This window comes from Lemur catta, chromosome 17 (assembly GCF_020740605.2).
Source record: "Lemur catta isolate mLemCat1 chromosome 17, mLemCat1.pri, whole genome shotgun sequence".
NCBI lineage: Eukaryota > Metazoa > Chordata > Mammalia > Primates > Lemuridae > Lemur > Lemur catta.
Genome location: NC_059144.1, coordinates 24,967,818 through 25,069,990, shown reverse-complemented (window position 1 = coordinate 25,069,990; position 102,173 = coordinate 24,967,818). Strand labels below are relative to the sequence as shown.

Sequence of the window (102,173 nt, the reverse complement as noted above, 5' to 3'; positions counted from 1 at the left end):
AATAATGGAAAATAAAGCTAGTAGTGTTTCAACTTACCTAGTTGGTAACTAATTTCTCTCTTGCTTTCTTGTTTGGGATGTGTCTTTGTGTATTCGAAAGCAAAGCTCAGGGTCTTGTGATGGCAATTTGCCTTTGTCATAACAATCCAAGAGGAGGAGTATACTTCCCTGCCCATTAATGTCGAACTTGGCCGTGGGACTTGCTTTAGCCAATGGGATGTTAGCAGATGGGATGCAAGCAGAGTCTTGAAATGTGCTTGTGGGCTCGAATTTGCCCTCCAGCCTTTTGCCCTGAAAAGTACATGGTCCCAGGAAGACAAGTGACAAGGTGGAGCAGACTTGGACCCAGCCTGCAAGCTTGAGCCCAGCCTAGATCAACTGAACCCCAGCTGACCCGTGGACATGTAAGAAAGAAACAGATGCTTGTTTTCACAAGCCTTTGCATTCTGGGGTTGTTTTGTTACATATAAGTATATAGTCATAGCTCACTGAGACACAGTCTCGGGAGTGGGAGCCTCTTGCTGCATGAACAAGGTCGAGGGGTCAATTCTGCCTTTCTGCTCTTTCAATTTACACTGTCCTCTGAGTCCCATTAGCCAACACTCTGGGTTATGCCTCTGGTCACAGGAAAGACAGGTGAAAACACACAGATAGAGACAGCAACAAAAATGTGATCCACGAAAGAAAAAAGTGATAAATTGAACTTCATTAAAATTAAAAACTCTGCTCTACAAAAGACACTGTTAAGCAAATAAAAAGATGAGCCCCAAGCTTGGAGAAAATATTTGCAAAATGTATATATGATGAAGGACTGGTATCCAAAATATACAAAGAATGCTTTAACCTCAACAATAAGGAAACAACTCAATTTTAAAATGGGCAAAAGATCTAAACATACTCCCATCAAAGGAGATATAGGGATAGCAAACAAGCATAAGAAAAGATGCTCCATATATTATTTCACTGGGGAAATGCAAATAAAACAACAATGAGATGCCACTACACATCTACTGAAATGGCTAAGATCCAAAACACTGATGACACCAAATGCTGACAAGGATGTGGAGCAATGGGAACTCTCGTTCATTGCTGGTAGGAATGCAAAACGGTACAGTCACCTTGGAAGATATTCAGCAGTTTCTTTTCAAACTAAACATACTCTTCCGCATGATCTAGCAATTGTGCTCCTTGGTATTTACACACAGGAGTTGAAAACTTATGTCTACACAAAAACCATCACACGCATGTTTATAGAAGCTTTATTCATAACTGACAAAACTTGGAAGCAATCAAGATGTCTTTCATCGGGAGGCTGAAGCAGGAGGATCAGTTGAGCCCAGGAATTGGAGGTTGCTGTGATCTATAACGATGCCACTGCTCTCCAGCCCAGGCAATAGAACAAGATCCTGTCTCAAAAAAAAAAAAAAAAAGCTTTCTTAAAAGACAAGTGATGTAAGTTTTCTGCCCCTTATTTATTTATTTATTTTTAATCTCTTTCTCTATCTTGCTGCCTAGAATGTGCATGTGAAGGCTGGAGCTATAGCTGCCATATTGGACCTTGAAGAAGATGAATGAACTCCAAGGATGGCAAAGCTGGATGGAGCCTGGATCCCTGAGGACATCTTAGGGCACTCCCACCGCATCAGCCTGGACAGTCCTTCTCCATACTTATGTCAAAGGGTACAGCATGCACTGTCAGTGCCTCACTTATATTCTTCAGAGTGGGCTGAACTTTCAGCTGCCATTGTGTGTATTAGTGTGCCTGAGGTCTTTTTATCTAAAACTGCAAAAAGCCTCAGCTGCCAGTGTCCCCAGAAGGCTGAAAGTGCCAACGAATTAATACCCTCCAGGAGCAGTCCACAACTAATGACTTTTGGGAGTTGGTGTAAAAATGCCCTACCTCCCTCACTCCCTGGGCAGGATAACTCCGAGCAGTGTGTTTTGCGTCATTTTCTAGAGTTTCCCCACAGGATTAAGCTTCAGTTACCCACAGTGGGAACTTGCTTGACAACATATCCTTTCCAAGTGTATAATAGTTTCCAACATGAATGTGGGTTGACAGTTCTGTTTATATTCACGAATAAGATAAAAGCGAAATAAAAAAGGCATATATCAGAACTTGACTTAGTCAAGGACACGAGCAGCTTCTTTGCTGAATAGGGTAAGAGTTTCTAATAAAGTCACATTTTTGTGCTAGTCACCATGTGACAGCTATAGCCATGACACACTGTTAAGTTTAATCTGCAATATTGACATTTTGCTCTATCGCTCTAAATGTAGACCAGAGTTTGGCAAACTATGGCAAACTATATTTTATTGGAACACAGCCATGCCCATGCCCATTGTCTACATGTCATTTGTAGCTGCATTTGTACTACAATGGCAGAATCAAGTTGTTGTAACACTACCAAAAATATTTACTACCTGGCTCTCTACAGAAGAATTTTGCTAACAAAACAAAAATTCAAGCCCTGATTGGTAGCACTTGCTGATTTTTGTGGTGTAAACATCCCCACTGTGGCCAATTTCAAGCTACCAACCAGAGCTGCATCGTGATTCATGGGCCTTAGGCACTTTTGCTTTTGTGGAACTCTTCCTCCATAAAATAATATTATATCTTATATTTATAAATAAAAATAAGATATTTATTTATAAATGTAGGTTTATAAATAAATCTCGATTATGGTTTAGAGCTATATTGATATAAAGATGAATATATTAATATCATATATGAAAATATTTCTTCCAACCTAAAAGTTCATTTTTCTTCTGATTTAAAAAAAAATTAATTTCTTTGAAACATTTTCATAGCTCCTGAAAGTATGGTGAGCCGTGTGCACTGTGTCTCCTATGTTAATGGATAAGGTGGCCCTGCTACCAACCCAATGCTTCTGAACACAGAGCTGGGAAGAGGCGTTCAGTGGCTCACCATTTGCCAGTGTTTCTACGGTGCAGATAAAATCTATGTGCATAACCTCAAGAGCACATATAATAGTAAAATATAGTAAAATAATTAAGAAGTGATGAGTTTTGAGTATTACCTGCATTTTAATACAATTTATTTCATTTTAAATTTATATTAATATAACTTGACTTTCAATAATACTCGTGTTCAACACTTGGCTCACACAATTCCTGAAAAATTACCCTATTGACTCTTGCAAGTGGTATAAGCTAGCTCCCACACACCACTGCCTTCTGGTGTCCCTTAATCTCCCAAACAACTTTCACTTGAATCCTTGTTTCGGAGTCTGCTTCAGGGCAAACCCAAACCAAGACACAGGAAAATAAACTTCCGGGTTAAGCCACTGTTATTCTGGGAGGTCACAGCTGGACCTATTCCCAACTGATTGAGTGAGGCTTGCAATTAATTCATAACACATTCAACAAACATTTTTTGAGCATACGCTTAACAGAGACATAGTTGGGAACAACACAGACCCAGCCCAGGCCTTCATGGAGATAAAAATAATGAAATTTTATGCATATATTGGAGTGGTCAGGGAACACCTCTTGGAGGAGGTGACAGTGGAGCTAAAACACACACAGGAGGAGACAGCCACACAAAACGTTGACAGAGAGTATTTCGGATAAAGGAACTGCAAGCACAAAGACCCTGAGGCGGCGATGAACTTGGCAAGTTCCAGGGAGGTCTGTGTGGCTGGAGCATGGTGAGGGAAGGGGAGAATGGTAGGAGACCAGGTCAGATCACGCAGGGCCTTGCATGATCCGGGATTTTATGGTGAGGACCCAGGATATCAAGCTAATTGCATTGAAAACACTCCAAAGTTTTATACAGGGGAGTAACATGGTTTAATTCTGGTTTTTGAAAGACAGCGTTGGCTGCTAACCAGAGAATAGAGATTAGAGGTGATGAGAGTGGAAGTGGGAAAAGCAGGTAGAAGGCTCCCGTGGAGGGCTGGGGCAGAGAGAGGAGGTGGCCCGTGCAAAAAGGGTACAATGGATTGTTGTAAATGGCCCCCGATGAATCATGCCTCCTTGAATTCATGCCCTTGTGTAGTCCCCACTCTATTGACTTTGAACTGAGTTTGTGACTTGTTTTGCCTGAAACAATGTGACAGAACTGATGAGAATTCTGAGACTTAGGCCTTCAGAAGCCTTGTAGCTTTCATTGTCACCCTCATGGACCCCTGAGACCACAATGTGAAGAAGCCTGGGCTACACTCCTTTTTTTTTTTTTTTGTATACTTGACAAATAAAAATTGTATATATTTAAGGTGTACAATGTGACGTTCTGATATATATATACACACACACACATTGTGAAATGATTGCCACGATCAAGCTAATTAACATATCCAGCTCCTCGCATCTTTTATGTGTGTGGTGAGAACAAGTAAGATCAACTCTCTTGGCAAATTTCTAGTGTAAAATACAGTATTGTTAACTACAGTCACCATGTTGTACAACTTATTAGATCTCCACCACTTGCTCATCCCACATAACTGAACCTTTGTCCCCTTTGATCAATATCACCCCATTTCACCCTCCACCTAACCTCTGGAAACCACCAATCCACTCTCTGCTTCTACGATTTTGACTTTTTTTAGATTCCACCTAAGTGAGATCATGCAGTATTTGTCTTTTTGTGTCTGGCTTATTTCATTTAGCATAATGTTCTCCAAGTTCATCCATATTGTTGCTAAATGGCAGGATTTTCTTCTTCTTAGGGCTGAATAATATTCCACTGTGTATATATGCCACATTTTCTTTATCACTCACCCATTGATGGACACTTAGGTTGTTTCCATATCTTAACTATTGTGAATAATGCTGCAATGAACATGGGGGTGCAGATATTTATTTCATTTCCTTTGGATGCATATCCAAAAAAGTGGGATTGCTATATCATATGGTAGTTCTATTTTTAATGTTTTAAGGAACTTCCATACTGTTTTCCATAATAGCTGTACCAATTTACATTCCTACCAACAGTGTACAAGAGTTCCCTTTGCTCCACATCCTTGTCAACACTTGTTATCTTTTTTTTTTCCAAGCCAAACTGTATCCAGCTTTATTAAAGATACTTCTCATAAACAATCATGGTATTTCAGGCAGGACATGGGCAGACAATCATTAACAGTATACAACAACTTTCAAACTTCAATGGTCTACCAAAATCAGAAAGCCACTAAAAAATCCAATGAAGTCTTCATTTGATGCTCTGAACAGCAAAAGTTTAGAATGAGGGTTGACATTTCACATTTAGCATGTTGTTTAACAACTTTTCACAAGCCAACCCTGACTTTCAGGAAATGAAATGAAAATGGCAGAATTTATCTGAAGATCCACAATCTACAAATGGAACTGCTGCTCTCAGTTTCTTTTGTTGAGAAATAAAGTTTATATTTTTATTCTTATCTTTACTGACTCCTTACCATAAGCCCATGGTGACAGTAAAATAATCCTCTCCCCATTTTACAGATGAGAATGAGGCTAAGCAAGGTTAAATAAAAGACAGGGTCTACCCTCATAGAGATTACAGTCTATTAGAAAGGATATAGGATACTCTAGTAAATAATTAAATATATAATTACAAATTATTCTCGCAGTCAGGCTGCTATTGGAGCCCAGCGCCTACCTCTCTCCCCCAAATCACGGTATCAGGTAACCCTGGCAACGGGTCTTTCTGCCAACAGTAAAGATGGCACCCAGAGAGTAAGTGCGTTTCCACACACTCCCATTACCCACAATGCAGCGCTGTATGGGAAGCGCAGTCTCTGCCAGGAGCTAATATGGCTCCCATAGTTACGCCGTTTTTTCTCTTCACCTAATCAGCGACCTGACTGCCCAGACCAGGCTGTCAAGCAAAAGCTAAATCTCTTTTGCCCCTCTGTTGACTGCTACTACAGGAGCAATGAAAGCCGGCCGACCACTTTGCGGTGTTAAACTCCGTAACCAGGGAAGCAGCACTTCCGCTGACGTCATCACGCCGACACGTGGATCCAAGATGGCGGTGGCGATGGTGAGTGAAGGAGACTCCGGGAGCCGGAGCTGAAGCGGGGCCCTCCGGGGTATCCTGGGACCTTCCAGCACCTCATGCCTGGCCTTGAGCCACCTCCAGGAGCTCTGGCTCAGGCCTGAGGGTCATCTCTGACTGGGCTCGCCTCCCCCAAATTTCCCCTCCCCGGCCTTGGCCCCACACTCTGGCTTGTCAAGGCCCGGAGTTTTGCGGGAAGCGCCGTTTCGGAGGGAGACCTCGGCTACTGCCTCCGCCGTTTCCCATTCCTACTTTGGTCCCCGCCCCCTGTGACCCTCATTTTCCATTTTCGCTTCCCAGCCCTGACCCCTCCAAAGAACCCCCCAATTATTCCCACCCTCGCTCCTCCCCCTCACGTCCAGATCCTGCTGTCCCCGCCTCCCTACCATCCTGACCAGTTCGCGGATGTGACCTCTCTGACCAGACTCCCAGCCCAAGCCCTGTTTTCGCTTCCACCCACAACTGTCCCCATCGCTTACCGCTCTTCACTGCCGCTACTCCAGAGCATGTCTTCACCTACCCCACCCCCATCTTCCATCCCTAGTCTCTACCCTACCCTTCCTGTCTTCTCTCAACTCCCTGCCTGTCGCCTAGGGACCTTTAATCTCATTGGTTCTCAAACTTTGCCTAAGAATCTCAGGTGTATGTGAGGAGGCAAGTTAAAAATGCAGTTTCCTGAGCTCCACTCCCAAAGATTCTAATCATGTAGGGTTAGGTGATGTCCAGGAACTTGTACTTTTATAAGCACTCCAGTGATTATGATGAAGGTGGTCTGTGACCTAGATTTTGAAAAACACTTTAGCCCCACCTGGCTGCCTCCCCTTCCCATGCTCCTGCAGGGCCACACACACAGCTCCTTGGGGATGAAGGCTTATTGTAATGAAGCTTGCTTGTTAGGATGAAGCCTCTGTGTGGATGAGGGTGGAGTTAAGAACTGTGTTTGGAAGGTGTTTCAGAACTTGCAGGCTCTTGGTACAGAACCCTAGAAGTAAATCTTTGAAGGACTGGCCTTTCTTCCAGAAGTTAAGCTTAAATTCTGCTTGTCAAGACACCAGAACTAAAATTGGAGTTACTTAGTCCAAAATTATTTCCTGGATCTTCCTATATACTGCTTCCTCAGCAGATAAGTTCATCCTGGGAGTAAATGACAAAAAAGGCACAGAGAAAAGAAAATGACATTTGCTTTAGCAAATGAAGATTCTTGTTTAAGTTCTACAGAGTTGGTTTTCTCCAAATGGGTGGATTATCGAGTGGATTATTGACTGGTAACAGGTTTCCTTTGTTCTGTTAGCTGACTGATAACTTATCTTTTTTGTTTAATGAGGGGTTCCTTATTTAGAACTTCAGAAGTCAGGTAAAAGACTTCACAGCCTTACCTAATTTCTATGGTCTCAGACTTCAGTCTGAACCACCAGTGGGGCAAATCCCAAAGTGGTATGTTGAAACCCCGTTTGTTTTCGTACCACATTCAGAACAAGAATGGTGTAAGAACTTTACAGGAAGTCACACCCTCTCTTGCCATAGGCAAAAAGTTCAATAAAGTGGTATTTATAGCACTGCAGTGGGAAAATACTGCTTTGTTCAGAGATTTTTAAGAGGTTGTAAGCTAGCAGTATGTAGTACACAGCTATTTAATCAAATATTTGAGTGCCTTCTCTTCCAGGAACTAGGGATGTAGTTGTGAATTAGAGGGTCAAGGTTCCCTACCCTTGTGGAGCTTTTCTAGTCTGAAGAGACAGGCAGTGAACAAGTAAATACATGAACAAGATAATGTCACTAGTAAGTGCTATGAAGACAGCAAAGTGAAGTGATAGTTATTGGGGGTGAGTGAATGACACAACTGCTTTGGATTGAGGGGTCAGAGAAGTCTTCTCAGAGAAAGTAACATGAGTTGAAACTTAATTGACAAGAAGGAACCAGCCAGGCAACAAGTGTTCCAGGCAAAGGAAATGGCAAGTCTAAAGGGTTAAGGTGGGAGAGAGCTTGGTATGTTTGAGGAATACACAAAAGGCAGGAGGGGTTGAAGCATGGTGAGGGGTGGGGGCAGGAGAGAATGATACAAAATGAAAGTGGAGGGAGGCAAGAGCAACTGTATTTCTGGAAGCATTCCTGTAATTGGATTGGATTGTCATCTACAGTTTGCAGTCTGTGGATTGCACTTTGAAATCTGTTAAGGCTGCTTCCCCTTCCCACCCCCTCAAGAACAGTACCTTAGGGGAGCCAGCTTGTTCTCAGTCTGCAGAGAGGCCGTGGAAAGGAGTTTGGATTGTATTCTAAGCACAGTGATTTAGTGTTTGTTGTGCCTCCTGGGAATATTGTACTATGTTTCCATGCTGAAAACAGTAACTGATTTCAAGAAACTGAGTATGTAATGTATACAGTGATCCACATAGGCCAGTTTAAAGGGTGCATATGACTAGGTGCAGTGGCTCACACCTGTAATCCTAGCACTCTGGGAGACTGAGGTGGGAGGATCACTTGAGCCTATGAGTTTGAGGTTGCAGCGAGCTATGAGGATGCCACTGCACTCCAGCCCAGGCCACAGAGTGAGACCTTGTCTCAAAAAAAAAAAAAAGTGGGGGCACGGGGAGTGCATATGAGAAACTTCCTATTTGGTGCAATAGTGAAAAGGCGTGGAAGCCGTTTATTTACAGGGGTATGTGAGTAAGGGGCAAAATGAAGTCACAGATAGACTTGAGTTTGGGCTGTGTCAGCACTTTATTACAGGGAAGTCAGAACAGTCCCCACAACCTTGTACACACCCTCATTTCCCAACCACTGGGAGTGGGGATGTGTAGGTCTACTTGGAGTGTATAGGTTTCTGAGGCAAGTCATACAACCAAAAGGAACTGAGCTGGTGGATTCAGTGGCCGTGGGAACAGGCGGGGTTTTTGGTTGAGTCTTTTGTTTTGAAAGTTAGGGTTGTGGCTACAAGCTTCAAGTGGTATTTATGGGTTTTTCCCTCTTTCTCTTTCCTTGGTGAATGGCTCTTCTTCCCCAAGGGTTGGGCTGGCATTCCCCAGGACTGTGTTAGCGTAGTGGATGTTTCCTGAATCTGCAGGGCAAGACTTCATAGAAGATGGCTGGGCTAAACTGAAGTTCTCCTTGATTTTCCTGCTTGCCTCCTTCCCTGGATTTAGACTGCTGAATAAAGTTAGAGGATAAGGAGTTGATCTAGCTGAGTCTGAATTAAGGGGCAGGCGCATATCTCCCTCTGTGGAAAACTGTTCTTGGGAATATTATTTTGTTGGAACTTGGGACATGTCCATTGAGTACATTTGTAAGCATCTCAGGAATCTAGCAACTTGATTTTGGAGAATCAAACTCGGTACTTCTTCACATACATCATTGTTCACACTGTTTTGGTTTTTTAATAAGGCTTGTTTATAGATATAATTCATATGCCAGAAACTTCACCGTTTTAAAGTTTACAGTTTAGTGTGATTTAGTATATTCACAAGGTCGTACAACCATCTCATTGTCTAATTCCAGAACATTTTCATCACCCCAAAAAGAAACATTAATAATCACTCCCCACTCTTTCCTTCCCCCAGCCCCTGGCAACCATTAATTTACTTTCTCTATGGATTTGCCTATTCTGGACATTACATATAAAGAGAATTATATGTGGTCTTTTGAGACTGGCTTCTTAGCATAATGTTTTCACAGTTCATCCATGTTGTAGTATGTGTCAGTGCTTCATTCCTTTTTATGGCTAAATATTCCATTGTATGGATCTAACACAATTTGTGTATCCATTCATCAGTTAGTGGACATTTTGAATTATTTCCACTTTTTGGCTGTTATGTATAATGCTGCTGTGAACATTCATATGCAAGTTTTTGTGTGTGAACATATGTTTTCCATTTTCTTGGGTATATACCTAGGATGTAATTGTTGGGTCATTTCACACTGTTTTGAGGTTACTTGGGTTTGATCCAGTCCAGAAACAGAAATGGACTGAATGACACTGAGGTTCCTTTGAGCTGATGGAGGCAGTGCCAGCCACTCCCCTCAGCCCCAGTCAAAAGCATAGAACTGTTTTTAGTGGTGGAGTCTGGTGCTAACCTTAGGGCAGCTAAATGGTAAAGTCCTGGAACAGGAGGCCAGAGGCCTGGACTCTGCCACCAGTCTCGTGTGTGGGAAGTTGCTGTTTCCTCTGGACCTCATATATGAGTGGGCATCAGCTGATTGCAGAAGGAGCACTGGAGCAGGAGTCAGCAGCCTGAGCATGGTCTCAACACCTCTCTTGATTCACCGCGTGGCCTGGGGCAAATTACTTTGTCTTTGTTGGTCTGTTTTCCACGTGTCATATATGAAATTAAGGTTTGGACTTGATGATGTCTAAATTTCAAATTGAAAATTCTGTGGTTTGGAATACTTGAACTTAAGGTGACTTTTGTTATTTGCCTATAAGATCCAATTTTTTTTCCCCATGAGTGTATCCCTGTGATCTTTCAAAGCTGCTGTCTTGTCTTGGTTGTGTTGTCCGATCTCTCGAGCTGCCTCACCTGGTACATATTCTACAGGAGCCACTGTGTCCTTGGAGCTGAGGTGCTGACACCAGGCCTTGGTTAAAGGTGTTTCTCTGAGGAGTCTCGTTAAAGGAGTGCCCTTAATCTCTTTAGGAAGTACAGGAGGAGGTAGAGCACCATTAAGTTGCCTGTTGGTTTCTGTTTTACAACTTGGACAAACGTTCCCCTTTGATCTTGGCATTAAAGAAGCAGGTCACAGAATGTTGGAGAAAGTTGAGTTTTGATCTCTGGGCACTGGCAGGAAGGTGGGAAGGACCCAGAATGAGCAGGGCCATCTGGCCACAGATGAATAATAGGAGCCACCTACCACCTCCATACCTGCTTTGATCCCTGAACCATTTGCTGACACTAGTGTTTCCCAAATGGGGCATCGATGGGGACACCCAGGACTTCTCAATTCCGTCTCCTTCCTCTTCATTGCTTCCTTCTCTGCCTTCCTAACATGGCTTCTCACCTATGCCTGATTGCATTAAACTGACAGACCTCCCAGAGCTTGAAATCCTGGTCTTAGACTTAGCCTAAGAATCTAGGCTAGAACCCCACCTCTGATGTTACGATTACTTTTGTGACTTTGGACTGGTTTTGTGATTTGGGGCAAACTATTTGCCCTTTAAGCCTCAATTACCTTATTTAAAATTTTTTTATTATAGTAAAATGTACCTAAAATTTACCATTTTAACCATACAGTTCAGTGGCTTTAAGTACATTCACATTATTACACAACTGAATGCAACCATTCATCTCCAGAACTTTTTCGTCATCTCATACTGAATCAGTTTCCTTATTTGTGAAACAGGATGCTACTCTCCTCAAAGGATTGTTGTGATGATTAAATGAAATGTGAGACTGAGGCACAAAGAGGGTGCTCTGTAACTTTACTCCAAGATTTGAAATCTCCCTGAGGTGAACTATCTAAGCCTGTTGCTTGGGCTAGCTGAGAGTTCTTTTACAAATACCCAATGAGGAGAGGGAAGAGCAGTGCATTTCTGCACTTTCTGGCCTTGAGGTGTGAGTCTGGTTGCCTGTTGCTTTGTGAGGGCAGTTATTAGTTTCACCTGGATTTCCACAGCCTGCTGCAGCTTTTCCCCTACTCCCAAATAACAGTTTTTGAGCCTTTTTATGTGTCTCTGCTCTACAGCTACTGTGTTTTATGGGCTCTGAAAGAAAGGCTACATTTTCAGAGTTTCTTGTGGCTAATTTGGCTTTGCTTTTTGCTTTTTTGTTTTGTTTGTTGGGTTTTTCTTTCTCTCTCTGAGTTCTCTAGCTCCATGGAGTTGCTTGGTAAGTGGTCTTCGGCTGTCATTAGCCTTCATTCATGTGTGATTGAATTCTTAGGGAGGTTTAACTGATTGGGTAATTGATTTCAGTTAGCTGTTAGTAAACTGTACCCCCAAAGCCTTTTTCTTTTTCTTTCTTTCTTCTTCTTTTTTTTTTTTTGTTTCATGGGGAGCAGTTACATAGTCTTAAAATGGTGACTGTATCTTTGAGAAAGAAAAAGAAGAATCTAGCTTGCTGTTAAGGAAGGTGCTGCTGCTTTTGCAGGAGGAAAAGAATAAAACAGAGAAACCAAAAAGGCTATTCTGATTGACCAGACTGGATTGCTAGGTGACACTATTTATGGGAAAGGAGATTGCAAGACATAGGGTTCCAGAAAAGAAAAAGTTAACTTCTGGTTACAGAGAAATGTGAGTGAATGAAATAATTTTCAGTTTTTAAAGGAAACTTCCTATTTTCTTTGGAAGAAGTGTTCACACCTTGCAAACAGAGTAGGATAAATCTGGGATGGTTAGGGGTATTTTTTAGTCCTAGCAGCCCTCCTTCATTGGGTAGCTCTTTGGAAGAGATTTTTCTGAATGCCTAACCCCCAAGAATAAAACAGGGACAGAAAGACCTTGATTCTTGTTCTCTTGAGCTTTATAACTTTCCAGGTCACCCATGTCTTTGCCGGTGATGGAGTGTTAGATTACACCACAAAGGGCTTCTAGATTGCCATCACCTTGTTCCTTGATAGGCTGCATTTGCCATCTCGTGACTTGGAAACCAAGTAGTAAAAGCAAAATGATGTTGAAAGGGCTGATTCACATCCCTTAGGACTCCCACTCCTTTCATGGCTCAGAACATGCAAAAGATGTTACTAAACACTTAACTGACTTTTTAGACTGACCTTCACATGGGAGTTACTGAGTTGATCGATTAAAAATTAAAGGAAGACATAAAGGAGTTTCCCAAGAAGCAGGTACTTTGCTACTCCTTACCTTCCTCACAGAAATGAACTGTGGGTCATACCTCCTTTATCAGGCTGTCAGCGCTGTAGAGGGTAATGAAGTCATAGAATCACAAAAAGTTGGAATATTCAGTACAGGGGTCTTATCAAGGGCCCATGAACTTCTAGGTCCTTGATTCTCCTGGAATGATATGTCACATTCTGTGTATCGGAATGGTTTTTTCTGGTAACAGGGTCTGTAGCTTTTGTAACATTCTCAGGGCTTTCTGACACCATCCCTGAAGTTAAGAATTGCTGATCTGTCTGGTTACCCACAAACCTGGTGCTAGAATCCCTTCTGTGTCTGTATCTTTCTTACCTTATGTCTCCCACTTTCTGTACCTCTTCGATGGAAGTCATCCTAGTGTTTTTAGAGGCACCCATTTACTTAAAATATAAGTGTATTTATTTAGAATAAGGGTGATCCATGTACATGGAAAAAAGTTAGTATAAAAAAGCTATAAAATATTAAAACATGTTGTATACCATAAGTATATATAATTTTTATATGTCAATTTTTAAAAAGCTATAAAATGAAAAAGTCACTGGCCTACCCTTAATCCATTTAGCAGAGGTCTTTGATATTTTTATTACTTTTCCAGAATATTTTTATGCATATAAAAGTGTCTGATTTTCAAAAACTTTATATTATATAAATTTCCAACATACACAAAAGTAGAAGAAATAGTATTAATATGACTAACTCCCATTACCCATCACTGAGCTTCAACAATTATCATTATGTTGCCAAACTTGTTTCATCTATACTTCCCCTTAACTAGTTTGTTTCCCCTAGGTTTATTGAGGTACAATTTAATACCATAAAATCACCCATTGTAAGTGTATAGTTCATTGGATTTTAGTAAATGTATAGACTTGTGTAGCCATCACCATAATGATACAGTGTTTTAGAATATTTCATTGCCCCAGCAAGTTTCCTTACAGTCAAGAGATTGACGGTTGCAATCAGTTCCTGCTCCCACAACTAGCCAACCACTGACTGATCTGCTGTCTCTATAGATTTGTCTTTTCTGGGCATTTCATGTAAGCAGAATCATAAAACATATAGACTTTTTGCATTGGCTTCTTTTACTTAGCATAATGTTTTTGAGGTTCGGCCCTGTTGTAATGTATTGGTAGTTCATTCATTTTCATTGCTGAATGCTATTTCATTGTATAGATGTACTACATTTTTTTAATTCACTAATTGATGGGTGTTTGGAATGTTTATAATTTTGGACTATTGTGATTCAAGTTGCTATGAACATTCACATACAACTCTTTGTATAGACATGTCTTTTTCTCTTGGGTAAATGCCTAGAATTGGAAATACTATCCAGTATGGTATAAGTTTATGTTTAACTTTTTAAGATACTGCCAAACTTTCTAAAGTGGCTGTACCATTTTACATTGCCACCAGTTTCTCCACATCCTGGTCTACACTTGTCATGCCATTCTAGGGGGTATGTGGTGGTACCTCATAGTGGCTTTTGTTTGCATTTCCCTGTTAACAATGTAAACATTTTCTTATGTGCTTATTAGCCATTCTTATATCTTCTTTGGTGAAATGGTCTAAACAAATCTTTCATCCATTTTTTAATTGGATTGTCAGTCATTTTCTTATTAAGTTGTAAGTGCTCTTTATATATTCTAGATATAAGTCTCTTATCAGATACATGATTTGCAAAGAATTTTCCTCTAGTTTGCAGCCTGTCTTTTCATTTTCTTAATGGCATCTTTGGAAGTGTTAAAGGTTTTAATTTTTATGAAATCTAACTTATTCACATTTTTGTGGACTGAACATTTGGTGTTGTATCTAAGACATCTTTGCCTTTGGAAGTGTTAAAGTTTTTAATTTTTATGAAATCTAACTTATTCACATTTTTGTGGACTGAACATTTGGTGTTGTATCTAAGACATCTTTGCCTAACCCAGGATAACAAAGAGTTTCTGTTATTTTTTTTTTCCTATGTGTTTTTTAGGTTTACCTTTTTTATTTAGGTCTATGATCCATTTTGACTTAATTTGTGTATATGGTCTGAGGTTCCGTATGTATGTGGCTGCCAAATTGTCCGATCACCATTTGTTAAAAAGGCTGTCCTTTCCCTATTGAATTGCCTTGACACCTTTGTTGAAAATCAATTTGCTGTAAATATAAAGATTTATCTCTAGACTTTTAATTCTGTTCCATTAATCTATGTGCCTATCCTTACCATACGATCTTTATAGTAAGGTTAGAAATTGTATAAATTCTCCAGTTTTGTTTTTAAAATTTAGATATTCTGGGTCCTTTGTATTTCCATATAAATTTTAGAGTCAATTTGTCAGTTTCTACAAAAAAGCCTGCTAGAATTTTGATAGGGATTGCATTGACTCTGTAGATCAGTTTGGGGAGAATTGACATCCTAACTATATTGAATCTTCCAATCCATTAACATGGAATGTCTCCCCAATTACTTAGATTTTCTTTCATTTTTCTTAGCAATGTTTCATAACCTTCAATATATAAATGCTTTTTAAAAATTTTGTTCCTATATAAGCCAGGCATGGTGGCTCATGCCTGTAATCCTAGTACTCTGGGAGGCTGAGGCAGGAGGATCACTTGAGCTCAGGAGTTCGAGACCAGCTTGAGCAATAGCGAGACCCGGTCTCTACTAAAAATAGAAAAATTAGCCAGGCGTCTTGTCATGCACCTGTAGTCCCATCTACTCGGGAGGCTGAGGCAGGAGAATTGCTTGAGCCCAGGAACTCGAGACCAGCCTAGACAACATAGCAAGACTCCATCTCTACAAAAAATTTAAAAATTAGCTGGAGCATGGTAGCACATACCTGTACTCTTAGCACCTTGGGGGGCTGAGACAGGAGGATCACTTGAGCCCAGGAGTTCAAGGCTGCGATGACCTATGATTATGCCATTGCATTCCAGCCTGGAAACAGAGGAGACCCTGTCTCTAAAAAATTTTTTTAAAAAGTAGTTGATGAACTGTTTTCTGTACTGGTTAGAACATGGGCTTTGGGCTCAGATTGCCTGGTATAAACCCTGAGTCAGCCAGGTTGAACCCTGCTTAGTTGCCTGAGTCTCACTTTCTTCATCTATGAAATGGGAATAATAAAAGTCCCTATCTCATAGGATTTTTGTAAAGATTGCGTTACCACATGAAAAGGACCTAGAAATTTGCTGAACACATAATCAGCATTCAATAAATGTTAGCTACTTTATCAACATGATGTTACAGTCTCATCTTACATGCAGCTCTCCTGCTTGAAAAGAGCCTACCTGTTCCTCCACATTCTGGCTGCATGGGTTTGGACAAGTTATGTTACCTCTGGGTCTCAGAGTACCTGGCAGGCATCTGCAAAAATAGTGACAAAAATCTCCCTGTAGTTGTAGTTGTGAGAATGGCACGAATCAGTGTAAAGTGCTTGACACAACACAGGGACTCAGAAAGTGGTAAATGGAAGGAAGGGACCATGTCTGCCACAGTGCCTTGTACTTAGCAGGTGCTCAGTGACTCTGGCTTCTTGCTGCTTTTTAGTGTGCTTTTCCTGCTAGCGTATTATCCTCATTGTTGTGTCTTTTGTTTTTGTTTTTTATGTGTGTGCTTGTTCCATTGGTTTGGCAGGCCGGGATACTCACCACTATACTAACGAGGACGGTGGTCCATAGGTTTTAAACTTTGGAACAAACGTGTATTGAAGTCTTTCAGGATTTGCTTTTCATTCCTCTGTAAGCTGAGCTTCTCAGGGAGCCCTCATGTTCCCCAGGGTGGTGTCTTTCAGCGAAATCTAGAGGATTCTGTTTCAGTAGAAGGTAGAACTGAAGTAACTTCTTAGATTTAATTGGCTTGATAACCAGAGGAGATTGTAATCCTCTGCCCTGGCTTCAGATAACCTATCAGATAAGGCAAAAGGTCTGGTGTCTGGCTTCCTAGGAGGAGAAATTCAGACCACATGTTGTTATAAGCAATCATACCTTACATATAAGGGTAGTGGATTACTGGTTAATAAGTGTTGTCAGAGGTATGTTCTCTTTTGAGCTCCACTTCTACCATATGAGTCTGTCTTAATAAATGAGGACACAGAGCTCAGCAAAGTTGTGTTCCCAAAGCTGCACAGCTGAGGGGTAGGATCCAACTCCCTGCATTTATTTTGGGCCCTCAAGCTTATGCTTTCCCCAGTATATGACAGCTACCCCCCTATTGATTGTCAGAATGTAGTTTTAAACCTAGTCAAAGAGAAATATAGACCCACTACCCTCCTTCTAAGGGGTTTGTATAATCTGGGATAAACACTTCTACCTAAGCAGTGGTTCTTTTCTCTGACTGCGCTTCAGGATGTCTAGAGCAGTGATCCTTTAACTTTAACTTGGGGAACTTGCTGAGATGCAGGTTCGGATTCACTGTTCTAGGGCAGGGCCTGAGATTCTGCATCTCTAATAAGCTTCCAGGTAGTGGTAATGCTGCTCCCTACAGCACTTACTTTGACCAGAAAGGATCTAGAGATCTTTTAAAAATACTGACACAAGGGCCCCATCTCTCAAAGATTCTGACTTATAATTGGTTAGGATAACCAATAATCTAGGATGAGGCCTGGACATTGGTATTTTTTAAAGCTCCCCAGTGGATTGAGAACCACTATCCTAGACATATAAATATGGTTTAGGCGTTAGGTATTCTCAGGGATTCTCAACCTAAGTCCTTGGACACATAGAAAGGTGGAAGGTGTCAAGAACTTAAATGTGAGGAATTTTTGTTTTTTATCAGATTCTCAAGGGGATACAGCAAAGACTAATATTGAACCTTTGTATGAGTAGATGGTTTCATATTTTTATAGATCAGAAGTTGGTTAGTGGCCGGGTGCGGTGGCTCACGCCTGTAATCCTAGCACTCTGGGAGGCCGAGGCAGGTGGATCGCTCGAAGTCAGGAGTTCGAGACCAGCCTGAGCAAGAGTGAGACCCCGTCTCTACTAAAAATAGAAAGAAATTATCTGGCCAACTAAAAATATATAGAGAAAAAATTAGCCGGGCATGGTGGCACATGCCTGTAGTCCCAGCTACTCGGGAGGCTGAGGCAATAGGATCACTTAAGCCTAGGAGTTTGAGGTTACTGTGAGCTAGGCTGACGCCACATCACTCACTCTAGCCTGGGCAACAGAGTGAGACTCTGTCTCAAAAAAAAAAAAAAAAAAGAAGTTGGTTGGTGCTTATTATTAATTTGCTTGAGAAGGACTTGAGTTCCCCTGTCAACAAAGCCAGACAAGCGATTAGTGCAGGTTAACTCACCATGAGGAGTGCTATAGTTGGAGCTTAAGTGAGCACACATTTAAATATTTGCCACACAACTTAAGCAGCAGTCTTTGAACATGTGTAGATGTGAAAGTTCATTTGGGTATTAGGTGATGGTTCCATTCTCTTCCTCTAGTGTCCCCATAGAGATACTTAATCAAATGCCTTGAGGCAGGGCGTGGTGGCTCACGCCTGTAATCCTAGCACTCTGGGAGGCCGAGGTACTCTGGGAGGCCATGGTACTCACTCTAGCCTGGGCAACAGAGTGAGACTCTGTCTCAAAAAAAAAAAAAAAAAAAATGCCTTGAAAAGTAAGGAAGAAACAGTCTAATTCTCTCTATGAGACTCCGAGGGCATTCTTAAAGGAAGAAACATTTCAAGGGTAGGTAAGATTTGAATAAGGCGAGGTCATATGTCAGAAACAACCTGAGTGAGTCTGTTCACCAATTGCAGGGACAATCCTTGTGTCTCCCTGAAGGCTTACAAAGATCAGATGGGAGGTGTTGCTGGAAAGGCCAGCAGGGGGAGGCGCCTCCATACTAAGCTAGGATTACTGTAACCTAGTTGTTCAGACTTTTTTTTAAGAAAGGGAATCTTACCACACAGTGTTCTATCCTCTGCTTTTTCTACTTAAATCTGAAGCTTGAACATTCCCATTCAAGAAATATGTCATCATTTTTAGTGACTACTTAAATGGATAAATGGACATATCATAATTTAACCCATTCCACTAATATGGGCTGTTTTATTATCCTAAGTCATGAACAATTTCACGATTTTAAATAATGCTATAATGATCACCTATTTATATACACATTTTGGCATATTGCCATGGTTTTCTTAACATGTCTAGAATTAGAATTATAGGATCAGAGTACTGGGGGGCTTTCGAAAAGCAATACAAGGTGCCAAATTGACCCCCAGAAGTGTTTCTGTTTATAATCTATCCAGCTAGATAAGAATACCACACCAGTGACATTTTAATATCTAAAATGAAGAGTGTCATCTGACAGTCATTAGTTGTAAGCTGAACTTCTGAATCGCTTTTGGTTGCCAACTTGAGTTATATTCAAAGATTCTGGCATATTGTGAAGATATCTTTTGCCATTTTTCATCTCTTGATCCTTCCTCTAAGATAAATTGGTTCGTAGTTTGTTGATAGTATCTTTGTGTGAGGATTATCTGTTTTCTGCATTGTTCTTAAAAAATTCAGGGTTTTCTTTTTCTTAAAACAACTTTTGGATGGCAGTTTATGCTAATAATATAGGACTTGCCTTCATTATGTTTTGATTAACTAGAATTCAGGTGCAAAGGGGAATTAGAGGGAAAAAGAGGGCAGAGTTAATTTTTCCCAGGTGAATCACTCACATTCTAACGACTGACAAATGAGGGAGCAAAGGGTTCCAATGAGGGAGGGCCAGAATCTTCAGATAACTGGTCAAGTGGAGGAAATCTGATGGAGAGGAAATCAGATGCTGTGCCCAGCCTACAGTGGGTAGCCTTCCCATCACTATTCAGAGAGAAAGAATAAAAATGTAAGCTGGGCGTAGTGGCTCACACCTGTAATCCTAGCACTCTGGGAGGCCAAGCCTGGAGGATCGCTTGAGCTCAGGAGTTTGAGACCAGCCTGAGCAATAGCGAGACCCCGTCTCTACTAAAAATAGAAAAATTAGCCAGGCATGGTGGCACATGCCTGTAGTCCCAGTTACTTGGGAGGCTGAGGCAGGAGGATCACTTGAGCCCAGGAGTTTGAGGTTGCAGTGAGCTATGATGATGCCACTGCACTCTAGCTGGGGTGATAGAGCAAAACTCTGTCTCAAAAAAAAAGCATTTTTATATTCAGGCAAACCCATAGTGTGAAACCCTTCCCTTTGTACCTGTATAGAACGTCTCTAGAGAGATTTTCAAGGAACTGGTGATAGCAGTTGTACATGGGGACCTGGAGTTGGAGGAAGATTTGTTTTTCATGGCATACCCATTTGTACTCTTTGAATTATTTACTATATATGTTTTACTTTTTAAAAAAAATTTTTAAGCTAGTTATTTTTTAAAAGCCTTACCCATGATTATGTAAGATGTTAACATTAAAGGACCTGGGTGAAGAGTATACAGGAACTCTCTATAGTGTCTTTATAACTCTTCTCTAAATCTAAATTTATTTTAAAATAGAAAGTTTTATTCAAAAAGGAGAAAGGGGGAAAAAGTACTGTCTTCCTATATGGAATCCTACGCCATGAGGCAATTTTCTACCTTCTTGTTGTTTCTTTTAAAGATTTTCCTGCCCTCACTTGTAACTCTGCTGACCTCCTGATTACAAAATATAATACAGCTGTCTTGGCCATGGCACTGTTTTTTATCAGGGTCAGACTGTTATTTTATAATGAAAATCAGCTGGCAGATACTTAAACGTTCACAACAAATCAGGGGAAAAACTCTGTGAATATATTGCTTTCAAGACTTTGCCCAAGCTATAAAATTGAGTTTCAGAAGGAATCATCTGAGTATGTGTGTGTGTTGGGGGTGGGAGAACTTGATGGACAGAGGGGCTGTAGTCAGTGTCTGAAATCCAGCAACAGTGAAAGGGTGGAGAGAGAAAGCAGATGCAGAAACACACTTGAGTTGGTGATTCAAGTATGTGGATGACAGAAGTTCTCTGTTCAGGCCAGGCAGAGGCAGGAGAATAAGGCTGCTCTTCTGGTTACTTCAAGGTGTGAAGCATTGTTGTTAATGGAGGGAAAGAGATGCTTTGATGGGGCAGGTTTCTTGAGGTCAGAATTTGATCTATCTTGCCGTTGATTCCCATGTGACTGTCCTGCATGCAGATATTTACTGGGTGCCCACTCTGTGCTGTGAGGGGAGTTAGTGACGCTCCCAGCAAAAATCGGGTCCCTTTGGCAGGGGTTGTCACAAGAGATAAGGAAATAATAGAAAGTAGAAAATAATAGAATAAAGAGATAAAAGAATATATAGAGATGAAAGTACAGTTTTATAAAGTATAGATTTTATAAAAGTTGGGGGATCGAGAGATCTCTAGTATTTCCGTGAGCTTCGAGGTCTCGCGTGAAGTTTTATATCAGTATTTATTGGTATAGTGATCACTTGTCAGGGGTAACAGATTTATATAATAGGTAGTTTGTTTTAGGTTAAAACTCTCCCAAAAAGCTTCTAGAGATCCCTTAATTAACTTTATCTACATGAGCAAATGGTTATAATATCTTTTTAAGACAAACTTTTAAGTTTTAAAATAAAGTTACCACTTAGTAGAAACGTTAAACAGAAATATAGTGGCTGTATATTTCTTTATCTAGTTTTTGTGGATTGAGACAGGTAGTCAGGAGTGAATGGGGAACTGTCCCTTAGGCTAATTGTTTTTAGCCGCAGATGTCTGTCTGGCAGGCATCAGGTCTCAGCTTGTGACTCCATGTCAAAAGCTTTGTCATACAGAAGCAGGCGAAAACCGACATTGAAAAGTAGCTGCCACTGATCTGTGAGATGCCTTTCTGAGGCGAGGCAGCTTTTGATATATGTGAACTAACACGTTCATATATTCCTTCAGGGAAAAGCCCTGCAAAACTCCTGAAATCATTTCTGTCTCTATATAGCAATATTAATCTATGGAGCAACAGTGCTAGGCATGGTACTGGGGATACAGTCCCTGCTCCCACAGAGATTACATTCAAGTGGAAGGGACATCAATACACAAGTAAACAAATACATATCAGACATATCAAGTAGATAAGTCCATGAAGAGAAATAAAGTAGGGTAAGGGGCTGGAGACATGAGTAATTGGAGCCCTGAGGATGCTCTTCAAATAGGATGTCAATGAAGGCTTCCTGGAGGAAGTGACGTTAGAGACCCAAATGAAGTAAGGACAGAGATGAGCCATGCAGGTGTCTGTGGGAAGGGCATTCTGGCAGAGGGAACCGTGAAGATGAAGGCCCTGAGGGGTGGAGAAGGGCTTCTTGTCAGGAGACAGCAAAGAGGCCTGTGTGGCTGGAGCTGAGTGAGGAGGAGAGTGGGAGGTGATGAGAGGCCAGAAGAGTTTTGGAGAAGCTCATGGGAAAATATATAACATAAAAGCTTCCTGACAAAGTGAGCCTGTTGCTGTAAGGAGAAATGGGAATTAATGGAATGTTGTGGACCTTTATTTCCCACTAGCTATCCTGGAGAGTAGTACACCATAAAATGGTTAAAAGATTGATCTAGAAATGGGGAGACGTGGCTCCTGTTTGACAGACTTCCCTTTTGCCCAGATAGTAATTACTTGGCCTATTTTGTGGCTCATTCCTGAAGTGCAGAATTGTCTTGTGGTGCTCTTGGGGGCATTTGGGAGGCAACCTTTACGAGGTCCTGAGGCTCCAGGAGCAGAGGGTGACACTGGGTAAGGTAAAGCAGACATGCAGGTGTTGTGACTTGATCTGTCCCAGGGGATGTTCACTTCTTTCCCCCATTTCAGCTGTGGGCTCTCTTCTTCCAAGCAGGATTGGCTACCATGGTCCTTGCTGCTTTTCTCTCTCTCATGTGAATCAAACGCCTTCTATGTCCCTGGGGTCGCGCCAATCAACTTCCACCAGAACGACCCTGTAGAAATCAAGGTAAGTGTGTTCCTGAGCTGTTGGAGCCTCTGCGCTAGGCAGCCTAGCTATGGGACCATGGGGAGCTGTGCATGTCCATCCAGTTGTCCTGGGAGAAAGGGTTCACCGCATGCTGCAGAGGCTGGAGGTAGAGTATCCTAGAGTGTCTTCCAGAGTCCTGCGATTCTGAGAGCTCTACCCCTGCCTCTTCATCTCTCTCTCCCTGTACCTCTTCATATCCTCTGTCCATTTCTGGTTCTTTCTCTGTCTCTGTGTGTGCTTGTATACATGGTGCATGTCTCTCTCTCTCTCACTCTCACTTTTGCTCTTGAACATTCTTTTCTCTCTGTGTGTGTATGTGTCCATGTTCCACCTGCCTCCTCCTCTTTGGCGTCTCTGCCTCCCTCTTTGATCTACTCTATCCTTCTCTCTGTTACCAGATTTCTCTACATACCTCATAGCATCTGCTCATATTGTTCATATATTGTAAACATCTCTCTTCCTTGGCAGTCAGACTTGTAACTTGCAAGAACAGTAATTAGAATAACATATATATCGAAGTTTATTTACATGCCAGGCATTATGCATGGCTTAGGTCAGGATGCCTTCCAAGAACCCTCTGAAGTGAATTCTATGTTTTATGGATTTCCTGTACATTTTACAGATTAGGAAACTGAGGCCTAGGAAAATAAATCAACATGCTAAGGTCACATGGTGAGGAAGACATAGGGTTAGTCCAGAGCCCCATCTGTTAACCACTGCAGTAGCCTCCTCCCACTGCCTCTGCCAAAAGCCCCCCCAGAGCAAAGCTGTGGCAGAGGGACTACGGGGGTTGCTCTGGCTTCCAGTCCTGCCTAGCTGAGGAAGTGAGAAGAGAGAGAGTGGGAGGGAACATAAAGGTGGGATTCAGCTCTCTGTAATATGGATTCTTTTCTGATTGTCCAGAGAGAAAATGCTAAGAAACACGAAATTATTATAACAGACAACTTTTTGGCCATTTTTTTCCTCAAGCAATTCATGTAACACTTAATAGAGGTCCTTAATCTCCTAAATCTAACGTCCAGAAAGCTCTGAAACTCAAAGTTTTTCTAAGCTTGGTGGAGGCAAGAGCTGGCCTGAACCAAACATGAAGCTGTTTATTGACTTATCCCACTCAGTATGAATATTTTTACATTTCTCTGTACAAATAGTCATTGAATATGAGGTACTGCTCCAGACCCAGCTGGGGGTGTTAGGAAACCTATGGTATGTGTACCACATTACCCTTCTAAAATCTGGAAAATTCCTAATTCCAAAGCAAGAGTTTTAAATAAGGGTTGTAGACCTGGATTCTAAAAATTATTTATACTTTTAAATGGAGTATGAGGAATGCTCAATAGTTCCTAAATAGTAAGACTAATTTTAGTTATATTTAGATTAAAATTTTATGTTTTGTAACATTTTGATGGGTTCTATATTATCTGTGGTTTGGGGTTTCCTGTGATTACTACCATTTCTAGTGTTATATCCTGTGTGCTTGTGTCATTGCCTAAACATTCTCCGTCATCATCTTCCTAAACCTTACTTTTAATGCTGCACAATATTTAATTAAATAAATATATCATGGTTTATTGATCAATTTCCCATTTTAGGGGCTTTTAGTTTTTTGATTTTCTGTCTTCTCTCATTCAGCAAACATCTAATGAGCACCTACTCTGCACCTGGCTCTAAGGCACTGGGGTTACAGAGGTGACTGAGGCATACATGGTCCTTGCCCTCATGGAGCTTAAGTCGTAGATTCTAGTGGGGGAAAGTGATTTTTTAAAAATGGGTAAACAAAATGATTATATCTTATCAGACATTCAGTGAAGGAAACAGAACCTTGAAGTAGAAAATGATGGGAGTTCCGTTAGACATGCTGTTTAGGGCAGGACTCAGAGGCTGGGATTTCAGCTGAGACCTAAATGTGAGAAGAAGCCACATGTGCACAGAGTAGGGCAGAAAGGAGCAGCAGATTCAAAGCCTGGGTCAGAGCTTGACTGGCTCAAGGAACTGAAGAAGACCACTATGGTTATGAATCAGAAGTGAACTTCTTTGTTCTTAAAGGCTTTTTTTCCCCTCATTGAAGTTATTTCCTTAGGAAAGATGCTCAGAAGTGAAAATATCAGGTCAAAGGATCACAATATGTGCAAAATTCTGTATATTGAATTTGGTTGTGAGTTTAAACTAAATGTGTAATGCAATCTAAAACTAATGAAATGTGAAATAATTCAGAATTGTGGGCAGTACAGTATATAGTATACTATGGTTATATCTGCTACAATGAGTTTACAAATAGTACACTATTACCAAGTATACTAAAGATGTGTGGGGATACCAGGGAGGATTATTGAGAGAGGATGGTTGGTTTCTGCTGGATGGTAGAACAACAACCTCTCTTCTCCCACCAGGCCGTGAAGCTCACCAGCTCTCGAACCCAGCTACCTTATGAATACTACTCACTGCCCTTCTGCCAGCCCGGCAAAATCACCTACAAAGCAGAGAATTTGGGTAAGTGCTGCTTTTACACTGCTGTCAACCTGTCCCCAAGGGGAACCCAGCATGGTTTTATAATAATAATAACAGTTAGCCTTGCTGTGTGCTGGGCACTATTATACATAGTTTACATACCTATTAGTTTATTTAAGCCTCATAATGACCCTGAAGGGATAGTTGCTGTGTTTATTCCCATTTTGCAGGTTCAGTGACTTGCCTCTGGTTATACTGTTAATGGCTAAGCTGGGCTTTGAATCCAAGCAGTCAGGCTTTAGAGTTGGAGCACTTGGCTTCTACTCACACCAGCTTTGTCTGGATTTCTAGATTTCTCCTCTCTGCTGGCTTTTGTCATCTGCTCTGCTTTTGATGGAAAGAGCGAGTGATTACCTCTGCCCTAAAAGCAAGAAGAGAAGTCACCATAGTTCTTGCTAAGCTGTGCAAGACTTGCCTCAAATAATATGAGACACCCAGCACAGTGTCTGGCACAAGTATTCCATAAATAGTAGCCATTTTATTCTAATTTAAATAATTCTCCATGTGGTAGAATTTCGGGCTTAAAGGAAAAGGCATTTGGAGGCATCTCTTCAGGACACAGTTATTAGTGCTTCTGCTATGCCTGCCTCCATGTTAAGTCCTAGAGATAAAAGCATGGAAAGATGCTCTTCCTGAACTCAAGGAACTTAAGAGACTTTCTTCTTTTCTTATACCTTAGGAAGGAGAAAGGAGAGAGCAGGTCCCTGAAAGGGCTGCCTTCTGTCAGGGCTACCCATGGCACAGATGTTTCCAGAACCCCTAGCTGATAAATGTATCTCTGCCAGGTATTAGGGGTCCTGGACCAGCTGGAGGCAGGTCTTGGAACCAGTTTAACAAAAAGTGGGCTGCACCACCTCCCCCAAACGCCAACTTTGCCTACATCTTGCTTTGTGGTATCAAACAGAGATGGGCCTCAGAGCCTGGGCTGGCTTCCACTGACGGTGCAGTGGTGCAACTCGTGACCCTGCCACTAACCTCCTCCTGCCTACCTCCTCCTGTCTGCCATTTCCCTTCTTTCCTCTCCACACTGTGCTGTAGCCACCTTGCCTTTGCTTGGGAAGCTGGACCCACTTAGTCCTCTAGGGTCCTGATACCAGGTCCCTCACAGCTACTACTCCCTTCCCCTGGGAGCTAGTGTGGATTCTTTGGCAGTCCAAGGCTCTGCAGTTAAGCATACTTCAGTGTGATATACTGGATGATCTTAACCTCTCTGAACCTCTGCTGAATCTTGCATGAAGCTGGGGAATGTTCCTGCCTCATAGAAATGGAGACTTCTGTGTATAAACGTCATCCTGTCATCTTGCATCTTGATCTGTCTTTGTGTAATATTTCCCTTCATCGCCTAAGGGCTCTTTGACTTGAGGGATTATGTCTTATATCCCTTTCTCAGCTTCTAGTCCAGGACCTAACACATAGTAGGCATTTGGGAAATATTAATGTCCTACCTAAGTGGAGCAAAAACATCCTTGACTGAATGTCTGTTGGATTGCAAGCCAATCATTGTAATGGAAAGATGTGAAAATGTAAAACTCTACATTATCATCATCATCATCACCATCACCACCACCACCACCACCACCACCACCACCACTACCATTAATGCTTGTAGGGCTCTTCCTATGAGCTGGACACTGTTCTAAGCATTTCTGTGCTTTAACTCATTTAATTCTCACAACAACCCTAAGGTAGATTCTCTTACTATCTCCTTATTACAGATAAGGGAAGTGAGGCACAAGGAGGTGAAGTCACTTGCCCCAGGTCACTCATCTAGTAAATGGCAAAGCCCTAGGAACCGCCAACATTAGGTGTGAATTTACCCATCCCCTTCTCCCCATTCTGACCTGCCCGACACCCAATGAATGTTACTCCCATATGTGCACATAAGTTTTGATCGAATAATATCAATTTAATGGTGAGTACATGAGGGGCCGACTGCCTCCCCATCCTCATCCATGCTTGAAGCATCTCTTGCCGGGGCTTCTGTTATGCACAGCTGAGTGCCGCCCTCTACAGCAGCACAGCTTGTTGCCCTGCCACTTACCTTCTGTGTGCCGACAACTCACAACTTCTACCTCTGCCCTGACCTCTCCTCTGAGCCCTAAATCTTGATATCTAAGTGCCCACTTGACGTGTCAAAACTGAAAATGCCTTCAATCTAAGTTTGCTGTTCTTTGTTTTCCCACCTAGAACCTGGTTGTAGAAATCTCACGGTATTCCTAACATGCACCATCCTCACTCATCCCTTGTATCCAGTCAGCACCACATCCCCTAGATTTCACCTCCTCAGTAGCTACTGAGTCTGTGTCCTCTTCTCCACCCTCACTGCCCTCTGTTCCAGCCACCAGCATCACTCATTTGCATGACTGATTGCCATCACCTCCAGCCAGTTCTTTGCTTCCTCTCTTTTCTTCACAAAACAGCCAGAGCCACCTTTCTGTCACTAGAATCAGATAAGTCTTCCCCCACCCCAGTCAGAAACCTTCATTGGCTTTCGTTGCTGTCTAGGTAAAGATCAAACTATGTGTGGCTCATGGGCCCCCTGAGGACCAGCTCTGGCCCACCTCTCCAGCTCACCCAGTCATTCTCCCCAGCTGTCTGCATTGCAGCCACACAGGCCTCTCAAGTTTACTGCTCCCCCAACCCCTACCCACACGGGGCCTTTGCACATACTGTTCCTTCTGTCTAGAATGTTCTTCCCCTATCTCTTGGTCTCGTTAACTTTTTCTCTTCCTGTAGAGCTCACTTCAAGTACCATTTCCTCAGGGAAGCTTTCTTAGACCTACTCCCCCATGTCTACAGCAATTTATACCATAAATTCTCATTTTGTTGATTATTTAATCAAAGTCTGTCTTTTCACTAGACTGTAGGCTCTATGAGAGTGTCTATTGAAGTTTGTATCTTCAGGGCCTGGCGTGTAGTGGGTCTCCAGTATATGTTGGTGAGGGAATGAATGAGTGACTAGATGACCAGGCAGAGAGTGCCGTAGGAAGTGGATTCATACTGATGGGCAAGTGTTAGACCAAGTGCATGTGGAGGCGTCAGTCCTGGCTCTGGTTGGTCTCCTTCGGCTCGCCCCAGTGTCACATCATCACAGTAGAATCCATTGTTGAAGGGCTCAGAATGAAAGCACCATTGGGTTTAGTTGACAGTCTCTGACTACTCAGTTCCTGTTAGCATGAGGTCTGGCAACAGGTTACTCTGAAGCAACAGACACACAAGGGGCATGCCAGTTTGTTAAGTAAAAAGATGTTTTGCATAAAAACCTCAGGTGCTGGATTCACCCTGCTTCCTTCCCTGCCCAAACCAGGATCTAAAGACACAGGGATAAATAGGAAACAATCTATCCTTAAAGAGCTCATAGGTCGGAGAGCTAGAAACATAAATATGTCAGAATATCATACAAAGGAACATCATTGACATATGAAAAGGTGCTAATGATAAAATTAGTGTTGGTTGCTTGTCTGCTCTGTGCCCAGTAGTTTACTTAGATTAACTCCTTTATTTCTCACTGTAACCCTGTGAGGTGGGTACTATTATTATCCCATTTTACGGATGAGGACATTGAGGCTCAGTGAGGTTGAGTGACTTCCCGAGACTGCTAAGCTAGTATGTGGCAGAGGCAGGGTGCAGTAGCAGGTGATCTGGAATTGGAGCCTTCTCTCCTCACTGCCTGATGCTGCCTCAGCACAGAGGGAAATCAGAGGAGGAAGTGACGAGCTTGTCCTGAAGGAGTCAGGAAGGACTTGCCAGAGATAGTGAAATGGAAGCTGAGTTTGCAGCCAGGAGCATGGGGCAGAGAATGGCAATCCAGGCAAAGGAAGTGACTGAGGCCCAGCCGCATGGAAGGGTATGATATGTCTGATGAGCACTGAGGGGTCCAATGGTACTAGAGCACAAAGGAAGAAGGGCAGGCCACAGATGGGGGTTAGCTGGGCCAGCTAGACGTGAACAGATGGGAAGGGCATTGACTGCCAGGCTTGGGTACTGCTGAGGTCCTTGGAAGTCCAGTTTTGCCCTGCAGTCCTGCATCTCTGTGACTCTTCTGACCTCAGCAACCTCAGGGCTGAAGCTCTGAGCTCGGATCTGTCTCTCTTACGGCAGGAGAGGTGCTGAGAGGGGATCGGATTGTCAACACCCCTTTCCAGGTTCTCATGAACAGTGAGAAGAAGTGTGAAGTTCTGTGCAGCCAGTCCAACAAGCCCGTGACCCTGACAGTGGAGGAGAGCCGGCTCGTGGCCGAGCGGATCACAGAAGACTACTATGTCCACCTGTAAGTTGTCCTCTGCTCCCTACTGGCCTCAGATTCACATAGGGGAGGGCACTGATGGGAGAGGCAGTGCAGAGGGACTGAGCAGGGCCTTGGGTTTCCAGCATTGCTGACAACCTGCCTGTGGCCACCCGGCTGGAGCTCTACTCCAACCGAGACAGCGATGACAAGAAGAAGGAAAAAGATGTGCAGTTTGAACATGGCTACCGGCTCGGCTTCACGGATGTCAACAAGGTATAGTGTCTTTGGCGTGCTCACAGGGCTGGGGAGCCACACCTCACGAGTCAGGAGCACTGAGGGCCACAGAGAAGGGGGAAATATTCAGCTATAGGCTCGTAACAGAAAATATGGGGATCACCAAGGCAGGTTTCTCCCCGTGCCCCTGAGCATGATGGTCTGTCGGGAGGTCTGAATGCTCTGGACAAGGCCCTGGTAGACGCTGCAAGGAGATGAAGGCACAGTCTCTAAAAAGTCAGATTCCTTTTATAAGATTAAAACAAAAAAAATCTGGCACTTCATCAGTATGTAGGAGAGAGGGCTAAGTTGTGATCAAGAGCATGCGGTCTCCCAGGGTTTGAATCCTTCCTCTACCAGTTGCTGGTTATCTGAGCGACCTTGAGCCTGTGATTCCTTATCTGTAAAATGTATATAATAAGGATGGCCACCTTCTGGGGTTATGCAGAGAAAATCAGATTGTGTGAGCACTTCACAGCACAGCCACTGAGAACAAGCTAATAATGATGATTATAACTGTGATTCTCTTTACTTATCTTTCTGATTTTCTGAACTGAGCACATATTACTTAGGGAATAAAAGACAAAAACATTTCTTTTGAAGCACAGCGCATCCTGCAAGGGCTTCTGTCCTAATTGGGAAGAGAACTGACAGTGTAAGACCCTGGATCTTAATTACCAATTGCCTTCCACTGACTGTTAATGCCAGTAGAGTTCAGAGGGAGCTCATTGTGCATTCAGGTTGTCACGGAGGAGGTGGGCCTTGAAAATAGGTAGGCTTTTGCAGAATAGATTTGGGGTGGCATTCTAGTTGGAGTGAATATGGTAAACAGAGATGTAAGGTAGGGAGAATCTGGGAGGCTGGTGAGCTCATGTGACTTAGAAGATGAGAACAGCCAGGCTTATTAGGGTCAGATGATAGAAGGCCTTGAATGCCAGGCTAAGAGAATTGGGCTTTTATCTGTTAAGCTCCAGGGAGCCCTTGAGGGTTTCTGAGCAGGGCAATGATAAGAGGAGAACAGTGGGCCGGGCGCGGTGGCTCACGCCTGTAATCCTAGCTCTGGGAGGCCGAGGCGGGTGGATCGCTCGAGGTCAGGAGTTCGAGACCAGCCTGAGCAAGAGTGAGACCCCGTCTCTACTAAAAATAGAAAGAAATTATCTGGCCAACTAAAAATATATATACAAAAAAAATTAGCCGGGCGTGGTGGCTCATGCCTGTAGTCCCAGCTACTCGGGAGGCTGAGGCAGTAGGATCGCTTAAGCCCAGGAGTCTGAGGTTGCTGTGAGCTAGGCTGATGCCACGGCACTCACTCTAGCCCGGGCAACAAAGTGAGACTCTGTCTCAAAAAAAAAAAAAAAAAAGAGGAGAACAGTGTTGTTGGAAGGTTGGTACAGCCAGGCATGCTGAGTGAGGAGAGGGACCTGACACCTGGGTAGTCTCCCTGAGTGACTCTCTGATTGTCTCTTGCTATTATTGTTTCATTCTCTGTTGCTCCGTTTTAGATCTACCTGCACAATCACCTCTCATTTATCCTTTACTACCACCGGGAGGACATGGAAGAGGACCAGGAGCACACATACCGTGTCGTCCGCTTCGAGGTGATTCCCCAGAGCATCAGGCTGGAGGGTGAGTGGGGAGGTGTGACCAGAGGGGCAGGGCTGGATGGGCCTGGGCTTCCATACCCAGGGTCTTCTCACGCCCCACGCTCCCGAGCTGGCTAACAGGCTCAGGTGTGGTGTATGGGTCCAGCTGAGGTAGAGTCATGGTATCCTGTCAGAGAAGGTGGGGTTGAGGGGAAAGCTGGCAATCTGATGTCTGCTGTGGCACAGACTGGGTACCTTATTAGTTTACCCTTTCCCAGCAACCACAGGAAGTGTAGATATGTAGTGATAATAGCTGAGAAACCAGAGGCTCAGAGACGTTAGTGATGTGGCCAAGACCAAACAGCAAGTTGGGGGCTTGGTGGAGCCTCTTCCCAAGAACTAGGCGGCTCATTCTGGATTGAAGAACAAAGGGCAAGGACCCAGACAGAGCTGCTGGGCAGCAGGTTTCTTTGTTTCTGTCCCTCCGTGGGAGTGATTGACATAGACCAGAATTTGCCCAGGATCAGCCGTTGTTCTGCCATTTGAGAGCCCAGCTTAGTCCTGCTGGGCCTCACAGGACCTTGTCCAGTGCCACCTCACCTGCCAGCCCTCACTCACCACAGTATGCTCTCCAGTTAAGCAGTAGGCCCAGCCTTTTGTCCACGGTGGTGGTTTTCTGGCTTTTTTTTTTTTTTTTAAGCTGCAGAACCTACTTTTCAAACAAAATTGGACACAGAAGTCTGAAACATAGATCCAATACTTTAACAGCACTGTACTGCATCCCCTGCTATGCGTGTCCTGAGCACAGTTCTACATTAGTGCACATGACAGTTTTGAGATCATCTACTCCCCCACCAGCTCTTTGAGAGCTTAAAGACTCTGTCTCCTTTGCTCACCATTTTATCTCCAGCACTCAGCACAGTACCTGGCACATAGTTGGTGCTTATTAGAGTTGATTGAATGAACGGACATATGACAGGATGAAAAAATGAGGAAATGAATGGAGAAAGCATCTGAGTGATTGAATTACTAAAGTGCTGGGACTTTGGAGATGAACTAAGTGAGTAAACATGACGGAAATGAATCAGTATTGTTTTGTGTGTTAAATGGGACTGACTGAATGAGTAAGTCAGTGTTTGAGTTTAGTGAAGGGAGACTGACTAAAGGAGGGACTCAGACTCAGGGCTCTCATGACAGGCTGCTGTACAGTCCCTAGGCCTTTGGAAGGTCAGGGCCCTGGGGAATATAATTTTTGTTATTGGTGGGGTTTTTTTTTTGTTTTTGTTTTGTTTTGTTTTTTAGAGATATGGTCTCGCCGCATCACCCAGGCTGGAGTGCAGTGGCATCATCATAGCTCACTGTTGCCTCAAACTCCTGGGCTTAAGCGATCCTCCTGCCTCAGCCTCCCAAGTAGCTGGGACTACAGGCACACCACCATGCCCAGCTAATTTTCTTATTTTTTGTAGAAACAGGCTCTCACTGTGTTGCCCAGGCTGGTCTTAAACTCCTGGCCTCAAGTGAAACTCCCATCTTGGCCTCCCAAAGTGCTGGGATTATAGGCATGAGCCACTGAGACCAACCTAATTTTTAGAGTCCATTTTTGCCCACTGCTCCCAGCCTCCACTTGGACCCTAGAGGCCAGGGTCCCAGCAGCAGGCAGCCTCAACCCTGGAACAACCCTTAGATAGTGGCACTGGCCGACAGGAACAGACTGAGTCTCTCTCTCTCACAGATCTCAAAGCAGATGAGAAGAGTTCATGCACCCTGCCCGAGGGTACCAACTCCTCACCCCAAGAAATTGACCCCACCAAGGAGAATCAGCTGTACTTCACCTACTCTGTACACTGGGAGGTGAGTGGGGCTGGAGCTCATGGGCAAGGGAGGAGGGTTCAGGTCTGGGCCAGGATGCTCCAGCAGAGGCCTGACTCTGCATGCTTCCTCCCAACTGCCAGGAAAGTGACATCAAATGGGCCTCTCGCTGGGACACTTACTTGACCATGAGTGACGTGCAGATCCACTGGTTTTCTATCATTAACTCCGTTGTGGTGGTCTTCTTCCTGTCAGGTGAGAGACCTGTGGGTTGAAGGGTGCAGAGGACAGGTTTGGGGTTGAGTGACTGAGGCATCTACCTGCACGTGCATGCATTCACTGATCCAGTGAGACTTTGATGTTGCTCATTCTGGGCCAGGCACTATGCCAGATGCTGGGGATATGGTGTTGAACAAGCCCACCCCAGTCTCTGCCTTCACAGAGTTTGTATTCTAGTGGTGGAGAGAAACAAAAAAAGCAAGTAAATAGTGGAGTTCCATATAGGGATAAGTGCTATGAAGCAGATAAACAGGGTGACCAAATACATAACAGTTGAGGAAAGGGTGAATGCTGCTTTAGGGAAGGCCTCTCTGAACGAGGAGGAAGAACCATTATTCAGAGACCCAGGTAAAGACTGTTCCAATGAGGGTCACACCCCTGCAGTGAGATAAGCTTGGCAAGAAGCTGGATGGCAAGAGGGTGGTGGGCAGAGGTGGAGTGACACTGATTGTTTCAATATCACGTGAGAAGTGAAGATAATGCTAGCTACTATTTATTGAACACTTACTAAGGGGCCAGCTGCTGTCCTAAGCACTGTACAAACACCTCAATCCTTGAAGCCTCATGAGCTAAGCCTAAAAACATTAAGTGAGCTCAAGGTCATGCGGCCCATTCTCCTAACCACTACATTGCTGCCTAGAGAGGGAAATAGGGAAATAAAATGGGGGTGGGGGATTTCTCAATTTTAGGGGGGGTACTGAGAGTTGAAGATGTCCCCAGTGAGTCTTGAAGCATGAATATGAGTCAGTTAGGGCAAAGTGGGGCATTCAGACAAAGGGCAAAGGCATGGAAGTAAGAGAGCCACGAGGCTGTGAACTAGTATGTGGCGAAAAGCAGCAAATAACCAGAGGTGGAGTGAGAAGTGAGCCTGGGAGAGATGAGGCTGGAGAAGTTGGCAGGATCAAGCCATGGAAGAGCTGGGATGCTCTTTAGAACAAAAAGCGGTATCCTTTGGCTACCCCCAACCATCCCAGTGGCACTTCCTTTCCCCAGCCCAGGCAGTGTCCCTGTGTGCGCCCTTCCCTTGGTGGAGTGCACAGCTAGAGTGGAGCTCCGCCTAGAAGAGGACCTGAGGTCCTGGATAGCCAGTTCCTACTGGAACAAGCCATCCATGCCAGCAAAACACCAAGCCCAGGAGGGCATGGGGCACAGAGGACTGCTGGCAGTGCCAACAACTCTTCCTCCCTACCCACATCTATTTTAGGCATCCTGAGCATGATTATCATTCGGACCCTCCGGAAGGACATCGCCAACTACAACAAGGAGGATGACATTGTACGAGGTCTTGGCTGGGGAGGGATGGACTTGGAGAGGGAGAGCAGTCTAGCAGTAGGGCTCTGGGCCTACCAGACTGGGAGGGGTGTGTGTGTCTGTTATCACTCATAGAGGAAACCTCATGAAGGTGAAAAGGAGAAAAAATTTTTAATCACCCAAAATGATGAGGATGAGCTTTCTAATTTCTAAGCATAAAAGCAATGGAAGAAATCACAGAAAGAAAAGTTGATTGATTGACACTAATATTTTAAAAACTATTCTGCCTGTCAGATACATAGACAAAACAGGAAAAGGAAGTGGCAAAACAATATTTGCAACATACTTGAAACAAGTAATATAGCTGAAAGAATTTGTATAAAATCTCTTTAGGGAAAAAACCCAAAAACCTAAAATCTCTAATGTAATGACGAACAGAAAGTTTATAGACAAGGAACGACACATGGCACGTAAGCATGTGAAAAACTGTTTTTACCTCAGGAATAACCCCTGAAAATGCAGGTTCAAATAATCATCAGACCATTTTGGACCATCAAATCAGCACAGGTTTTTTTTTAATAGTACTAATTGTTGACAAGGTTAACATGAGATAAGCACCTTCCCATACCACCCAGGGAAGTGTAGATTGGTAGTTTGCTAAAAAGTGATTGGTGGTACATATCAAGAACTGTAAAACAGGCAACTTGCTTTGACACAGAAATTATTTTAGAATTTTCCTAAGGAAATACTGAAAAACACAAAGACTTGGTCTAGAAATACTTACTGCAGCTTTGAAATATAATTTCAAAGTGTAATTATTGACATGAGGAAATGCTCATAATCAAATATCAAATGAAAATAACAAAAGTACTCATGATCCCAATCTCACTGTTTAAAACATACATATAAACATATACATACATAAAAGACTAAAGGAAATAATACAGGAATATCCTTAAGTGGGAGTATAAATCATTTTTTAACACCTTCCTGTTTAAATTTTTTCCATAATTATTGCTTTTGTTTCATTTGAATTTCATGCCATATATTAAATTTTTTTACTTATTTTTTATTATACAAATAAGAATGCTTAATTTCTTTTATAATCAGAAAAAAAACCAAATTGCTTCTAAATCTCACCATCCAACAACTATTACAATTAACATTTTATTGTGTTGATGTGTTACATTATTTTCCTGCACACTCGGTTTGTGGAATTTGGGGAGATTTTCCTTTATGCAGCTACCGGTGTCGTGTTTGTGGCCTCCCATCCCTTGCACTCCTGTGTCAGAGCAGAGCCGGCTGATAGCTGAGGGACCCTGGGTCCTCGGGGGTGGTTCTTGGAGAAGCTGCCTCCAGCCTCACTCTCTGGCCCTTTGCTGCAGGAAGATACCATGGAGGAGTCTGGGTGGAAGCTGGTGCACGGTGATGTCTTCAGGCCTCCCCAGTACCCCATGATCCTCAGCTCCCTGCTGGGCTCAGGCATTCAGCTCTTCTGTATGATCCTCATTGTCATTTGTGAGTGGGCTCAGCGGGGCTGGGTATGGTAGGCATGGCCGCCTCTTCCATGTGCCTCAAGGAGAGGAGGGTGGGCTTCCCTCCCTGGAGAAGGGGGCCAAGCTCTCGGTACCAGGTGGACATGTGAGTATGTCCGGGCCAGACAGCTGTCCACCCCAGCAATAGCCCTCGCCCAGGACCATTTACCAGCTGGGCTCCTTCCCAGCACCATTTACAGAGCCCACCATGTCCACTCCATCAGGGAAGCCACACATCACTGCTGTGAGATGGGCCTTTTGTAGTCAGAGGGTAAGTGACTTAGCCGAAGTCAGTACCAGGATCAGGACTGGAATCAGGTCTTTTTTTTTTTTTTTTATCTGAGAAAAACCCACTAATATATAGTAGTTTTGGATAGCTCTGGAGTCAGTCTGCCTAGATTTGTATCTCAGTCTCATGCATCCAAGCTTTGTGACCTTGGACAGGCCACTTAACCTCTGTGGGCCTCAGTTTCCTTGTCTGAGAAAGCGGGGAAACTGATCACCACCTTGCAGAGTTGATAAGGTAGAATCAGTGAGGCGACATTTGTGGTACGCTCAGCCCAGGGCCTGGCTTATTGACAGTGCTCTGTGGACTGGAAGCCTCAGAGAAGATTTGGCCAGGCACAGCCCAGCAGCTGCTGCAGCCCTCTGAGCCCCAGCTAAGACCAGTCTTCTCCTGTAGAGGGGAAGGGACTATGCTGTTGAGGAGGCTAAGGGAGAAGACAGCCTCATTTAGCCCCCTCTGCCCAGTGTCTTGATCAGCCTGTCCAAGATGGGGCTGGGGACCTGGCAATCAGCCCCCCTGACTTTCTCTGCCCTGCCCTCCCTGCCTCCACAGTTGTGGCCATGCTTGGGATGCTGTCGCCTTCTAGCCGGGGAGCTCTCATGACCACAGCCTGCTTCCTCTTCATGTTCATGGGGTAGGTGTGTCTGAGGGCTCCTGGGGGCTGGCACAAGTCTCCTTCACTCCAGCTAACAGGTCCCCTTGGTGTCAATCCCTGCCATTTCTCCACAGAGTGTTTGGTGGATTTTCTGCCGGCCGTCTGTACCGCACTCTAAAAGGCCATCGCTGGAAGAAGGGAGCCTTCTGTGTAAGTGTTCTAAACATTCTCCTGCTGTTTGGGGGGAGCTAACAAGCTTCTTCCTGGGTGGCTCAGGAAGAGTGTAGGCAGGTGCTGGTAGGGATTTTTGGGCCAAAGTCTGAGCAGCAGCATGATGTGGCAGGAGGAGCACAGGCCAGGGGTCAGGAATATAGAGCTCTTACCCCCAGGCTTGGAGCAAGACCTCTTAGGGCCTTAACTCCTCATCTGTAAAATGCAGGATTTGAATTTAGGTGATTTTTAACCTACGTTGTCCAATGGGTGGAGCAAGAGAAGAAGTTAGGGGTTCAGAATAGCAGGATTTAGAACAGCAGGGCTGCTGGGAGACACCCTGTCCAACAGAGTAAAGAGGGACTTGCCAGCCAAAGACAGAAGAGGCCAGGCCCACATTAACTGTCAGCCTGTCCCCCAGACATTGGTGCCTCCCATTCCTCTTCCATGAGAACAGCTCCTGCCCTTCTCTGTCCTCCTGGGGATTAGGAGAGATCTTAGCAACAGAAAAGACTATAGAAACCAGAGGAGTCTAGGGGTCGACCTCACCTCCCGGGGACCCCTGAGCTGCTTCTCCCAGAGCCAGTGAATCCCTTAGAGGACCAGGGACACCTTTGGGCCAGCACTCTGAAACATGCTCACAGCTTTTGAAAGCACCAGGAGAGTGCGGGCTGTGTTGGTTCTGGCTGCCAGGAGTAAGCCCACAGTAAAGAAGAGCTGTGATGGTGATTGCACTGGAAGCATCAAAGAATGGTTCCCACGTTCTTGATGATTCAAGCATTTTTCTTAGGCCACTGTGTGTCAAGAGCCAGGGATCTAGAGAGGAATAAAATCCACCACGCCCCTCTCCTGATGAGAGTCTTTCCTGGTAAAGTCTCCCTCCAGATACCCTCCACGCTCTCCCTCTACAGGTCCAGAACCAAACCTAGTCTCTTTCCCCTTGTGTCTTGTGGCCCTGTCATTCATCCAGGCGCCCAGGCAAGAAACCCGGGAAGCTGCCTGTCTTCCTCCTCCCTCGTGCCTCACCTCTTCTTAGACATCAAGTGTCGCGGGTTTTCCTGCCAAATGATCCACAAATCCCCTCCTATCTCTACATCTCCAAGGCTCTGGCCCAGGTTGAGGCTTCTTGCCTCTCACTTGGACTGTGTCCATGGTCTCCCCACAAGGTTCTGCCCTCCCTCCACAGCTGGGCCTGTGCCATCCCTCTGCCTGGGCCACACCACCCCTCACCCTCCTCTCCTGGTTGGTGTCACCTCATCCTTTAAGTCTTAGGTCCAGCATCACTCCTCTGGAGGCTGCTGCCTCCCCTGATTCTGCCCTCAGTGTCCTCCTTGGTACTCCAGAGGAGCTGGGCGGAGCCTTGATAAAAGCTAAGTAGTACTTGGCACAGTGAAGCAGTGCTATGTATGTTGTTCCCCATGTATGGGTCTGCCTTTTTTCCTGTTTGTACCCCTGGTGTCTAGTACAGTGCCCAGTCAATAAATTTCAGCCAGGAAGGCAGAGGAGGAGGAAGTCCCTGCCACACAGCAGAGTAAAACAGGAACACAAAGGAAGGGAGGTAGTTGACATTTGAGCTGGACCTTAAAGAGGAGGATTTCCCACGGAAGCAGCCAGCATAGGGGCCTCAGGTTCTGGAATCACCAATCCTGGCTCTGTTGTTTCCTTGGTTGATAACTTTGAATAGCACCTGAGCCTCAGTTTCCCCATCTCTCCAATGGGATTGCTGCTTCTACCTGTCAGAGTTGTATGGGCGGAAAGAGACTTCACGGAAGGCCTGTGGTACAGTGCTAGCACTCAGGGGGCAGATACCCTCAAGTGTTGATGGCCTATGGAAAGGCCCAGGGATAGGAACATGCAGAAACAGTGACCAGTTGCTGGATACAAGGGGTGGTGGGCCAGAGATGGAACTGGCAGTGGAGGATGAGAGCCAGGTTGCAGAGGGCCTTCGTCATTGTGGTCACTGAGCCACCTGGATGCTCAGGCTGCCACAGTGGTCTCTGGCCTGGTAGTCACTGCGTGGCAAAGAGGCAACTCAACTGTAAGTCTGGGGCTTTGGTTCCCTGTGCCTGGACCCCAGCCCAAGAGATTCTGACTGAGTACACCACAGCAGGTCAAGAGCATGGGCCCAAGTTTGTACCTTGCACCCCCCTCAACAAACTGTGTGAGGCTGTGGGGAGGGGTATTTAACATTGCTGGGCCTCAGTGTCCTCATTAAAAGGAATAATGCTAGTCCTCCCCTTCTAGACCTGCAGCGAGGATTATGTGAGATGATGTATTCAAAGTCCAGCGTCTGTCATCCCCAAGGCTCAGTTAAAACCTAACCATCATTCTAGGTGGTTTGGCTTGGGGCCCAGACATATATGTTTGTAAAGTTTTATTCATTCACTTATTCAACAAATATATATTGAATAGCTACTGCGTTCTAAGTGAGGGGAGTACGTTAGAGAAAAAGCTGGACATGCACTTCCCAAGGAGCTCACAGTCTATCGGGGATACGCAGACATTGATTGGGTAGCAAAAATACACAATTACAAACTGGGATGAGAGCAAGGAAGGACCAATTTCAGAGACCTAAGAGGGCATAGAACAGGGAATCTGCATAGTCTGAGAGTCAGGGAATACTTTCTAGAAGGAATGATACTTGAGCTGAGTCCAGAGGATAAGGAGGGGTTGAGAACTTCTTCCCTACACTGGGACGGGGGAGCTCCCTGGATGCAGCTCCTCATCCGGCCCCTCTTGCTCCCAGACGGCAACGCTCTACCCTGGTGTGGTTTTTGGCATCTGCTTCGTATTGAATTGCTTCATCTGGGGAAAGCACTCATCAGGAGCGGTAAGTGCCCTCCCTCCCCAGCAAGAGAGGGCCAGCTGTGCTCAGTCCCACTCCCAAAGGCCACTTCCTGCTATTCCCTTCCCTTTTCTGAGTCCCCAAAGTTCTGTTCCCAGCCCTGGGGGCTGAGGGCTGGCAGGGGTTTCCCCAGCGCTACCCATCATCTGCCCATGCCCTGGCCCTGGCCTTCCTGTGGGCTCTTTCAGACAATTGCCAAAGCTCACTTCTCTAAAGGGAGGTTCCACAGTCCAGGGGCCAACTGGGGAATTTCCCTTTGTCTTAACCAAGAGAGCTGCCTCTTGTGAGGATATCCCAAAATAGGGCTGTCCTCAGCATCCCTGCCCTGCAGCACCAGCCTCTGCAGGTAGAGGCAGAGAGGAAGGGGAGGGTAACGTTGTCCTATCCTTTGAGTGGGAATCCCACCAGCCCCCATCCAGTATGTTGCTAGCAGCTGCCCAGGACTCATTGAGTAGGATTTTGAGCTCAGTTGGGGTGGGGGGATGGAGTCTCCATCAATTAGCAAGCCTGCGGTAGAGTTGGGGCGAGCATTTGTCGTTCACCTTAGCAGGTGAGCCGCCTGCCCTTTACCTGCACGTGCTCATTTAAAGTCCTTGCATGAGGTCTTAAGTCCAGGCAGCTGGAAGACGGGGTTCTTCCCCAGCAACTTAGCAAGCCATCCTCAGGAAATATGGAGTCATGCCCTTCCTCTCACTTCCTCTTTTTTAATACCTGTGTTCCTTCTCTCTTTCAACATTTTCCTCTCAATTACAACTACTCATTATAAACACTCATTGTAGATATTTTGCAAAGTACAGAGAAGTTAAAGAAGAAATAATGCTGGGCGCGGTGGCTCATGCCTGTAATCCTAGCACTCTGGGAGGTTGAGGTGCGAGGATCTCTTGAGGTCAGGAGTTCAAGACCAGCATGAGCAAGAGTGAGACCCCGTCTCCACAAATAAATAAATGAAGGAAAGAAGGAAGAAATAGGCCAGGCATGGTGGCTCACACCTGTAATCCTAGCACTTTGAGAAGCCAAGGTGGGAAGATTGCCTGTGACCAGGAGTTGGAGACCAGCCTGGACAATAGTGAGACCCTGTCTCTACAAAACAATAAGAAAAATTAGCCAAGTGTGGTGGTGCGTACCTGTAGTCCCAGCTACTTGGGAGGCTGAGGCAGGAGGATCGCTTGAACCTAGGAGTTGGAGGTTGCAGTGAACTATGATGAGACCACTGCACTCTAGCCCAGGCAACAGACCCTGTCTCAAAAAAAAAAAAAAAAAATTAAAATAAACCATACTTCAACCACCCAGAGATAAATACTGTGTAGATCTTTAATATATGTTTTTTTAGGCTTTTTCCCTTTTTGTAGGTTTATTTAAAATGAAGTTATGTAATTTAAAAATTACAAAATAATAGCAATCATATGGTGCTTACTTTGCAATAAATACTGTTCTAAACATTTTATGTATATTCTTTTTTTGGTATAATTCTTGTAAAAACTTAATAACCGCAAAGAAGAGGATAAAGAAGAAAATGAAAAATCAGTTCTAATCCCCCATATCCCATCTGAGGAAGTTAGTTTTTTGGTATGGGCCTTTCTAGGTGCAATTATAAGCAAATACAGTTGTCTCTTGGTATCCCGGGGGCATTGGTTTCAGGACTCCCAAGGATACCAAAATTCAAGGATGCTCAAGTCCTATATATGAAATGGTGTAGTATTTGCATATAACCTACACACATCCTCCTGTTTACTTTAAGTCATCTCTGTGTTACTTATAATACCTAATATATTTTAAATACAATGTAATAGTCTTTATACTGTATTTTTTGTCTGTTATTTTTTATTGTTATTTTTATTGTATTTTTTCCAAATATTTTTGATCCCCAGTTGATTGAATCCACGGATTTGGAACCTATGGATACAGAGGGCTAGCCATATTATGTTTTTATTGAAATAGAGTCCTTCTGTACATACAGTTTTATAATCTGCTTTTTTTTACTTAATAATATATTGTGTTTTATTCTAACAAAATCAGGAGCGCTTTGTGCGGTTTTGTTTTTTCCCTTTTTTTCTTCACTTAACATATCACGTGTAATTTCTTTTCATTCTGGCCTCATGGCCTCCCCTTCGTGTTCTCAGTCCCTTCCTTACCTGTTCCACACACTTCCTCCCTACATGACGAGCCATCTCTCCTCTGGGATGTCAAGGTTCCTTCTTCACTGGGAGCCCAAATACCCGCCATCTGTACTCCGCATTGTCCCCAGGGCTAGGGTCAGCCCCAAGAGATTCTGGCTGGATGGTGGGGGCAGGGGAGTTCTGCAGGACCTTCCCCACCACAGTGGCTCTGCTGTGCATATGGCCTCTCTTTCCTGGAGCCCAGGAGGTCCCTCGAGCCCTTGCCCAGTCCCCATCCTGGGCATCAGAGCCTTGTGGGCCTCACAGCACTGTGTTCACAGGTACCATTTCCTACCATGGTGGCTCTGCTATGCATGTGGTTTGGGATCTCCTTGCCCCTCGTCTACTTGGGCTACTACTTCGGCTTCCGCAAGCAGCCATATGACAACCCTGTGCGCACCAACCAGATTCCCCGGCAGATCCCTGAACAGCGGTGGTACATGAACCGATTTGTGGGGTAAGTCTTCCAGCAGGGACAAGAGCAGGGGGCTTCTGGAGTGGGCGAGGCCAACACTCCCCTGAGCTATCTCCTCGGGAGGACGGAGGAGAGGGTATCCTTCCCTCGAGGGTGCTGTGACCAGTGTTCCTGCAGCTCTAGCTGGTTCTGATAGACTTCAGGAAAGCTTAGCTTCACTCCAAGATCAAGAGGACCAGGTTAGAGCCAGATTTGGTGTCAGCCTAGAAACCGGGACAAACGGGAGGGAAGGATGGAAGGGAATGGTGAGACAGGTGAAGACCATGACTTGGATCTTGGGCAAGTCACCCCACCCCACATCCCATCCATGAAGTGGGGAGAATAATGTCCATCCTGCCTACCTCTCAAGAGGTTATAGCGGTACAAAAGCATGCCAGAAGAAATAGAACCACCACAGTCATGCAGGCACTCTCCTTTCATGCTGGCTTGGGAGGGAGCTTGGGGCTTCCTGATGGCCTGGGTCTCCTAGCAGTGTTAACCCTCGTGTTCTGCGGCAGCATCCTCATGGCTGGGATCCTGCCCTTCGGCGCCATGTTCATCGAGCTTTTCTTCATCTTCAGTGTGAGTACTGCTGCCTGCCCCTACCTCCCTACCCACGCAGCCTGGTGTCTGTCTCCCCCGCCCCTCAGGTGCTCTGCCCCTTACTGCCTGTGAAATTTCAGACAGGCTGTTTAACCTCTCAGAGCCCCATTCTGCACCTGAAGTCGTGTAACAGCCCTGCCTCTCAAGACAGCTTTGAAAGTTAAATGAGACATGCCATGTGTACAGGGTCTGGTGTGTGGAAGGGGCTCAGTAAATAGAAGCTGTTGAGTAACACTGCAGTCATTCACCACCGTGATTAATAGCATTGGTGCATCCATTTTGATTCCTGGGTCCCTGTACATCTTTACCTGTCTGCATTACTCAGAACTCCCAGAAAAGTGGACAGAACAAACCCTTATTGTCAGGATCCTTGTGGGGCTGGAACGAGTAATGTCTGTAAAGGCTCCTGGCATTCGGGAAATGCTCTTGTGATGATGACGACTCCTGCCCAGAAGTGCCAAGATGAAAGTGTCTAGAGGACTCTTTGGAGCCGTCAGTGTCTGGCTGACCCAGCTTGGTGCCCAAGGCACAGGTGGTACCTTCCACCAAGGCAGTGCCAGACAAGTATCTGCTATTCCAGAGTTGTGGTCCAGCCCTCCCTACTGAGACCACCTTGCCCACTCAGGCCTGCCTAGAAGGATCAGGGGATGGGTTGGGGGCCCTCTGGCCCAATCATACCCTCCAAGGAGGCCACCTCTATTCCATCTGTGTGACCCTGGGCTAGTCACCAGCTTCTCTGAGCCTTGACTTCCTCAGCTATAAAAGGCCAGGCTTTCACAGGCTCACATATAAAACATGTAGCACAGTGCCTGGTGCTTGGTAAGTTGCCCCTGAGTGGTGGGAGCTGCTGTATAATTTTTATTAAGATAAGAATCATTTTCTACAAGCTGCCAAGAGCAGGGTCAGTCGTGCCCCAGCCCGTCCCTAACAACAGCTTGGTTCAGCCCCTCGTCTGGGGAAGAGGTACTGGTCAGAGCCACATGCCAGGCCCACAGGCCCCAATGATATCATGATGGTGTCTCTACTCCTGCCCTGGTGACAGGTGGTATGCCAGCGGAAGGGACAGTGGGGTGGGGGCAGGCCAGCTGAAGGCCCACTGTGGTGTGTCCACAGGCAATCTGGGAGAATCAGTTCTATTACCTCTTTGGCTTCCTGTTCCTCGTTTTCATCATCCTGGTGGTGTCCTGTTCACAAATCAGCATCGTCATGGTATACTTCCAGCTGTGTGCAGAGGTGAGAGCAATGGGACCCAGGGGGCGGGGGGAGGGGCGGAGCTGGATTCCACACTGAATAGGACGGTGAGGCTGTGCACAGAGGCTAGGTCTGCGTTTCCTGCATGGTCTCCTCTTCTGGCTGTGAGGTCTTGAATCAGTATATTGCTTTGTCCCTCTAAGCCTCATGTATTCAGCTGCAACCTGGAGTTAATGAGACCTTACAGCTTAGCTGTACGGGGTGGTCACCACATCTTGACGAAAGGATGGTAGATTGGTCAGTGCCGAGTCCACTGCAGTAGGAATTTCTCCAGCAGGCTAATGCAGACTGGGTGACCGGCCCTGCCTCTGGGGACTTGCTCTTGGCAAAGTGGGTGAAGCAAGGGCTGTGGGACAAACAGCCTGGGCCAGAATCCTGGCATTTCTACTAGTAGCTCTGGATCTTGGGCACGTTGCTTAACCTCTGTGCCGTCCGTTCCTCCTCCATGCGACAGGAATAGTGATAGGGCCTGACCTGGAGGCTGCTGCGAGGATTAAATGAGCAGATTCACGTAGAGTACTTAGGATGGTGCCTGGCGTGTGGTAAGCGTTTGCTCAAGAAATGTTGTTACTGCTTTTCTCTTTTTATTGTTGATTTTTTTAATGAGGTATAATTTATGAATAGTAAAGTTCACCCTTTTTATTTTAAAATACTGTAGTTTTTAGAAATGTATACAATTGTGTAACCACTGTCACAGTCAAGCTGTAAAACATTTCCATCACCCCAAATACTACTGCTCTTACCCAGAATCTTCAGCCCTTCAGGTACCCATGAACTTTGGCAGGAAGAGGTTCTGCCTAGAGTCAGCAATGACCCTTCCTCTGTTTCCTCCTCAGGATTACCGCTGGTGGTGGAGAAATTTCCTAGTCTCTGGGGGCTCTGCATTCTACGTCCTGGTTTATGCCATCTTTTATTTTGTTAACAAGGTACCTCCCTCCTTGACAGGATCCTTTTAGTCCTCACAGGGCAGGATAATTGAGAGGAAGATGCTGGTAGAAAAACCCAAAGGTCTGAACCTTACTTTCCCACTTGGAATGGGGAGGACCAAAGCCATCTAGAACTGTTTCTGCTCTAGATCGTGCATCTTTTTGGGAAAAAGAGAATCTGTGCTCTGTATGTTTGGGAGACAAAAGCCATCAGGATAAATGACAGTGAGAATACTGCATGCCAGACTTATGAGATACAGCCAAAGCTGGACTCAAAGGCAGTATGTTACCTGCTATGCTTTCAACAGGAAATAAGACAAACTTGTAATACTGTATTCACCTCAAGAAACTAGGAAAAAAAGAACAATAACATGAAAAAAAGTAGGTGAAAGGAGTTAATAAAGATAAAAGCAGGAAATGCTGAAATAGACTTTAGGCCCCTAGCTGGGACTACAGGTGTGCACCACCACGCCCTAGAGTCTACTCTTTTCAGCTTTGCAGTCCTAGAGCTAAAAGAATGTCTTTCCATCGTATACCAGTCCCAGCAGACTCTTGTTGGCTCTGCTCAGGTGCCATGCCCATTGCTCACTATTCACCAGGTCCAGTAGGGTGGCATGTTCAGGTTAACTGGTTTAGGTGTGGTGGGGTTTTTTTTTGTTTGTTTTGTTTTGTTTTGTTTTGAGACAGAATCTGGCTCCATTGCCTGGGCTAGAGTGCCATGGCATCAGCCTCAGTCACAGCAACCTCAATCTCCTGGGCTCAAGCGATCCTCCTACCACAGCCTTCCAAGTAGCTGGGACTACAGGTGTGCACCACCACGCCTGGCTAATTTTTTGTTTGTAAAATTAGTTGGCTGGCTAATTTTTTCTATTTTTAGTAGAAAGGGTGTCTCACTCTTGTTCAGGCTAGTCTCAAAGTCCTGACCTTGAGCAACCCTCCCGCCTTGGCCTCCCAGAGTGCTAGGATTTCAGGCATGAGCCACCACGCCCGGCCAACTGTCTTAGGTTTTGTACTAGGATTGATGGCTCCAGTAAGACCAGATGTTTTGAGTGTGTTCCTCAAAACACCTAGAAGAGGGAAGTCAGGAAACACTGTTGGGCAAACAAAAACTAGAGATCACATCACAGCCTCCTTTCTTTTCTCCCTTCTGCCCCAGTCTTCCTTCTGTGCCCTAACACCTCCTCCAGCCCCAGTGCCTTGTGTATAAAATGAGGGCCTTGGCCTGCCTGAGCTCTCAGGAGCTTTCCTGAGAATGCTTATGAAGAGAGATGAGGGGTTGAGCCTGAAAATGTGGCCTTCACCCTTGGGCTTAGGAGAAGGCCTCAGATAGTAACCTATATTGTTTTGTTTCTTTATTGTTTTTCTGGGCTCCTGGCATTCTGTGACCGTGTGTCTGCCAGTGAGTCCTGGGACAGGTCCCACTCAGGCCTAGTGCACCAAGCATATCTTGATACCAAAGTTCCAGATTACGGCCAAGTACAGTGGTTTATGCCTATAATCCTAGCACTTTGGGAGGCCAGAGTGGGAGGACCAGGAGTTTGAGACCAGCCTGAGCAACATAACGACACCCTGTCTCTACCAAAAAAAGAAAAAGAAAGGAAAATTAGCAGGGGGTGGTGGCATGCACCTGTAGTCCCAGCTACTTGGGAGCCTGAGGCAGTAGAGTCACTTGAGCCCAGGCGTTTGAAGTTACAGTGAGCTATGATGATGCCACTGCACTCTACCTCAGGCAATAGAGTGAGACCTTGTCTCAAAAAGAAAAAAAAAAAACAAAGTTCCAGATTACCTCCTATTGTCCTAGCAAACACCACAACACATATCCTTAGCATCTCTGTCCAAGCTTCTAAACTCTACCCCAGGTACAAAGGAGTCTAAAGTGCTCCAAGATAAACATCATTGTGAGATGTTAACAGGGGACCAGCATTCTTGGGAGGAGAGGAGTGTAGGCTGAGGCAGGCTGAAGGTGCCTCTCTGGTCCTTAGGCTAGGAACCAGGGACACCTCTTCCCTACCTTCCTACCCACTCCCTGACTGCTGCTCTCGCCACCCGGTTGCTGTTCCCTTCTGGAGACCAGAAGACCAGGAAGGGAATAGCTGTGGCCATTCCTGCCTACGGCATTCTGTCCCCAACCACTGGGGTCCTGAGCATGAGAGGCAGTACACAGCCCCTGGTACAGATGAAGCTTAGCCATGGCAGTGAGCCCTGCCTGCCCCTTGCTGCCCACCTGGAGCAAGCCCCTTCCTTTCGCCATGCCTCAGTTTCCCCATAATATCAGTGAGAGGATGGGGGCCCCAGTTTGCATGGCAGCGTGGCACTAAGCGTCCACCACTCTCTTCTCTCCTGCTTGTTGCCCCAGCTGGACATCGTCGAGTTCATCCCCTCTCTCCTCTACTTCGGCTACACGGCCCTCATGGTCCTGTCCTTCTGGCTGCTCACGGGCACCATCGGCTTCTACGCAGCCTACATGTTTGTCCGGAAGATCTATGCTGCCGTGAAGATAGACTGATTGGGGTGGACCACAGCCAGGCCCACTGCGTCCTCGGACAGGAAGCCACCCTGCGTGGGGAACTGCAGGCACGCAAAATAAAATAACTCCTGCTCGTTTGGAATGTAACTCCTGGCACAGTGTTCCTGGATCCTGGGGCTGCGTGGGGGGCGGGAGGGCCTGTAGATAAACCGTGCATTTTTCTTCATCTTACTCCAGTTCTGTGGGGGATGAGTTTTTCGTGGGTTGTTTTCTCTTCAGTGCTAACAAAGTTCCCTCCAGCGGGAACTCTCTGACCTGTTTATTCAGGTTTATTTTTGGTTTGGGGTTTTTTTTCCTTCTTTTTTAAACAAATGGATCCAGGATGGATAAATGCACCAAGATACTGGGTTTTGGTCACTGTCTCCACCTCAGTTCCTCAGGGCTGTTGGCCACCCTACAACTGACTAGAAGAGGAAACGCTGGGGCTTCGGGGAGGTTTCTGAGCCTCTCACCACCCATCCTCTGCACTGATGCTGCGACAAAGCACAGCTCCGGTCCGGACCGCACCCTCAGTGCCAACCAGCCTCTGCCAGACCCTCTCCCACCCTCTTCTCTCCTCCCCAGCCTCCTCCCAGGGCTGCCAGGGCAGGGCTTCCAGCCAGGCCTCTGGGTCATCTTGTCACCAGGAGCAAGCCCAAGTCTTGGTTGCTACAAGGAAATGCCCTGGAAGTACTGGGGCCAGGTTCCCCAGGACGGCAGGAGCCACCCTGTTCAGAGCAGCCGGAGTTTGCTGGATCAACAGGAGGAAGAGACTTGCAGTCACGTTGACTGTGTGTGCCAAGAAACCCTGGACCTGGGGCCAAGTATTTCCAGAGCCAAGTGTCCACGTGTCTGTGTCTGGGGGGGATGGCTCAGGTTGCTAGGGGCCTCACCCCTCAGGATTGCTCCTCAGCCCTTTCCTCAGGGGGTTGCCACTCTTAACAAAGTGTGCTGGTGGCGGACCCTCTCCTCCCCCACTTCAGGGCAGAACAAGGATGCCCGGAGACCTCAGATCCTTCCCTTTAGGTGGCAGGGCATTCCCTCCCTGATGTCCCCTGGCCCCAAGGTCCATGCTTAGTTCTTTTATCCAGACCCATCCCCTCTACCTCCCACCTGAGTTCTTGCCTCCTTTTTGGGACACCAAAAAAACTGCTTGTGAGAAGGAAGATGGAAGGTAAGTTCTGTCTTTCCTTCCCCAACTCCCAGGAATAGTCAAGAAGCCCAGTCTCCCTAAATTAGAAAGAGGGGGCTCACGTGGCTGGCCTGGCTCCTCCACAAACCCCTGCTCTTCCCAACCTCTGCCCACCCCATGCGTGTCCCAAACATTTGCTCTTAAGTTGCAAGAGACCAGATCTACCCAGGGATTAGGGTTCAGGTAGCAGCCACTCACCCTTGCTCCAGCCCCTTTGGCATTCCCACCACAAGACAAAGCTCAGGACGCTGGGTAAGCTAGGAACACGCCCATCCCTCACCACCCCACAGTCTCCCAGCAACCCCTCCAGCTCTACCAATCAAACCAGTGAACTTCTCAGTCTTGCCTCACAGTGACTCCACAGCACCAAGCAGCGTCCACCAAGAATCAGGTTGGAGAAAAGGGAACCCAAGCTGTAGAGAACGATATTGGAGTCTTTTGTTCATTCAAATCTTGGATTTTTCCCCCCTAAGAGATTCTCTTTGAGGGGAATGGGGAAATGGATGCCTCATAAAGGGTTCAAACATCATCAATTTTTCTGACTTTTTTAATCATCATTATTATTTTTAATTAAAAAATGCCTGTATGCCTTTTTTTGGTCCAGTTGTAAATAAATATGCCATTGTCCTATTGTTTTGTCTCAAATCTCATGCAAGAGTTGGAGGTCTGAGGTGAGACAGGCTTCCCCAAATAGGTTGACTTGAGTGGTTTCCCTTGAAGCTGAGTCTGCTGTCAGGCTTTCTAGAGCTCAGGCCACTGCTGTTCCCTGCCTGGTACAAGTCCATAGCCTCTCCCGCCTGCTCAGCCCTCCATGCCCAATTGCAAGCATTTGCCCCTCTGATCCCACCAGCAGGAAATGGCAATTGAGTATGAGTTTTGGTAGGAGTTGAGACGTGGTTTTGGATTCCCAGTTCCAATAGTTTACTGTCAACTTACCTCATCCTCTCTAACATGTGGGACTCCTTCAATTGCAAGCAATGGAAGCATTGGCAGGTGAGTGGTGGAGCAGTATTCGGCTAAGGAGCTGGACTCCAGAACTTATCCTTTTAAGCACTATACTATAGTTGTCTTTTTAAAGGCATATGTATTATATATGTGTATGAGTGAAATCATATGTAATTGATACAAACTGCACAATTTAATAAGTTTTGACATAGCCATGAAGTCAGCACAAACCTCAAGTTGAAATTTGATCCCCAATGTTGGAGGTGGGGTCTGATGAGAGGTGTTTGGGTCACGGGGGCAAATCTCATGAATAGATTAATGCCCTCCCTTGGTGGTGAGTGAGTTCCCACTCTATTAGCTCCTGAGAGAGCTGGTTGTTTAAAAGAGCCTGGCACCTCCCGTCTCACTCTCTTGCTTCCTCTCTCCACATGTGATCTCTCTACACACCAGCTCCCCTTCACCTTCTGCCATGAGTGGAAGCAGCTGGAGTTCCTTACCAGAAACATGCCCAATCTTGGACTTTCTAACCATCAGCATCATAAAGCCAAATAAACCTTTTTTCTTTATAAATTACCCAGCCTCAGGTATTCCTTTATAGCAACACAGACTAAGGCATCATTCCCAGGAAACAACTGGTCTTTCTGTCACTATAGATTAGTTTGCATTTCCTAGAGCTTTATATAAATGAAATCATACACTATTTTTGTCTGACTTTTTTCATTCAGCATACTTATTTGAGATTCATCCATGTTCTTATGTGTATCCATAGTCTGTTCCTTATTTGTGAGTAGTATTCCATTGTGTGGAATGTGTTTATCCATTCATCTGCTGATAGACATTTGGATTGTTTTCAGTTTTGGCTATTACAAATGAAGTTGCTATGAACAAGTGAAGCAGTAAAATGGTTGCATTATATGGTAGGTGCATGTTTCTAATTCTGTTGTGGACAGAAACTTTGTATGACATGAATCATTTTGACTTTACTGACACTTGTTTATGGCCCAAAATATAGTCCATCTTGGTAAAAGCTCATGTACAGCTGAAATTGTTCTTGGGTGCAGTGTTCTGTAACTGTCAGGTCAAGTTGACTGATAATGGTGTTCAAGTCTGTGATAATTCTTGCTGATTTTCTGCCTGCTTTTTCTATCAGTGATTGAGAGAGGGGTCCTGAAATCTCTAACTATAATCATAGATTTGTCTATTTCCCCTGGTAGTTCTGTTTTTGCTATATGTATTTTGTTAGATGCATATTGTCCTTTGGATGGATTTATCCTTAGTAATAGTCTTTGTTCTGAAATCTGATGTTGATATAACCAATCCCACTTTCTTTTGACTAAAGGTAGCATAGTATCTTTTCCCATCCTTTTACTTTCAACCTATTTATATTTAACGTGTGTTTCTTATAGGCAGCATATCTTAATAGTTTGCTCTTGGGCTCAAGTGATCCTCCCTGTTCAGCCTCCTGAGTAGCAGGGACTACAGAGGCATGCCACCATGCCCAGCTGTTTCCTAGTACTCTAAAGATCTTACTCCACTGTCTTCTCACTTGTATTGCCTTCAACTGCAAATTTGATACTGTGGTTATCTTTGTTCCCTCTGTATGTATCAAGTCTTTTCTCTCTGACTGCTTTTAAGATTTTCTCTATGTTACTGATTTTGAGCCATTTGATTATGAGGTGGCTTGGTGTAGCGTAGTTTTCATCAAGTTTCTTTTTTTTTTTTTTCTTTTTTAGAAAAAACTGATCCTTCATCATCAAGTTCCCTGTGTTTAAGATTTGTTGAGCTCCTTAGATCTGTGTGTTTATAGTTTTCATTAAGCTTGGAAAGTTTTAGGACATTATTTCTTCAAATATTTTTTCTGTTCCTCATCTCTCTTCTTTCCTTCAGCAATTCTAATTACCCATATGTTAGGCACTTGAAGTAGTCCGACCACTGATGCTCTTTTCTTTTTCTTTTCCTTTGTTTTGTTTTGATTCTTTTATCTGTGTTTCATTTTGGATAGTTTCTATTGCTATTCTTTTGAATTCACTAATTTTCTGTGATGTCTAATCTGCCATTAATCCCATCCAGTGTATTTTTTATCTCAGACATTGTCTTTTCATCTCTAGATATAGATTTAGGTCTACTTTCATATCTTCCATGTCTCTACTTACTTTTATTGTGATAAAATGTACACAACATAAAATTTACTGTTTTAACTATTTTGAAGTATACAGTTCAGTGGCCTTAAGTATGTTTATAATGTTATGTAACCATTACCACTATCCATCTACAGAACTTTTTCATCATCCCAAATTGAAACTCTGTACCCATTAAAAAGTAACTACCCATTTCCCCTTATCCCAGCCCCTAGTGACCACTATTCTACTTTCTGTCTCTGTGCTCTGTGAATTTGACTATTCCAGATGCCTCACGTGAGTGAAATCACAAAATTTGTCCTTTTGTGCCTGCCTTATTTACTTAGCATAATGTCTTCAAAGTTCATGCATTGTAATTTGTGTCAGAATTGCATTCCTTTTATATGTCTGAATAATATTCCATTGTATGTATGTATGATATTTTCTTTATCCATTCATCTATCAGTGGACATTTGGGTTATTTTCACCTTTTAGCTATTGTGAATAATGCTGTGAGCACTGGTATACAAATACCTGTCTCAGTCCCTGCTTTCAGTTCTTTAGAGTATATACCTAGGAGTAGAATGGCTGGATCATATGGTAATTCTTTGTTTAATTGTTTGAGGAACTACCTTACTGTTTTCCCCAGTGGCTGCACCATTGTACATTCCCATCAGCAATGCCCAGGGCTCCAATTTGTCCACATCCTCACCAATATTTATTACTATTTTTTGATAATACCCATCCTAGTGGGTATGAAGTGGTATCTCATTGGGTTTTCATTTGTATCACCTAATGTTTAATGATGCTAAACATATTTTCATGTGCTTATTGACCATTTGTATATCTTCTTTGGAGAAATGTCTATTCTAGTCCTTTGCCTATTTCTTAATTGGGTTGTTTTTTCTTGTTGAGCTATAGTTCTTTGTATATTCTAGATATTAAACCCATACCAGATATCTGATTTACAAATATTTTCTCCCATTCTGTGGGTTGCCTTTTTCATTCTGTTGATAGTGTCCTTTGATGAACAAAAGTTTAGTTTTTTAAATTAAAAAAAATTTTTTTAGAGATAGCATCTGACTAAGTTGCCCAGGCTGGAGTGCAGTGACTATTCACAGGCATAATCATAATGCACATTCCTGCGCTCAAGCCATCCTCCCACCTTGGCCTCCCAAGTAGCTGAGACTAGAGGTGTGTGCTACTGCACCCAGCCAAAAGTTTAAGGAATTCCAATTTATCTATTTTTTTCTTCTCTCACCTGTTTTTAATGTCATATCCAAGAAATCATTGCCCAATCCACTGTGATGAAGCTTTTTCTCTGTTTTCTTCTAAGAATTTTATAACTTTAGCTCATACATTTAAGTCTTTGATCCATTTTGAGTTAATTTTTGTATGTGGTGTAAGGTAACAGTCCAAATTCATTCTTCTGCTTGTGGATATCCAGTTCTCCCAACACCGTTTGTTAAAAAGATTATCCTTTCCCATGATTTGGCACCCTTGTCAAAAATCTTTTGACTATACATGTGAGGGTATACTGAATTTTTCGAACATATGGAATAAAATTAGAATAACTTGTATTTATCTGCCCATCTTATTTCTTTCAGTTGTGGGTTGGTTTTGATTATTTCCCTCATTTTGGATTGTGCTGCCTGCCTCTCTGCAGGCCTGATAATCTTCGGATGCCAGACATTGTGAATTTTACCTTTTTGCATGCTGGATATACTATTTATGATCTATAAAAACTCTTGAGCTTTTTTCTGGGTCATTTAATTTACTTGGAAACAGTTGAATCCTTTCAGGTCTTGTTCACAAGGGTTTTTTAGGTAAATTCAACCAGTGCTCATTCTAGAACTAATTATTTGCCACTACTGAGCAAGACCTTCCTGAGTGCCCTGCCTGATACCCCATGACACCCTAGGCCATGATGGCTGGTGGGAACAAACACTATTCCTCACCCAGGTAAGCAGCAGGCACTGTTCCCTCTAATTCTTCCTGATGGTTCTCTTTTTATTCTTCTTTTTCACATCAGACAGGTAACCTGCCGATGCAGTAACAAGGTTTGAGGCAGGCACATTTCACGCATGCATGTGAAAACCCAGTCATCATACTTACTACTTACGAACTACAAAAGGATCTTCCCTGATGGTTCTTTACCTGGCCTTATGTAGTTTCCTCACACACACGTGCTGATACTCTGCTGAATATTCAAGGAGACCATCTGCCGATCTCCAGGGGTTTCTCTTTGTGCAGCTTTCTCCTCTCTGGTGTTCTGTCCTGTACACTCTTGGTCTTCCCAGACACTTAGCTCTGTCTCCCCAACTCATGGGATTCACTGGCTCCACTTTAGTTCCCCCTCCGTATGCTGTAGCCTGAAAACCCTCTCAAGGCTGAGGGCAATCATAGGGTTCACCTCATTTGTTTCCCATCAGTCTAGAATCACTGTCCTCTGTTGGTCAACGTCCAGAGCCTTGAAAACTACCGTTACATGTTTTTTCTCTGTTTTTTCTGGTTGTTTCAGGTGGGCAGGTAAACCTGATCCCTGTTACTCCATCTTGGCTAGAAACAGAAGTCTCTACAGCTGCCTTTTTTCCCCTGTAAGATCAGAGGGTCTCTGTGAAGGACTGTGTTGAGTTTTACTGAGTGTAAGGGCTGCTCACACAGCTGGTGCCTAATCGTTCATTCCTGCGTCACCTGCCAAAGGGGAGTCTAAAGGGCCTACCTCTAGACTGAGTTTGGCAGGCTTGGCTCAACGTAAAGAACTTTCTAGGTCCAGAAATCTTGCAGTTGGACTTATGCTGGCCCAGAAGTCAGCATCCTCTAACCCTGAGAGTCTTCACGGGGCGAAAGTGCCAGCAAGGAGCGTCCCATAGAAGGGCTGAAATATGACTGTGAGCCCCTACAGGCGATGGTCTTAGCTGCCCCACTGACATTCTGGGCAGACATCCATTTCTCCTGATGCTTGGTCAAAGCAAGTCACTCCCTTCTGCCAATAACTGATTCAAGAGTGGGCACAAGACCTAATTCTAGCCAGTAAGATACAGGACCAGGAAAGCCTACAGTGGCTTCTGGGAAAGTTTTCCTCCATTTTAACAGGAGTGGTGGTAAGACACAGTCAGCCTTCTCTGAAGCTGCCACATCCCAGTGTGACTCTTGGAGCTACTGCTACCATCTTGGCACCAATGAAAATGGAACCAACAAGGATGGCAGATCAGAGGAAGAGGCATCATTGAGTGGATGAATCAAATGACCCCAAAGTCTGTACAAGTCACCTCTGGATATTCATGTAAGAAAAAATAGTCTGTTGATTAACTCAAAGTTAAGAGTTTCTATTAGCTGCCACCAAAAGCATTGTCACTGAGCCAGCCACCTGGAGGTGCTTGGGGAGTGGCAGGCCCCTGGAATGGACTTTTTCCTCCTGCTAAGGAGTTCCAAGTTCCTCCTTTGGATGAGGAAACAGCTGACAGCTGTGAAAAGACATGCCCAAGGCCACACAGTGGGGAATTGGCAAGAGCAGGCAGCAGCCCCTTCAGGCCTGTCAGCGTTCCAGCTGGTACCTGATCAACCGCAGCCCTGCACCCCGAGATCCTGAGTCAGCTTCGATGGTGGGGCCTGCAGGTGGGGGCCTCAAAGTTCACACACTCAAGTCAACATTTAGTTCCCCTGCAGAGCAAGGACAAGCAGACACCAGGGACTTCCCTGAATTTTTGTGCTGAAATAGTGTCCTTGGAGGAAAATATCAAAGTCCCCTGAGCTGTAATCAAGGCAGTTGCAGATTACAAGTAATTGCCATAGTTTCGGGGCAGATTTTTCTCAGATCAAAAAGAACCTGTCCAAAGTTCATTCCCAGGCAAACAGAACAGGGCAGACACCTGAGGCTGGAGGTGAGCAAAACCCTTGTATCTGAGGCTTGTGTTTGCTCTCCACACCAGAGCAGAAAACTCCGTCCTTAGCCAGGCCTCCCTCCTCCACCCTTGGAGCACACATGAGCCTCATGGCCATCTCTGTAGTAGGGATCAGGAATGGGCCTGAGGACATTAACTGCCCCAACGCCAAGACTGCCTGGAAAGGGCTGCCTTGGGCGGTAGAGACTTCCTATCCCCAGAGATACTCAAACCCTGGAAGGCTCTTCAGCGGGTGTCCATGTCTTTGTACACGCTGTCCCTTGCCAGAGTTGCCTGTCTTCCCCTTGCCACCTGAAAGAACCTCCTGAACTTCGAAGATGTGGAGCATTCATTCATCCCACAAAGAATTATGAAGCCCCCAACTGTACCAGATGCTATTCTAGGTAAGGGGGATTCAGCAGTGGGTAAAACAAAGTCCCTCAGAGTGTACAGGAAAAGGCAGATAAGTAAATGAATATACAATATAATATCAGGTGGTTCTAAGTACTATAACAAAATCCAAATCAGAGGAAGGGGAGGGAGAGTGACAGGGTGATTTTTAGAAAGGGTGGTCAGGGAAGGCTTCCCCTGAACAAGTGAAACTAACAGTTGAGCCAAGAAACCTTCAGGAAGTGAGGAGCCAGCTATGCAAGTGTCTGGAGAAGGCTCTAGGCAGAGGGAACAGGAAGGTCTTGAGCCAGGTTTGAAGACTAGCAAGAGGTCGGTATAGCTGGAAAATGATCGAAAGCGGGAGAAGCATAGGAGATGAAGTTGGCAAGGTGACCAGAGGTCAGATCCCGAGGGCCTTGCAGGCCAGGCGGAGTATGTTGGCTCTTCCTTGGGTGATGTTGGAGCCATTAGAGGGTTTGGGGGAGAAGGACGTAGTCTGACTCAGGTTTAGAGACCCACTCTGCCTGCTGTCTCTGGCACATAGTAGGTGTTCAATAAACATTGGTGGTTATTATCACTGTTTTACAGCCTCACCACTGGACCCTTGAGCTCACTGAAGGCAGAGACCAGGACAGCCATCTCATGCCTAGTGGTGGTGCTAAATATTTCTGGATAAACAAATGCGTGACCCAGGGCATGAACAAGTGACCAAGCAGGAGTGGGTTTTGAGGACCAGACTCATCCCAGAAGAGTGGATGGGGTGTGCAGTTGTTGCAGTGAGAAGGAAGCATGCTAGTGGCTGTGTAGCAGAAAGGGCAGGTAAGCACCTGTTTTAGTGAAGTACCATTGTTCAGGACCTAAGGGCATTCAGGATGCAGCTGAGCCCAAATGTGGGCAGCAGGAGCCAAAGTGGACCTGCCACCACCAGGCACAGGCCAGGCAAACCACATGGGGCACCAGCTCCCAGGCCTGCCAGGATGCTTAGAGGCTCACCCTGATTCCCCTGGGACCAACAGGGACAGGCCTTTGGCACAAAAGAAACACCCAGAGGGTACAGCCCAGCTAGGCATTGGTGCCCAAATTCTGGTTTTAGGCGGTACTTGGGAGGTGGCAGAGGTTGTTATGGGCTGGGGCAAACATGGAGGGCTTCCTGGAAGAGCTGCAGCCTGGATGGACAGATAAGGTTCCCACCGAAGATACTGGGGATCTGTAAATGCAGACACTCTCCTCCCTTGGCGCCAGCTGCCCCGTGAGATCACACCCCACCTCTGAGCCACAGTGGATGCCCCTCCCCACCATCCACAGGATAATGCCTAGGCTCGGTGGTCAGAGTTCCTGTTCTCAGAAAGTGGCCTCAGCCTACACATCCAGCCCCACTTCTCCCAAGCAGCCACACCTAGGGCACAGGCTGTGCCCTAAACACATCGTACATTCTCATACTCCAGTGCCTTTGCTCATGCTGTTTGCCCTGCTAGGAATTCCCTTCCACAGGCCTACTTTCTAAACTCCTGCGCATTCCTCAAAGCCCAGCTCCAGTATTCCGACTTCAAAGAAGTCTCCACCCTCTGATCCCACATCATCACATACAGCTGGGGTGAACTGTATGCCAAGCTGGACTTAGTTGGGCTCTGTCTCCTTGAGGTGGCCAGTGAGGCCTCTTGCCTGGTGTAATTATTAGTAGTGACCCTTCACTCCCAGATGTGTTGCAGCTGGACAACAACTTATGTGGCCACCCTTCATCACCCCCACCCTTCTCCACCCAGCTAAAACCCCTTGGGCAGGAACCATGCCTTGTTCTTTATTTTGTCAGAGCCTGGCATAGTACTCCGACTGTGGAAAAAGTCATCCACTCACCCCAGTAATTTTTTAGATATTGGATACTGAACCACATTGGGTAAAACAGCAGATGGATGAGACCCTGTTCTCCTGACACATGTGAAAGAGGGAAGAAGATAAGAAAACAAGATCATTTCAGAGAGTTACAAGTGACATGGAGAAAAATCACCCAGGGAAGGAAGAGATGGGGAGGAGCAGAGGATTATTTTAGACAGGCCGGGCAGGGAAGGCCTCTGAAGTGGCATTTGAGGCCTGAATGAATTGAGGGAGTCAGAGATGAAACTATCTGCAGGAGGAAAATTCCAGAGAGGGAAAAACAAGTGCTAAAACCTGAGGCTGGACATGCATGGTGTGTTTAAGGAGCAGCAGAGAGGTGAGTGTAGGGGGAGCAGAGAGCACAGGGGAGATCAATGTGAGGTGCTGGCAGGGGCCAGAAAATGCAGCACTTTGTCACCTGCAATAAGGAATTAGCATTTTTTTTAAACCAATGGAGGGAATGGGGGAGTAACATGATCTAAGTTATTTTTTCTCCAGACGGAAAGATTTTTATTTTTTCATCATGCATATAATAAAGACAAGTGCCACAAATCCCCTCTGAACGGACAAAGCCGTCTTAGGAGCATTTCACTGTTTAGAAACAGTGATGTCAGTTACAATGATGTCAATTACAGCACAACTACTAGGGCACAAATTCAAGACCATTAGAGTTACAGATTTCTTTCTGGAGGTTATCCTTACAGAACATGGTAATAACTTCCAGTTGTAAGTCCTACAAAACCTCCTTATTCAAACTGCACTACTAAGTACAGAGTTATAGTAACAGGCCACAGCAACTAGATAACAATTGTGAATAGTCACATAAGTTTCCAAACAGCATAGGAAAAGTACATTGACAATCCTGTGAATGTTGTCAGCTAAAAGCAACAAGCAGAGCTGTACAGCTCAATCCCCCAGCGAGCTGAAACACAGGAGGGGATGCACAGGGTCTGACTTAAAAGCAGCTAAATACAAAGCATATAGCATTAACTTTCTACATACACAAGGTCAGACCAAGAGAGAAAAGCTCTAAAGGCGCAGTGTTCTGTTATTCTTCTAACTTACAAAACACTGGTGAATGAATGGAAAAAGCAAAAATCGGGCTCTTCTAACATCTCTCAGCCACCTGCCTTTTCAGCTGTCTCTGGCTCACTGCACTCCCTGCCAACAGCACCCTCTACACTGTGTTAAGGCCTCCCCAGGCCCTGGGGAGCAGAACACAAGGCCTTCCATGGGAAGGGGTTTGGTGTGGTCACCACACCTCCTCCCCTCAAATGAAATGGAGACAGACAGCCCTGCCAGCCTGGTGGGGGGACTTGCAGGGGACAGGCAGTTCTGCTCTCATACCTATAGAAACCCATGATGGTGGGCTTCAAGTTAGTGACAAGGTAAAAACAAAAAAGAAACCCATGGTGAGTTTGGACCTGGTAGAGGAGGAAGAAAGAGTTGGGGCTAACGTTAGTCTAAAAGAACACAGCCTGATTAACTAGTCCTGCCCCGGCAACTTCCTGGTCTCTTTGTTCAGCAGCCTTTGCACTGTCCCTTTTTGAAGATTCGAGGCCTTGCTGAAGGGGGTGGGGCATGGGAGCAGAGGGGGCAAAGAGAGCGCTGCAATCTACCGGACAAGCTCTCCCTCTCTGGTGACAGACGAAGGGAGGCAAATTCAACAAGAAGGTCTGTCTCCTTAGCCATGTGTAAAAAAACCTTGCTTCTTCAGTTGTTTTTGTTTCTGAGCCATCACTTTAAAGAAAAATGTGAGAGCTGGGCAGGTGTAGACAAGCCCCATGACCAGAAACCCCCTCCCTAGTACCCACAACCTGGCAGCCTGAAAACATGTGGAGGCAGGGAAGCTGGCAAAGCGCCTCGATTGGGTGCGGGTCCAGTGACTCGGGCTCAGGAAGGTGGATTCCTGGAAGGGATCCCGTCCTTGCTCCTGTCTTGAGCATATGCCCAGATATGCCAGCCTGGTAGAGTTCCTGGGGGATTAGGGATTCTCCTGGGCATTGGCAGGTGGCCCACCTGGGTGCACAGGCAGTTCTTGAAGTACTCGTAGATCTAGGAGCAGGCAACAGGGCTTATGATGGCCCAGGTAAAACTCATCAGAAAGGAGGTGACAGCCAGGCATTGGTGGGGCACAGCACAGACCTTCACAAGCTGATAGCAGGCTGATACAGGACGAAACGGGACAGGAAAAGCAGTACGATCACAAAGAATGTGCTGCCAGATGCTCAAAAGTCCACTTGGTGGTAGCCTGGCCTGTGCTTCTGAAGCCGTGGAATGTCCAAGTCTGGTTGGCAGCCGGCACTAAATGCACACCCTTCATCTTGGGTAATGAGATTCAGCTTGCCACACCCAGTGCGTGGGGCCACGATGAGCACAGCCAGCATGAATATGAAGCCCAGCATGTTGTGGCTTTGAAGCAGTAGGCCTCGAAGAGGCACTGGTCCTCCTAGTGATGACTTGTGGGTGCCTGTGTCACAAATGGGTGGGAAGGCCACTGTCATATAGATAAGTCCAGGCCATGAAGATGATGGCAGTACACATCCGCAGCATCGAGTGCTTGGTGTAGATGTAGTGGCTTATGACAGTCACGTGATGTTGACCCAGAACTGCATGAAGGTCATGTGGAAACAGTAGAGACTGGCCATGAGGGCCACAATCTGGGAGCTGAGTTCATGAACATGCAGAGGAGCCAGTGTGCACAGAACAGAAAGCAGACAGCAAAGTGCTCTTCACTGGCCTGAGCCCAGGTCCACAGGTGAAAGGGGGGTCTTACATAGCCACCACATCCTAGGGCAGGACTTAGCCAGACTGGAATCCGTAGGGCCTCGGAGGGGCCTCTATGGGCCACCTTGCTAGGCCTCCCCTGGCTCTGGGGGATCTCTCCCCCAGCAGGTAGTACTGCAGGGGGTTGGGCCACAGTTCATCTTTAATAATCTGGGCAACCCTGTCGGCCTCTGGGAGACTGTGCTGGGAAAACCAGCTGAAGAAGCTTCGGACAGTCTCCCGGTTCCTGTGTACCAGGGGGGGAGGTTCCTGGCCTCGGTGCCATCGGATACGAGTGGCAATAGACACCACTTGGCCGGGGGCTCTGCACTCATACTCCTTCACTAGCACCTTGTTGCGGAAGTAGGGGTTGCTCCAAAAGCGGAACTTGAACTTGCAACCTGATCTAGCGTGCCTGAGCTCCCTCACCTCCAAATTCATCAAGTAGCAGAGCATGTCTTCATCTCGGGGGCTAATCAAGGTTGACAGCTGCGGGTGGTTCAGGAAGGCCGTGACCCAGAAGCCCGGAATATTCTGGATGATGAAGCTCCTGCGAGCTAGGTGCATCCTGCGCATCCGCCCCAAACTGCGCTGCAGCCCGAGGTAGGCCCTCTCGGCCTGGGCACGCACGGCCTCCAGCTCCCACTGGATGGCCTCCAGTGGGTTCGCGCCTCGGCCATCCCGGTTCTGGGCTGCCTGGGCCTCACGGGCCTCCGCGCTCACCTCCCGCTTCTCCTCCCCCACCTGCTGCTTCTCCACCTCCTGCGCTGCCTTCTCCATGAAGATGGCGCCCTCCTCCGTCGTCACTTCCTCGGCCTTCCCGCTGGCTCCCGCCCGCGCCCCGCGGCCGTCTGCGCCACAGGTTTCTGGGGCCTCGCCCCTGACCAGGCTGTTTTCCAGGCTTGAGGAGGTCGCCGCGGAGGCGGCTTCCCGGCGTCCAGGGCGAAGCGGGGCGGCTCCAGGGCCCGCTGAGGGGCCGGGCTGGCAGCGCTCCTCGGCTGGTCGGGCCCGGACTGCGGGAACCGGGCGCGCGCCCCGCTCCTGCGCAGGGCCAGGCCGCGGGTGCGCAGGGCCCGGCCGCGGGTGCGCAGGGCCGGGCCGCGGGTGCGCAGCGTTCTCCCGGGCTCCCTTCCCCTTGTCCGCCATCACCTCCGGGAGCCTCCGGCCGGGAGAGGGTCGCGGCGCTCGGGCAAGACTGCGGGTTCTGCGTGAGGGGCGGCGGCTACAGAGACGGCTGGCGGCTGCTGCGGCGGCGGCGGCTGCTGCGGCGGCGGCGGGAGCGCGGACGGGAGTGCGGACGGGAAGCTCCGCCCCTCGCGCCCCTCACCCCCTCTGCATGTGATTCGCCAGGGTCCCTCGGCCTGCAGGTCTGGCGGAGGGATAGCGGGCTGCCGCTGGGGGGCGCGACCGCAGGCACCAGACAGAACTGGCCGCAGATTAGTCGGACGCTGGCCGTGGAGGTGGGGAGAAGTGTGTACCAAGCAAGGGGCAGCACGGAGCAGACGCCAGGGGACAGGCCCCACCCCAGTCAAGGACAGTTATAACCTTCCCTAACAGCAGCCGAGCGACTGCTGTTACCGGATCTGCGGTGGGCAGGCAGGAGTCGCCCAGCTGCCACACCCCAGTGGTGCTTTGGGGTGGCTATAGAACACTTGCAGCCTTGCCCGGGATAAATTACCCTGGCACTGCAGAGAACTCGAGAGGTATCCCGTGCAAAGACTGATGAGACCCAAACTGGGAGCTACAGATAATGGCGATAATTGCCAGGCACATGAAGGTGATTGAAATATTCGTGTGGGGAAAGACAGTGCTCGAAATACTCATGTGGGGAGAATAAGCAAGGTCAGGAGTGGAAGGATCTAGGGCAAGGGGCAAGGGAGGGTCTTCAACGCTGCATACCAGGGAGCAAGTGCGCATCGGCCTGGTTTCCCCACAGGAGCTGGGTCCTCGTGGACTGGTTGGCTGAAACCAGGCGGACCTTGCTTCACCTTCCAGGGGTGAGGAACCTGTGGCCCTAAGGAAACATGTAGACTTCCTGGTCCTTAAGTGTGGCCTTTTGACTGAATCCAAATTTTACATAACAAATCCTTTTATTAAAAGGGGTGCAGCAGAGAAAGATGAAGCTTTTCTTGCCTCCTTTGGTGCTTAAAAAAGAACAGTCTTGAAATCAGAAGGCCACAGGTTCCCCACTCCTGCCGGCTTAGTAGGCTAAGGCTAGATTGGACCAGCCTCTGTAGTCCTTGATCTGTGGTCTCAGCTCCCAAATTTGTGAGGTCAGTACACATAATGCCCACTTCTGCCTGGAAGTCCTTGCCACCTCCTCCAGAAAGCCTTCCGTCTTCTCCTCTCTGATGGATACCACAGCTTCCTCATCTGAGCCCCCACACCTATACTGGGGTATACACCTCTGAGAAGGCAAGGTGGATTTCCTTGGGGTCCTAGCTGGGGTTCTGACCCATTGGGGTAGACAGTTGTCATTTGTCAAGTAAGCATAAGGCCAAAGAGATTAAGGCCCAGCCCACTCCCTTTGTACACAAACACCTGCACTTGTTAACGCCCCCGGCCCCGTGGGCTCTTGGGCTGGACGCCAAGTGACATGCATTCCTTGGCTATGAACACTGGCTCCAGACCACAGGAAATTGAGTTCAGTCTGAGCCCTTAATGGGAGGATCTCAGCACAAGGGGTGGGGTCCAGGAACACGGTATCTCCCTTTGTTGAGACTGGCCAAGCAATGGATGTCAGGTGAAGCCATGTCAGCCTCTCAACAGTTGGTCTGAACCCAGTGGTTGGGCACAAGTGTAGGTCAGGTCAGGTCCTAGGTCTGTCATCAGCTAGCTGTGAACCTCAAGCAGTGCATGACTATGGTGGACATCTGTCTTGTATAACCAGCATCCATTCTTCATCCTAACAGGACCCCAGATTTCCTTTGAGAAATCCCTCCTCCCCTTGTCTCAGCGTTATTCTCACTGGCTTATGGTGACTGCTTGTGGTATGGCACAGAACCCCAACAAGGCCAATGAAACAGGATGCTTACTGGGGCTTCTGTGAATAAAAGGAGTGGAGTCCTCTTTCCTGAGAGCCTGGAATCATGGCAGCATTCTGTTCCTACACAAAGGGAGAACCTACTTTTTAGTGCCTGAAGATGAAGTCACAAGTACACAAGATAGGGCAGAAAGAAATAGGAAGGAATGCTAATGCCAATCATGTTTGAGCTACTGGATCAAACCTAACCTAAAGACTGCTCTGCATCTGGCATTTAAGTTTTTTTTTTTTTAGAGACAAGGTGTCACTCTGTCACCCAGGCTAGAGTGCAGTGGATGATCATAGCTCACTGCAGCCTCAAACTCCTGGGCTCAAGCGATCCTCCCACCTCAGCCTGAGTAGCTGGGACTAGAGGTGTGCAACACCACGCCCCGCTGATTTTTCTTACTTTTTGTAAAGACAGGGTCTCACTATGTTGCCAGGCTGGTCTCAAACTCCTGGCCTCAAGTGATCCTCCCACCTTGGCCTCTCAAGTGCTGGGATGATAGGCACGAGCCATTGCGCCCAGCCCTGGCATTTTCAGTTACATGAAATTTCACTGTTTAAAGTCAATTTGATTTGGGTTTGATTAATTGATAGGATGATGCCACTTACCCCAAAGCCATTCAAATAAGATTTTAAATTTCAAAGCACAAAGCTTGTAGGAGTTAATGGGAGGAGTTGCAACTGTCTACCCTACACTCACCATCACCTTGGATGCTAAAGATGTCTGAAGATTCCAATTCTTCCCAATTCCAGGCTCTCTCCAACCCTTTCCCAATCAGACAGGTTCACAACTTCCAAACACATTATTCAGAAGTTTTTAATAAACAACTTCATTATAAAAACTTTTGAAAATGTAATTCTGTAAAACATTGAAAAATCTACTTTAACAAAGATACGCCCTGTGCATTTTCTAATGGCACTTATATTTTACAATTAAAAACCTTGTTTTATATAAAGCCAAAAATACTCCAAGAGGTTATTCACTGTGTTTACAAAGTGCTAGAAGATTTTTGTCTTGTATTTTTCTCTTTAAATTATCTGGCGTTACAAAAGAGTGGCTCCAAAGCCTTGACCGCTGGTAGGGAGGGAGGAGCATGTGAAGTGGTGTTTCAGGAGTTCTAGTGCCAAATATGCAGAGGTGGAGACGTGCACACGGCGAGAATCAGCTAAAGAAGTCAGCTGACACATGAAGAAACTGGACTGGAATTCTTCCAAAGCTCTCCACGGAGGCACCAGATTATCACGGTGAACACCCCTTTCCCCTCGCCACAGACCCTACTCTCCAGCGGTGAAGGTCACAGCCATTTCCTTCCACAGCAGGTTCAGAGCTCCAGGAGAGGCCAGGGTGGGGTCCCAGAGGAATCTGGACTTTTCTGGCCAACACCTGCCTAAGGCAAAGTTTCTTATTACATAAATATCCTTGTTAAAAAGCAAAATATTGATCCTGTACAATATAACCTGTTAAAAAAAATCGTGCTTAAAAACAGCTCCTAGATAAGAGGGGAGGTGGAAAGAGGGCGGAGAAAACTGCTACCAAAAAGGGAGGGTGGGATTTAAAGGGCTACTAGGGAAGGTTTAGGGTAGTGGGAGAATTCCAACTTAGGACAATATCTATGAGCAAAAAAGTAATCACACCTGCTTCCCGGGTTTCCATTAACAAAAGGTTGAAGGGGAAAATTTCATTGGTGTTCCTTTCCCTGCCTACCACCTCTTTAAGATGGTGCAGAGATCTTTTGAGCCGATACCTGGGCATGTCATCCCTTGCACTCCGCCCTGACCAGCTACTGTGTGGGCTGGGAGGTGCCTGCCCCACTGTTCAGGACAGCTCATCGCTCACAGGTGCTGGAGGTGGTGGGGAAGGGGGAACATCACTCCGTTTTTCTGGTCCCTGATTGGTCTTTGCCACATGCCATGGCTCCTGTCCTGGGCAGATGCCCCTCAGGCTCTCATGGCCTCAGTAAAGGTACTGAAGTGAGTCTGGGTTTTGAGTATAGGATAAAGCTACTCTTATCCTTTGAACAACCAGGCCAGTAAGGCTTTTTTTTTTTTTTTTCAATTTTGGGAAGGGGGGGTTTAAGAAATGGCTGGGTGGCTATGGTCTGAAAAAGAGGTAAAGGCAGATAATATTCCTCTGCACCAGCAAAATTCACAGTGATGGGAAAATTCCTTGTGGGTGGGGAGGGCATTGAGGGAAGAGGAAGGGAGACACAGGATGGAAGGGAAGAGACAGGAGTGGAGGGAAGGCAAGAAGACAAGACAGGGGCTGGGGGTAGGCCCCAGTGACAAGGTTTTAAATAGTTGCTTTGCCGGTTCTGAGTTTCCCAGCATCTCTTATGGGGAGAGAGAATTCAAGGGAGGGACAGGAAAGAGCAGAGAGAGAGGACAGGACTCCTCTAACAGCCCAGGACTTTATATTCTGTGGCCAGAGGCCCATTTGCCTCTACAGACTGAGGGTGCAGGGAAGGTGGCAGGCAAGGGAAGGAGGGTGGCTGGGTCTAGTGATGAAGACCAGATACAACAAGGAGAAGGCAGCAGCGAGTCCCACTTGGATTCTCACATACCATCTCCTATAATACGAGTCCCGATAACATGCACAGCATGCAGGAGGTGTCTGCGTACCAAGGTAGACGCTTTTTAAAATAAACCTTAACTAGTCCCTGGGACTCACTGAAACTAATTTTTAGAAGCAAATCGCCTAGTCTGACTGATTCTAACCTTGCCAGACATTTTTATATCTGGTTTTGTTTTTTTAAAGGTATCCCAAACTACCCTGCCTAAATCAAAACATGCGTACTCACTCCACGTTGCTTCCAATCAAGGGCCAGGGAGCTAAATTTTAAGGCTTTCACCTCAAACAGGAGTACTGGCCTGGGCTGAAGCAGAAGCCTGAGTCTTGGACCTGCCCAGTTCCTGATAAAAAACCAAAGTGAGTCTAGACAGAAGTGGGGTGGGGAGGACTGGTGGGAGGCTGAGGCAGTTCCTTGGTAGTTTGTCCTGAAACCCTAGTGGAGAAGCCAGCAACAGGCACTCAGTGAGAGAAGTGCCCAGAACCTGCTGGCTGCATCTGTAGGAGTTAACAGTAAAGAGGTAGAAGTGTGTTTCTGAATCAGGTGTCTCAAGAGGGTCTCACAATGGAGGTCCCTGAGGTGCCTCCCTTCCACAAGTGGGAAGTGCGAAGCCCATGGAGAACTGAGATGAAGCAAGGATGGGGTTCGTCTGGGCTCTGGGCAAGGGCTTTGCTGTCTGTAGCAATAAGCCCCACCCCCAGTCAGAAGAGAACTAATCATCTGTTGCAAGAAGCCTCGCTGGATATTAGGAGCAAAACTGAAGGGGGCCACAAGAAGGTCAAAGTTCTTTGATGGAGAGCAGAGAAACCTATGCATAATGGCCTGAGTCCATGGGGACTGCAAAGTGGAAGAGACAGAAGGGACAGTGTGGCTAAGAAAAATTTTGGTATGGGGGGGCAACAATGTACTTAACTGCCCAGTCCTAACTTTCTGAAAACTCTTCTTCCAACAATTCCACAACTTCCTGGAAAAGGGACAGATAGGAAGGAGACAAACGAGGGGCCATACCCTCTCCCTTTGCCATCCACTCCAACCTAGAACCCAGAGTCCCTCCTTCCCAGACTAATAACAACAGCGCATGATGTTCCGGGTGGGGTTTAGGGAATGGGGAGGTGATACAAGTATGTGTGCCTTTCATTTCTTCCCCTCTCCAGTTCAAAAGGATGAAGGGGTCATGATGTACTTGGAGAAAAACAGAACTGCAGACCTGTGAGAAAACTGCTCCGATCTTCTTGCCCGTCTCCTGTGGACACTGCCGAGGAAGGCAGGAACAGATGCAGTCATGGAAGATGTCAGAGACTGAAGCAGTCCAAAGTCAGTTTATTTCCCCACGGGGGAAAAATGTGACCTCAAGTGAAGAGAAGTCAGTAAGACCCGACTCCGCCTTGTAAACAGGGCTCCAGTTAACACCAGGTACCAAACGGTTCAGGCTGGTGCCAACTGGAATGGACTGGTGGGAATGGATTCACGGTGTGTAAACAGTGTTCACTGCAATCATTCTAAGGCTAACAGCTTGGCAAGGGAGGTGAAATGGTGTATCTGAGGCGACTGTGTAAACGGTACCGTTGCTGGACAACACTGACTGGAAACGGAGGTGCTGGTACAGTAGGGATGGGGGTGGTTGGGAAGAACAGAGGCTCTCTCTCCTGCCCGTTAGTTGGAAGCAGGCGATGGAGCCAAGTGACCTTCTACAGCAGGGCCTGACCAACTGACTGCTGTGGGGTCTGCAGGTTAGGACCAGAAGGCGGGCTTCTTGGGCGATTTCTCTTGAGGTCATCCAAGACGAAACCCTCTGTGTCTCCAAGAGGCCTCCCCCTCTCCAAAGAGGAGGAGGTTCTGATGCTTTGGAGAGGAAGAGGACTAAGTGTGGCTCCCGATTCAGATCAAAAAAAAAGGAAAAATACCTGAAGTCCTATGGTGTGAGATCTTTTCACGGGGTTGGGGCTCAAAGCTCCTCCTGGAATCGATCCTGGAGCCTGAACCCCCAAACCAAGTGCTCCATACAGACACTGGAATTTTTTCTTTTTGAACCCAGCTCTGAAAGCTCAGCTGCCTTCATGGGGGACACGGACGGGGTGGGTATTATGGCTCCCTGACAAAGCCAAAGACTGAGCTGAGGACCTCTGTGGGGGCTACTGGAATGCTTGGTGGAAACGAGGCAGGGTGGTGCTACTCAGGCCAGAGGTGAAGACAGGAGGCAAGGAGTGCAGAGGCCCGAAGTTCAGTGGTCCTCCAGTTCCCGGGGAATCTTGAGGCTGAGCTTGCAAAGTGGTGAGCAGGGGCTGTGCCTCAGCCTGGGAGTAGCCCATTACCAGGCCTCCTGCGGCCCCAGGCGGGTTACATGGGGGCAGGTTGAGTGGAAGAAAGCCCAGTAAGTGGGAGAAGTCCACGTTAGCAGCGCAGAGGGCCTCAGAGAGGTTAGCGGGGCTCTTGGCGAGCAGTGCTTCATCTAGGAGGGCCGCAGCTGCCGCCGGCTGAGGTGAGGCGGGCTGGGGTTCAGCGGATGAGAGAGACAGGCTTCCAGGAAGCTCCGCCAGAAAACTATCCACCTCCACTTTGGGCAATTTGTCGGGCAAGTATGAGGTAGATCCAAGCTGGTATTTTGGAGGGAGCTGAGCTGGGGAAGAGATAGGTGAGGATTCCAGAGGGTAGCTCATACCCATGGGCAGTGTGTTGTGCACAAGGGAGTGTGGCACACCTGCACTGGGCACGGTAGGGATGTGGGCGCCATACATGCCCATGGGCAGCATGCCAGGAAAGGCCTTGGCCCCCATCACGTCCCGAGAGGCCATGCACAGCACAGGGCTCAGCTCTTCCTTCACGCTAACCGTGGAACTGCAGCTGAGTAGGCCTAACATGTCCACTGGCTCTGTCTTGATCTTGAGCAGCTCCTGCGAGTGGCTCTTTTTGACATGACGCGTCAGGTGGTCTTTGCGGCCGAACCGCTGGGCACAGTACTGGCACAAGAAGTCCTTACGGCCTGTGTGCACCACTAGGTGCCGCCGCACATCCTTACGAGTATAAAACCGGCGGTCGCAGTGGTCACAGGGGTGCTTCTTCTCCTTGGCACCACCTGCTACCCGGCGTGAGTGGGCCTTCAGGTGCTCCAGCAGGGCCTGGGTACTCTCAAAGGTCTGCAGGCACACCTTGCAGCTGAGGTCACCGCTGCTGGCAGCATGCATAGCCAGGTGGCGCCGGTAGCCCAGCTTCGTATTGTAATTCTTACCACACTCAGAGCAATGGAGGGCCTCTTTGTTAGGGTCATGAGTCTGCAGGTGGTTCCGCAGATGGTCCTTACGGTGAAACATCTTATCACAGTACATGCACTGGTGGGGTTTCTGGGCTGAGTGGGTGGCCATGTGCCTGGGGATAGGGAAGAGAGATGGGGAGAAACCAGAAAAGAGGGGAGATCATAAGGGCTGAATGGACAACCAATGTGTCCATTAACAGGAAACTAGATACAGAAACTATGGTAAAGCCATGCAATGGAATACCATGCCAGCTATATTCTAGAGATATCCTTGCCCACCTGCAAAATCATGTACGTACTGCTATTCTTAGCAACATCATTTGTAGTAGCAAAAAATCAGAAACAATCAGAACATCCAATCAATAGGGAACTGGTTACATAAATTATGATGTCTATAAAATGACTCAATTTTTTAAAAAAATGAGGCAGCTTTATATGTACCTACACGGAACAAACTCCTAAGAGATACAGTAAGTGAGAAAAAAAGGAAAGAGGCAGAATAGTGCATGTAGAATAGTACTCAGTATGTAAAAAGGGGGAAAATATTGTGACATTTGCTTGTCTATGCTTAAAACATTTCTGGAAGGATACACAAGAAACTGACATGACTGGTTGCCCAGGTGGAAAAAACTAGACAGCTTATAGGTGGGTATGATGAAGAATTTTCAGTGTATAACTTATGGTGCCTTTTTAAATTATGAATTATGTGAATGTATTTCCTTTTCAAAAAATTACATTTAAATAATTTAAAATGACACGAGAGAAAATGAAATGTATCTATACTTTCTGATCTAGAAAGAACTCCCAAAATATATAGGGCTAAGTCAAAAAAGGAAGTTCAATACAGTGCATGTAATATAATCCCTTTTAAAAATAAAAAGGGGAGGGAATACATGTTTGAATGTCTCAAAAAGGATACACAAAAAACTAGCCCCATTGGCTGTCTTTAAGCAGAGGAACAGTAGCTTCAAGTGTAAGGACAGGCCATTTTTCACTGAACGACCATTTGTACCATTTGAGTTGCTTGCCACATAAACCAGTAACACATTAAGAAATGTTTTAATGGTATGGCACCTCAGTGTCCCTTGGTTTACCTGCTCCCTTGGTTGGAAAGCAGCTCCGAATGCAGGAACCGCAATCCACAACTTCACAGTACATTCAGAATCAACTCAGCACTCACAGTTTGCCAAGGGCCTGCATAAGCTGTCATTAACCTTGTCCTTCAGAAGAGAAGGCTGAAGCCAAGGCAGCCCCACCTATCAGTCAGTAAGTGGCAGAGGCTGGATTTAAACACAACCTTCTTGAGACCTGAGTTCACTCAGGTATGCCACAGCTGTCTCTAGTATAGCACCCAGTGGTCCTTTCTACCTAGAGGGTATCAAACATTACCCTCATGCTACAAGTGCATGTTCAAGAGTGCTCATGGCGATGGGCGTTGCTATCAGCCTCCTATGACATAACTGACATGATAGCATATAAAAGGGAGATGTTGAGTGATCCACAGTTCATTTCCCTCATGTTGCAGGTGAGAAAACTGAGGCCCAAAGAGGTTTAGTAACCCACCTAAGATCACACAGTAAATTACAGGGTGGAGTCAGGGCTCCTGCCTCTTGGACCAGGACCTTTCCTGCAGCATCCCAGTGGCACCCAAACCATCACTGAGAAAGTCTAAGATATAGGAGCACACGGAGAATGAAAGCATTCCTGAGGATCGCAGAACTGTCATGAGGGCAATTCTAACTACCATACTACCCTGCCGCCTATTTTAGTTCCTTCCTATCAACTGTTTTCCAGATGAGGAACTGAGGCTTTCTGTGGTCATCTTGTTCACATATTTACTTGTTTACTGTCTACCCATGCTACTAAGACCGTAAACTCAAGGAGGGCCAGCACACCCCCTCTGTCTGGCGCACTGCTCTGTCCCTAGCACTGAGCACTGTGACTGGTACCTAGCAGAGCTCAATAAATAATAGTTGAATAGATGAATGGATGGTTGGATGACTGCACATCAGGCTGGTCTATCTCATTTGTAAAGGGCAAGTTCATGATTCCTCTGATAGAAAGGCAAGGATAAAAATCAAAATTGCTTTCAACCAGGTCTCCCCTCCCCACCAAGGCAACCAAAGCTGCTCTTCCATATCTGCCTTACACAAGGGCTTTCACATTCTGTTTCATTTTAAGTAGCAGTTCTTGAGCTTACATGCTTCATAAAAGCAGCTGGCCCAGTGGGCACCAGGGAGAGAGACAGGATCACCTGAGTAGCAGGCTGATTCAGTGGAAGAGGCACTGCAGGACCTAAGACAGTATGTGATCTTGCGTAAATTATGTCCCCACTCTGCGCCTCCACTTTAAAATTTACAAACCAAACCAGAGGGTCTACTTTTCCTTCTAAAGTTTTAACACTGATTCCTAACTTCTGGCTAAAACTCTAACCACCACCTGACAGGGGTGGGAAAAGGAGTATGCCTGATATTGTAGCCATCAGATAACTAGTGTCTGAATCAAGTGATCTGAATCATTTTTAGTGAGTGATATCAAATGTTTGGTGTTTAGGGTACACTTGTGGGACAAATTAACCTTCACTCTTCTTAACTCCACTCTTCCCAACATTCAGCAGGTGTCTCTGGCTTTGTTTTCTGGAAATGTCAGGGCAGGAAGAGGTATAAGAGTGTCACCTACCTATACAGCTTGTATTTGGAGGCAAAAGCCTTGCCACAGTGCAGCTGAGGGCAGCTATACGGTCTCTGTTCTGGATGGGGGAGGCTGTGAGGCCTCAGCTTCTCCCCATTTGAGAAGGGTGTCCCCGAGATTTCACATTGGCACTTCACTTGACTCTCCGCCTCTCGGCCCCGAGGCCTGGGAACTAGTTTCCAGCCCACTTCCTCCTCCTGCTTTGCATCTTGAATCCAGGGGGGGACGCTGGTGAAAAATGTGGTCATGGCAAGGCTAATGGCGAAGGGCCATGTTATTCAGAAAGCCTCCCCATCAGCTGCACACGGGCTCTCTGCTTTGTCACAGCCTCCAACGCAGCCTTCAGAAAACAATCTTTTCACCTGAAACATAGAACACCTGGTGTTAGGGAGCCTAATACCATGAGAACACAGGCTCTGGAGGCAGACATATCCATGCCATTCCAACCCCAGCCCTTCTACTTAGAAGCTATGTGACTTCCAGCCAGTTATTTACTTTCAGCCAATTACTTACTTCCCTGGCTATTTCCTCACTTATAAAATTGACATAATAATCTCCTAAATCATAAGGATGTTTTGAGGATTAAATGAGATCACAAATATAAAGCATTCAGCAAAAGGCTAGGCACGCAGTAAGTGCTTAGTGGTAAGTATTATTACTACTACCAATGAGGCCAATAAGAAACAAGATAAGCCGAAAAACTAAAAGACTTAAAACTTCAAACTTTTTCTTCTGGACCTCACTTTTATATCCTTTCCACTAAACCTAGCGATAGCAGTTCCTCCTCTTCCTAATTACCCTAGCACCTCCTCATCCACTACTTTCCACAATTTTCCTCCTCATGGAGGTGTGAAGGTGCAATAAAATGCCCAAAAGGCAACAGAGAAGGAAGGAGAAGCCTTTACTTAGGAAATTTACATCCTGGAAAGTCAGCCCCTGCACCAGATGTGTTTCTTAGCGGTGCATCAACATCAGTAGGTTCTATCTGAGGTGGTAATAGCAGACTCTTAGCATTTTCCCTAAACCAGTACTGGTCCCATCCTGACCTCTGGGTCTTGGGGTCCAGACCATGCTTCTTTAGCAACACCCTAAGGTGCTGAGTGCCCCCCTACAGACCCTCAGAGTACATACATATGTACTTCTCCGCTATGAGCAAGTTAACATACTTGCATTGGAATTTAGTCTTCACCACCACACTCTGATTCTTCGAGGACTCATATCACATCTCTTTCATCTCCATATACCTAACATCTAGAAAAGGAATCTCAACTTTCTTTTAGATAAGTAAATTAGTATTGAATTCAAGTTGATTCTCAGGGACTAACTTATGCCCAGGAAGTTCTGGCTAAAACCGGGTTTGCAGCCCTTTCAAAGTGGGAAGCCAAAATCTTGAGGTCTGATTACTTCTTTTGTTGAGGGAGGGAGGGGCTGGTACAAGGTGACACAACTCCTTTCCTGACACCAACTCAGAGAAAGAGGATGGGAGTTACCGTACTGCCTCTCAAAAGGGGATAACAGACCTTCATTCATACTCATAAACTTATCACAGGTTACCAACTGCAACACAATCTACTTAATGGGGGATTCCCTTTGAAGATACTATGCCAAAATTTGGTCATGAAGCTCTTCCATGTGAAGAGAGAACAGGGAGTGTCTGGGGATTGTCCACCAGAATCTGGGGAGGGCTCCAACTGCACAAACTAGTTGTGGGCCACAGAATGCTTGCTCAGCTCATTAGCACCTGCTGCTTACAGTGACCATTCATCCAACAGACTGGCCGTGAACGAGATGATGGGATCAGCGGGTTCATGCCCCAGAGAGCTTTGCTCATCATCAACATGAGCTATGTCCTGTTCAGGAACCATTCCTCTTGTTGAAGAAACATTACAATGTAACATGATAAACATTTCCCCATCACGAGTAGAGATTTGCCTGAAAGATCTGCATACAGGTGACTGCATTTTGCATGAATCACATGCTGGGAGGGGTAGGTAGCACTAAAAACTAGTCCCACTTGAGCCTTCAAGTCATCATGGCATATTTGCCTACTTCACTGTAAACCTCAAAGGCCTCTGATGTCTGGCTTTCATTGTTTAAGTCCCCTCCTCCTTCACAAGGGTGGAATTACCTGTTTATAATACCAGTGATTACTACGCACCTTGGAATTGGGTAGAGAGTGAGCTCAAGTGTGCATGTTTAGTTTGGAAGGAACTACTCCTATCTTCAAATTCTGCCCCCCCTTCATATCTGAAATCATGCACCTCAGCCTCTGAAAAGTTGGGAATGGCAGCAGAGGGAAACAAGTCACGTCACTTTGGCTGATGTGAGAGGGTAGCCTAGCCCTGGAAATTCCGCACAAACTCAGAAAGAGAACAGTATGTCCCCACCTCCCACACGTCCACCTCATCTGTTCTCCTGAACAAGCACAAACAAGACACAGCAGTTTAGCACACTGCTACTGAAAGAGTGAGTAATGGGCTTCTAGGAAAGAGGCTAGTGGTGGCGAAGAAGAGGTCACGAGGTTGTACTGCTAGAACCAAAGGAGGAAAGTGGCAGCCATGTGCTTGCCTTGATCTGCATTTAATGGGGATGTGGCCTTAAAAAGAACCCTTCTGGGGATCTAGTCTGTCCTCTGTCTCCCTCTGCCCTTTGTCTGCAAACTCCTCTCTTCCAGAAGATTCCTGGATTTGTCTCACATAATCAGAAGGCCTGTTCCTTCAGACTTCTCCTTCCTCAGCAAAACTGAAAGAATTCTACTTCTCTTTCAAAGCTGCTCTTCTGGTCTCACATTCTAACCTTAACAACTACAGAGAAGCTGACAGAACCTGTTTCCATAAAACAAACACAATCCCTCCCAGTTACTGGTGTAACTCAGTATATTTTCAGCCTAAGATTCTTTCTGGTGACTGATCTGAAAGGGGAGGTAGCATGGAAAGAACCTTGGACTTGCTATCAGAAAAGCTGCCACTTACTGGCTGGGAAACCATGGGCAGGTTACTTTATTTCTCTGAACCTGTTTCCTCAATTTCTAAAACAGAGATTTATTCTCCTTATCTATAAGATTCTTACAGAGGATTAAGTAAAATAATGCTCTCGTAAGTGTCTGACATAAAATGTGTGCAGAATACATGCAGTGCTCTCTCTGAGGTGTGCCTCTTTTCCACATGAGGCCTGAGTAATACTTCTTTCCCCCCTTTAATGTTACTTCTCAGGGCTCAGAGTGAGTTTACTTCCTTTCCCAACATCTCCCCAGAACGCAGTCTTCCCCTTTTCCCTCACAACGAACCCCAGTACACCCCCTCTAACCAGCCTCTTACTTTACCTTCCTCCAGCACCATCTCCTGGGCCAGAGTTCTTTCTTGCCCAGATGGCCACTTTCTTATACCCTCTTCTAACAAGGCTCCGTACCCCAAATAGGAATGCTTGCTAAAAACTGCATGTGACCCTTGTGGGAAGCTGCAACTGAGACATACTGCTCCCAGCCTGTCCGTCTTCTGTTGTATGCCATGATGCCTGCTGCCCTCTGATGAAACTATAGTTTTTATGGTGTTACATCATCTCTATAGAAACTGCGTTCTTTCTCCATTATTAGCCTGTTTCCTCATCTGTAAAGCTAAAAATACTTACCTCACAGGCTTGTTGTAAGGATTATTTTAGTCAGGTATGCAAAGGGCTCAGCATAGGGCTTGGCCTGCTATAAGTACCCAACAAAAGAGAGCTATTATCTTTGTCTTTGTATTGAGTTGCATGTTCCCACCTTCTGCCACACTCAAATTCTCGCAACCCTCCTCCCCCCACCAAAACAAAACAAAACAAAACAAAACAAAAAAACACTACTGAGAGATAGCACTCCTGCAGCAAGGAAAGGGTTAATCTCTGAGTGTTCTTAAGTAAAGAGACCCACAGAGGATTAACAGCTCCACTTCAGTGACTACCCTAAAATAGCTTTTATCCCTCCTGCCCAAGAACTACTTGGGGATCTGAAGAACTCAATTCAACACCTGCGGGAGGAAATACACCCGGAACGTTATTGGGGTAGAATCTTCCCTTAAGCAGAACCCAAAATAGCAACTGGGAAACTATAAATAGACTTAAAGGAAAAAAAAAACAGGTCAGGACCTGAGTACTAGACACAAATCCAAAAGACACACTAGTTGCCTGGAAAACAGTGAGAAGGAAAGGGGGGAATGGGAATGCTGCCCCCCTCATGCACGAACGCTCTCTCTCTCTCACTGACACACACACCCTCCAGAGTGGTGGGAGAATTAAATTACAGGGAGGCTGGAGAGTCTCAATGACTTGCATCATTCCAAGAAACATCAAACAGGATTAGCAGGGGTTAGATTTACTCTCAGGCTGCTAGTTCTTCTGTCAGTGTAGATGGGCCCTCTTTGGAGTCCCTTTGATTCACTATTTCCTCAGATTCCTGCAGCCTCCCACTACTGGGGAGGCCGTGAGCAAATGGCTGCAACTCACCACAGCCCCATTTTCACAGGGAGGAAACCTGATTAGACACCCCTCTTCCCCCCAATTTGGTGGCCTCACCTTAAGAGGGAAGGATTAGAAACCCAAGGCTAGACTCTATCACAGTCCAAGGCTGACAGGTGGAAAAACACACAAGCCAGGAGACAGGCTACACTTGCAGGTGAGAGCACCAACTCCCCCATGCAGCTGTCCCTTTTCCCCCACCAAGCTGGGACACAGCGTGGGGCTGGATTTGCAGGAAACAACCTGGCTCCCAGCCAGCTTCTAGCCCACCCCACTGTGTGGTGGGAAAGGTTAAATTTCCCGGGGGCTGGAGAGATGGCAGTCAACCGGTGCTGGAGAAAGAAGGGAAATTCAGGGAGGAGTCTGGAAGGGATCTCAGGGATGGGAAAGAAGAGCAAGTACGGTAAGGAATCATGAGTAAGTTATCTGGGTCTCTAAGGGACCCCCAAAATAAAGAGGGGGCTTCTACGGGCTAGAGCGCTCCAGGGGTTGACGACAGCTAGATAGTTGAAGATAGTCTGAAATTTAAGAGGGTCTCAAAATGGGTAACCGGATGGACCATGTCTGAAGTTTGGGAATATGGTCATTGAGGAGGGACCTACAGGTAGGGCTTATTCAGGTTCTCCAGACCCAAGTATTTGTGGGAAGCCTCAAAAGGGGTTATGTAAGTCTGGAAAACGAAACAGAGTAAAGAGCGGATCTTCTGGAGCAGGAAAGGGGGTTATGTGGGTCTGGGTAGGCGTGTCTGAAGGAGGGAGCAGGTGCAGCTTATCTGCGTCCCCCAGACCCGGGTCTCTGGTAAGGTCAGCAGCGCGTTATCTGGGTCTCCAGGGAACCTGGGGGTCTGGAGTAGGGGACTCTCAGGACTGCGTGTCCGGATCGCGAAAGAAAGGGAGCCTGTGGGGCTTCTTCGGGTTCCCCAGACACAGGTATCGGGTCCAGGGAGAGTTTTCGTCACCCTGGGGCCTATCTGGGGCCGGGCTGGCTCAGACTGGGCCCCCGGTTCGGGGTGTGGGCGACCGCGCTAAGGGGCCCGAGATGAGGGGCGCCGCCGCCCCGCGTATAGGGCGCGCGGACGCAGCGAGACGGCCTCCCGCCCCGCTCCCCGCCGTCCCCCGGGGCCCTCGCCGGCACTCACCGCGCTCGGGGCCCCGCGCTGCGGGCCGGGCCGCGCTCGGGCTCCGCCAGGCCAGCTCAGGCCCCGGTAGTGGCGGCGGTCGGGCCATTGTGCGGTGCATTGTGGGAGCCTCGCGAGCGGGCGCTCGGGCCGGAGGGGGCGGTGCCGCGGGATCTCTATGGTCCCGCCCGCTCGCGGGCTAGAGCGGCCCGGGCAGCGCGCGGGCGGCGCGCGGAGACCGTCGGGAGCGGGGCGGACGCTCGCGCCCCTTCTCCCCCCCCCCGCCCTGCTCCGCGGCACGCTGGGGCTCCGGAGCCGACATGGGCGCCGCCGCGTGGGCACTGCTGCCCCTGCCGCTGCGTGTGTCCCTCCCGCTGCTGCTTCTGTCGCTCCCGGGGCTGCCCGCGGGCTCCTGGGACCCGGCCGGTTACCTGCTCTACTGTCCCTGCATGGGTAAGGCCTCCCGAGCCCTCTGCTCATATGGAGAAACTGAGGCCGAGAGAGGAGAAGCCACTCTTCTGAGACGCCCAGAGACACTTGACGGATCCGGGAGAGAACCCAAGAGCAGGGCAGGGCCTTCTCTTCTCTCTGCCCTAGTTGCAAGGGCACAGAGAGGCCGCCGTGTCCAACCTTCCATTTGACAGATGAGAAAACTGAGGTTGGGAGAGGTTACGTGACTTGCTCGAGGTCTAAGCCAGCCCAGAGTCCAATAAATGGAGTTAGTGGGGCAGGACTTGATGTCACTGATCCATGCTGGCTCCTGGCGATTCTTTCATTCATTCAACGAATATTTATGGGGCACCTAGTCTGTGCCCGTATTCCCACTGTGCTGGGAATACGGCAGTAAGACAGATAGACCCTATACCCTTGTAGAGCCTTCATCTGTCTTCATTTGGGAAAGACAATAAAGGGTAAACGTAATAAATAAGTACATAATTTGGTAGATGACGAATGCTATGGGAAAATAAAAGAGAGCAGGGTAAGGGACAATCTAAGGGCCATTGAGGGGTACAATTTAAATGAGGTGCAGTGGATCATCATTGTAAAAGTCATTCGTTTTTAAAACCCTTCAATGGCTTCCAGACTCCTGACCATGGCCTTGAGGCTCTGCATGGTTTTCCCCACCCCCTATCTCCACAGCTCCCTTCTTCCCTGATCCTCTAGCTCAGCCACACTTAGCTCCTTTCTGTTCCTCACACATACTCAGGTCCTCTGGCCTGTGCTGTTGCATGTGCTATTCCCTATACTTGGACTGCCCTCGCCTTCGCTTCTGCCTGACCAACTGCTTCCCATCCTTCAGATCTTAGCTTAAATGTTACCAGAAAGGATTTCACCGACCTCTTCTCAAGTCATCTCCTCATTATTCCCCATCACCAAACGTTTTCTTTCTTGAAATTGTTAGGATTTATTACTATATATTTGTTTACACGTTTAGTGTCTCCCCAGCCGGACTGTGAGTGCCTTGAGGGCAGAGACCTTGTCCTTCTTGCTCACTCCTGTATCCCAGCATCTAGCACACACCTGGCACATTGTGACCTCTCAGTAATATTTGTGGAATGAACGAGTGGATCCCATGCTGGGATTAACAAAAAGAATCAGACAGGGTCCTTGCCCCTGAGGCATTCACAGGCTGAGAAAACAGCCAGTACAAAGGCCAGGAAGTATGAAAAGACATTTGAGGAAAATAGAAGAATTTATGTAACTCAAATCCAAGGTAGGAGGCAGAGGAGGAAGAATGAGTATGGCAGGGGGTTGGTGAAAAGACCTCAGTGAATGAGGCATTGGAATTGCCCCTTCACGTGCAGGCGAGTGGAGATAGGGGTGGGAGGGCACTCCTGGCTGATGGAACAGGAAGAGCAAAGGCAGGACGTGGGGATGGGAATTATAGAGCGTGCTGGGGAAACAGCAAGGAGCCTGGAGTGGCCAAGGCAGTTGGAGCAGGACCTGAAGGGCCATGAGTCTCAGACCCAGGAGTCCAGACTTGCTTTCATGCTGCAGGCTCCCCTAGCTCTCCTGGGTGTCCCAGCATTCCCCACCCCTGGCTCCACATCCTTTCTGAGCCCTGCATGCCCCATGCCCTTGATGCCCCAGGCCTCACCTCACCCGCAATGTACCATTTCCAGGGCGCTTTGGGAACCAGGCTGATCACTTCTTGGGCTCCCTGGCATTTGCAAAGCTGCTAAACCGCACCTTGGCTGTTCCTCCTTGGATCGAGTACCAGCATCACAAGCCTCCCTTCACCAATGTGAGTATTTGCCACTGACCTTGGCCTCTGTCTGCCCCTCCCCAGTCCTACCTGCTTCTGCTTCACCCCCAAGTCCTTCTCTGGGTTTTACCTCCCACTCCTCTGAGCTCATTCTACCCCCTACCCACAATTGTCTTCTCTGGAATAACAATGGCTAACATTCATTCCATACCTGCTGTGTGTTGGCACTGTTCTGAGCACTGCATGAGGATTAGCTTATTTCACCCTCATCACATCCCTGTGAGGAAACTGGGTTTTAGAGACATTAGGTAACTTGCCCAAGATCACACAGCTTGTGAGTAGTGGAGCTGAAATCCAAGCACATGTCTGTCTGACTCCAGAGCCTGTGATTTGAACCTAAAGCCTCCATTGCCAGCCCTGACAGAGCCCACCTTCTTTGCATTCCATTGGCCAATGAGTGATGGATGCTATTATCAGTTTTAAAGGAGAAACGCAGGCACAGGTTAGTTAACAACATGTCCAAAGCCATGACCCAGGCAGTCTTGCTCCAGAGCAGCCTCACCCCATCAAGGGGCTCCCTTGCTGTGGTGACTCCGCATCCTCTAGTTCCTTGCTTATTCTTTGTGTCCTCCAGTAGCCCTTTGTCTGTCTTGGTTCACATTGTATCCCTAGGGGCCTGACAGGAGGAACTTAATTAATATTTGATGAATTGACTTAACAATTTTTGAATAGATATCAGAAATTATACTTAATATGTACAAAACACTTCATTTCATTTTTATAACCTTTTCTCTGTGTGTAGGTTTTATTTTTTCCTTTGCATTTTAATATTTAAAGAGGTTACTAACAGAGGTTAAAAGCCAGAGTACTTGAGATCATAGGCTGGCTTGGCCACTTACTAGTCGTGCGTCCTGGACAGGGTACTTTACCTCTTTGTGCTTCAGTCTTTAAAATAGGCTGGTAATAATTATTGCCACCTCCCATGGTGAGGATTGAGTGAGTTAATGATGGTAACATGCCTTGAACATTGTCATATTCCTCCCTCTTAGAATCAGCCGAGCTTATCCATGTGAAGAGCCTAGGGCGAAGGAAGTCCTCAGTTGCTGGGAGCCATTGATGCTCTGATTTTTTTGCACTCAACCATTATAGTTTAGATATTACCTATCTATCTCCCTGTGGCTCGTTTGCCCTCTGTCTCCTTGCCTTCCTAGCCAGTTGTCTTTCTGAGACTCTACTTCCTTTCTTTCTATGGGTTACTAACCTGCCCCAATTAGCCTCCCCTTCCCCACTGTGACCATTTTCACTGAGGTCACCAGGGACCTCAGAATTGCCAAATCCAGGGGTTATTTCTTAGTCTTTCTCTCACTTGACCTCCAAGTGACACCTGGCCCCGTGAGCCTCTCTCCTTCCTGAACTTCCCTCTTCCTCTGGCTTCTAAGACATCAGTGGTTTCGGCTGCAGTCCTCGCCTCTCAGCACTGTAGCAGGGTCTCCTTTGTCTCCACCCACTGTTTAGATGTTGATGTTCCTTCCCTTTCTGTTTGCTTGTTAGCTATGTGACCTCAGATGAGTCATTTAGATTCTGTATGCCTCAGTTTCTTCATAAGTAAACTGGAGATGGTTATGTTCCTACCTCTTAGAATTAAATGAACAAATCTATGTAAAGTGGTCAGTACAGCACCTGGCACTAAGTTAGCATGCAGTAAATATTAGTTGCTATTACTACCATTACTTGCTTTGCTATAAATTTATAAATTTTGACTCTGTGGCTTTCATTATTCACCAAGTACCTCCTAAATTTATCTGTAGCCCAGACTCCCCTCTGACCACAGGCCTGTGTTTCTGACTCCTAGACCCTTGAGTCCACTTGGTTGTCTACAGATATCTCAAATTCCCAAAGCCAAAACTGAATTCAGCATCTTTCCCCTCAAACCTGTGTCACCGTCTGTATTCCCAGCCTTAGTTTATGTCCCCTCCATTCACCTGGGTACCAAGCTAGGAACCCAGAGATCATGCTAAATGGCTGCCCTCACATGCACACACAACCTTCAAACCCTCTGCTTCACCTTTCTTTGTGTCTTCTACCTGTCCCTGCCTCTCCATCTCTTGCTTAGATACCTGGGAGGTACCCAATAAATACATGGTGAATGCATACTTGACAAATAAAAGGACCATTGCAATGGCCTCCTAATTCTTCTCCTTCCTCTAGTCCTACCGTCAATAACATCTTCTCTGCCACCAGAGCGATCTTTCAAAAAGGGCAAATCTCTTATTATTTTTGCTTAAAATCCTTCAGCAATACCTCATTGCTGATAGTTAAGGTACCCAAAGTCTGTTCATTGGAATGCCAATAGCTCATGAAGGAAAGGTGAGTAGTTAAATCTATTGGGGAAATTATATTCTCAATTTCCCATCCCCCTAAATTTGCATATTCCCAATGCATTAGCATGTTAAAGGCCCTGAGAAGTCCTGCAGTAAAGAAACTAGCTTAAAACAGCATTTCCCAGGCCTCTTTAACTCTGGAGACTTTTTTTTTGGAGAACCCTTTATCCACCTGAACTAGTGGGACATGCTTGGGAAACCCTGACCTGTAGGATACAGTCCAAATTTTGTTTCATGGTATTCTAAGGAATTTTTAAAAGTCTAGAAAAATACAAAGGTGAATCCAACCAGCATCTATGTACCCACCACTGGAAATGATAATCATTAACACTTTCTCATCTTTGCTTCATCTTCTCTTTTTGTTAATAAAAGAATTAAAGTGTTAAAGATAAAGTTGATAAAAGATAAAGTTTCTCTTAGCCCCTGTGGCTAATCCTAGTCCCTTAACCACTGTCATGGATTTAGTGTATTTGGTGTGACTCCTTCCAAGTTCTCATACTTTCATTGTGGCACTGAGCATCCTTGTACCCATCTTCTGGTGCAAAGTGTAAGAACTTCTCTAGGGTAAATACCTGGAGGTGAAAGGAACATTTAAATTCTACTGACAGATTACATCCCAAAGTGATTGCTCCAGAATGTATACTTCTACTACCAGCCATGTATGAGAATGCCTGTTTCCCCACATCCTTTCCAACAATTAGAGTTAAGCTTTTAAATTTTTGCTGGTCTCAAGAGTGAGAAGTGATGCCTTGTTATAATGATAATTTGCTTTTTCCTAATTACTGGTGAGGTTGTACATCTTTTGAGTGTACTGGCTGTTTGGATTTCCTTTGCTATGAGTTGTTCACCCCTGACCTTTGCCTATATTTTCTATCGACATCATTTGTCTTTTTTCTTATAGATCAGCAGGCATTTTTAATATGAAGGATATGACTATTTGTCTTTTAGTATGCAGATATCTTCTCCCAGCCTGTCTCTGTCCTAACCTTGGTGTCTTTTTTTTTTTTTTTTTGAGACAGAGTCTCATTCTGTTGCCTGGGCTAGAGTGAGTGCCGTGGCATCAGCCTAGCTCACAGCAACCTCAAACTCTTGGGCTTAAGCGATTCTACTGCCTCAGCCTCCCGAGTAGCTGGGACTACAGGCATGCGCCACCATGCCCGGCTAATTTTTTCTGTATATATTTTTAGTTGTCCATATAATTTCTTTCTATTTTTAGTAGAGACGGGGTCTTGCTCTTGCTCAGGCTGGTCTTGAACTCCTGACCTTGAGCGATCCACCCACCTCGGCCTCCCAGAGTGCTAGGATTGCAGGCGTGAGCCACCGTGCCCAGCCCAACCTTGGTGTCTCAATGAAAGTTTTTCATCGTTGTATAGCCTGAGCTGTCTTGGTCTTGGAGTGTATGGTTTTAATAAATGTCTCTAAAACATCCACTAGGACACTGAGGAGCAACATCAGCCCCTCCTTTTCCTCTTTTCCCTGTAGCTCCATGTGTCCTACCAGAAATACTTCAAGCTGGAGCCCCTCCAGGCCTACCATCGGGTCATCAGCCTGGAGGACTTCATGGAGAAGTTGGCACCCACCCACTGGCCCCCTGAGAAGCGGGTGGCATACTGCTTTGAGGTGGCAGCCCAGCGAAGCCCTGATAAGAAGACATGCCCCATGAAGGTGGGTCCCTGGGATTTGGGGGCCTTTTCTGCATGTTTGTTATCCTCTAGGCCCTGGGGACTGCATGATGGCACTATGCGGGCAAAGGCCCGGGAAGGGCGTAGCGTAGAAAGATGGAGATGTAAGTCCTATTTCTGGTATTTGTCAGCAGTGTCACCTTGGGTAACAGACTTTCTTCTCTGAACCTCTATTTCTACCTGCAAAATACAGATGCCAGTTCCTGCTCTGTCTCATGCACAAAGTGTCAGGAGGGTTAGGTGTAAGAGTGCTTGTAAATTGTAAAGTGCCGTATCAGTAATAATAACTAATATTCACATAGCACTTACTAATATGTCAGGCACCAAGCTAAGAGCTTTATGCATATTAACTCATTTAATCCTCAAACTGCTCCATGAGGAAAACACTAACAATATCCCCATTTTATAGAAAAGACACTGAATATGGCACAGAGAGATTCAGTATTTTACCCAAGGTCACACAGCAAACAAGTAATGGAATTGGTATTCAACCCTAGGTAATTTGGCTTCATTGTCTGCCCTCTTAATGTGAATACTTTCGTACCTCTCAACAGGTAAATGAGAAGTTGCTGTATTTTATTAATAGAAATTTATAAATTTCCTGCACTTTGGGAATAAGACAATCCCCAGCTAGGTCTTTCAATGCATGTGCTAAAGTCTGGGGAGAGTGGTCAGCAAAGCTGTGAAATTTGAGGAGACCTAGCTTATAGCCCCAACACTGCCATCACCTGCTGTGAGACCTTGGCAAGTGTCTTACCCTCTCTGATTTTTGGTTTCCATCTGGAAAATGAGGGCATTGGAATAGCAGTCATGAGTCTCTTGAAGCTTGAGTTTGTGGTTCCAAATCCAAGATCCACTCCTGCCCAGACCCTCACCAGTGCTGCAGGGTCAGTGGGATGTGGCATGTGAGTGGGAAAGAGTCCTGCAGACACTGTGGTGAACAACTGCTGGAAACTAGAATTGACGCAAGGCACTCTTCTCAGCCCCCAGCCCAGGAATTGCAAAGTGACATCCCTACCGGGCCACCCCATGGGGGTGTTTCGGCCTGAGTCAATCAACCCAGGGTTCCTCCACCATAGTTCCTTGGCCCATCCCCGGATGGCTTTCCCTCCCCTGCAGTAAGCCTTCCACCACTCTCTTTCTGCAGGAAGGAAACCCTTTTGGCCCATTCTGGGATCAGTTTCGTGTGAGTTTCAATAAGTCGGAGCTTTTTGCAGGCATTTCCTTCAGTGCTTCCTACAAAGAACAATGGATCCAGAGGTACTTGGAGGGGGCAGCATTGCTGGGTTTAGGGGAGGGGCATGGGGCTTATGGGCATTCAGCACCTTCATGGCCCTCTCCCCCTACTCCACCCTTATGTATGAGACCAAAGGTGCGGGCGCTCTGTCTCTTGAACTTGGAATCCTGTGTGATCTGTTCCCATTTCAACACCTGACACGGTGGGACATTGACCTGCCACGAGGTTGAGCAAGAGTTTATTGGCTGATAAGGAATGTCATAAAAAGAACATTGTGCAGTCACATGAATCTCAATTTCCTCCTTTAGGCGTGAGAATCACTCCCCTGCTACCTTCCTCTTCACAAGGTAAAAACTGGAACCAGCTTCTAGAGAGGAAGAGCTTCAGGTGCAGATTGAGAAATGATGTCATCCTCATAATTATTGGATGTGCTTTATTAATTGCACTCCTGTAGGCCCTGTTAAAAAAAAATAGGTCAGCAGGGCATGGGCACAGGCTGTGAAATATTTATAGAGTGTCTGTCATGTGTGAGACATAGCACTAAGAGGCCAAAGGTGATCTGTAAAAATGAGGAAGACCCAGCCCCCGTCTTCAGGGAGCTGTGGTCTAGTCATAGTGACAATAACTAACATAGCGTACTTATCCTCAATGCTGTAGCACGACAGGAAAGATCATGGGCTGAGAAGTCAGACTTGGGTTCAGAAATAGGAACATATGCATTCACTTGTGGTCATAGCACTTGGCATTTAGGAGGCTGAAGGTAGACTGATACAGAGAAACAAGCACAGATTAAGGAGTAAGACAGTCCTGAGCCCTGGCCCAGCCCTGCCTCTCTCTCAGGTGCCTATGAGCTCGCTCTCAGGCCCGAGCGTCCTCCTTGGTTTAATGGAAAGAGCACTCCTAGTGCACAAAGTACATGCACGTAGTGAGCAGCCAGCCAATGTCAGCTGTCACTCTTATTATCCAAATGCTGTATTTTATTTACACCTTTGAGAAATTTTGTGAAATGGGTGTTATTGTCAATGCCCATTTTACAGGTGAGGAAACTGAGTTCAGTGAAGTTAAATAACTTGCCCAAGGTCATAGAGCTGTTGAGGGGGCAGCTGAGTGGGCAACTGAGACCTGTATATGAATCTTCAACAAATAATAACTAATATTTATTTAGTGGGTACTACGTGCTAGATACCCTTCTAAGTTATCCCAGGTATTAACCCATTTAATCTTTCCACGAATCTGTGGGATAGATGTTATTGTCATCTTTGCTTTACACATAGAGAAATTGAAGCAGAAAGCAGTGAAGTCACTTGCCCAAGGTCATTAAGCTTGAAGTAGCAGAGCTGGAATTTGAACCCAGGTATTCTGACTCCAAAGCACCCATTCTTAATCACCATGGATTAAATAGCTGTGCCTGTAACAGCTAGTTGCTAGTCCTTTCCGGGACTTGTCTTGAGAGCTAGTTTCTCAGTTACTGAGGATACTCAGTCATGGCAAGTTCAAATCTCCTCCATTGTTGATCCCAGATAGGACATGCCCATATGTCCACCTGCTTGGTTCTCCCCATTCACCTCCAAATGACCTGGAGCTATTGCCAGAAGGCAGAGCTGCCCTCAAAGGGTGGAGATTTGCCCCTGTTGACAATATGCCAGGAAAACAAAATGCCTCTGACTCTAAAAGCAGCTCCAAAAGCAAATTCCAAAAAGCCAGAAAAAGCACACAATCCTTGTAGGAAGATAAGGGACAATGCCACATGGATGCTTCAGTTGGGGAATATTGCTGAAACATTTGTTCATTGCCTCATAGCCTTGTTTGAGTTCATTGAGTTGTAAGAATTGCATGAGGCTTTGGGGAAGCTTGTGCCTTACAGCTGAACTTTTGGGAGAGGAAAACTAGTAGGGAAGAGGAGGTCCCTGGAGGGAACTTGAGGGAGTTAGGGGCCCCTGGACAGCTGCCTTCCTTCCTTCAACACATATTTAAGAAGCACTTCCTGAGTGTCGAGGACCGGTCTGGACGTTGAGGATACAGGCAAGAATTAGGGCTAGGCATGGCGGCTCACACCTATAATCCTAGCATTTTGGGAGGCTGAGGCAGGAGGATTCCTTGAGGTCAGGAGTTCAAAACCAGCCTGAGCAAGAGCAAGACCTTATCTCTACAAAAAATAGAAAAATTAGCCAGGTGTACTGGTGCGTGCCTGTAGTCCCAGCTACTGGAGAGGCTGAGGCAGGAGGATCACTTGAGCCCAGGAATTTGAGGTTGCAGTGAGCTGTGATGATGCCGCTATACTCTAGCCCAGGGGACAGAGCAAGACAGTGTGTCAAAAAAAAAAAAAAAAGACAGATGAGGACCCTGTCCTGATTGAGCTCTTAGTCTAATGGAGAGACAGTGAATAAACATAGGGTAGTTCCAGAATGACGTAGCGCTATGAAGAATATGAGCTGGTGATCTGTGATTGATGGGGCTGATCCCCGAAGGATGGGAAGGAGCCAGCAGTGTCAAGAGCTGGAGGTTCACGGAGGGGATGTCAGGAGCACAGGCCCTGAGGCAGGAACAGGCTCGATATGGTCATGGGGCAGAAAGAGGCCTGGTGTGGCTGGTGCGCAGTTAGTGAGGGGGAGGATGGTGGGATATTGTCATCTGTTGCTGGGTAACAAACCACTCCAAAACTTAGTAGGATGACTACAATTTGTTATTATTTCTGATGATTCCAAGGGTTAACTGGACTTAGTTGGGCAGCTCTTTTGCATTTTTTTTTTCCATTTTCTTTATGGAATCCCAACTGTACAAAGTTTAAATCCAGATTAAACATCTCTGTTTTTTGGAGTAAATTGCCTTTATTCTTAGAATAAACAGCCACAGATTTGGTGGGAGATTTTTTTTTTCCTTTTTTTTTTTTTTCTTTTTCTGTAGATAGCTTTAGATTTCGAGAGTTTTTTTTAATAAAGAGAAATTTGCTCATAATTCCACTACCTCTCCAAAAAAAAATCTTTATTAGCATTTTGATGTATATACTTGCATCCTTCACACTTTCTTTTTTTTTTTTTTGTTGAGACAGGGTGTCATTCTGTTGCCCCAGCTAAAGTGCAGTGGCGTTGTCATAGCTCACTGCAACCTCAAACTCCTGGGCTCAAGGGATCCTCCTGTCTCAGCCTTCTCCGTAGCTGGGACTACAAGTGCACACTATCATGCCCGGCCAATTTTTTCTTTTTTTAGTAGACACAGCAGTCTCACTGTTGCTTAGGTTGGTCTTAAACTCCTGACCTCAAGTGATCCTCCTGCCTCAGCCCCTCAGAGTGCTAGGATTACAGGTATGAGTCACCTTGCCCACCAACCTTTGACAGTTTTGAGGAGCGCTGGTCAGGTATCCTGTAAACAGTCTCTCAAGTGGGATTTGTCACCATTTTTTGCATGATTTGAGGTTATGGGTTTTGGGGAAGGTCATAAAGCTACAGTGTCATTCCCATATTTTCACGTGTCAATAGTGGGTATTGTCAGCACGACTTAGCACTGTTTTGGAGTTTTTGGGGGGGCGGGGAGGTATTTACTTATTTATTTTTATTTTTAATTATTATGGATATATAATAGTTATTTCTTTTTAGGGTACATGTGATGTTTTGATACAGGCACACAGTGTGTATTAATCAAATCAGGGTAATTGGGGTATACATCACCTCAGGCATTTATCATGTCTTTGTGTTAGGAACATTCCAGTTCTATCCTTTTGTTTATTTTATAGTATACCCGAACTTATTGTTGATTATAGTCACTTTGTTGTGCTGTCAAACATTGTTCATTCTGTCTAACTATGTAACTGTATTTTTGCATCCATTAAGCATCCCCACTTTATGCCCCCTACTCGCTACCTTTCCCAGCCTCTGGTAACCATCATTCTACTCTCTGTCTCCATGAGATCAATTGTTTTTTTTTTGTTTTTTTTTTTGAGACAGAGTCTCACTCTGTTGCCCGGTCTAGAGTGAGTGCCGTGGCGTCTGCCTAGCTCACAGCAACCTCAAACTCCTGGGCTTAAGCGATCCTCCTGCCTCAGCCTCCCGAGTAGCTGGGACTACAGGCATGCGCCACCATGCCCGGCTAATTTTTTCTGTATATATTTTAGTTGGCCAGATAATTTCTTTCTATTTTTTAGTAGAGATGGGGTCTCGCTCTGGCTCAGGCTGGTCTCGAACTCCTGACCTTGAGCGATCCACCCGCCTCGGCCTCCCAGAGTGCTAGGATTACAAGCGTGAGCCACCGCGCCCGGCCTATCAATTGTTTTTGATATTTAGCTCCCGTATACGAGTGAGAATATGTAAGATTCGTCTTTCTGTGCTTAGCTTATTTCACTTAACCTCATGTTCTCCAGTTCCATCCATGTTGTTGCAAATGGCAGGATTTCATTATGTCTATATAATATTCCATTGTATATATGTACCACAATTTCTTTATCCATTCATCCACTGATGGACACTTAGGTTAATTCCAGATATTGTGAATAGTGCTGCAGTAAACAGGGGAGTGCAGCTATCCAGCTATCTTTTCAATATACTGAATTCCCTTCTTTTGGACATACATCTCTTGCATTCCCCCCCCCTTTTTTTTTTTTTTTGAGACAGAATCTCATTCTGTTGCCCGGGCTAAAGTGCCATGGTGTCAGCCTAGCTCACAGCAACCTCAAACTCCTGGGCTCAAGCGATCCTCCTGCCTCAGCCTCCTGAGTAGCTGGGACTACAGGCATGTGCCACCATGCCCGGCTAATTTTTTCTATATATATTTTAGTTGTCCAGCTAATTTCTTTCTATTTTTAGTAAAGACAGGGTCTTGCTCTTGCTCACGCTGGTCTCAAACTCCTGAGCTCAAACGATCCGCCCGCCTCGGCCTCCCAGAGTGCTAGGATTACAGGCGTGAGCCACCGTGCCTGGCCCTCTTGCTTTCCTTTTAAAATCCTTTGAAAGAGCATCTGAAAGGAGCTTTGCTGAAAACTGGCCCATAGTAGGTGCTCAGATACAATATTAATTTTTTGTTTCTCTAACCCCTGACAACCTGATCTGGTCTTTCTGGTGAGATTCCCAAATTCCTCTCATTCATTCATTCTAAAAATATTTATTATACCTCCTGTGTGTTAAGGCCTATGCTAGGGGCTAGGAATCAGAAGAATAAGCACAGCTTTTGAGGTGGCCATTGACTGGGGTGGGGACATGGCAGTGAGGTGTAGTAATTAAGAACATAGGTTCTAGAGCACACTGTCTGGACTAAAATCCCAGCTTCACCAAGTCCTAGCTGGAATGGTGAACCTTGGGCATGTTACTTTACCTCTCTGTGCCTCAGTTTCCTCATCTGCAAAATGAGAATAATAGTGATACTTACCTCAAGAGGTCTTGTGGAAATCAAATGAGTTAATATACATAGAGCAATATGAGCACTGCCTGTCACATAATAAGGCCCATTGAGCAATTTACATGTATATACATAAAACCAGAAAGTTAGATTCTAGCAAGATGATTGTCGTACAGAGCAAGGCCATCAGGGAACACTTGCTTGCTGGTTCCTTGGCACAGGCCATGGACCAGTGTGTGTGGGAATAATGGTAAACAGGCCACTAGGGTCCGTACCCTCATCGGCTGACAGTCAGTCGCATGAGCAGGGAAGATAGCTGCAGAGCACGACACTGTGCAGAGGGCGGCAAAGGAGAAGTGGGACAGGAGCTGCTGCTTGGGAGTGGCAGCCAATCTTGGAGGTTCGGAAGGTGTTTGCCAAGCAAGATGTCTGTGGTGGGTGTGGAGAATGCGAGGCATGTCTGTTGCAGCACTGCTGTGTGAGGGAAAGATCGGCACAACCTCGTTGTCCAGCAGGAGGGGAAGAGATAAGTGCACTGCAGTTTATTTGTGCAACTTCGAGAGAAGCTAACACAACCACATAACATGACCAAATCTCTAAAACATAAAAGCTGAATTTTTAAAAAGTTGACCTAGGTTACATGCAATAGGATGATGATGATGATAGCCAGAATTTTCTGAGAGCTTTCTATGTGCCAAGCACTGTTCTAAATACTTTACTTTTATTAATCCATTACTCCTCTCAATAGCCCTATGAATGAACATGTTAATGAGCTTGACTGTACTAATCATTTAACTGTGTACCTGTATATCAAAACGTAATGTACATCTTAAATGTATACAATTTTTAAAAACTATCACAACCAGGATATTGACATTGATACAATTCACCCATCTCATTCAGGTTTCTTCACTTTTCCATGTACTTCTGTGTGTGTGTGTTTATATTAATGTTTGTGTTTAGTTCTGTGCACTATAATCATGTGTGGGTTTATGTATCTACCACCACAGTTAAGAACAGTTCCATCATCACAAGGATCCTTGTGTTACCAGTTTATAACCACACCTCCCTCCCTAAACACACACACACCCCATTCCTAACCCCTGGCAACCACTAATCTCATCTCCATTTCTGTTCTTTTCTCCATTTTTTCATTTCAAAAATGTTATGATAGAAATGGAATCATACACTATGTACACGTTTAGGATTGGCTTTTTTCACTCAGGATAATTGCCTTGAGATCCATCTGAGTTGTCTGCGTTGATAGTTTATTCCTTTTTTTCCATTCATATCCCATGGTGTGGATGTACCATAGTTTGTTTAGCTATTTATAATACTCATTGAGCAGCATCTGGACTGTTTCCAGTTTGGGGCTATTATGAATAAAGCTACTATGAACATTTGTGTACAAGTGTGTATGTAAACATAAGTTTTCATTTCTCTGGAATGAATGCCCAATACAATTACTGGGTCATATGATAATTGCATGTCTAGTTTTATAAGAACCTAACTGCCAAACTGTTTTCCAGAGTGCCTATTTCATAATTTTGGCTGGCAGAGGGCAAGTATTCCAGGTGGAGGGAAGAAGTATGCAGAGATCTGGAGTTTGAAAATGCATTGCAAGTTTATGGAACAGCAAGATATTTCATGTTGCTGACATATAGTCTGGGTTTAGCTGAAGAGGGAACACAGGTTTGTTCCTCATTCATTCAGCCAACAAATATTTACTGAGCTCTTACATGTGCCAGACGCTGTTCTAGGCACGCTGGAGGTGCTGCCTTCAGAGGCCTGAGTCCCATGGAAAAGACAAGTGTGAAATGATTACAAGGCGTATGGTGTACAAAGAGGGAAGGAGATTCTTGGGAGGGTGTGATTGGGGGTGTCTGCAGACCTCTAGTACATTCCATGGAGCAGGCACCATTCCTGTCTCCTTCTCCCCCAGGTCCCAGCACATAGTAGGCAATCAATAAATATTTGCTAGATTTTGAATGAATGATCCAATCCAGTGTACACAGTCCCTATGAGTGTGACCTGGCTGTTGGCTCTGTAAGCAGCTGCATGTCCCAGTCCCGCCGTGTGGGTAAAAGGGCAGAGGCCTGGTCCAGACACCCCACCCTGGAGTGAATTACCGCACCATAGATTGGAAGCCAGCATGACATATAAAAGGTTGGAATGCTCTACTGTAAATTTTTAATTGTTAAACAAGCAAAAAGGGTTGTAAATTCCGTGCGGCGGGACAGTGTTGCTTATTGTGCCTGTTGCCGCCGCCAAGGTTTCTTATCAGCCCGTTGGTATTTCACAACCTCTTGTGCTTCTTGCATGGTACAGGGGCCCCTCTGCAGGGTCTCTAGGGCATGGTGCAACACCATCCTTTTTCCCGTGGGGGTGGCAGCCGGCTGTCTGCGCGTCCTCTGCCTGACTTCCCCTCATTCCACCTCATGCCTAGATTTTCTCCGAAGGAACATCCAGTGCTTGCCTTGCCGGGGGCCCCAGCCCAGTTCCCTGTCCTGGAGGAACATAGGCTGCTCCAGAAGTACGTGGTATGGTCAGACGAGATGGTGAGGACAGGAGAGGCCGAGATCCGTGCCCACCTCATCCGGCCCTACGTGGGCATTCATCTGCGCATTGGCTCTGACTGGGTAACTTCCCCCTTCCTCTCACTGGCTGACTTGGACGTGTCCCTGAGCAGAGCCCATGCTTGTAGGGTTTGGCCCCACGTCCCAGCCAAAGCAGAGAATCTCACTTGGCTTAGTCTATCAAGCCAGAGTGTGGCCCAGGAGTCCTCTGTCCCAGCTCAGCGTTTAGCTAGTAGACTACTTGTTGAAAAACAAACTATGGAGATTAGGTGCAGCTCCCGAGAAATGAAAATGTCATCTCCCCGGAATTTAAAGGCTGTTTAAATGTACAGCTACCTCATCAGATGGGGTTTCCACCTCTCTGTGAAAATAACAGATCCAATATAGGCAGCCTTCTTAATTTACGGAAGAAGATATATAGATATGTTAGAAATGCGCATTGTTAAAAACTTGGAAAGTACTGAAAGTACTGAAAGTAAAATTCACTCACAGTCAGTTGATGAGGTAATTTCACATTTACCCACTAGGCTCTCTCCCTTTCTCCCTTCCACAAAGAAAAGGAGCCAGGCCCAGGGCATTTTATAAGTGGTTTCAGCCAAACATTCAGGGAATAGATAGTTCCCATCTATACGTTCCTAGAACATCAAGAAGTATAAGATGCTGTTTTTTATAGAGCTAGCATGACACTCAGATTGGTCAACACGATTCTCACTTATAAACGCAGACACACAGATCCTAAGTAAAAAATCCAGTAATGCATTAAAGAACATATGACACAAACAAGTAAAGTATATCCCAAGAATATGATCAAATTCACTATATTAACACCCAAAGAAGAAAAATTATATGATCATCTCATTAGAGACCAAGAAAGCATTTAATGGAAGTCAACACCTATTCACGATAAAAACTCACAGCCAGGAGTAGAATGGACACACCTTAGCTTGACGAAGGCTATCTCTCCGAAACCCACAGCAGAGTGCACCCCATGGGCGCCATCAGAAGTGTTCCCACTGAAGTCAGGAATCAGATAAGGCTGCTCGTTATCACTGCCACTGTTCAGAATTCTACAGTGGACATCCCAGATAATGCAGTAAGACCAAGAAAAAAAGTCTTTTTCTCAAAAAGCCAGTGTCCCGCCACCCAGAAATAACCACCATTAGTGTTTTGATGCATTTTCCTCTTCCCTCAATGTTTTCTTTTCTAAAATATAGCTGGGCTCCTACAGTATAGCCTGTCTTTTTCCACTTGCCAAATTCTTGCTCCTGGGGTCCAGGGCAGTTGCTGGTATTTAACCTTATCCTCCCCTCTGCGTAGAGGAACGCCTGCGCCATGCTGAAGGATGGGACCGCGGGTTCACACTTCATGGCCTCTCCGCAGTGTGTGGGCTACAGCCGCAGCACGGCGGCCCCCCTCACCATGACCATGTGCCTGCCTGACCTCAGTGAGATCCAGCGGGCCGTGAAGCTCTGGGTGGGGGCAGTGAATGCCCAGTCGGTCTACGTCGCCACTGATTCTGAGAGTTACGTGCCCGAGATCCAGCAACTCTTCGAAGGGAAGGTATGCATGGGCCAGGTGGGAATGCAGGGAGAAGGGAAGGAAAGAAAGTGCCAGGGAGGTCCCCCTGCTCCCACTGCTTGCATCTTGGGTTCCCCATCAGCCTTTGCCGGGACATTTCCTCCAGTTCCTCCCCTATTCCTCCGCTTCCTTCAGGCCCCAGCTCAAACACCTCCTCCGCAGAGTCTTTCCAGTTTTTCCTCCACTCCTGTAGCTCGTGTGTCCCTCCTGGGAGCTCTATAGCCTGTATCACTTCTCGTGGGGTACTTTCTAGGCTGTAGAGGCCAGTGTAGAAACATGTCTTATTTCCCCCCATGAGCTGGCTTCTTGAAGGCAGGAGCCAAGGCTCAGTCATTTTTGCATTCCTTGGTGTCTAGCCTGGTGCTTTGACCTCTTTGGGTCCCCTGCCTTACCATCACCCATGTTTAGGACAGTACCTGACACTTAGCAGACAGTCAGTTTGTTGAATAAGGGTGTAAAGAGTGGGCCCTGGGGAGAGATCCAGTGTGGCAGAGGTGCTAAGAGCATAGACTCTGGAGTCAGAGAACTTGGGGTTCTACTCACTGTGCAGCCTCACAAAAGTTATTTGACCTCTCTGTGCTTCTGTTTCCTCATCCATAAAATGAGACCGAATAGTACCTATGTCATCGGGCAATTGTGAAGATCAGGTATAAAGAAATTGAAACAGTTCCTACTACAAAATAAGTGCTCAATAAAGTTAGATATTATCAATTGCAGAAATTTATTCCTGATGAATACAGGAAAGGATTTTTCATGCTTAGTAGATGCTTAAAGAAGCCGTGAATAGTACCTGACTAAATGGTAGAATGTTCTTGGCCGATGCTTACTGTATCAGTGAAGAGTATGTAATGAGTATGTGTTGATAAAATGACTGAATTAACAGTAAGCATTCAGTAAGACTTTTTTGAATGAATGAAAACTGTGTATGATGTGTAGACCTTAAGAGGCAGACATTGGGTGCTGTTGGTTTTAAGAGACAGGATTTTGAGATATTGTCGAGGCTGCTGTGAAGCTCCTGGGCTCAAGCAGTTCTCTGGCTTCAGCCTCCTGAGTAGCTAGAATTACAAGTGTGTGCCCCTACACCCAGCCCAACCCATACGTTTTATAGTTGAGGAAGCCAAAGTCGCAAGAAAGGATAGAATTTACCCAAGATGTCCCAGAGCTAATTATAGTGGGCATGACACAGGGAGGGTAAGTTTCAGAGTGTGGGTGGAATTGTTTGGGGGATTTTGGCCATGATTAAACAAACTGATATTACTTCTTTGCTATGATCCAAATAGCAAGATGATAATTTTTCTTACATCAGTCATCTCTGTGGAACAGCAAAGCACTTTCAGCCCCAGCTATGCCCACATTCCCCCCCCCCCATATACCTCTGTACTAAGTCAAAGCATTTGGAGAGTCCCAGGGAGATTTCTGTGAGTTTTTCAAGCCGAGGTATTTGTACACCTTGCGTCTGTTGCCATTTCCTATTTCCTGTTCCTGTGCCAGTCCTTTCACTCTCCCCACTCCTCAGCTCCCTTTGCTGTGGGCTCAGGTCCCATCCTAGTCTCCAACTAAGCCTTGCTCCTCCATCAAGCTGTCCCAGTGCTGAGTCAGGATACTGACAAATAGGATGTGGTCCTGCCCTCCAGGGCTCACATGCCAGACCCAGGAAGAGAGACTTTGCAGAGAGCTATAACATGTGCCACAACAGAGGCTCAGGAGCGTGGTGGGAGGCAGGCAGATTCATTCATTCACTTGTCTACTAGCAGATGTTTACTGGGGCAGGCTCTGTGCTGGGCCTGGCCAGGAGTGGAGAGCAAACCGGCACAGCCCCACCCCAATCAGCTGCAGGAGACAATGCTAATCAGAATCATTAAGGAGTGAAAACAATAAACTGAGATGTGTGCTCCAAAGTAGAGCGACAAGATTCTGTGAGTGTGCAGAGCAGAGGGCCCTGGCCAGTGGCCAGGGAGGGCTTCCCCAAGGAGGTGCCACTTAAGCTGAGAAGTGAAGGATAAGCAGCAGTTAACCTGGTAAAGGGAGGTGTACCCAAACAGGCCACAGCATGTGCAAAGGTCCTGAGGAGAGGGGAGCCTGGTGGGTAGTGGCTGGAGCTGAAGAGATGGTGGGGTAGTATGAGAGGAGGCCCAAGCAGGGCCTTGTAGGCCACACCACATTAACAATTTGTCACACTCATCTGAAGGGTATTAGGGCTTTATTAGAGGATGTTGAGCTTAGGGCAGGAAAGACAGGGATGGGAGTGTCTCAAAAAGTTTCCTCTGGCTGCCCTGTGGTGAGCAGCCCAGGAGAGGCCGGGAGGGCACCAGAGAAGAGGCTGGTGTAGTGATCAGGCAAGAGTTGGTGGTGGCTGGGCCCAGGGAGTAGCAATCTCTCAAGAGGAGGGTTCACCTTTGGGGACTATCTCAGGGGTAGATCGGACAGGACTTTGGACTTGGAGTGGGGTATGTGGGAGAGGGAGGCATCTAGCAGCAGAACAGGGTCGGTGGGGCCCTATTTGGTCTGATCTCTGGTTTGGTGGGGGAAGCCTGGCAGGCCAGGTAGGGCTTTAGGGAGAAGGTAGAGCTTGAGCTGAGCCTTGAAAGTCTGGCAGGGACTTGAATGGGTGGGGAAATGACATTCCAGGCAAAGGGAACAGCACAAGCAAGGGTGCAGAGGTGTGAATGGTGTTTGGCGCTGAGGCTTCTGGAGGTGGGGGGGGTGGCCTGGCAGCAGCTGGGCACCACTGCTCTCAGACACCCGAGCCCGCATCTTCATCCTCTCCGCGCCTCCTTTTGTGTCTGTAACTTCAGCCCAGGGGAAGAAGCCTGGGGTGTGAACTGTGGGCTTGGCTGAGCCAGCCACCTTGGCCTGCACCCACACTGGCTGATCCTTTCTGCCCTTCCTCCTGCAGGTGAAGGTGGTGAGCCTGAAGCCTGAGGTGGCCCAGGTTGACCTGTACATCCTCGGCCAAGCCGACCACTTTATTGGCAACTGTGTCTCCTCCTTCACCGCCTTTGTGAAGCGGGAGCGGGACCTCCAGGGAAGGCCGTCCTCTTTCTTCGGCATGGACAAGCCCCCTCAGCTGCGGGACGAGTTCTGATCCCGGCTGCAGCACATCACCAGTCTGAGCTGGTCCCTGCAGCCGGGCCAGGCAGCTAGAGGTGCTCCCCAGATTGCAAGCTCCCCTTCTTATGCCAGAGATGGAGAAAGTTACCAGGGACTTCCTGGAGGAGGGAAACATTCCCTCTCTCCAGGGCTTAGGACCTCCGAGCTCCTAGGAGCAGGCGCATCTCCCCATCTCGTGTGCTTCCTGCTGCTTCTCCTGAGAATTTCTCAGCAGCAAAGCAGTCCAACCTCTGTCTTTTGGTCTGCCCTGCTCTGGACAGCCTGGGCTGCTGAACTCTCTCCAGAGAGATTTTTTCATATAGAGGGAGATTTTTATAGTTTTGATACAAGATCATGGCTACCCTAGAACTCCCCCTCATTTTTAAATATTAGTGAAGTCCATTAAGGTAGGTACCTAAAGTGACCTTAACTGCCAGGGCTGGGGTGGGTCTATTGGCCACTTCTCCAGGTGTCCCCCAAAGTGGCCCTCAAGACCCATCCCCACTGCCTGGCCAGAGCCATTGTCGTCCCATTTCTTAGGCCATTTCTGGGGCTTGGGGCGTGAACACTTTTCCCCATTGTAAACACTATGCAAGTGGAATTTATCAATTGTGATGCTATATAGTGGTGCTAGGGCAGCTAAGTACCATTCACACAGCGAGTTCCTGGCAGGGAGCACACGCCATCAAGCAAGACGATCATGGTATTGCTCTCAGAGTCTTTCGATGGTTGGTGGTTGCCACAAACCAGGCACCATCAGAGTCGCAGAAAGCATCACTGGGGGTTAGGGCAGGATCCTTCTGGAGTCTGCCCTCTCCCCTTCTGATCTCTTGCTCTAAGGGGTTGGTATCCAAAGCCTGTTCTCCCAGCCTCCCTCCTGCAGCTGGAGCCCTCAGACCATATTCTCACAAGGGAGTGTTTCCTAGGTCTCTGACCACATAGAAGATGCCCAGGATCCAGGAGCCTTTGGAATTTCCAGTTGGAAGCAACCTTTGCTCCTTTTCTTCCAATGTAATCCCTCCCAGTGCTATGAGCCTTAAGGTGTCGTAAGTCGGGAGTTTCTTTGTCTTGCAGATGCTGCAGTTTTAATAATCCATGACTCCTCAGATCCTGTGATTTTTTGATGTGATTCTAAAATCCAACGACCAACACCTGTGGATCTTTTCCCTGCCACGTGACCTCCTCAGCCTTTGATCCTGGAAAGGTGGTAGAGCCTCTGCTGAGAGTCAGGCCCGGAGCTCCATGCAGGGGCTTCTCCCTTAATTACCTTTGGGAGGATACGCTTTGTCAGGAGCAGACTGGGACGGAGGTCAGAGATCATAGGGTATCAAGGCCCTCAAAACACCAAAGTCAGCGTTTGCCGCATAACGCTAAGCAGGAGAAACTACAGGAAGTGCTTTTGTATTTTTCCCTCTTGGGAAACCAGTGAGATGTTTTAAATCCTGGTTGGACTGTGAGAGATGGTTCACCTGTCCGGACTTGTTCTCAAGCCTCATCCAGACAAAGGGCTGCAGACGAGGAAGCCCAGGCGCCCCTGCCTTTATCAGGTGGTGCGAGTGGGTGGCTCGATGGCTGATTCCATTTCTGAATTCGTTTGCCAGCCAGAGCCTTACACGAGGCACATGCTTTAGAGTCTGGGGCTCCAGTGGGCCGTGCAAACCATCTCGATCAGCGTCAGCAGTAATAATAGCTTGTGTTCTGGAAGAGAGGACGCCGGAGTTCTAGTGGGATTCAGTTGTGTTCTGTGGGTAAGCATTTACCCTTTGACCCAGTTTCCTCACCTGTAAAGTGCTGATAAAACTGAAGGGTTGAAAGGCTCAAGTCAGCTAATGCATGTGTATAAGAGCACGTCGTAAACTTGAAAGAGACAAAGGCGTGTATGTGGCTGTCGATCAGTCTGACGGCCTCTCCTTGCGTACCAACCCATGCCGGGCACTGTGTTTGCCGAGCACTCCACGGACTTGTCCTGTTTAGTCTCAGCCCTGGGGACTAGGAGCTGTTTTCATCCTTCTCTTTCTGCACAAGGAAAATTTAATGCTCAGAGAATTCTCATAATTTTCCAAAGGCGGCCCCATTCGTGGCGTTAAGCTAGGATTTGACCTCCCAAGCCAGGTCCATCAGCCACCATGCTCTACTGCCTCCAGTTCACAGAACGCACCTTACACTCCGTAAGCCACGGAGGCCTCCGATGGAAAAATGCTCGGTCACCTTAGCTTCCACTGGGCACCTGCCATGGGTCTGCCACAGCCAGGAGGTTTCAGGAGGGGGAGATTACCCCAGACACAGCCCACCTGAAGCTTACAGTTTCCCTTGGATAGTTACTCAGTTCAACATCCTTTCATTCAGCAGATGTTTATTGATCAATAAACAGTTGTTTATTGGTCCACCTACTATGTGCCAGGCTCTGTGCTAGGTACTAGGGATGCCATGGAAAATCAAACATAAAGTCTTTGTTCTCAAGGAATTTGCATTCTAGAAAGTGGAAGACATAAACAAATGTACTGTGGGAGGTGTTGATAAGTGCTGTGAAGAAAAATAAAGGGTATGGGTGTATAGAGGGAGAGCCTAGATAAGGCCTCTCTCCAAAGCTGCAGTTAAAGAGGGAGGGAGCACACTCGTTCAGATATCTGGAGGTAGCTCATTCTCAGGAAAGGAAACAGCATGAGCAAAGGCCCTGAGGCTGGAGTGTGTGCCTCAAGAGCAGAAAGGAGGCCAGCGTGGCTAGGGTGGCAGGCACAAGGCTGGAAGAGGCAGGGAACAGAGCCGGCAAGGTGACGCTCCTGAAGCCTGGCGGGCCCTAGTAAGGTCTAGAGTTGGCTTTAGTGGGAGGTGGGGGGAAGCCTTCCCAGGGTTCTGAACAGAAGAGGGTTGTGAACCCCTCTAGCCACCACGTGGAGAGGAGGTTGATGAGAGGAGGAAAGGTGAAAGCAGAGCGACCCTGTGGGGCTGTTGCTTTGATGCAGGAAAGAGATGGGGGTGGGGGGTGTCCCCTAGACTAGAACTCCAGTGCTCTCTTCTCCCAAGAGGCAAAGGCCATTGCATTGAGTTGAAGGTGGCTGGAATGGTCAGATTCTGGATATATGAAATTATTTTTAAATTTCAGTCTTTTTTAAAGATATAAATCTTAGTATAGTTTTAATCATGCAGTATATACAATTTAATGTCCTGGTTTTTACTTAGTAGTATATCATATTTTCTTTGTTGGTACACATCCTAAATAATGGTTTTAGTCATATAATGAGAGGTGTTCCATAGTTTATTGTTTTCCTATTTTGAGAACTTAGTGTGTTCCCATTTTTTCACTGTTGTTATTTTAAAAATATTACTTGTAAGAGTTTTCTTGATTTAAAATGTTCATTAAGATAAATTCCCAAGAGTGGATTTGTTGGATCAAAGACTTAAAAATAAAAGTTTATTATGGAAAACTTCAAGTATACATAAAAATTGTGGGTAATAAAATGAACTCACAGTTTTAACAATTATCACCATTTTACCAGCCTAGTTTCATTTACTCTCCCACCCTTAAGTCTGTTTGTTTGCTGGAGTCTTAAAGAAAATCTGGCCGGGCGCGGTGGCTCACGCCTGTAATCCTAGCTCTGGGAGGCCGAGGCGGGTGGATCGCTCGAGGTCAGGAGTTCGAGACCAGCCTGAGCAAGAGTGAGACCCCCGTCTCTACTAAAAATAGAAAGAAATTATCTGGCCAACTAAAAATATATATACAAAAAAATTAGCCGGGCATGGTGGCGCATGCCTGTAGTCCCAGCTACTAGGGAGGCTGAGGCAGTAGGATCGCTT

The 102,173-nt window shown here is 46.3% G+C and overlaps 4 protein-coding genes and 1 pseudogene across 7 annotated transcripts; 2 read left to right on the top strand and 3 right to left on the bottom strand.

Moving 5' to 3' along the window:
- Nucleotides 1-5,736: 5,736 nt before the first annotated feature.
- On the top strand, nt 5,737-49,818 carry TM9SF4 (transmembrane 9 superfamily member 4). Of its 2 annotated transcripts, XM_045529469.1 has the most exons (18): nt 5,737-5,986; nt 22,567-22,680; nt 25,089-25,188; nt 29,308-29,476; nt 29,578-29,707; nt 31,210-31,333; nt 33,023-33,141; nt 33,243-33,354; nt 34,583-34,653; nt 36,015-36,147; nt 37,003-37,084; nt 37,180-37,255; nt 40,002-40,085; nt 42,538-42,713; nt 43,229-43,292; nt 44,427-44,546; nt 45,401-45,490; nt 47,847-49,818. In XM_045529469.1, the coding sequence occupies exons 1-18, from the start codon at nt 5,879-5,881 to the stop codon at nt 47,994-47,996; spliced, it is 2,022 nt and encodes a 673-aa protein (XP_045385425.1). In that variant the 5' UTR covers nt 5,737-5,878; the 3' UTR covers nt 47,997-49,818. The 2 variants fall into 2 exon arrangements, with proteins under 2 accessions (XP_045385425.1, XP_045385426.1); XM_045529470.1 differs by lacking the exons at nt 5,737-5,986; nt 22,567-22,680 and adding an exon at nt 22,722-22,807 and having other exon boundaries at nt 29,352-29,476.
- A 4,458-nt stretch (nt 49,819-54,276) lies between these two features.
- LOC123622972 lies at nt 54,277-54,387 on the bottom strand (annotated as a pseudogene).
- Nucleotides 54,388-58,879: 4,492 nt separating this feature from the next.
- On the bottom strand, nt 58,880-62,445 carry LOC123622833 (putative testis-specific Y-encoded-like protein 3). Its single transcript, XM_045529468.1, has one exon. It carries the CDS (start codon nt 62,306-62,308, stop codon nt 61,199-61,201), a length of 1,110 nt encoding a protein of 369 aa, XP_045385424.1. The 5' UTR covers nt 62,309-62,445; the 3' UTR covers nt 58,880-61,198.
- A 2,546-nt stretch (nt 62,446-64,991) lies between these two features.
- PLAGL2 (PLAG1 like zinc finger 2) lies at nt 64,992-78,470 on the bottom strand. Of its 2 annotated transcripts, XR_006729643.1 has the most exons (4): nt 78,325-78,459; nt 72,687-73,060; nt 67,965-70,120; nt 64,992-65,578 (listed from the first exon to the last, which is right to left on the bottom strand). XR_006729643.1 is itself a non-coding variant. In XM_045529464.1 (3 exons), exons 2-3 carry the CDS (start codon nt 72,944-72,946, stop codon nt 68,890-68,892), a joined length of 1,491 nt encoding a protein of 496 aa, XP_045385420.1. In that variant the 5' UTR covers nt 72,947-73,060; nt 78,325-78,470; the 3' UTR covers nt 64,992-68,889. The 2 variants fall into 2 exon arrangements, 1 of the variants encoding a protein (XP_045385420.1); XM_045529464.1 differs by having other exon boundaries at nt 64,992-70,120; nt 78,325-78,470.
- On the top strand, nt 77,936-101,860 carry POFUT1 (protein O-fucosyltransferase 1). 2 transcript variants are annotated; one of them, XM_045529467.1, is made up of 7 exons: nt 77,936-77,984; nt 80,427-80,548; nt 84,373-84,555; nt 85,720-85,832; nt 93,581-93,773; nt 95,028-95,270; nt 98,185-101,860. In XM_045529467.1, exons 3-7 carry the CDS (start codon nt 84,451-84,453, stop codon nt 98,371-98,373), a joined length of 843 nt encoding a protein of 280 aa, XP_045385423.1. In that variant the 5' UTR covers nt 77,936-77,984; nt 80,427-80,548; nt 84,373-84,450; the 3' UTR covers nt 98,374-101,860. The 2 variants fall into 2 exon arrangements, with proteins under 2 accessions (XP_045385423.1, XP_045385421.1); XM_045529465.1 differs by lacking the exon at nt 77,936-77,984 and adding an exon at nt 78,528-78,756.
- Nucleotides 101,861-102,173: the final 313 nt, after the last annotated feature.

Excerpts from the sequence above, each read along its gene's own strand:
- TM9SF4 (XM_045529469.1), top strand. The coding sequence starts at position 5,879 with ATGAAAGCCGGCCGACCACTTTGCGGTGTTAAACTCCGTAACCAGGGA. Across the intron at positions 5,987-22,566 it reads CCAAGATGGCGGTGGCGATG|GATTGGCTACCATGGTCCTT; the intron begins GTGAGTGAAGGA and ends TCTTCCAAGCAG. Across the intron at positions 34,654-36,014 it reads ACAACAAGGAGGATGACATT|GAAGATACCATGGAGGAGTC; the intron begins GTACGAGGTCTT and ends CCTTTGCTGCAG.
- LOC123622833 (XM_045529468.1), bottom strand. The coding sequence starts at position 62,308 with ATGGCGGACAAGGGGAAGGGAGCCCGGGAGAACGCTGCGCACCCGCGG.
- PLAGL2 (XM_045529464.1), bottom strand. The coding sequence starts at position 72,946 with ATGACCACATTTTTCACCAGCGTCCCCCCCTGGATTCAAGATGCAAAG. Across the intron at positions 70,121-72,686 it reads TCCAAATACAAGCTGTATAG|GCACATGGCCACCCACTCAG; the intron begins GTAGGTGACACT and ends CCCTATCCCCAG.
- POFUT1 (XM_045529465.1), top strand. The coding sequence starts at position 78,624 with ATGGGCGCCGCCGCGTGGGCACTGCTGCCCCTGCCGCTGCGTGTGTCC. Across the intron at positions 78,757-80,426 it reads GCTCTACTGTCCCTGCATGG|GGCGCTTTGGGAACCAGGCT; the intron begins GTAAGGCCTCCC and ends TACCATTTCCAG. Across the intron at positions 93,774-95,027 it reads TGCGCATTGGCTCTGACTGG|AGGAACGCCTGCGCCATGCT; the intron begins GTAACTTCCCCC and ends CCCTCTGCGTAG.